General features: G+C 38.7%; 2 protein-coding genes across 7 annotated transcripts; both read right to left on the bottom strand.

The window, feature by feature from the left end:
* Positions 1-18,692: 18,692 nt before the first annotated feature.
* Positions 18,693-24,785, bottom strand: TTC32 (tetratricopeptide repeat domain 32). Of its 2 annotated transcripts, none has more exons than XM_003275971.3 (3): positions 23,741-24,785; positions 19,932-20,098; positions 18,693-19,190 (listed from the first exon to the last, which is right to left on the bottom strand). In XM_003275971.3, exons 1-3 carry the CDS (start codon positions 23,887-23,889, stop codon positions 19,051-19,053), a joined length of 456 nt encoding a protein of 151 aa, XP_003276019.1. In that variant the 5' UTR covers positions 23,890-24,785; the 3' UTR covers positions 18,693-19,050. The 2 variants fall into 2 exon arrangements, 1 of the variants encoding a protein (XP_003276019.1); XR_004027040.1 differs by lacking the exon at positions 23,741-24,785 and adding an exon at positions 23,510-23,709 and having other exon boundaries at positions 18,817-19,190.
* Positions 24,786-32,273: 7,488 nt separating this feature from the next.
* WDR35 (WD repeat domain 35) lies at positions 32,274-117,815 on the bottom strand. Of its 5 annotated transcripts, XM_030800112.1 has the most exons (29): positions 117,684-117,812; positions 116,850-116,967; positions 112,078-112,149; positions 110,302-110,394; positions 108,360-108,488; positions 105,133-105,266; positions 104,075-104,240; positions 103,181-103,326; positions 99,015-99,140; positions 96,273-96,458; positions 93,469-93,501; positions 91,700-91,760; positions 81,951-82,095; positions 79,674-79,743; positions 76,436-76,489; positions 74,728-74,837; positions 74,054-74,264; positions 70,028-70,108; positions 60,328-60,464; positions 59,806-60,009; positions 58,285-58,431; positions 57,538-57,670; positions 55,482-55,592; positions 54,362-54,526; positions 53,352-53,492; positions 52,483-52,639; positions 36,074-36,314; positions 35,676-35,748; positions 32,274-33,243 (listed from the first exon to the last, which is right to left on the bottom strand). In XM_030800112.1, exons 1-29 carry the CDS (start codon positions 117,705-117,707, stop codon positions 33,118-33,120), a joined length of 3,594 nt encoding a protein of 1,197 aa, XP_030655972.1. In that variant the 5' UTR covers positions 117,708-117,812; the 3' UTR covers positions 32,274-33,117. The 5 variants fall into 5 exon arrangements, with proteins under 5 accessions (XP_030655972.1, XP_030655973.1, XP_003276021.1 ...); XM_030800113.1 differs by lacking the exon at positions 93,469-93,501; XM_003275973.4 differs by having other exon boundaries at positions 32,285-35,748; positions 117,684-117,815.
* Between the last annotated feature and the right edge of the window lie 1,421 nt (positions 117,816-119,236).

Below are 119,236 nucleotides of genomic sequence, written 5' to 3' on the forward strand. Positions count from 1 at the left end.
ACCTGAGCCCTAGGCCAGGACCCCTTGACATAGTCCTCCTGACAGATAACTCCACCCTTCTGCTATTGGCAGTGCAAGTCTTTTCTCCAGGGCGCTGTATGAGGGGGTTCCCCGAGGGCTTAAGCTGGTTAATGGGCTAAGGAGGGTGGAGAGAAGTTGTGCAGCCACTGTCCTGGGCCATCAATCACAGGGGTGTGTCACATCAGACACAAGGGAGTGCCTGGATGCTGAAAGCTGCTCCCAGGCCAGGCTTGAGCGATCCCTGTCCCGTGTTCTCGGGGAGCAGAATGCATGGTGTCTAACACAGTCTACAACAGCATTTGTGAGGAATGGCCTGTGTTTGGGTGCATGTCATGCCATTAGAATGCCTAGAACTAGAAAGAAGTGGCTTCCAGATCCCAGGCCCCCTGGGCAACTCTCAACATCCTGGGACCCACAGGCCTGAGCTGCCAGATCTGTCCCCATGGCGAGGACTGCGTGGCGTCTGTTTCTAATAAAACTGAACCCAGCTGTGGGGTGGTCCCAGGATCTCTCCCTCCAGAGGATATACGCCCAGCTTGAGGTGGCCCCAAAGAAGCCTGACATGCTAGAGACTCCAGAAACCTTCTCCACAGACTTACCCCATTGGGAGAGAAAAGGCCTCCAACAAGACTCTTCAGTCTTGGTATGCCAAGGCTGGACAATAAGGAGAATCTGACCCCAACCTGAGTCCCATTTACCCATTCTGTACTTTTCACAGAACTTCCCCAGGCCATTGGCACCTGTGACAGTGAGAACCTATACTTGACCATCGCAGTAACTGACCTGCTCTCCTGTTGGGAGCTCTACACGGGACACCAGCTCCCAGGCATTTATCCCTCTTCAGACCTCACTGGTGAGAAGCTGGGCTTCTGGGTCCCCATGCTGCTTCGTCCCCCCTCCCAACCCTGTCATCAGGCCCACTGCTGATCCCAGTCTAGAATCACAGCACCACCCCCATCCTGCATGAGGAAGGCCTTGTGCATCTGTCTTGGTGAGATCTTTCCAGGCTCACTGGTCTCTACCCCCTGGGGAGATGATCAAGACCAGCTCACACTGCTGTGTGTAACATCCATGTGTTCTACGGGAAAACTAACCCTCCTCGTCTCCTATGTGAAGTCTCAGGCTTCAGAGCCTATTTCAAATGCTGTTTCTCCTATAACCACATAGCCTACTGACCAGTGGCTCTCCTTTCTGGTTCTTACCTCTCCCTCAACTTTTTCCTTTTGAACTCTCGTAATCAGAGCCATAACCATATTCTGCCTCGCCCTAGTTACTTGTCCTTGACTGTTTGTCTTTATTTTCCCTTCTGAGCTGACTTTCTTGAAGGCAGGGCCCCCAACCTAAACACCGTGCCTCAGATAGTATCAAGATTTTGCCTTCAGCCCCTCAAATCATACATATAAAAATGAACAAAGTCCAATATTTATCCAAAGCCTACTTGATGGCCTAAGAATACATTTTAAATGGGTGTGTCTGAGGTCACTTGTGAGAAGCCCTGGGGTCAGGAGCCAAGTCCTACCTCAAGGAGCAGCATAGAGGCTTAGTCCAGCCTAGTCCAAGGACTGCCAGATAAAATAGAGAACATGCTTTGATCAAAATATGGTTGGAAACAGGATGGTTGTGAGAACTATGGTTATGTTCCTAGTGTGTTTCCCTAATGGGACTGTGGCCATCTCTTCTATGATGGCCACAGACCCTTCCATTGACATGTGCAAGGCCACACTGAAGGACCACACCTGCAAGCCAACAGAGTCTAGCAGGAACCAAGCCTTCTTCCGGTTTAACGTCACCAGCCGTGGTATCTCAGTGAGGGCGAGTAAGGCAAAAGGGCCACCTGCTCCTGCCAGGCCTTAGCATACCATCTAAGCTTTTTCTTCTCAGTCCTGCGGTATTGTTCCATTTTCACACTGCTGATAAAGACATACCTGAGACTGGGCAATTTACAAAAGAAAATGGGTTAATGGACTCACAGTTCCACGTGGCTGTGGAGGCCTCATGATCATGTCAGAAGGTGAAAGGCATGTCTCACGTGGCAGCAGATGAGAGGACAAGATTTGTGCAGGGAAACTCCCCTTTACAAAACCATCAGATCTCGTGAGACTTATTCACTATCACAAGAACAGCACAGGAAAGACCTGCCCCCATGATTCAATTACCTCCCGCTGAGATCCTTCTACAACATGTGGGAATTGCAGGACCTACAATTCAAGATGAGATTTGGGTGGAGACACAGCCAAACCGTATCAGCCGTGTTCTCCATATGCTCTAAAATCTTGGGTTATGTAGTTTGAAGGTGACTATATTATATATGAAAAGGGAATCATGTATGAGAAGGAATGCTTGCTATGAAGGGCTGGCCCACAATTACAAGATATCCAGACTACAGGTGAGATGGCCACTGTATGAATGGAAGTCAGCTGTGCCCCTGAGCTTCATCTCACTGTTGTCCCCACCCCTGTCCTCAGGAAATTCCAGCTGACTAGGGAAGAGAATGCCAATGTATAGTTTGCAGCAGGAACTCAAAACATCAGTGACAGTGCCCCAAAGTGTTTCAGTTTCCATGTTCTCTTTTTCATTTTTTAGGTCTTATTTTACTTCCTTACCTAATACTTACTATACTGGAGGTATGATGTAAATTGGAGTAATATTGACAGACCTTCTTCTTTGATAGACTAAGCAAAGTTGCTAAAAACAAATCATCACATAACTAGATCATGATCCACCATGCACATAGCCCACCAACCAATGGAGAAGACCAGCAGAACAGATAGTAGGCTATCTCTTCCAGCCTCAAGCTCCAATGCTGTCATTCCTAAGTTGAGACGTTGAAGTCTCTTTGCCTCCCTGGTACAGAGTCTCTTTGCCTCATCTTGTCCATGAACCAGAGTTCCTTCAAGTCCTTTCTTGCTCTGCAGTTCTACAAACCAGTGAGCCTACTCTTGCCTCCATGCTTGTCCTAGGCTGATGCTGCTCTGCTACTACTCAGTTAAAGAAACATTGGCCCAAGAGGACAGGCACAAGGACAGGTGGAAGAAGAAAGCTGTCCTGCCACCAGGAGATGGCACGGTGGTATGGCAGTCCCAGGTCCGAGGTCAAGGGGTGGCTGGGGAACAGAGGGAGAACTTTGAGTATTTCTACCTGGGTGCCCTCAGCTTGACATTCTCTCATTCAGCAGGGCCTCAGAGAGAGCAGACAGACACTGGAGATCCAGGCAAGAGTAGCTCAAGGTAAGGGTGTTCTGGAGTATACTTTGGGGGACAAAGGGCAGAAGAAGAAAGTTGTCCATGAGTTCACCAAGCCCTTCCTCTCTTAAGATGAGTCGTTCACTGAGTTTCCCCATGGGGAGATGGCCATTGTGAATCAGCCATAGTCAACACTCTTTGAGGTAGAACTGATGAGCTTTGCAGATGCCTCAGCAGAATTACTCCTGGACAAGTGTTGGGTGTCAGAGTCACCAGAATTTGATGGCAGCCCCCAGTGGAACATAATAAATAGGTACATATTCTCAGCTAGCAGCTGAGAGGGCAGAACCAGAACCCCAGTCCTACCAGATATAGCCCAAGATTCTGTAAGAATATCTTACATGCTAGAGCAAGATCCCCAAAGTGAGGACCTGATACGGTTAGGCTGTGTCCCCACCCAAAATCTCATCTTGAATTATCCCCACAATCCCCACATGTCAAGGGCAGGACCAAGGGTGGAGATATGGGGGCAGTTTCCCCTAAGCTGTTCTCATGATAGTGACTCTCACGAGATCTGATGGTTTTATAAGTGTCTGACATGTCCCCTGCTTGCACTCACTCCATCCTTCCACCCTGTGAAGAAGATGCCTGCTTCTCCTTTGCTTTCTGCCATGATTGTAAGTTTCCTGAGGCCTCCACAGCCATGCAGAACTGTGAGTCCATTAAACTTCTTTCCTTTATAAATTACCCAGTCTCAGGTATTTCTTTATAGCAGTGTGAGAAGGGACTAATACAGGACCCAATCTCCCAATAGATCTGAGTGTCATCTGAGCCTTCCATCACTTTTGAGACAGGTGATGGAAGACTTCCATCACTTCTGTGCAGCTTCTCAGTTAGGAACTTCCCCTGACTTCTAACAGCCTCAAGCCCCCGCCCCAGTCCTACTCATATTTCCTCGTGTATAAGAAAGGGTCAGCCAGTCCTCACCAGTCCTGAGATAACTACTGGAATGGACACAAGGTTTCTCCAGAGTGCCTCACTCCTTGTTTGTCTCCAAATTCTTCCTGACAGCTGCAAAAAAGAGAAGAACCTGTTGGAGGTAGACTTTTACCCTGTCTCCCAGGGTGAGAGGGTCCAATACCTCTCATTGGTCAAGAAGCTAGTGAAGTTTGTGGCACCCAGATTCAAAGAGGTGAGATCTCAGAGAACCATAAAGGGCTAAATAGGAACCTAGATTCCTGGTTATACGGCCAGTATGGGGGCATTGAGCAAAGTCCCTGGGAGGCCCAGGTCCCAAGTACTCCCTAGGCTTCTATAAAGAAATCTGGATGACATGCCCTGCTTGGTGACTTGGCATCAACGTTTAGAGGTCAAATCTGACAGATGGCAACTGGTAACCAGATTAAGCATGGAGGGTGGGGGCAGGGCAGCCTAGCATGAGTGGGACCCTAGCTGATCCTCTGCTTAGACAATTGTTGACTGTGTGACCTAAACAGGTCATGTCTCCTTTTTGAACCTTACCACCTTCTGCAAAATGAAGCATTAACGTTAAAGTCACTGAAGAGTTCAGAAGTATTGATAAAGCATTCAATAAGTAGACTTCCTAATAGGAAAGGAAACTGACTCATTCCTGACCAACACCCTCAGAATAATCCCATTTCATGCCTAGATGCAGGAGGAAGCTCATTATCTTCCCCATCCCATTCTCACACTTTAACTCCTCCTCTCCTCCTCTTGTCTCCTTGAAGAAAGGCTGCCCTCTCACTAAAGCCAGTTGGGATGAGGTCCCATAAGACTTTTGTCTTAGGACAAAGTATGGGTGGGAAGGAATTGGTGTTGGGTCACTCTTGGTTTCCCAAGACCCTGAGATGGGAACTTCTGTTCCTGCTAGAACAGAATGGCCTCTGCCCGCACACAGCTCGAGATGCTGTGGAAGCTTCCAGATTCTTGGCCCCTTAAGGTTTGTCTTCCTGTAATGCTCAGTCTTCTGCTATTCACCCATTTCCATTCTCAGGTGTATCCGTACAACCTGACCCAATCCTGCCTACACTTGGACCCTGATGGGCACTGTGGTGGCCAGTACTATCCAGAGGAGAGAGGAGGAGGTAAGAGCAGGCCCCTAGCCACGTGTCCAGTAGCAACACTGAGAAGTTCTGCCCCAAAGGTCCTGCCCACAAAGTTCTCTGCACTTTCCCCCTCCATCCCTCCAAACAAACTCAACCTTCTGAAAGCTGCCTCAAGTCCTGACCAGATGGCACCCTCCTGCAGAAGTCCCTGAACAGCACTCTGCACGTCATGCCTACATCTCAGCCTGAGGAACTCTTGAAGAGGCCTTTCCTCCAGAGCTGAGTGAGTTCTAAGAGCTCTTTGGCCAAAAACCCCTGGCTCTTGCCCATCACACTTGCCTAGTGTCTGGCTATGATAATTTTCAGGCATTTTATGAAACATTTAACAAGTCTAATTACCCTTCTAGGAGACAGTCCTATAATAGAGGTCATATGAACCCAGATCTTAGTCCTCCTGCATCAGTGACTCCCTCACCCCATACACACCTTGAACTCAGGCCAGAAGAGAGCACTTGACCATCTGGCTCTGGTTCCAGTGACTCCAGGACTTATATGCCCACAAGCCAGAATATCAAGATCTGAGTGGGAACTGTGGAAAGCATGTCATGCGAGCCCCCCGCCCCGCCCTTGAAACTCTGCCTTCCTCCTCCTCAAAGAACAGTGCCTGAAGGTCCTGGCTGTGGCCCTGGCTGGCCATCTTGCTTCCTGGTCATGGTGGTGGCCACTGCACTGGTCCTGTCCAAGATGACCTGTACATCATTCCATGAATGACACGTGACAACAGATTCCCAGTGTAACAAGCACATTTAACCCAGCACTTGTCAGCCCCACTGTTCTGTTGGAAGTGTTCTATTTCACTAATCTTGCCTCTCCTAAAACAAGGAACAACTCCTGGCACTCTGCTGCAGAGGCCCTTGAAGCCTGTTGGAATTTTAGTGAAATGAGATGCCTGACTTAAGCCATGTTGCCTAGCTTCTCAAGTACCAGCAGACCTATTACTAGCAAGGAAGAAAGCTAGCAGCAAGAATGGTTATTGCATCGTAGAGGCGTTCAGTGGAGGAGAAAACCGCCCTGGTACTGCCGTAGCCCTACCTGCTGCCCAGAGTTCTGAGCTCTCGATGAGCACTTAGAACACGTCTGCCTGCAGCCTCCCTACACTTTCTTATGACTTGTCCTACTTGTCAAGCCCAGCTTGTCCCACGTCTCCACATGAGTCTTCCAGTGACATCTGCGTGACCATCTCCACCCCCTGGATAAATGCTCCACGCTAGGAGTCCACAAAACACAGTCTGACTTAGAGATTCTCTGGCATGACTCTCTTCCCTGTTGTGTGCACTGACTGCCTTAGATGTAGGCCTCTTGTTTGGGGCCCTTCCTGGCCAGAACCTGAAGCAGCCTCCGAGGAGGGTGGTAAGAATGGTTCCCTAGAGCCCAGTTACGGAGCCTGCCTCCTTTCCAGATCATGCTGTAATGGACTGAGATCTCAACTTGGCCCACACTCTTTCCTGGCCTACACAGCCATCTCAGAAGGGCAATGTTTCTCGCTGTTAAAGTGGGTGGTCCCTCTTGCTAACTTAGCTGAGCATCAGGTACTGGTTAGCTGTCAGGGCTGGGAAGTGGTGGCTATACCCATTGGCCTTGGTGATGAAGACAGCCAGGTCTCGAAGTCCCAGCCGGGACTCCTGCTGGGCCATAAAGGCTTCAATATGCTGGCTTCTCCCCATTGAGGACCTCAGGCCCCAGTTCATTATCAGGATTTTAGAAATACCAAGAGCATCAAAAGAACAGAAAAGAGGCCCTTAAGGGACTCCTAACAAGATGGAATTTGCATGTCCTCATTGGACTAGAACCTGAACTGCTTTAAAAAGCAAAAGGCCCGAGCCGGACGCGGTGGCTCACGCCTGTAATCCCAGCACTCTGGGAGGCTGAGGCGGGTGGATCACGAGGTCAGGAGATCGAGAGCATCCTGGCTAACACAGTGAAACCCCATCTCTACTAAAAATACAAAAAATTAGCCGGGCGTAATGGTGGGCGCCTGCAGTCCCAGCTACTCGGGAGGCTGAGGCAGGAGAATGGCGTGAACCCAGGAGGCAGAGCTTGCAGTGAGCCGAGATTGCACCACTGCACTCCAGCCTGGGCGACAGAGCGAGACTCCATCTCAAAAAAAAAAAGAAAAAGGCCTTTGGTACAATCTGATGGATGTGAGTGTACAGAGAAGAGAAAACACCTCTGAGGGGAGTGAGAGGCCTCGGTAAGGAAGTTGCAAGCTGGAGCCACCTGGGCAGGTCAGAGCTCTATAAGCAGGAGAAGCCAAGGGCATAACATACAGTAGTACCGCTGTCAGCCAGGAATCAAGGCTATGACAGCTGGAGTTCTGGGCCAAGAACTACAGGGGGGAAGGAGGAGAAATGCTTGTTCCCCCAACTCCTAGCTCCTGCCATGGGGGTGGACTTCTACTAGCTATGACATTCCTACTATCTCTCTGCCTCTTCCCTCTCTCTTTTCTCTCTGCCCCACCCTGGGACACAGTGACTTCCCTGATGCTAGGGGGAGGGGATGGTGTGGGTTAAAAAAAAACAAAAACAAGCTGCATAGCTCAGCCCCTTCCTCTCTCCCCTCACTCTCCTGGGGGTGCCTGCTTTCAGAGTCTGTGCAGCTCTTGTCTCCTTCTTACCATAAACCCTACCTGGGCAGCAACAGCTGCCACCCACACCCTCCCCTGCCCCCATGGCAGTGCCTGCCACATCCAGGACCATTTCCGAATTCTGAGGCTCTGTTGTTGGAATGTCCCCTCTAAGCTGCATCCTGCAACCCAGTCCTATTCCCAGAGAAGCGCAACATTCCCCTCTGGATCTGCCTGTCTGCATTACCATTTGGTTCAAAACCCAGTGCTGGTTACTGGGCCTCTCAGGACACCAGGGAGGCTGGGCTGGGGAGGACTGGTGGGCGAGCTGTCCCCTTCACATTCTGCTAATGCCTGGGACGTGAAACTCGTTCCTGTTTCCATGAGACTCGTATCCTTAATGTCCCTTTTGACTTGAGCTAATTCTGAGTAAGTTTTTGACCCTTGCACCTAAATTTGGCCCAAGGCACAAACAGTGGGGATTGGCTTCTCTGATGGCTGAGTCACTTGCCTTCCTGTTTTCTCCCTCATATTCCACTTCTTGTGGGTGTGAATTAAAGTAGAACCAGGCAGGCGGCACTCTCCTGTTGGTGACCGGCGTTCCACAGTAAAATGGGGTGTGACAGCAGCTGGCAGAGCAGCAGCCTGCCCGGGGCTGTGGGCCACATCCCCCCTCCACCCCAACCAAGCAGCCCGCCCTGCCCTGGTGCCAGGCGCCGATCAGCTGAGCAAAACAGGCTGAACTCAGGCCCTGCGAGGCCAGGACGGCGCCTGTCAAGAACTCCTATTCCCTCCAGGGCAAGAAGAGGGAGGACCGAGGCTTGCCCTGAGCGGTGGGGCTTCCCAGGACGTGAGACTTTGTTTCAAAACTGAGCCCTAGGCAAAATGGGGCAAGTTGGTCACCCTAGAGGGAGCTTAGGTTTAAGGAAAAGAACCTGGGACCCTCTAGCTTTGACTCCAGTCTAGCATAACTCTCTGATTGTCCCTTTAGTAAAATAGAAATAATGTCAGTCTTGAAAGAATGTCATGAGGCTTTCATGAGGACACATGAAAATGGCAGACATTTGTCTTGCTGGAAGGTTCTCCAGTTTCCCTACCCCTATTCCAGGTAGGTTAGGTTGCTGTCCTCAGTACCTGAGGTTTTATGTGGAATCACCATTCTCCTTCCCATGATTGTAAGTCAGATTGTAAGCAGCATTCGAGTAGATGGAAATCTGATTAGGTCTATGTCCCTTGTCCCAACATTCTTTATGCCAGCTTTCATTCCCACAGCTCCAGCTGGAGACATGTGCCCCACAACTTAGCTGTGCCTTGAGGTGTCCTGTCTACTGCAGGACATCTTCAGTGCCCATAACATTCTTCTCCAAATTAGGTTTCTGAGCCTTTGCATATTACATCACAGGGCTGGCCCATGGGACTCCAATCTGGGAGGATGGTCCTAGGCACAACATTGAATCTTGAGATAGGTCTAAGGTTTGCCATCAGGATTAATGAAAATAAGTGTACACTGGGGAATGCTTCACTAACTGGAAGTCACTATTATTCTTAAACTGAGAACCAGAAGGGCTAGACTGGTCATAATTCTGTTAACCAACTGCATAACCTTTAAGCCAGAACCTTTACCTGTAAAATAAAAGAGTAGATTTCTCCAGTTCCTTCCCACTCAAGTGTCCTATGACTGATTAAAATTATATGTCCATTAAGCAACTCAAAAGGAATTATGTCTGGCTATCTGAAAGCTCACAGCCAGCTGAGGAGGAAGCGCACTAAAGGCGAGGCCCGGCTGCTCCCCAGCCCAGCACTGCTCCCCAGCCCAGCACTGCTCGCTGCTGTGTTAATTGACGATGATGGAACAAAGCACATTTTATGAGAGTTCATGAGTAGGAAGTCCAAGGAGCCTGTACATTAGTCACGTCTGAAAATCTTCCTTGCTGGTCCTGCAAGCCAGAGGAGCTGGCCACTGCCACTTGCCCAGATGAAGGACATATAGATCCAGAAAAGGGAACAGTTAGCTAACATTGCTTTATTTGCTCAATCGTAATAAAAACTTTTTCCAGGGAGAAAACCCACATAAAACTATTGGAGTCAGAATTCTGGATCAAGTCAGGCCACAACATAAAATTACATGGTAACAATGGTCTCCAATTTGAGAGAAGCAGCATAATGCACCCCAACCTCCCACAAAAACCTCAAACCCTTGAGAGACTCGGGAAAACAAAAGAAGGTCATCTTCCATCGGCCCTTTCCTCCTCTCTCCTTCTCTTCAGACTCCCTTGTGCTTGTATAGGGCAGGGAGGGGGAAGGAAAACTGATCAGTTACCCTGGGATGTCAATCACCCTGTTGAAACTGGTCTGAGTGCCAGACAGACAACCAACATGGCTCCTGCCTTCAGGGTCCACATCTTGAAGAGGGAGAGGAACACATGAAATGGAAAAGCACCCTGGAATTAGATGCTGGGCCAAATGAACTGGAAGTAGTTCTCAAACTTGAGCATGCCTCAGACTCCCCAGGGGCCTTGTTAAAACACAGATGGCTGGACCCTACCCCCAGGGAGCTAGATTCACTTGGTTTGGGGTAGGGCCGATATTTTGCATTTCTAACATGGTCCTAGGTGCTGCTGGTCCATAGACCATGCGCTGAGAACCAGTACTACAGACAGTGCTGCCCATACCTTAGTGTGCGTACGAACCACCTGGGGGCCTGGGTAAAGTGTAAGCTCTGATTCAGCAGGTCTGGTACAGGGCTAGGAATCTGCATTTCTAACAAGCTCCCAGGTGATGCCAATGCTGCCAGTCTGTGGTCCCCATTCACTAGCAAGGGTGCTCCATCTAGACCAGAGTGCGATGGAAGTTAGAGAATGAGATGAGTTTGGGTTGATATTGGCAGGGAAGGTTTAATGGTAGTTACTGGGACTTGGGCGGGTCCCTGAAGAATGAGCAGGATTTAAATAAATGAAAAGGCTGTATTCTGGGAGAGAAACTTGAGCACAGGCAGGGCAGTGGGATTGATAATAGCAAGGGTAGAGGAGTGGACACTGGCCATTGTCACAGATGAGTGACAGACCGAGGCTTGGGGCCCTGCATGCAGGCGCCTCGCTCCATCTGCCTCCACCCCACCCTCCCCAAGCAAGAGGCTGGTGCAGTTCCAGTAAGCCTACTGGCAGCCGGTCTTCATAATGGAAATAATTATTGTTCTGTGAGTACCAGACTGACAGCTCCCAATCCTACCTGTTCAGCCAACTGGGTTATTTTTTCACCTCGCTTGTTAGTAATGGTTTGTTGTTTGGCAGCATGAAGTGACTCCCACTTTTCCTTTCCAATCTCAAGTCAGAGAAGCCTCAGTTCTCCAAGAGTTGAATGTCTCGGGGTGGTTATGAATTTCTCAGCAGGCAGCCAGAGCAACCAGCATGTTCTGTATGGTGCTCAGTCATGGGTTCCTCTCCTGATCCAGTGAGGGTCATGATCAGATAAAGGAATAATAGCCCCTTCTTTCCCACACCCACCCCCCCACCTTGGAAGTCTTTTGTTTTCAGGTTTGTTCTAACAAAAGGCTCACCTTTTCTTCAATAGAGCTGCATTCGTAGGTGCAGAAACATGAGAGCTCATGTGCAAAAGGCCTGTCATTTGAAAATGAAACTAATATTTATTGGGTTTCCCAGCAGTGCTGTAACAAGGCACTACAAACTGAGTGGCTTATAACAACAGAAATTTATTTTCTCACAGTCCTGGAGACTGGGAAGTCCAAAATCAAGGTGTTGGCAAGGCCATGCTCCCTCTGAAGTCTCTAGGGCATGGACCTCACCCCTGGGGAGCTGGAAACCCTTCCTTGCTTTTTCCAGTTTCTGGCATCCCTGGGTGTTCCTTGGCTTGTGGCAGAACCACTCCAGTCTCCACCTCTGTCTTCACAAGCCTTTCTCCCCAGTGTCTGTGTCCAAATTTCCTTTTCCTTGTAAGGACATCAGTCACACAAGGTATCTGTAAGGACCCACCCTACTCCACCTGCATCTTCTTAACTAATTAGATCTGTCATAACTTTATTCCCAAATAAGGTCACATTCTGAGGTACTGGTAGTTAAAACTCCAACATATCTTTTTGGGGGGCCCAATTCAACTCCTAACAGGTATCTTTATAGTTTATAACATTATATTACCTGCTGAATTTGATCTTGTCTTTTAGAGGGGCTTTTTCCTCTAAACTAGAATAATGACCTGTTTTAAATAAAATCAACACTGAACTATAAATCAGGCCCTATTCTCAAGGTCAGCTGAGAAGGGGTCAAACACTTATCCACCCCATACCTATTAGCCAGTGATGAATCTGTAAGCTCTAAATAGCAAGTTACTGAGCAGATTATGATAACGAATTCATTTATCCATTCAACACATATAAGGCCCTTCTGTATGCCAGGCCATGGTGCTGAGGATACAACAGTAAACAAAAGAGACAAAAATCCCTGCCCTCTCGGAGTTTGCCTTCCAGTGTGGGAAAGACAAAATAAATAAGAACATGGTTTGGGTAAACAGAAAAAAGATGAGTATGATGAGGATTTGCTATTTTAAAGAGAGTGGTCAGAGAAGGGCCAGGATAAGGCCATGGGGTAAGGCAGGGAGAAAACAGCACATGTAAGTTCCTCAACGTGAGTCTTTGTGAAGACTCTGCTTCTCACTGAGAGAAGCCATGGCACACTCTCAAACCTTCACTCTGGTGGCTGTGCTGAAACTGACTTTGGAGGTAAAACTGACAAAGCAGGAGATTTGCAATACAGAGGGGCTGATGTCTTGGCCTTGGGTGGTAGCGGACGAGATGAAAATTGCTGGAATCGGGATCTGTTTCAAGGTAGGAACCCATGGTGTTTGCCGCTGGGGAGCACTGGGACCAAGTCTGGCATGAGAGGCGGGACAGTATGGCTGCCATTAGCTGTGCTGGGGGAGGACCAGGAACTCCGTTTGGGATGCTTTAAGTTTGCACAACATCAACTCTGTGATCTTAAAAAGAGCTTTCCAATAAAGTGGAAATAGGTTCAAATAAATGTGGTGCCAAAAGAATATATTCAAAGGTATTCTTGGTACACAGGAGTCAAAATTGCCTAGAGGGGAAAGAGCCACTCAGGTGGTGAACAGAACTAATAGTAATTTTTTCAAGATGTGACTAGCAGCAATAGGAAAGGGAGCCTTTTAACCCTTTGTTTCTAGTTATTCTGGCTAAAAATGGTTAGCTGTAGAGAAAAATATGAAAGGCGGGGGGGTCTTTTTATTTATACCTCCTGTACTGTTTTTATTACCATAGCCATGTATTAATTGTATATCAAGAAATTGGCAAGCACTTTTCATGCGGCTTTAAAAATTATGTGTCAAAGCAGAATAAGGTAGACTTCTAAGTTCTTACACAAAAGAATGTTCAAAATAATAAGTGATTTAAGTTACCGAATAATATGTATACCATAATTCTGCACATGTATCTGCATACATGTGCCCGTGTATTTGTACAAAGAAAAAGGCCTAGAAGGATAGACAGAAACTGCTTTTCACCTTATATTCTGCAGGTTTGCCCCTTTTAAAAGGAGTACTTTTTGCATATGTTTAAATTGAATGTGATGGCCTTCCCTCTACTTCGCTTCAGCCAGAGCTCAAGCCTCCACACACTCCAAACAAGAATTGTTGAATAGTTTAAAGAAATAGGCGGGCCGGGCACGGTGGCTCACGCCTGTAATCCCAGCACTTTGGAAGGACAAGGCAGGCGGATCATGAGATCAGGAGTTTAAGACCAGCCTGACCAACAAGGTGAAACCCGGTATCTACTAAAAATACAAAAATGAGTTGGGCTTGGTGGCACATGCCTGTAATCCCAGCTGCTCAGGAGGCTGAGGCAGGAGAATCCCTTGAACCCAGGAGGTGGAGGTTGCAGTGAGCTGAGATCACGCCACTGCACTCTAGCCTGGGCGACAGAGCGAGACTCTGTCTCAAAAAAAAAAAAAAAAAAAGAGGCAACAGAAAAAAAAACTGAAGCTTTTCAGTCCCCCTTGGCTCTTATTCCTGCTAGAAATAATGTGACTATGTGATAATAAATTCTACTTAAGGGCTGTATTAGTCCGTTTTCACACTGCTATAAGGAACTGCCCGAGACTGGGTAATTTATAAAGGAAAGAGGTTTAATTGACTCACAGTTCAGCATGGCTGGGAAGGCCACAGGAAACTTGCAATCATGGCAGAAGGGGAAGCAAGGCACCTTCCTCACAAGGCAGTAGGAAGAACGACAGGAGGAACTTGCCAAACCCTTAAAAACCATCAGATATCGTGAGAACTCACTATCACGAGAACAGCATCGAGGAAACCGCTCCATGATTCAATTACCTCCGCCTGGTCTCTCCCTTGACACGTGGGGATTATGGGGATTACAATTCAAGATGAGATTTTGGGTGGGGCCACAGCCAAACCATACCAAGGGTTTTTTGTTGTTTCTTCAGTAGTAGGGCCAAAATGTTTTCTAAAGTTAAGCATGATTCTTATTAGAATATAGAATGAAAACGTGAATAATGTTTAACTCGTTAATAGAGAACCGCCAGAGTGGTAAAAGAGCATTAGAATAACTGAGTACTTATGGCCCATGAAGAAAGAATTTGGGAATAAAGTTGCTAGGTTAAATACAAAACTGGTTAACGTTCTTCAGGGCAATACAGCCAAAACTTTTGGGGTTATCTTTTCTACCAGACAGAGTTCATTTGCATCTCCTCTGGACAAAAATCTCCAAGTTACATGCAACCTCCCAGAGTCTGGGCCCGAATCAAGAGTAAATAGAAAATCAAAGAAAGGCACACACATGGCCCCCCAAGAGAATTAAACAGTCGTTGAGTGGGTCTGCTGGTATGATATTGAAATGACATGCAAATCTTTTTGCCTTATTTCTACGTATTGGACGCTTTCTTTGACATAAGATAAAAATTTACATATTGGCAGCTGTAGCTATCTAATTTCCAAATGGAGTTTGCTCTTAAAATTAATCTGCTTTTCACCATCTTTTGTGTCTGTTTTTAATAAGAAAAATGACCACCAAGCAATGTGGGCATTGCAATAACATTCCATTATTTAAAAACATACTTTAATATTATTTTGATACTCACTTTGCTGGGTACTAAAACATTTTATGAGCAATTTAAATTTTTTGTCAGGACCAAAAAAAAAAAAAAGTCCACAAATCTGCTGTGAGTTGATGCCAGCAGCAAAAACACTGATACTCATTGCAGTTTCAAATATTTATATGGATTTTGGACATAACCTTGCACAAGTTACTCAATTTCTTAGCTTCATCTTCTCTGCAGAATAAGACCTTCACTAAACTGCTGTATTTATGATTTTGTGATGACACATATAAACCTGGGATTACACTGTTGTGTTCCTATTTTACTTTTATATCCACATTCATAATTTCAGTTTAGAGGCTTCCTTACGGGTTGCTTGTTTTATAATTTGCCTTGCTACATGATGTGTTCTTTTGCCTTCTTGTGATTTTAAAAAGGATAAACTATGTGTTTTAATTCTATCAATTGCTTTGTTTTTCCAAAAACAGAAATTAGACTATACTTATCCTTCTTTCCTTTCTGTAGAGTGAAATGGTGTCCTTTGACGTCCCCTAACATTAGATTTGAAATTTAACAAATCTCACTCTCCCTCTTTTACCAACTGCCATTTTAAATTATGGGCATTCTATTCTCACAATTTACTATCACATTTTTTAGAAACACAGAAAACACCAAAATGTGAATTTATATAGAAATTGTTAAAATTACACACCTAGCTTAAATAGCAAATATTCAGTCAACTTTTCACTATGCTCTTGAAAAGCTATTACACGTCTGTCAACAATTTGTTTAGCATAGCAATATGTTAACCTAAACACACTAAATTCAGCATCCATTTCAGGCAGAGATGAGCCATCTGATTTACTGAACACATTTCTTGTTAGAGAACATCACATGAGACAAAGTGGAATCGTGCCACATATTTGAATGAAGCCAGAAGCAGCACTTTTTAGGACTCTTAGATTTGTTTTGTGCATGAGCTGTTGTTTTTGAAACACTCTCATGTTTAGTCATTAATTTGCATAAAATTTTTTGTGTGTTTAAGTGCAGTTTGCATGCAAGATCAGGATACCCAAAAACCTTGAAAAAATGGTGCAGCAACTCTGAATATACCTTCAAACCATTGAACTTTACACTTTAAATGGGTGAGCTACATGATATGTGAATTATTCTCAATAAAACAAAAAACTAGCATAGTAAACATTCATGCTCAGCCTAGGCAATGTGGTGAAACCCCATCTCTACAAAATATACAAAAATTAGCTGGGCATGATGGTGCATGCCTATAGTCCAAGCTACTTAGGAGGCTGAGGTGGGAGGATCACCTGAGCCCAGGGAGGTCAAGGCTGCAGTGAGCTGTGATCAAGCCACTGCAATCCAGCGTGGCTGGATTTTTTTTGAGACAGAGACCCTGTCTCAAAAAAGAAAAAAAAAAACATGCTATTACGGTTTATATACAAACTGTTTACTTTTGAGTTAAATTTTTAAGGGGGCTAGACTTGGCAGAAACGGAGACATTGAGACAAGAATCAGTGTAAACGCTGAGTGGTAGGTGGGGTTGAAATATATCATGCCCACACAGAAAGATTTCAGACCTACAAAATGGCAGGGAGCCAAGGCTACATTTAGGATTGAGAGGGTAGAGAAGCCAGTGAAAAACAGAAAACCAAAAAAGACAGAGCAAAAGAGCAAATAGATAATGACTGAAGACTAACTTGGATATTTGCTTTGCTATCATAAAGGGTTTTATTCAGTTCCAAATTTCAGAAAAAAACAAATAGCTCCACACTTTTCAACTACTGTTAGGAGTAATATTCTAAACTTAAAAGTAACTTAAATCCATTTTATCCTATCTTACCTCACTTTGTGAAAGAGAAACCTTATAACAAACCACAATTCGTTTTTACAAAAGAAAAAATTAGAAAATGTAGTTACTTTTCTAGCGGAAAACGGAAATAACGAATACTGAAGTGTGGGAAATATGAATGGTAATGAATATCTTTTAAGGTAAATATCTTTTAAGGTAAATATGAACGGTAATGAATATCTTTTAAGGTAAATATCCAAGGTATTATTTGGTCAATCAGAAATTTACAATCTGAATAATGCCTAAAGTTTCAAAGCTAAACAAGGTAAATGAATTATTCTTTATTTCCAGTAACAAGACAAGAGAAAATGAGTGCCTGGGTCTACAATCAGCAACTGCTGATTCTGAACTTCAGTGACTTTTTTTTTTTTTCTGACAAAGGATGAAGAAATTTTGAATAAAATCTAACAAACCACACGAATACGTTAAACAATTTTTCCTTTTCATATTCCATCTGATCCCAGTCAAGAGTAAAGAAAGTATGAGTCAAGAGAAAATAAAATTAAACATTAAGCATTTGCTTCTCTGGGTGGAATGGCTTAAAAGCTTTCCCTCCCAAGGTCTAGGGAACTTGCTTTTTAAAAAAAAGTTTTCCTAAGAGAGATTTTTCTACATTTTAATGCAATTTTAGAAATTTTTTTAAATCGCCAACAAATGTAAGATAAACCATTTTGGAAAGTGTGAATAATTCCAGAAACAGAGACTTTGTTTCTAGGCCGTGAAACTTAATTTCCTCTTAATATTCACTTACCTACAGCCCAAACTCTCCATGTATTTTGCCAGGTATTACTTATGAAATACAAACAGGGCAATTACTTTTTCTGCTTCATGAGATTACTCATACACACACACAAAAAGTATTTTAAGGTTGCTGATGATGATTGCATCTGAGGCCACAGAAGTCACCCTGCGCCTTCCTCTGGAAACACAAAGCAAAGACACTTTCCTTTCTCCTGATTCGGATAATTTCCACCACAGTAAATTACTGCTTTTCCACAGCAGTAATAAACTAGTTTGGGAGATCTGAGATACAAGGTCTAAATCCTTGGAAGCCAAACAACAATAAAAAACAAAAAATGTAGATGGCATATGGCTGGTGTTAGTTTGTTTTCTCTTCAAGTTCTTCCCGGTTTTTTATAGCCTCGTAAGGGCTTAATTGTTGGCAGCACCAAAATAAAAGATTTTTACACTTTATATTTACTAAGTGCTTTTTGTCATTTCCTCACCTCTCTATACATTCATACCTGCTCACCAAATTATTATGGAGATTTGAACAGTACTTGGCTTATAGTATTCAGTAAATGTTGATAACGATTGTCATTATCCAGAGACAGAAAACTATGTTCAATATTTAAATCTTAACCTATTCTTATCAATGATTACTTGAGAAAACCAAGTGTAATTCAAGCTGAACTCCTTCAAATTGTTCTCTTGTAGGACATGTTTATTTTTAAGCCTAAATGTTATGTCTTTCTAGCCTAGCTATATAAAATAGCCTTATTCTCAAAGCCAATGCTAGGGGGAGAAAATGGACAGGGGACTAGATTAAAAGAACTGAGAGAAACATTAAAAAAAAAAAAAAAATGCAATGAAACCTGATTGGCTCTAGATCCAAATAAAAATCTATACACTTTGGAATATGGGCTGGATATGGCTGACATTACAGAATTATTCATTTTATTAGGTATTATAATGGTATTGTGGTTATAAAGGAGGATGTCTTCATCTTAGAAAATGTAGGCTGAAATATTTAGGGGCGAAGCACTGTGACCTCAGCACCTTATTTTCAAATGGTTCAGCAAAAAGTTATATATTTAAATAGAAAAAGCAAATGTGGCACAATATTAACAACTCATGAATGTAACTTGAGTTTATTTTATTATACTTTCAACTTTTCTGCACATGTAACATTTTTAAAATAAAAAGTTGAGAATAAAAAAATCACAAAAATAGTTCTGCTGAAGAAAACACCACACATTCCTTTTTACTATAATATTTAATATAATATACACTTATAAATTGGTATTATTTACACTTCATTAAAAAAACCCATTCAACCTGAAATTAACTACCTTAAACACACTATTTAACTTTCAGTGCTAATGTATTAATTTCTTAAATATAAATCAAAATAGCTCAATATCTATTTTAAATTACTGATAACTAGATGCAGATGTAAGGATCATGAATCAATACTTCCATTAAGTTAAAAATATCAATAATTTTTTGCAACATTTCTTCTTTGTTTTTCTTCTTTGTCTAGAATAGTCTGTTTTAAGCTCAAAGTAGCATCTTGAAATCCAGGATTTAAGTCTAAGACCTTCTTGAAATCTTCCAAAGCATCATCAAAATATCCTGTACCAGAACCCAAAAAATGGAAAACAGAAAAGAAACTGAGTATTTCTATATATTATTCATGGCAAAGCTTTGATACACGTACTTTTGCTTTTATATTTATGAGCTTTCAGTCACTTCTAGTAAAGGAATTTTTTTATCTTAATAATATAGAGATGTGTATATCAAAGTAATTCTGTGTGCCCTTAGGGAATAATACACCTAAAATTAGCTATGGGTTTATTTATTGAGATTTAACAGGTAAATATTATCAATCATCTTAAAATTTTGACAAAACTGTATCGCCTGTTTTACATAATTGCAGTAAAATTAAGAAACAGGAACTAATTTTCTTTTTGACACTTTAAATGAGAAACAATACCTATGGTCCCTTTAATCCAAGAATCTAAACTTCACTTTCTATTGTCTTGTGTGTCTTCAAAGATTTTAACTCAGAAAAGTTTCACAGGTGATCATCTGAATTGCCCTCATTTCACAGCTGGGAATGCACAAGCACAAAGTAATGGGGTCACCCCGGCTCCTGCGCCCAGGTCCAATTCCCACCCCAGTGCTCTGCTGTGATCTATAACGCCTATCAAAAGCCTAAAATAAACTCAGGGACACTTCCTTTGTTCCAAGCTCTAAACCTAAATTTCACAGAACTTTAAAATTTGATTACCACGTTAGTTTTACAACATTTGAAAGCTCTGAAATAACAGAATACAGTCAATGACAAAATCCAAAAAGAAAAAAAATTCTTACCCAGCCTATACAGTATCAACCCTCTGTTGTAATATGGAACTTCAAAATTGGGTTGGACTTCTATGGCAGATGTGTAGTCATCCATGGCTTCATAAAAATCAACCCTGAAGTACTTGATTTGCCCCCTGTTGTTATATGCAGTAGCCAAATCCTCAGGGCTGCATTTGCTTTAAACAAAAAGTTCACATTAAAAACACCATGTTATCAAATTCCTCTCATTTCCACTTTCATTCTCTTTTGGGTATTGTCAAACTTCACAGCCTATTAACATGCAGCATGAACACTGAAAATCCAAGCTGAAGAAGAAACGTACAAATAAATAAACAGCTAAAATCAATTTCTGTTTAACCCTGTTATCTACTTTCGTAGGGTTATACCACTACAATATCAACCTGAAAAGCATACTAACTTTACAGTGTGTTCACTGCCAACTTGTTCTGCTGAATATAACATTACAATGATTGTTCATTTTTCTAAGCACACACCAGCAGGGCAAAGAAGACAGAACAGATAAATACTAAGCAAAGAGGGAAAGCCGGCCCAAAGCCCGAGTTTGCTATGGACATGTCACAATGTGAATCAATTTCATTCTCAAATTTTTAAGTGATCTTAAAACAATGAGATTTGAAATCATTTTCCACCAATAAAAAACTAAAGTTAACGCTAAGTGAAAATTCAACATGCTATGATCCCCAGGAAGTTATCTCTGGGGACAGAGTTGCCCTCCCTCCAGCCTCAGCTGGCATCCTCCCCAGTGCCAGGCTGGCTTCCTGCTAGGAGGGTGGGCTCCTTTAGACCCCCTCAGGGCTCCAGTCAGTTTGGATGTCCTTTGTGCAGAACTGGCTCTGCACCTGAGGGAACTAGAGGTTGCCCAAAGAGCTTTAAATTAGCAGCCTTTCCTGGGCTGTACACCCAGGTAGCTCTGACCAGCCACCAGCTCAACAGGCCACAGCCCCTGGCTGCCCTGAACCTTTCTCTGCACAGGACAAATAGTCTGCACAGAGAACATTAGTGCCTCTGCTCTGAGTCAGGGATGATTCTGTTTCCCTTTCCTTTTTCCCAAAGCAATTCTCAAATTAGAACCAAACAGAGAACTCATCTGTCACTTCTTTGTGATACCCCGTAGTAAAAAGTATAGTCCTCCGAAAATATCTGTGAATGCAGTTAGTGTAAATAAAAGCTACTTAATATCTTGATCCTTGAGATTTCAGACAGGGACTGTAACTACTGCTACCCTAAGAGGCACTCACAGTCCAAGGGCCTCCTTCAAACCAAGTTTGCTAACGATGGAAAGGACTGTCACAATTTTAGAAAATGTCTATTCTATGAGCTGTGATGGAGACTGGGTGTAAGGATACTTCTGGATGCCACTAAGCACTCCTATTAAAACCTAGTTTACAAGAGGGTACCACTCCCCTTCACCTATGTGACATGACACTAGTTGAACTGCTCCCAGTAGAGAGTTTGAAGAAAAAAGCAATCTCAGGATGCCAGTAAGGTTTTAGTCATTAGATCGAAGTTTCAAAATTATTGTTTTTAATACTAATTATATATTCGTAATATAGAGAATCATAAAATGTTAGATTTAGAATTAGATCTCATTAAATCAAATTCTAAAATCTTTTTCATGTGGAAATTTTGTTTCATACTTTAAAGAAATGGACTAACAGTTGAAGCTGAAATTTTTTGTAATATTAAAATTTTTGTAATGATAGTATTTATTATAATGGAATTCATTCAAGTTACCTAACCCAAATGTGAATTTTTAGGATTTGCTAACTTTCGCAAAAAAAAAAAAAAATATATATATATATATATATAGAGAGAGAGAGAGAGAGAGAGAGAGAGACTTTGGAAATTAGGTTTATGACTAAAGCTATACTTTAGATATTAAAAGAAAACGTCACAAACCATTCAGAATGAAAGGCATTCAAAAGCTGCAAATATTGTTTCAAAATAATTCAGTGACCCAATACTTCAAAAATAAATGTAAGCTCCAAAAGATAAATTTAAGGGAAAAAGTTGAAATGACAGAATTCAGTTTCAATCCATGAGTTTCTAGAATTTTATCAAAAGCTTATTTTACAGATGAAAAACTGAGGCTGAGACATTAGCCATGTGGCAGTGCCAAGACTGGAATTCAGGCATGATGAACTCCCTTCTACTGCGCTATGACAAACTGTCTTTCCTGTGCTGGTAAGGCACAGCTATTACATTTGCTACGGACACTTGTGTTCTTAGGCTGAGATGTGCAACGAAGGAAGAATAACAAGACTAGACAGCATCAGTATACCTGGTGCTGATGAATACTTTTTTAAATCTACTAGATAAGTCTATTCTTAGAGCTTGAAACACGAATAGTTTCGCTTTCTATGTTTACTTATCTTTTTTATGGGGGAGGTGCACTGAGGAAAGTAGACAGTATCATCTTATTGCCTGTTCAGAAATTTCTATTATTATTCTTGTGTGTTATTGAAATGAGAAGGCAATTTTATCTTTCTGGTTTAATTCCATGTAAGTGTAACAAACAGGGTAAGAATCAAGTCCTTAGTGTTTAGTTAAGCCTCATACAAAAGACAAGCTGGCATCCTGTCCAGAAAACTCAAATCCACAACAGACAACTCACAACTGTTCAAAAAGCTGTTCAACCAACCCCTCTGTTCTTTTCTCATCCTGGTCCGCTCCATACTATCAACAAGCCCAATCGAGGCAAGACTTGGAGTAAAAACAAATGCTACACATTCAGGCACAAGCCGAAAAGATGCTTTGGGCAAGCAGATAGTAAGAGGTGAAGCCGCTCACATCACAAAGAGAAAGCCAGCGAATCATTATGTGCTTCCTGGTGAAAGTATACACACCCACCTAAAAAGTATTCCTGCCATGATATTGAATCTGAATTCAATTGGATCAAACCTCAAGGTTTAACTACCAATTCACAGCAATATGAGACAGATGACCACATTAAATGACAGAAGAGATTCGGTCAGCAAGTCCAAAACACGGAAATTCAAAGGACACAAGAATCGGTTTCCTCAACAAATAAAGGAGGGGAAGGTGGAGAGGAGACTTAAAAAGACTTGATGTGTATCCTGACTTGAACTAACTGCGAAAAGCAAACCAAAGAACAAAACACCTTATTAGTCGATCAGAACGGTTCCAACACTGACTACTTGATATTAAGTAACTACGTGATGATGACATGGTGGTTCCTTCTGAAACATCCATGGATGAATACAATAGGTAAACTGATAATACTTAAGCCAACTGATAAACACCTAGACGTTCGTTATGCTCTCTTCCACATATTTAAACGTTTTTCACAAGTGAAAAACACCACCAAGAGCCTGCGCTGTGACACTGAGATGGGAGTCGCGGTACTGTGGCCCTACGCAGCCGTGACCCTTTCCCTTCCCAGGTCGCGGATTTCTCGCCAGCTAAAATCAAGAGTGGAAAATTCCTATCTGTCCTAAGTCTCTGGGTGGGAATGAGGAACGTGGAAGGAGAGACGGCGGGGCGAGTGGCGGCGGCCCGCGCCCGAAGATCGCGCAGAGGGCTTGGTTCCCGGAAGCTCCCCACACCGTCACGGCAGCTGGCTCCTCGCGGGTGGGCTTCCTCCCCGCGTTCTCCGCCGCCCTCGTCCTAGGCCTCGCCTAGGCCTTTCTAGAAAGACGAACGTCCGCCCGCTCAGTCCTAGTGCTGTGTTATAACAAGCACCGCCCGTGAGCTCCAGAAGCGAAGATAAGAGCCCAGACAACCCCAACGTCGCCTCCACCCGAGGTCGCCGCGGCCCCAGGTCTCGCGATAGTTACCTCCCGGAACTCTCGTTGCTGGAGGCCGCGCAGGCGCACTGGCGAATGTAAGCGGAGTACAGCGCCTCGGCCTCAGCGTACTCTCCCTTGTTGAAATGAGCCTGGGCGAGTGTTAGGGTTGCGTGGCTTTCTTGCCGCTGTCCTTCCATAGCAGCCAAGGCCTAGTTTTCGGTGTAGAATGGGGGTTGACCTCCGAGCGGTTAGAGGTGGCACCACAAAGCCACTTCCGCACCCTGGAATCTACCTTGACAGCCAACCTTGGCGCTGGGTTTGTGCCTTATGGGGATCCGTCGTCTCGCGAGATAACGGCTCCACCGCTGGCGGGGCGTTTGCAGTGGCCCCCGTGAACTATGTTTCTGTCGTTACTACTGTTGGACTCCCCTTCGTCGTTTCGTAGAAGAGGCGCAGATGCGTGGTCGCAAACTGATTTCCAAGTCCGTTGTCTGATGCTGCGAGACACTATCCGTTTGTTACAGCGGATTGGGGGCCGATGACGCTGGAGGTGGAAGAAGCCACGGTTCTGTTTCTTAATGGCGAATTAGCCTGCAGACTTCCTGTCACTCCCTTGCCTTTCAGCGTCCCAACTTAGCAAAACTCCGCGTTTAGGGTGTTCTGAGTAGGCTTTGTCTACCCTGAAACGCTTTGTGTCGACATTCCACCAGGTCTGTTCCACGGTCCAAACTTCTCTACCTTTTTTGACCCTCTAGAATTGTGTTACGATTGTTGTGTCGAGAGCCTGGGATCTTTGATGTTAGTTATATTCCCTGGCTGTTTATGCCAAAGGGAAATCCAAATAGTAATTTATTACCTACATTACGTATAATTCAAATTAAAATTATGTAAGAACAGTTGCCAGCCACGCTACCCTACATGCCTGCTATGTATCTTCTCGGCGTCCCTCAATTCTGTTTTGCTTCCCAAAGTACTTGAGCCCTTTCCGTCATAAAAAATAAAGATGAAAAATATATTTGGAGCATGATACTTGCATGCAGAAGTCTTAACAGGACATAAATTGTGTGCTTTTGGCTTTCATTAGATTTTTAATTTTTTCCATTTACCACCACTGAAAAAATACAAATACAGTGGATTAATGTTAAATTAAAAAGCACTAGTGGAAATTAAAAGATTGCAAGACTACAAAAAAATAAACTGGCATTTCTGGTGTAAGCAAATGGACAGTGCAATAGAACAAAAGCCCAGAAACATACCCCAAATAGACTGTATTTTGTAAAAGACATGTAACATATATGGGGAAAGGACAGATTATTCAAATGAGTGCTATTGGGAGGATTAGTTAACCATTTGGGGTAAAATACATTTAAGCATTTAAGCTCCCAATTGACGTAATATTCATTCCAGGTGAATTAAAAGATAAATAAGATAAAAAGCTTTTTTTTTTTTTTTTTCAGTTCCCATTTGTTTTTGCCTCCTAGGGCAATGTCATCTTTTCAATATGAAAAAACAAAACAAAAGACAGAAATCTGAAGTACAGGATAGAACAAAACCAAGTGTGTGTGGGGAAGCAACAGCAAAGGGAAGACAAGATGTTGCACAAAAAAAATGGAGGGGCGTTCCCCTCTCCTCTGGGGAATGACTCAAACACTGATGTGGCAGTGTACACTATTCTACATAAAGCCAGGGATGTTAAGCCTTTTGGGGGATAAGAAAAAGTGGAGATGGCCAGGCACTGTGGCTCATGCCTGTAATCCCAGCACTTTGGGAGGCCGAGACGGGCGGATCACCTGAGGTCAGAAGTTCAATAACAGCCTGGCCAACATGGCAAAACCCCGTCTCTACTAAAAATGCAAAAAATTAGCTGGGCGTGGTGGTGGGTGCCTGTAATCACAGCTACTCAGGAGGCTGAGGCACGAGAATCCCTTCTGGGTGGAAGTGGTTGGCAGTGAGCTACTTTTTGTATTTTTTGTAGAGATGGGTTTCCGCATGTTGTCCAGGCTAATCTCCAACTCCTGGGTTCAAGACATCTGCCCACCTCAGCCTCCCAAAGTGCTAGGACTACAGGCATGAGCCACCGCACCTGACTAGAAGTTTTGCTTTGTTCTGTTCAAGGAATAACAGGAATATTTATGTGTCTAAAAACCAGTGATCTAAGAGGAAAATAGCAGGATATGTAATGGAAATTGGGGATTTGGGAAGGGAGGTTCTAAATAGAAGTAAGATTCTTAACCTTTTTTGTGCTATGGCACCTTTACAAGTGTGGTGAAGCCTCTGTCGTTTCAATGTTTTCAAGTGTTTTTAAAACAGGATTACAAAGGAAAGAAATTACATTAAAAAACAGTTGGAATATTAACAGATTTATAAAAAAGTAAAACATTAACACTAAAAATCAAGAACAAATGGCAAACACAAAGCTAGCAGAGGAAGAAAATAATAAAAGATCAAAACACAGATAAAACAGAAAAATGGAATCAACAAAACCAAAAGTTGGTTCTTAAAAAGATTAACAAAAATTAATAAAACTTGAGCTAAATTGACTAAGAAAAAGGAAGACTCAGATTACTAAAATCAGAAATGAAAATGGGAACATTACCATCAATTCTACAGAAATAAAGAGGATTATAAGAGAGTACTGTGAACAATTGTATGCTGAAAAATGGGAGAAACTAGATGAAATGAACAAATGCCTAGAAACAAAAAACCTACGAAGATTGTATCATGAAGAAATAGAAAATATGAATAGACCTGTGTATTAGTCTGTTCTCAAGCTGCTAATAAGGACGTACTTGAGACTGGGTAATTTTTTTTTTTTTTTTTTTTTTAAGAAAAAAGAGGTTTAATGGACTCAGTTCCACGTGGATGGGGAGGCCTTACAATCATGGCAGAAGGCAAACGGCACGTCTTACATGGCGGCAGGCAAGAGAGGATGAGAGAACAGTGAACCATTTATAAAACCATGAGATTTTGTGAGACTTAGTCACTACCATGAGAACAGCATGGGGGAAACTGCCCCCATGATTCAGTTTTATCTCCCACCGGCTCCCTCCCACAACATGTGGGAATTATGGGAGCTACAATTCAAGATGAGATTTGGGTGAGGACACAGACAAACTATCAACCTGTAACTTGTAAGGAGATTCAATCAGTAATCTAAAAATAACCTCTTGACAAAAGCCGTGGACCTGATGGCTTCACTGATGAATTCTACTAAACGTTTAAGGAAGAACCAACACCAGTCCTTCTTAAGATTCCATTTAAAAAATGGTTATAACTAATGAATTCAGCAAGGTAGGAGGATATGAAATCAACATGCAAAAATCAGTTGCATTTTTATTCACTAACAATGAAGCTATCCAAAAATGAAATTAAGAAAACAATTCCAGCCAGGCACGGTGGCTCACACCTGTAATCCCAACACTTTGGGAGGCCATGGTGGGTGGATCACTTGAGGTCAGAGTTCGAGACCAGCCTGGCCAACATGGCAAAACCCCATATCTACAAAAAATACAAAATTTAGCCAGGTGTGGTGGCAGGCACCTGTAATCCCAGTTACACAGGGGGTGAGGCAGGAGACTCACTTGAACCTGGGAAGTGGAGGTTGCAGGGAGCCAAGATTGTGCATTGCACCACTGCACTCCAGCCTGGGCAACAGAGCAAGACTCTGTCTCAAAAAAAAGAAAAAAGAAAAAACAATTCTGTCTACAGTAACATCAAAAAGAAAAAAATATTTAGGAATTAACCAAGAAAGTAAAAGGTGTGTACAATTAAAACTATAAAACATTGCTAAAAGAAATTAAGACATAAATAAGTGAAAAGACATCTCATGTTCATGGATTAGAAGACAATATTGTTTAGACGTTAATATTATATAAATCAATCTGCAGATTCAATGGAATCCTTATCAAAATCCCAGTGATGTTTCTGCAGGAATAGAAAACTCCATCCTCAAATTCATATGGAATTACAAGGGCTCTCAAATAGCCAAAACAATTTTGGGAAAAGAACAAAGTATAAGGACTCACTTCCTGATTTCAAAACTTACTGCAAAGCTACATTACCCAAAACAAGTGTGTTATTGGCATAAAGACAGTTTTTTAAACAAATGGTGCTAGGAAAATTGGACATCCACTGCAAAAGAATGAAGTTGGACTCTTACACCATATACAAAAATTAAATCGAAATAGATCATGACCTAAATGTAAGAACTAAAATTACAAACTCTTAGGAAAAAACATATGGCAAAAGCTTAACAACACTGAATTTGGCAATGATTTTGTGAATACGACATCAATGGCACAGGCAACAAAAGAAAAAACTACAAATTTGGCTTGATGCGAATTTAAAAACCTTTGTGCATGAAAAGACGCTATCAGAGTAAAAAACAAAATATTTACAAGTCGTATATCTGATAAGGGATTAATACCCAGAATATATAAAGAACTTCCAAAAACAACAATAAAGCAAAACAATCCAATGCAGAAATGGGCAAAGGATTTGAATAGACTTTTCTCTAAAGAAGATACACATATGGCCAATAAGAACATGAAAAAATGCTCAGCATAACTAATAATTAGGGAAATGCAAATCGAAACTAAAATCAAATACCACTTCTTACCACTCCAGTAGGATGGAAACTATTAAGAAGAAATAAGTGTTGGTGAGGATGTGAAGAAACTGGAATCTTTGTGCACTATTGGTGAGAATGTAAAATGGTGCAACCACATGGTGTAACACTTCTTCAAATACTAAGAATAACCATTTGATTCAGCAATTCCACTTCTAAGTATATACCCAAAATATCTGACAGCATGGTCTTAAAGAGATACTTACACATCCAGGTTCATAGCAGTATTGTTTGCACTAGGTAAAAGGTGGAAGCAATCCAAGTGTCTATCAACAGATGAGTGGATAAGCGAAATATGGTATACTCATACAATGGAATATTATTCAGTCTTAAAAAGAACAAATTCTGCCACGTCCTACAACATGGATGAACCTTGAGGACATTACATGAAGTGAATTTAGCCAGCCACAAAAAGACTGAATGATTCCATTTTTATGAGGTACCCAGAGTAGTCAAATTCACAGAGACAGAAAGTAGAATGTGGTTGCCAGGGACAGCTTTAAGGGGGATAGGGAGTTACTGTTCAATGAGCATACAGTTTCAGTTTTGCAAGATAAAGAATTCTGGAGATGGATGGATGGATGGTGGTGGTGGTGTTGGAATATGAACAATATGAATGTACTTAATAGATATAGTTAATGCCACTTTAACTGTACACTTAAAAATGATTAAGATAGGCAAGGTGCAGGATCTCATGCCTGTAATCCCAGCACTTTGGGAAGCTAAGGTGGGAGGATTACTGTGCTCAGGAGTTTGAGGCTGCAGTGAGCTATGATTGTGCCACTGCACTCCAGCCTGGGTGACAGAGCTAGACCACGTCTTGTAAAAAATTAAATTAAAAAAATTTAAAAATGATTAAGTTAGTAAATTTTATGCTATGTCTATTTCATCACATAAAAAACAGGGAAAAATCAAGTGGCAAGTGTGTTTTCTGTAAGAGATCGTTGCAACAACATTGCATTGAAGTCATTATTACTGTATTTCTATTAACTGATTTTGTTGCATCCACTGCAGTTTCTGCTTTATAAAGGTGGTTGCTATGAGCATAGATATTAGGTGTTATATCTATGTCTACAGATACTCTTACATGTTACATTGTCACTGCGAATAGCAGTTTTTAGCATTATCAAGTATTCTTGCTTGTAGTACTTAACTCACCACATCAACAAATTGAAGAAAAATCTCAACAGATGTAGAAACTGCAGTTAATAAAATTCAACTCCTTAGCAAACTAGGACAAGTAGACATACTTATTAAAACCTACCGACAAAATGTCTACAGAAAATATAATAAGCAATGATTTCTTAAAATATTGAAAAATTTCCTTTGAGATTAAGAATAAGACAAGGATGCCCAGTATCATCACTTTAATTATTCAGTATTGTATTGGGTATCCTAGCCAGTGCAATAAGATGATAAAAAGAAATAAAATGTATGATGATTGAGAAGTATTTTTTTTTTAAAAAGGCAGTCATTAAACATGGTTATATGGTTGTATATGTAGAAAAGAAGTGCAAAGGACTGAGAGTGACAAAACATTTTTAAAGAAGAAAAACAAAGTAGGACTTGTACCAGATAGCAGGACCTATTTTAAAAACTATAATAACTGAGACATTCTGCTTTGGGCCAAAGAAAGACAAACAGATCAATGGAATAGAAAAAGAAACCAGAAATTGTTACCTACATATATGGACTTGATTTTTTTCCCCATATAATTGCACATCAGTGTGGAAAGGGTGGACTTCAATCAGCTGGAGGTATAATTTACATTAATTTCTTTTAACTTTAGAGAAATCTCTTAGGAGCTGATAGCTGTCAGTATAAAGACATAATACAGCAATTTATTCAGTCTCACCTCAGTTTCTTTTTCTTCTGTTAAATTCAACTAAAATAGAAATCTCTTATTAAAAAAATAAAACTACCAATGTTAAATGGGCAATTTGATGAGTTTTAACAAATGTGGAGTCATGTAATCATCACCAAAACCAAGATATGGAATATTTCTATCATCCCACAATGCTCCTTTGTACACCTCTGAAGTCAATCACCTACCCTTCTCCCTGATCTCAGGCACTACTTTCTGTGATTTTGTCTTTTCTGGAATTTCATATAAATAACATCATACAGTATGCTGTCTTCTATATCTGGCTTCTTGCACATAGCACAGTGCTTTTAAGATTCATCTATGTTGTTACTTGTGTCAGTTCATTCCTTTTTATTGCTGAGTAGTATTTCATTGTGTGGATAGTCCACAATTTGTTTATACATTCACATATTATATTAATGGATATTTGGTTTCTTTCTAGTTTCTGTCTACTATAAATAAAACTTATGTACATTTGCATTCAAGTATTCTTGTAAATGTGTTTTGATTTCTTCTGGGTAAATTCCTAAGAGTGAGATTTCTGGGTTCTATGTTAAGTGTATATTTAAATTTAGAAGAAACTTCCAAACTTTTCCCAAGTGAGTGTATTGTTTTGCATTTCCATCAGCAATGTATGAGAGTTTCAGCTGTTCTATACCCTCACCATTTCTCTTGTCAATTTTAGCCATTGTAGTGTGTAGAAGCATCTCATTTTTTTCTAAATCTCTCTCAATTTTACTACCTAGAAATTTAAACTCTGCCAAAGAATAAATTAGCTAAATAATTTTTTGTTTGTTTGTTTGTTTAGACAGAGTCTCGCTTTGTCGCCCAGGCTGGAGTGCAGTGGCACAGTCTTGGCTCACTGCAACCTCTGCCTCCCAGGTTTAAGCGATTCTCCTGCCTCACCCTCCCAGGTAGCTGGGACTGCAGGCACCCACCACCATGCCTGGCTAATTTTAGTATTTTTAGTACAGACAGGGTTTCACCATATTGGCCAGGCTGGTCTCGAACTCCCGACCTTGTGATCCGCTCACCTTGGCCTCCCAAAGCCTTTTAATGTCTACTTTCTTTTAATTTTAAAGAAATCTCTTGAGAACAAATACTGATTTTGGTACGAAGAAACCAATTATACAAATTTCTTCAGTGTCCCTTCAGTTTTTTTTCATCTCTTAAATTCAACTAAAATATAATTTTATTTATAAAGATCAACTAATTTTACTTTCTCATCTATACTGTTATGTGTTTTTGAAAATTTCTGCCATGAACATTTTTGCTATATATATATATATATATATATATATATTTTTTTTTTTTTTCGAGACAGAGTCTCGCTCTGTCACCCAGGCTGGAGTGAAGTGGCGCTATCTTGGCTCACTGCAAGCTCTGCCTCCTGGGTTCACGCCATTCTCCTGTCTCAGCCTCCCAAGTAGCTGGGACTACAGGCGTCCACCACCACGCCCGGCTAATTTTTTGTATTTTTAGTAGAGACGGGGTTTCACTGTGTTAGCCAGGATGGTCTCAATCTCCTGACCTCGTGATCCGCCCGCCTCAGCCTCCCAAAGTGCTTGGATTATAGTCGTGAGCCACTGCGCCTGGCCTGCTTTTTATATTCAAAAAAGCAGTAAATATTAGTTTCTTAGAGAAAAAAATGAATTGAGAAAATGATCTTTAAAATAGACAGTAGAGGCAATATAATATTCCTATTTTCATTTTGAAACTGAGTAGAAAATCTTGGAGCTACAACATTATCACATTTGGTATTCTTTATTTTCTCTTATAGGTCTAGTAGGACATAATTTCCTTCATTCCTAAATGAGAACTCAGCATGACCATTAAGGAGTAGTTCACAGCAACCTCCAATATCTGACATTTGCCTAGTGCCTCTGGAAGGTTGTTGGGGTTTTTTCCCCCTTGTTTGGTAGCAAAAGTGGTATTGTATATCTATTGTACCTCCTGCTCCCTTTTCCCCTTCTCCACTCTGGAGCCCAATACCCTCCTAACCAACCCCCATCAGAATACTTAAATGAAGACAAAGCAAACACCATGTTCTCCGTAAGTTATAGATAAAGAAAACGTGGAATAAAAACAAGTTATTTTTTTCTTCAATGTTTATTATTTTCATATTTTTTCACTTAATACTACATAAAATCTTAGATCTCAGCTCTCGGAATACAGAAAAATAGTTTCAAAGTGTATTTTAGCAAAACAATTTATAATGAAATTAGCATTTGTGAATTAAGCATGTCAACATTACTGTGTTGCTTGTTAGGCATACTGCTTATTTGTACAGCTTTATCAGTCAGTTCCATCATTTCAATACCTTGGCCCACCAAACCACTTTGAAACATGTAATTAAGGGCAAGTTTTATAATAAAAAAACAACTTGGCATTACTCAGTGGGAAGTCAGTACATGTTTTTTGCAAGGAGAACAACATAACTGTTTAATGATGCTGTCTTCAATATACTGTCTAATTCTGTTTATGCGACTTCTCACCAGGTAATTGTTTTTTACGGTCAATTTTGCTTTTCTTTGTCCCCCTAGTCAAGGGAGAGTTTGTTAGTGTTGTTATCTGGAAATTTCCTCATGTCGAATAAAACCAACTAGATCGACTCATAATATAGGTGTTTTCTCTAGTACCATTTACATACAAGACAAAGGTCCCCAAGATATTATGGCAGATTATTAAAACTTTCACAGATATAGATACCAAAGAGGCATAAGCTTTTACAAAAGTAAAAAAGATGTGTCTGTCTATATACATATGCGCACGCACGCGCGCACGCACACACACACACACACATATACATATATGATAATTAGTTCCACAAGGTATGAGAGGTTGTTTTTAGAGATACTGGTTTCTGGATGCAACTGAATTAGAAATATCAACTACATATTGTTTAAATATCAACTAGATCCAGCAACTTAGGATCTACCTGGAATAATTCGTTGGTGAGAAAATTCTAGGGCTCAGGCAGCACGGAATTAGCGGGAAATGAGAAGGCTCCAAAAGAGAGTTTCCAAAGTTAGGTGAAGACTGAGGAGTCAACAGGTGATCCTAGAATTAAAGCAAATGAAAGTGTAACCAACAAATCACAGTAAGGAGCTAGAGGCACGATAATCGAATGAATTCTCAGCTGATTCCTGAGATACGAAAGGGAAAGAAGAGATACTCAAGCATTAGACCATGGACTAAGAATTGCAACTCTGACCAAACTGTCCTGCAGGAATGTTTCAGACAGGCAGAGCTAATAAGCGTGCCGTCCCTACAACCCTGAACATTGCTCTTTCCTTGATGAAGCAGAGAATAGTCTCATCCCTAAAAACAGAAAGTCCTGTGGAAAGATGTAAGTTCAACAGGAGATGTATTGCCTTAGACAGACTTCTCTGTTAGGATGTGATTTTCTGATTTGGGGAAATTTCCCATTCTGGTATAGGACAAATGAGAAAGCTGGAATTCATTATGTTACATTTAGGTAAGTAAGTTAGTAACTTAGGAGACATCTTAGGCAAAGTTAATAGAGCATGTATGTGTGACCACAGATAGAAAGGAGCAAGAGATACCAAATATTCATGAAGCACTAAAAATATGAAAAGTCACAAAGATACCAAATATTCATGATACACTAAGTATGCATGAGACATATAAAGCCCTCAATATGTGTGAGAAGTTGATTCAATTACCCACTGGCAACACTCATTCTGGCCTGTACTTACCCAAGAAATACAATAAAATTCATGACTGCTCAGCAGACTAATAGGCAAGCTATTGCTGTGGTCAAGTGTACCTGCCCCTGAGACCCTTCTATAGAGCAAGTGTACATCGTTGGCCTCAGGCACATTTCATCTGATTAAGTCATCTGGCTCAAACGGCCACTCTGGTCCTCTTTGTAACCCCACTATTAGGGGAAAGCTTATGTGACAGAATGTGAGTCAGGACATAAAAACATTACATAACCCAGGATTCAGGTGTTGCGTTCTTTCCACTCCACTGGCACGTTACACTAACAGTGTTAATCTATCATTGCTTTCTCCTTGTTCCTCACTGTGTATTGCAAATTGGTTCAATAAACCAATGTATTTTGAGAATTTTTATTTGGTTTGTAAGGCTTTCTGTTCCATGACCTCTGGAATAGCTTGCGAGGTAGTGTATTTAGAGGCTACCATTGTACCGAAGTAATTTTCCACGAGGTGCACGAATAGAGAGAGACCTCAAAGACTTCTGGTCTTCTCTTTTTATTTAGGCCAATGAGCCCACTATCTATCCTAAGCTCATCTACGCTATAAATCTCTTCTCATAGCTCACTATTCCCAATCTGCAACATGCTGAACTTGTCTCTGTCTCTACAAGACAAAAACATATGAGATTGAGAAAGTGTATTGTAGCTGCAATAACAAAGTTGCATATCTCTATGTATTGCCTCTACTATACGTAAGCCAAACCTCAATAAAATAATCTTGATGAAATAGTGCAAAGGTCTGGTCTTTAGCCACAAAATGGGAATTCATGAGAAATAAACAGAGAACATTATTAGCTATATAAAAGACATAAGAAATGATCCATTACGGATCACAACTGTTTATCTTTCAAATTAATAATAAATGAAAACAGATGCATATCAAGAAAGAATCACTCCCTCAACAATACTTGTGTAAATGAAGGGCGCAGCTTAGTGACAATGTTTCAACAGAAGCTATAACTACAAAATGGATATTTTTGTTTCCCAAGTTATTTTCATTATAAATAGAGCCAAGTTTTCTGCACAATCATATGAAAGTGTAAATTCCAAATGCCATCTCTTGAATCAGACTAAAAGGACAGGTTTTAAAATAGAAGAATAGGGCTATTAGAAACAATTCAGATTGTAAAAAATGTCTTAAAATGCCATCGCCTCACTTCTGAAAATATAATAAAGAAGACATTCGACACTTATTTAATTAAATACGGCTACAGAGAAAGCTCATTTCATTATTACAATTGTTTAACTTCCTTGTAACATGGGTTATAAAAATTCTCTAAATTCAACTTTGCCCCACTCCCATGCTTCCTCCACTCCCTACTCCCTTCAAGACTTTTTAATGAATTCAGTTACCTTGACACTGTGAGAAAAATATTTATTTGGAATATTTCCATGGTATCATGTAACCAAATACAAGATAGACAAAAGAGAGAGGGAGAGAGAAAATATGGTTGATTTTCATACATTTATATGAAAATCAGCCTTATTATTTCACAGTTGTATTGCCATAAAAATTATTTTATTAACATATATTTTGCGCAAAAATTCAACTATAAATAATGAGGCTGATTTTCATACAAAACTCACAGAAATAAACCTTATTACATATACAGCATATAGCCATGTATATATGCCACATATATTTTACAGTTATATACAGTTTATCATTCCTTTATCCCACTGGACTATGGCATAGGGGGCAGAAGCTGTAGTGGCTTATTTCCTGAGCAAGGACACCGTGCTTGCATACACTGCACATCCAGAATGGATACTCGGTGATTGGGCTTCCTGTGGCAACGCATGTTGGCAGTTTCCCTTCTCCACTGTAAAACAAGGGGAGAAACAATTCATTATACTTTAAAACTTCTCATTAGTCTAACTTTATTTAATACACTTAAAAAAAACCTAAAGAATAAAAATTCTGAGATTAACATCAAATACTTCATTTAAAAAAGTTTTTTCAAGAAAAAACCTTTCTTACAATGACAAAATAAAGCATGAATACACTTGTAAAAATAAAATAGGATATAATGTTAATGTGAATTGCTTCAAAATTTAGTGCTTTAATTCCTACATTAAACATTGTACATCTAGAAATCCAAGCTTCTAGTAAGATAGAATGACATCCACTAATTAAAATTAGCCTACCCTTCCATAAGGCTGTCCAATTCAGGTTTTCTGTTATCTTTTGGAGTATGTTTGGTGAAGATTTCTAAAGCAAGGTCTTCATACTGCTGTTTCTGTTCTGAACTGAGGGTCTCTAAAGATTCAAGTTTAATGAAAGCTTTTGAACAAGTCCCGAAGGCTCTGCTGGCACATGCGCAGAGTGCTAGCAGAGAGTAGATCTCCACAGGAGGGATGATGTCTTCATAGTCTTTCAGGTGAAGAGCTAAGAAAAACAGGGCAATTGGGGTTTTTTAAAATAATTATTATGATATCATGAACATGCAAAAGGAAGAATCTAAGGTGATTTCATTGAACTTGCATGAACGAACTGAAAGCAAACAGTGTTGAGAGATGGGAGCAGTAAGAGGAGGAACTAGGCTACACGATATCCAAGGTTCTGTGGAGCTGGCTAACAGCTCATCCTGTGAAAAGAACCACCACCAAATGCTGCACATGGCTGTGCCAGCTCAGAAACACACACACACACACACACACACACACACACACACACACACAAATTTTGGTGTCAAAACATCCACCTTTTCTTCAATTTATGTTAGAAATTTCTGTGGCACCTCAGAAAAAGCAAATGAGTATTATACTATGTTAGTCATAAACTGCAAGATAACACCACGTTTCCTTTTGTTAAAAAAAAAAGCAAAAAAAATAAGCAAAACAGTATAAAATAATATGCTTTTTTCTTTGTGTTTCTTTGGACATATTATTGCTTTTTTGTATTACTGCTTTCGTCGTTTGTCTCACTGAAACAATAGGATTTTGTGAAAAAGTGAAAATGAGTCTCCAAGTTGTCAGTTGAGACAATTCAAGTTACAACATCTTATTTGTAATTATACTGGAGATAAAAAAAATCTTTCTTTAAAATGCACTGTAGACTTGGGCCTGTTGGGGGTGGGGGTCTAGGGGAAGGATAGCATTATGAGAAATACCTAATGTAGATGATGGTTGATGGGTGCAGCAAACCACCATGGCACATGTACACCTATGTAACAAGCCTGCACATTCTGTACATGTACCCCAGAACTTAAAAGTATAATTTAAAAAAGCAGACTTAATATTAGATTTAATATTAAGACAATATTAGATTTATAACCAATTTGTATCTTTTTCTTCTCTAGACCTTGGAATCTTAAAAATACTTTGTTATAGTATATCAAAAACTTTATAAAACAAGTTTAAACAATATATTCATGTGTTTTACAATCAGAATCCTATAAACTGGTGGTGGGGTCAAGTATTTACAACAAAGTTTAGTAGAAGAAATGTATATAAAATGTAATCACTCAGCTACAATAAACAATATCCTCTAATTTCATATCCAAAGCATAATAGGTTTAAGGGTAATAATTTAAAGGTCATACATTGTTTCACATCGTTTTACCACTGACAAAAAAAAAAAAAATTAGGCATACAGAGATCTTCACCCAGTAGGTGAAGCATCTCAAGTTAAAGATCTAATTGTTCTTTTAAATCTAGAAATGGTGTATAAATTGAATATGATACAGTTATTTTAAACAGTGTATAATTTATGTCACATTATTAGTTAAAACTAAATGAAGGTCAATTATAAAATAAATACAAAAATAAAAATAATTTTTATATGTAACTAATAACCAATTAGAAAAAAAAATTTACAACCTCATTAATGACAACAAAACTAGGAATAAACTGAAAAATAAAACTTTAGAGCCAGCAAAAAGAAAACTACAAATCTTTAGAAACACAGATACACAAGTGATTTCTAAAATGGATGCTTCTGACAAATATCACATGTTCTCACTCATATGTGGGATCTAAAAACGTTGACCTTGCAGAGTGTGCAGTAAGCCGAGATTGTGCCACTGCACTCTAGCCAGGGCAACAGAGTGAGACTCCGTCTCAAAAAAAAAAAAAAAAAAGTTGGCCTTGGCTGGCAAGATGGCCAAATAGGAACAGCTCTGGTCTGCAGCTCCCAGCAATATCGATGCAGAAGGTGGGTGATTTCCGCATTTCCAACTGAGGTACGAGGTTCATCTCATTGGGACTGGTTGGACAGTGGGTGCAGCCCAAGGAGGATGAGCCAAAGCAGGGTGGGGCGTCACCTCACCCTGGAAGTGCAAGGGGATGGGGAAATCCCTCTCCTAGCCAAGGGAAGCCATTAGGGACTGTATCATGCACTCCGGCCCAGATACTGCATTTTTAACACAGTCTTCGCAACCTGCAGACAAGGAGATTCCTTTCGGTGCCCACACCACCAGGGCCCTGGGTTTCCAGCACAAAACTGGGCGGCTGTTTGGGCTGACACCAAGCTAGCTGCAGGAGTTTTTTTTCATACCCCAGTGGTGCCTGGAACACCAGCGAGACAGAACCATTCACTCCCCTGGAAAGGGGGCTGAAGCCAGGGAGCCAAGTGGTCTGGTTCAGCAGGTCCCACCCCCACGGAGCCCAGTAAGCTCAAGATCCACTGGCTTGAAAATCTCGTGGTTAGCACAGCAGTTTGAGCTAACCTGGGATGCTTGAGCTTGGTGGGGGAAGAGGCATCCACCATTGCGGAGGCTTGAGTAGGCGGTTTCGGTTTCACCCTCACAGGGTAAACAAAGCCGCTGGGAAGTTGAAACTGGGCGGAGCCCACCCCAGCTCAGCAAGGCCCCTGCAGCCAGACTACCTCCTCTCTGGGCAAGACATCTCTGAAAAAAAGCCAGCAGCCCCAATTAGGGACTTATAGATAAAACTTCCACCTCCCTGGGACAAAGCACCTGGGGGAAGGGGTGGTTATGGGCGCAGCTTCAACAGACTTCAACGTCCCTACCTGGCAACTCTGAAGACAGCAGCAGATCAACCAGCACAGTGTTCAAGCTCTGATAAGGGTCAGACTGCCTCCTCAAGTGTGTCCCTGACCCCCATGTATGCTGACTAGGAAACACCTCCCAGTGGGTCCCTGACCCCCATGTATCCTGACTAGGAGACACCTCCCAGTAGGGGCTGACAGAGACCACATACAGGAGAACGTTGGCTGGCATCTGACAGGCGCCCCTCTGGGACAAAGCTTCCAAAGGAACAGGCAGCAATCTTTGCTGGTCTGCAGCCCCCACTGGTGATAGCCAGGCAAACAGGGTCTGGAGCAGACCTCCAGCAAACTCCAGCAGACCTGCTGCAGAGGGGCCTGACTGTTAGAAGGAAAACTAACAAACAGAAAGGAATAGTATCAACACCAACAAAAAGGATGTCCACTCAGAGACCCCATCCGAAGGTCACCGACTTCAAAGACCAAAGGTAGATAAATCCATGAAGATGGGGAGAAACCAGCACAAAAAGACTGAAAATTCCAAAAACCAAAACACCTCTTCTCCTACAAAGGATCACAACTCCTCACCAGCAAGGGAACAAAACTGGATGGAGAATGAGTTTGATTAACTGACAGAAGCAGGCTTCAGAAGGTGGGTAATAACAAACTCCTCCAAGCTAAAGGAGCATGTTCTAACCCAATGCAAGGAAGCTAAGAACCTTGAAAAAGGGTTAGACAAATTGCTAACTAGAATAACCAGTTTAGAGAAGAATATAAATGACCTGATGGAGCTGAAAAACACAGCATGAGAACTTCGTGAAGCATACACAAGTATCAACAGCCAAACTGATCATGCAGAAGAAAGGATATCAGGCATTGAAGATCAACTCAATGAAATAAAGCAAGAAAACAAGATTAGAGAAAAAAGAGTGAAAAAAAAATGAACAAAGCCTCCAAGAAGTATGGGACTATGTGAAAAGGCAAAATCTACGTTTGATTGGTGTACCCGAAAGTGATGGGGCGAATGGAACCAAGTTGTAAAACACTCTTCAGGATATTATCCAGGAGAATTCCCCAACCTAGCAAGGCAGGCCAACATTCAAATTCAGGAAATACAGAGAACACCATAAAGATACTCCTCGAGAAGAGCAACCCCAAGACACATATTGTCAGATTCACCAAGGTTGGAATGAAGGGAAAAAATGTTAAGGGCAACCTGAGAGAAAGGTCGGGTTACCCACAAAGGGAAGCCCATCAGATTAACAGTGGATCTCTCAGCAGAAACTCTACAAGCCAGAAGAGAGTGGGGACCAATATTCAACATTCTTAAAGATTTTTCAACCCAGAATTTCATATCCAGCCAAACTAAGCTTCATAAGCAAAGGAGAAATAAAATCCTATACAGACAAGAAAATGCTGAGAGATTTTGTCATCACCAGGCCTCTCCTACAAGAGCTCCTGAAGGAAGCACTAAACATGGAAATGAACAACCAGTACCAGCCACTGCAAAAACATACCAACTTGTAAAGAGCATCGAAGCTATGAAGAAACTGCATCAACTAACGGACAAAATAACCAGCTAGCGTCATAATGGCAGGATCAAATTCACACATAACAATATTAACCTTAAATATAAACAGGCTAAATGCCCCAGTTAAAAGACACAGACTGGCAAATTGGATAGAGTCAAGACCCACTGGTGTGCTGTATGCAGGAGAACCATCTCACGGGCAAAGACACACATAGGCTCAAAACAAAGGGATGGAGGAATATTTACCAAGGAAATGGAAAGCAATAATAAGAAAAAAAAGCAGGGGTTGCAATCCTGGTCTCTGAAAAAACAGACTTTAACCAACAAAGAGCAAAAGAGACAAAGAAGGGCATTACATAATGTTAAAGGGATCAATGCAACAAGAAGAGCTAACTATTCTAAATATATATGGACCCAATACAGGAACACCCAAATTCATAAAGTAAGTTCTTAGAAACCTACAAAGAGACTTAGACTCCCACACAATAATAGTGGGAGACTTTAACACCCCATTGTCAATATTAGACAGAACAACAAGACAGAAAATTAACAAGCATATCCAGGACTTGAACTCAGCTCTGGACCAAGCGAACTTAATAGACATCTATGGAACTCTCCACCCCAAATCAACAGAATATACATTCTTCTCAGCACCACATGGCAGTTATTCTAAAATTGACCACATAATTGGAAGTAAAACACTCCTCAGCAAATGCAAAAGATGGAAATCATAACAAACAGTCTCTCAGACCACAGTGCAATCAAATTAGAACTCAGGATTATGAAACTCATCAAGGATGGGCGCAGTGGCTCATGCCTATAATTCCAGCACTTTTGGAGGCCAAGGTGGGTGGATCACGAGGTCAGGAGATTGTGACCATCCTGGCTAACACGATGAAACCCCGTCTCTACTAAAAATACAAAAAATTTAGCCAGGCGTGGTGGTGGGCGCCTGTAGTCCCAGCTACTTGGGAGGCTGAGACAGGAGAATGGCATGAACCCAGGAGGTGGAGCTTGCAGTGAGCCGAGATTGCGCCACTGCACTCCAACCTGGGTGACAGAGTGAGGCTCCGTCTCAAAAAAAGAAAAAAAAGAAAAAGAAAAAAAGAAGAAACTCATCAACACCACATAACTACCTGGAAACTGAACAACCTTCTCCTGAATGACTACTGGGTAAATAACGAAATGAAGGCAGAAATAAAGATGTTATTTGAAACCAATGAGAACAAAGACACAGCGCACCAGAATCTCTGGAACACATTTAAAGCAGTGTGTAGAGGAAAATTTATAGCACTAAATGCCCACAAGAGAAAGCAGGAAAGATCTAAAATCGACACCCTAACATCACAATTAAAAGAACTAGAGAAGCAAGAGCAAACAAATTTAAAAGCTAGTAGAAGACAAGAAATAACTAAGATCACAGCAGAACTGAAGGAGATAGAGACACAAAAAACCCTTCAAAAAATCAGTGAATCCAGGAACTGGTTTTTTGAATACAACAACAAAATAGACCACTAGATTATGAAAGAAGAAAAGAGAGAAGAATCAAATAGATGCAATAAAAAATGATAAAGGTGATATCACCACCAATCCCACAGAAATACAAACTACCATCAGAGAAGACTATAAACACCTCTATGCAAATAAACTAGAAAATCTAGAAGAAATGGATCAATTCCTGGACATACACACCCTCCCAAGACTAAACCAGGAAGAAGTTGAATCCCCGAATAGACCAATAACAAGTTCTGAAACTGAGCAGCAATTAATAGCCCACCAACCAAAAAAAGTCCAGGACCAGACGGATTCACAGCCAAATTCTACCAGAGGTATAAAGAGGAGCTGGTACCATTCCTTCTGAAACTATTCCAAACAATAGAAAAAGAGGAAACCTTCCTTAACTCATTTTATGAAGCCAGCATCATCCTGATACCAAAATGTGGCAGAGACACAACAAAAAAAGAAAATTTCAGGCCAATATCCCTGATGAACATCGACGCGAAAATCCTCAATAAAATACTGGCAAACCAAATCCAGCGGTGCATCAAAAAGCTTATCCACCATGATCAAGTTGGCTTCATCCCTGGGATACAAGGCTGGTTCAACATATGCAAATCAATGAATATAATCCATCACATAAACAAAACCAATGACAAAAACCACATGATTATCTCAATAGATGCAGAAAAAGCCTTCGACAAAATTCAACAGCCCTTCATGCTAAAAACTCTCAACAAACTAGGCACTGATGGAACGCATCTCAAAATAATAACAGCCATTTATGACAAACCCACAGCCAATATCATACTGAATGGGCATAACCTGCAAGCATTCCCTTTGAAAACCGGCACAAGACAAGGATGCCCTCTCCCACCACTCCTATTCAACACAGTATTGGAAGTTCTGGCCAAGATAATCAGGCAAGAGAAAGAAATAAAGGGTATTCAATTAGGAAAAGAGGAAGTCAAATTGTCTCTGTTTGCAGATGACATGATCGTATATTTAGAAAACTCCATCATCTCAGCCCCAAATCTCCTTAGCTGGTAAGTAACTTCAGCAAAGTCTCAGGATACATAATCCATGTGCAAAAATCACAAGCATTCCTATACACCAAAAACAGGCAAACAGAGAACCAAATCATGAGTGAACTCCCATTCACAATTGCTACAAAGAGAATGAAATACCTAGGAATACAACTTACAAGGGATGTGAAGGACCTCTTCAAGGAGAACTACAAACCACTGCTCAAGAAAATCAGAGAGGACACAAATAACTGGAAAAACATTCCATGCTCATGGAGAGGAAGAATCAATACCATCAAAATGGCCATACTGCCCAAAGTAATCTATAGATTCAATGCTATCCCAATCAAGCTACCATTGACTTTCTTCACAGAATTAGAAAAAACTTTAAATTTCATATGGAACCAAAAAAGAGCCCACGTAGTCAACACAATCCTAAGCAAAAAGAACAAAGCTGGAAGCATCACACTGCCTGACTACAAACTATACGACAAGGCTACAGCAACAAAAACAGCATGGTACTGGTACCAAAACAGATATATAGACCAATGGAACAGAACAGAGGCCTCAGAAATAACACCAAACATCTACAACTATCTGATCTTTGAGAAACCTGACAAAAACAAGAAATGGGGAAAGGATTCCCTATTTAACAAATGATGTTGGGAAAACTGGCTAGCCATATGCAGAAAGCTGAAACTGGATCCCTTCCTTACACCTTATACAAAAATTAACTCAAGATGGATTAAAGACTTAAACGTAAGACCTAAAACCATAAAAACCCTAGAAGAAAACCTAGGCAATATCATTCAGGACATAGGCATGGGCAAAGACTTCATAACTAAAACACCAAAAGCAGTGGCAACAAAAGCCAAAATAGAAAAATGGAATCTGATTAAACTAAAGAGCTTCTGCACAGCAAAAGAAACTATCAACAGAGTGAACTGGCAACCTACAGAACGGGAGAAAATTTTTGCAACCTACCCATCTGACAAAGGGCTAATATCTAGAATCTACAAAGAACTTAAACAAATTTACAAGAAAAAAATAATTCCATCAAAAAGTGGGTGAAGGATATGAACAGAAACTTCTCAAAAGAAGACATTTTTGCACCCAACAAACATGAAGAAAAGCTCATCATCACTGGTTATTAGAGAAATGCAAATCAAAACCACATTGAGATACCATCTCACACCAGTCAGAATGGTGATCATTAAAAAGTCAGGAAACAACAGATGCTAGAGAGGATGTGGAGAAATAGGAATGCTTTTACACTGTTGGTGGGAGTGTAAATGAGTTCAGCCATTGTGGAAGACAGTGTGGCAATTCCTCAAGGATCTAGAACTAGAAATACCATTTGACCCAGCAATCCCATTACTGGGTATATACCCAAAGGATTATAAATCATTCTACTATAAAGACACATGCACATGTATGCTTATTGCAGCACTGTTCACAATAGCAAAGATTTGGAACCAACCCAAATGCCCATCAATGATAGACTGGATAAAGAAAATGTGGCACATATACACCATGGAATACTACGCAGCCATAAAAAAGGATGCATTCATGTCCTTTGGAGGGACATGGATGAAGCTGGAAACCATCATTCTCAGCAAACTAACACAAGAACAGAAAACCAAACACCGCAGGTTCTCACTCATAAGTGGGAGTCGAACAATGAGAAAACACAGACACAGGGGCAGGAGATCACACACCGGGGCCTGTCGAGGGTGGAGGTGCTGGGAGAGGGATAGCATAAGGAGAAATACTTAATGTAGATGACGGGTTGATGGCTGCGGCAAACCACCATCGCATGTGTGTACCTATGTAACAAACCTGCACATTCTGCACATGTACCCCAGAACTTAAAGTATAATTAAAAAAAATGTATAAATTTAGTTTCATGAATGTTGGGAACAGGTTCCCCAAAATCTGGCCATAAATCAGCCCCAAAACTAGCCATAAACAAAATCTCGGCAGCACTGTGACAGGTTTCTGATGGCCATAACGCCCACGCTGGAAGGCTGTGGGTTTACTGGAATGAGGGCAAGGAACACCTGGCCCACCCAGGGCGGAAAACCGTTTAAAGGAGTTCTTAAACCACAAACAATAGCATGAGCGATCTGTGCCTTAAGGACATGCTCCTGCTAGAGATAACTAGCCAGACCCATCCCTTTATTTCGGCCCATCCCTTCATTTCCCATAAGGGATACTTTTAGTTAATTGAATATCTATAGAAACAATGCTAATGACTGGCTTGCTGTTAATAAATACGTGGGTGAATCTCTGTTCAGGGCTCTCAGCTCTGAAGGTTGTGAGACCCCTGATTTCCCACTTCACACCTCTACATTTCTGTGTGTGTGTCTTTAATTCCTTTAGTGCCACCAGGTTAGGGTATCCCCGACCGAGCTGGTCTCGGCAAGTGGCATCCATCGTGGGGGCTCAAATCCAGGTCGAAGGGTCACTGGAGCGACGGTTGGAGAACGCGGAACTAGCTGGAGGACAACCAAGTACTCTTAAAGCAATCCCTGTAGTGAGTAAGTAGGGGAGCTCGGAAGCATCAGGGTAACAATGGGACAAGTGTGGGCTGTGGTTCGTTCCACCTTGGAACTTTTTCACACTGACGATGAGGAGGAAGGAGAGTATAACGAAGTAACAGAAGAGATTACAGAGCAGGTTTATCTGCCAGCTAAAGCTAAAGTGGTAAAGGAGAGAGGTTCATCCCTACCCTTCTGCACCCCCTCATTATTATTTTGAAGAAAATGACCCTCCAGATCTTTCCTTTCCGGAGGACACTGGGCAAAAAGTAGTTGCCCCAGTGACTGTTTGAACAGCGCCTCGAGCGACTGCTCTTAGTTCTATTCAGGCAGGAATTCAGCAAGCTAGACAAGAGGGTGATTTAGAGGCTTGACAGTTCCCTGTTAGAATACACCCCCCAGAACAAAAAGGAAATATTACAGCTACATTTGAGCCTTTTCCTTTTAAATTACTCAAAGAATTTAAACAAGCTATAAATCAATATGGACCAGGTTCTCGTTTTGTAATGGGACTGTTAAAGAATGTTGCTGTTTCCAGTTGGATGATTCCTACTGACTGGGATGCTCTTACTCAAGCTTGTCTAACTCCTGCTCAGTTCTTACAATTTAAAACTTGGTGAGCAGATGAAGCTTTCATTCAGGCTGCTTGCAACACCCAGGACCAACCTCAAATTCATATAACTACAGGCCAACTTTTGGGGGTTGGCGGCTGGGCTGGTTTAGATGTACAAGTTGTCATGCAGGATGATGCCATAGAACAGCTTAGAGGAGTGTGCATTAGAGCTTGGGCAAAAATCACTTCACGTGGAGAACAATACCCTTCCTTTAGTGCTATAAAACAGGGACCAAAAGAACCATATGTGGATTTTATAGCTTGGTTACAGAAGTCTCTTAAAAAGGTGATTGCAGGCTGGGCACAGTGGCTCACGCCTGTAATCCCAGCACTTTGGGAGGCTGAGGTGGGTGGATCACAAGGTCAGGATATCGAGACCATCCTGGCTAACATGGTGAAACCCCGTCTCTACCAAAAATACAAAAAATTAGCTGGGCGTGGTGGCAGGCGCCTGTAGCGCCAGCTACTCGGGAGGCTGAGGCAGGAGAATGGCGTGAACCCAGGAGGCGGAGCTTGCAGTGAGCCAAGATCATGCCACTGCACTCCAGCCTGGGTAACAGAGTGAGACTCCGTCTCAAAACAAAAAATAAAACAAAAAGGTGATTGCAGATTTGTCTGCTCAGGATATAGTGCTGCAGTTATTAGCTTTTGACAATGCTAATCCTGACTGCCAGGCTGCTCTGCGACCTATCAGAGGGAAAGCACATTTAGTTGATTATATCAAGGCCTGTGATGTTATTGGAGGTAATCTGCATAAGGCTACTCTGCTAGCACGAGCAATGGCAGGACTAAGAGTGGATAAGGGAAATACTCCATTTCCTGGAGGTTGTTTTAACTGTGGGAAGCATGGTCATACTAAAAAAGAATGTAGGAAAAATCAGCAAGTCAGGCCACCAGATAGCAGAAAAAAGAAAACTGCTAAGCCTGAAATATGTCCAAAATGTAAAAAAGGAAAACATTGGGCTAATCAGTGTCACTCTAAGTTTAATAAAGATGGGAACCCGATTTTGGGAAATGCAATGAGGGGCCTGTCTTGGGCCCCATTCCAAACCGGGGCATTTCCAGCTCAGGCCATTCCCTCACCCCAGTACAATGTCTGTTCCCCGCCACAGCCGGTAGTGCCACAGTGGATTTATGCTGCAGAAAACTGTAAGCCTTCTGCCTGGGGAACCCCCGCAAAGGGTCCCAACAGGAGTCTGTGGACCCTTGCCAGCGGGGACAACAGGATTACTTTGAGGAAAGTCTAGTTTAAGTTTAAAAGGGGTATAAATACATACAGGAGTCATGGATTCAGATTACAATGGGGAAATTCAAATTGTTATATCTACTTCCGTTGCCTAGAAAGCAGAGCCAGGAGAGTGCATAGCACAGCTCCTTATTGTGCCATATGTGGGAATGGGGAAAAGTGAAATTAAACGAACACAATATATTTGGAAGCACAAATAAACAAGGCAAAGCAGCTTATTGGGTAAATCAAATTACTGAAAAACATCCTACCTGTGAAATAACTATTTAGGGAAAAAAATTTAAAGGTTTGGTAGATACAGGAGCAGACATTTCAATCATTTCTCTATAGCACTGGCCGTCTGCGTGGCCAATTCAACATACTCAACATAGTTTGAGTTGGTAACACCCATGAAGTATATCAAAGTAGTTATATTTTGCATTGTGAAGGGCCCGATGGACAACCTGGGACTATTCAACCAATTATAACTTCTGTACCTATAAATTTATGGGGGAGAGATTTATTACAACAATGGGGAGCACAAGTTCTAATTCCAGAACAATTATACAGCCCTCAAAGTCAACATACAATGCATGAAATGGGGTATGTCCCTGGTGTGGGACTAGAAAAAAATTTGCAAGCTTTGAAAGAACCGCTTCAAGCAGAAAGACAAAGTTCCCGCCAAAGATTAGGATATCGTTTTTGATGGTGGTCATTGTTAAGCCTCCAGAACCTATACCTTTAAAATGGTTAACAGATAAGCCAATTTGGATAGAACAATGGCCGCCAAGTAAAGAGAAACTGGAGGCTTTAGAGAAATTAGTTACTAAACAATTAGAAAATGGGCACATGGCTCCAACATTTTCCCCTTGGAATTCTCCAGTTTTCATAATTAAGAAAAAATCAGGTAAATGGAGAATGTTAACTGACTTAACAGCCATCAATTCAGTTATACAACCTATGGGAGCATCACAGCCAGGATTGCCTTAAAATTGGCCTTTAATAGTCATAAATTTAAAAGACTGTTTCTTTACTATCCCCTTAACTGAGCAAGACTGTGAACAGTTTGCATTTACAATTTCTGTGGTAAACAACCTTCAGCCTGCTAAGCGTTTTCATTTACAGATGGATCTAGTAATGGTAAAGCTTCTTATTCCGGATCAAAAGGTAAAGTTTTCCAGACGCCCTATACTTCAGTTCAAAAAGCGAAGCTTGTAGCTGTAATTGAGGTAATGACTGCTTTTGATTTGCCTATTAATGTGATTTCTGATTCTTCATACGTGGTTCATTCTACCCAGTTAATTGAAAATGCTCAGTTATGATTTCATACAGATGAACAACTGATGACAAAAACAAAAAAGGAGGAGAAACAGGGATTATGGGACAGCCCATACACAATTGAATCTAGCATTATTAACTTTAAATTTTTTGAGCCTGCCCAAATGCCAGATGTTATCAGCAGCTAAACAGCATCTATAGAAACCAGCTGCAAAGACAGAAGCAGAACAACTGGTTTGGTGGAGAGATCCAATAACAAAAAGTTGGGAAATAGGTAAAATAATAATAACTTGGGGTAGAGGTTATGCTTGTTTCTCCAGGCCAAAATCAACAGCCGATTTGGATACCATCAAGCCACCTAAAACCTTATCATAAGCCAGATGCCAAGGAAGAGATTCCGGGATGATCTCGAGGACCCCCCACCGTCAGTATTTCGTCAGTATGTAGAGACTGATGCTGAGGAGGACCCCAACTGTCACAAGCAACACCCATTGAACACAGTCACCCACCTGGGGACGGATCAAGAAGCTGTCACAGATGGCAGAAGAAAACCTGAGGAAAGCGGGACAACCAGTCACAATGAGTAACTTAATGGAGCTATGATAGCGGTTATCACCACTGCTGTGAGTATTCCTTCAATAAGGGCCGACACAGGGAACAAATTACACTTATTGGGCATATTTATCAATCTTGGCTAGCAATAATGCCCAGATGTAATCACTCTATGATGCAGTTACACATGCTTTCTGATCTCAGTATTTACCATAATAAATCTGCTCCTATAATTGAGGCATACTGCCCTCAAAAACCTATTTGTAAACAAAATTGAACCTGGCCAGAAAAAAATGAATGTACTTGTTTAGGAAGATTGCATTGCAGAACAGGCAGAGGTGCTGCACAATGATTCCTAGGGAATCATTATTAATTGTTCCCCTAAGGGGATGTTTAGCTTGAATTGCACCTCTCAGTCTGCGTGCCATGGCCACACTATGTTCAGATGGTCTGAACAAAATGTTCAGATGGTAGATATAATAAGAAGTATGGCAAGAGTTCCTATTATCTGGAACCATGGTGGTATAGTGGCACCTCAACCTCAAATGATATGGCCCGGTCTAGGAGCTAAACATTAAGGATTTGTGGAAACTATTAATAGCTCTTAATAAGATCAAAATTTGGGAAAGAATAAAAAAGCATCTAGAAGGACACTCTACAAACTTGTTTTTGGATACAGCAAAATTAAAAGAACAAATATTCAAAGCATCCCAGGCACATCTGACCTTAATGCCAAGAACTGGAGTGCTTAAAGGAGCTGCAGACAGATTAGCAGCTAGTAACCCATTAAAATGGATAAAAACACTGGGAAGCCCTGTAATTTCAATGACGATTGTGCTTTTAATCTGTGTTGCTTGTCTTTCTATAGTCTGCAGATGTGGATCCTGACTCCTGCAAGAAGTAGCTCACCATGACAAAGCTGCCCTTGCTTTTATCGATTTGCAAATCAAATAAGGAGGACATGCTGGGAACACACCCCCTCAAAATCTGGCCATAAACCGGCCCCAAAACTGGCCATAAACAAAATCTCGGCAGCACTGTGACAGGTTCGTGATGGCCATAACGCCCACGCTGGAAGGTTGTGGGTTTACTGGAATGAGGGCAAGGAACACCTGGCCCGCCCAGGGCAGAAAACTGCTTAAAGGAGTTCTTAAACCACAAACAATAGCACAAGCAATCTGTGCCTTAAGGACATGCTCCTGCTGCAGACAACTAGCCAGACCCATCCCTTTATTTCGGCCCATCCCTTCATTTCCCATAAGGGATACTTTTAGTTAATCGAATATCTATAGAAACAATGCTAATGACTGGCTTGCTGTTAATAAATACGTGGGTAAATCTCTGTTCAGGGCTCTCAGCTCTGAAGGTTGTGAGACCCCTGATTTCCCACTTCACACCTCTATATTTCTGTGTGTGTGTCTTTAATTCCTCTAGCGCCACTCAGTTAGGGTCTCCCCGACCGAGCTGGTCTCAGCACATTGAGGTAGAATTTCAAATCTGTTAAGAAAGAATAAACTCAATAAATGGTTTCAGGATAACTTAGATGTTATAATAAACATCATATTTAACAAACTTAAAGGAATTCCTATGCATGATTCCTAAGAGAAAAATATGAAGTAAAAGACTGGCAGATATGACTATATAAAAAAAACTATTAATATAATCATCACAGCTACCACTTACTGAGGGTTCATAATGTCCAGGTGGCATAATAAGTGAGTTTTCTTTTCATGAACTTCTCAATCATTACAATAACTCTATGAGGAAGATACTTTTTTTTTTTTTTTTTTGAGATAGAGTCTCGCTCCATCACCCAAGCTGGAGTGCAGTGGCGCGATCTTGGCTCACTGCAAGCTACGCCTCCCAGGTTCACGCCATTCTCCTGCCTCAGCCTCCCAAGTAGCTGGGACTACAGGCACCTGCCACCACACCCGGCTAATTTTTTTGTATTTTTAGTAGAGACAGGGTTTCACCGTGTTAGCCAGGATGGTCTCAATCTCCTGACCTTGTGATCCACCTGCCTCAGCCTCCCAAAGTGCTGGGATTGCAGCCATGAGCCACTGCACCTGGCCAAGGAAGATACTATTACCCTTTCTTTACACAAAGAGAAACTGAAGCTTACAAAGGTTAAGTAACTATAACTTATAAATGCTAGGGAAAATCAATATATATGAAAGAGGATTATTACATATGGTCTCTAAAGAGCTCTTATAAAAATAATTAAAAATAAAAATCATCCCTATAGAATTCCAGAAATATTCAAATAAAAGAATTTCTCTAAAAGCTTTCTTTTAAGATCATGCCATTGGAATACAGATTCATGATGTATTAGGATTAAAGTGTGATGTGCATTTGGTGATGATGTGAGCAGCGAATTGATGATGTCACCAATATGACAGAGGAACGGTGGGGTGTCATGACAGTGCTTGCCATGGCCAAGCTGAAAGACCAGTAATGATTTAGTCATTCATATGCTTTGGCTTACAACATAGTTATCATAATTACACTCTCTGGAGTTCACATATCTAAATTCTAGAATATTGTTATTGTTAAGAAGAAATTGAGATCCTGATACTACATGTAAATAATCTTCCATCAATTACAGTACACAAATACCATGGACTATTAGGTAGAATGTTTACATAGATCTCTGTTTAAGAACGAGGAAAGAACTATAATATACTGCTGAGGGGAAAAACCATGCTCCTGCATGTAGAAACATCTAAAAGGAAGTTTACCCAAACCTTAGCAATGATTACCTCTGAGTCATAGAATTATTTTATAAATTATTAGATTATTTTACTTTTTCTTCATATTTTTCTGTTTTGGTTGAAATTATTAGCTAAGTATCACTTTTATAAAACACAAGATAAATGCTACAGCAATGTATATGTAAAATATGGAAATATTTTAAAACGTGGTTTTCAAAAAGTACGTAAAAGTATGCCATGTTATACCCCCGATATTGTAAAGAATAAAATTATCTGAATGTATGTATTAAATATATTTAATAGATACATGTGTATACGTTTTTCTCCAAAAAATGTGAACTTGGCTATGAAGTATTTAACTTTGAATGGCTAGCCATATGAATGCTATACACGTTCTTTTTGCTTATCTCAAATTTCTGACATTTCTGTGAACTATGTGTTTTCTCTGTATTAAAAAAAACTTCAAAAACGGGAATGCATAAGACAAATTATATATAGCATAATCTCAAACATAGGAAAATAAATCCATAGGAAAAAATGTTATTGAAGGCCACATAAAGGCAAATTGAAGAAGCTGGCCCTTCATACTCAATTTATAATTTTCAGACATACTATACACATTAGGTGACATGCCCACCTGTCTTCAGTGCAGTGTCCACATATCCATCATAGAGCTGCCTCTGTGCAAGTATAAAGAAGTGGTAAGCCTCTGCCCCTCTCCATGCATTATCTGTGAAACGATCCGTTGTAGACAGAACTTCTTCTTCCAGCAAACCAGCCAAGGCAGAAGTGGCCTACAAGTAAAGTCAGCCCACACTTTCCGTCAGCACAAACGCACACACAGTATCAACTCCCAAATAACAACAGTCATTAAAGTATCTAAATGAGCAGATTTTATCATTACAAAACTATGATTACAGACTTTTTTTTAAGAGATGAGGTGTTACTCTGTCACCCAAGCTGGAATGCAGCTGCATGATCATAGCTCACTGTAGTCTCAAACTCATGGACTCAAGTGATCCTCCCACCTAAGCCTCCCTAGTCACTGAGATTATTGGTGTGAGCACTGCACCCAAAACAGATTTAATTTTTTATTATAATTCATAGTTTGTTAAACTGGCATGAATAAATTTTAAAATATAACTAATTAGATTCTAAGTTAATCAGACATTCATTTACGCATTAAAATAATATATCTACAAAAGTTTTAAAACTCACTGATTAGAAAGGAGGATTTCCCAGGTAAGTAAAATTTTTTAACAAATAAGACATTAAAGCAAAGACTACAGATTAGTATTATAGAAAAACAATTTCAATATTTGTAGGTAGAAATTTCTAAATTTGAATACTAATTCTAAATCAGTCATTCTTTTTCTTCATATTATTTAAGGAAACAAATGCAGACATGCAAATTAAATGACCTGTTCATAACAGAAGTTTGATAATTTCTTTTTTTTTTTCTTAAACACTCCCGATGACTTAATGTTATTTAACGTGCTACTTTACCTCTGTACTTTTTCCTTTAACTTTTCCTCGCTGGGCATTCTTCATCTGTTCGTGGTATTGCTCTATAAGTAAGGCTGACATTACATAGAGCTTCTTGACACGTAAAGGTTTACTTCCTCTCTTTGCCTCTTCATCTGCAACCTTAAACATTTTTAAAAATTGAGGGAAGTTACTTCCTATCTATATTTGTACAAATATAATCATTTCCAAAACTAACAGATTTAATTCCCTAAAAAAGGAGGAAAATCAGTAAGATGGAATATAAATACCACCTATTTAAGATAAATATCTTAAAACCTATCTTCTTTTCATTAGTATCTATACGTATTTAGTTCTTTCCTTAGTATTTAGCCCTAGGAGTTGGAACTCAGATCGCTCTTAGAAAATGAGAGGTGCTGTTAGATAACTAAATCGGAATAAAGAAAGTGTTGATGAAATGCTGATATTTTCCATAATACAGCGATTTTTAAAATAATGTTCCAAGTACACAAAGATACGATAGTGTTAACACGGTGCATCCTTCAGAAGCTGAAATTTATTTAAATGATTTTAAGAGATATTTTTCCTTTTTCATTAAATCAAATGGGAGAATAGAATGTATAATGTGTACACATTAATACTGTACTAATTATCTTCCCTCCAAATAAATATTATGTAAAGCGTAATATTTAAAACTTGTACATTTAAAAGAACTCAAAACTCTATTATCAACAAAATTTAATTCCCTGTTGTAGAAATTTGTACTTTGTAGTCTCAGCAATTTCTTTAACTCTTTGTTAACTCCAGCATTCAACATACAATTGTTTAGGTATTAGTAAGTTGCTAATATTAATAAACATCTTTGTTGGTAAAAGGTAATAATACTAAAATAATGTATACAGAAGCAATAAAACCAGAGAGGTTTTGCTGTAATAAATATTTGTTTCCAAAGAAAATGTAGAATGTGCTCTTTCATATATAAAATGTTGTGACTGGAACAAATCAAATATTCACCAAGATTTTTACATTACCTTAAACATCAGTTTAGCAGCATCAAAAAAGTAATTGGCGTTCCGATACAGTTCTATGGCATCAAGAGTTTTATTCTTTTCCAGTAAATGAGATGCATACCTAGCTAACAGAGATCCAATTTCTTTCATACTATGATTTTTAGCCAATTCAACAGCTTTGTTCCACTAGGAGAAAAATTACACCATTCAGTCACCCAAGTATTTACAGTCACATATATCATAAAATTCACACAAGAAAGCTTTAAGTTTATAATAAAAACACTATTTCAAAATTAAAAACTGGCATGTTTTAAAAATAGCATTTAAAATCACAGCAACATAAGTTCTATAAGCATATGTCAAAATGATTAAATGATCTCTAAGATTCTGATTTGCTTAAGAAATACACGTGAAAATGAAAGTTTCAAAGTTTATAGTCATATTAATCTTGTAATTCTAATCTTACAAAACTTCAAGCAAGAAAAAGATACAATTGTTTATATGTTATAGTAAAACAAAATATGCAATTTCAGTTGTGAAACTGTCCTATCAGATTTGACACTTAAAATTATTTTTATAAAGCAAAAGGGGTTTTAAAAAATAAGAAAAATATTAAAAGAATACATTAATAGTCAATAGTTTCTATAATAACTCTGTACTTTCAGTTTAATTTCAGCTCTTAAAAATATCAAATGTATGTTTTCTATAAAGGAAAAGGAAAATAGATTTGCCAAAATAAATATTGATAAAGTAACTCAATTCTTTCCGCAGGCAATGACCAACCGTTAACTGGTCCTTCTTTGGAAACAAAACCCAACCCTAATAAAATGCAGAAAATTATGAAATTACTTCCAGACAAAAACTTGCCAGACTAAAAGCACAGGGTTTGTTCATGCTCCCATTCTGAGCTGGTTATAAGTGGGTCACCCCTCATGGTAGCACTTTTAAGAGGTAAGTGCAACTTTCTTGGTCCTCAATTAAGAGAATACCTGCCTGGCTCCTTCCATAAAATTCATGTCAGGCTCTCCAACCCTTACACTGGCAATAATCTTTAAAAGATCACTACGGTGACTTTAATTTTCCTTTGACTTAAAAATTCCTAAGACAACAAGCTGCACAGACAGAAAGTTTCAGTTCCTACTTGGTTGAGATGTACGCAGGTATCTACCGCTGCCTTTGGTTGACTACATTTCAAAAATGCAGTCACTGCTTGTTCACACATTCCAACTCTGACAAACATTTGTGCTATTTCCTGTACAAACAAAACAATAGTATCAGATTTCACAGACCAAGGAAATTACTTACATTTTAATTTAACAAAACTCCGTAGGGAAGTATGAGTATTAAATTTACTGGTAGTTAGATTTTTCTTGTAAACAGACGCAAGGGCAGAGGGTACAAATGAGAATGGATGCTAAGACATCACTTCTATAAAACCAGAGCTTCACTGGCTCAGGCTGTGGATCTGATTTTTAACCATGCCCTGAAGACACTGCACTCCTTTCTTATCTCAGTTCAGTAGCTATTGTATACAGAAATGTCAAGCTCCAAAACAAATCCCCCACCAGTGGGTGAAAAAAGCCTTTCTGTCAATTGGTGGTATACTCAGTGCTAATTATTAACTAGAGACTTAAGGGAAATCTCACATTCACAGAGCTCTCAAATACCTCTATAAAGAAATGTCCTAGAGAAGTCTGCCATTAATCAGTTCAGGAAGCTAGACCCAAAACAGAGCTCCCTTGGAAAGTGGTGGCAGCGAGGAAGAACCAACACCACCACCACCGCCACCACCACCGCCGCCACCACCACCACCACCACAACAACAAATCCTACTTGTTCAGCTGCACTGGACATTTTCAGAACATCATTTTTTTTTCTTTCAGAATATCTAACTAGCCAGAGGTTTTCCCTCCCCAACCCTTCTACAATATTTTTGGAAGTATGAAAGTATATTTTATATCCAACTTTTAAAACAATGCTTATATTTTTCTGATTATAAGGGAATACATTCTATTAGTAAAAAAAATTACAAAACATGAAAAAGTGAAATTACTCATAATCTTATCATTCATAAGAAACCTCTCTCAATACTCTGATGTAATTTCTTAACATCTTTGTCCTTTGAATATATATGTTTGTGTTGTACACAATCACACAATACATAATTTTGTATCCCGTATTTCCTACTTATTATGTACACCTTCCCATATTATTAAAAATTCCTCTATATTTAAAATTTATAATACTAAAATTTTTACTATTTTAGTTATTTATTATTATTATAGTTATAATTACTTAGCATTTACTCAGGAATATTACTATTCTGGATACTCTACAGCAAAATTTTTGTTGGCATCATCAGACACATCTAACAGACAACACTAACGGAGGATACACTCTTCCCTATACCCAGGGTTCTAAGTAATTTCAGTTTCTTTCCTACTCAAGAAAACCCATAGGATTGAAAATAAGGGTGAGTGAAAATACCATTATTACAGAGAGAGCTGCTCAAATTCACAATAGGGAGAACTGAATTACCATAATTCTATACTTATCTATTAACTAATAGGCAAAATTTTTGAAGCAGAACTCACAACTGATATACATCCAGACTCTGAAGTTGAGAGCTGCTAGCTCTACAAGTATTGTACAGCTCAGTGATTTACATATTAAACACATAAAATAAAACTTATTTGCAGTAGTCAACAATTAATTAAGAGGCTCTAAAAGAACATTCGAAAGCAAGAGAATTCTTTCGATTTCTCTTTTAACTTGAAATACTTTATTGTTAATATAACATAATAAAAGTTGAGCTATCTTTTTAAACTTAAGTTATAGCAAACTTCAAACAATTTCAGATTATTTTGAAGCAAATCCCTAGCAACATATCATTTCGTCTGTAAATATTTCATGTATTCAGCTAAGATTTAAAAAGTAACTTTATAAATCTTAACAGACTACACAAGACTGTGATCATATTAAAGTAGTAGGAATGTGACTGACTTTCCCCCCTCCATTTTCAAGCATTCTATATTATTTATACATTGCTTTATAATTAAAAGCATCACTCCATGTCTAAGAAACTGTAACATTACAGATTTTTAATTTTCTTTATTGTGGGAGATATTTCCTGACTATAACATAAAGTTTTATAAAGTAACCTAACAATTCCAAAAACCAAAATTTGCAATACCTACTGGAAGTAACTTGTGGTTTTCTGGAAGTGAAATGGCAAGGTTCTCTAACCCCTTGTAATCCTCTAACATATAGTAACATTCAGCTAAGCGTTCCTGGTTCTGTCCTTGTACATAATATTGTACAGCATCCAACCTACAGAAAGAAAAAAGGTAAAACTTTTAAAACTAATGTGAATCTCCTGATAAATAAGCACTTTCAACCAAAATGTTCCTTCATCATAATTCCCAGTACTAGTATTACTGTTCATTATCTTCAGCTCCAGAATAACTTTCAAACATATAAATGGGGAAAAAAATCTAAAGCATATTCTAGTTGTAAGATTCCTTGACTATTCTTAAGAAATACCAGTGCTTTACTCCCAAACACTGACATAAGCATACTAATCAAAACGAAAAGAATAAAAGCCAATGATTTCTGAAAATAATATATAATAAAGCAAATAAAAACACTTATTAAACTTTGTTCAAAAATAAATCATAAAACATCTTAGAATTATATACTGTAGTCTCAAACAGAAAGCTGCATGGAGCTAAGTACAAGTTATGTGTTTATACACTCCAAATTTTTATAGTGCTCATCTCACAACTTCACAGGATCTCTGGCTTTCCAAGATGAATCTAGAGCTATCTGAATTTTAGCATTCAAGAAAATGATCTTCATTTCCCCAGGATTACTTCCTAGAGAAGTACTCAGGCAGCTACTAAGTGTTGCATGAATGCTTGACGAGCTCCAGGAAAGTTACATACCACTTCTGTCGATCAGCAAAGTAGTCTCCAATGGCATTGTTGGCTTGTTCCAGGAGACTGTCATCTGCATCACCAGATCCAGTTTTCAGGAGCTGGAGTACTCTAAACCAATCCCCCAATTTCAGCCGGAGGCCAATAGCAAGATCCCTACAAACAAAGGCATTCATACATTCATCTATTTGACAAATATTTACCAAGAGCCTACTATGTGTTAGGTACAGTTCTAGGTGCTGAGACTACACAGCAGTGGACAACGTGACTCTCCAAACACTTTAGAAACTTAGCCTGACAAGCTAAGAGGAAATGAGGAGCACCTGGAGGTTATGGTTTGAATGTGTGTCCCCTCCAAAATTCATGTTAAAACTTAATCTCCATTGTGGTAGTATTAAGAGGTGGGGTTTTTGGGAAGTCATTATGTCTGCCTTTATGAATTAATGCCCTTATAAAAGACTCTTCAGAGAATTCGCCCCTTTTGCCCTTTTCACTTTCTACCATGTAAAGGCATAACATTCAAAGCACCATCTTGAAAGTGAGACAGGGCCCTCAACAGACACTAAACCTGTTGACACCTTGATCTTAGACTTCCTAGTCTCCAGAACTGTGAGAAAAATATTTCTGTTCTTTATAAATTATCCAGTCTCAGGTATCTTGTTAAAGCAGCCCAAATGGTCTAAGATACCACAATAGGGAAAAGAAACAATGTTGTGCCTTTACTTTCCTGGACTTTCAATTTATTTAGCAAAATAATAATTTAAATAGCAATCATTTCTTTTCAGCAATTTCTTAGATGTGATCAGGTTTATTTCAAAACAAAACACAGTATTAACACATGTGGTTTTACATGTCTTTTCAGAGCCTAAGTCGTATTAGCGATCTCCTGGGAGTATAAATAACATTAATGAAGATGAGATACAATCTTAACAGCTGAAATGAAGTTCAGACAGACTCTCCGCCTTGCGGTTCAGTGGCTAAGATTCTCTGCTTTTGCAGCAGCTGCCTGGGTTTGATTCCTGGCCAGGGAGACAGGCCTTACAGTTCTTTAATTCAAAAGAAGAAATATTTATGAAGTTCATACATTATTTTATATAAATCAAAAATGAAATATAAAGAACTAATCTTGATCCCTAACGACTTCTGATTTTTATTTTATGCCTCTTGACAACATTAAATTAAATAATGGCCTAAACAAACAAACAAAGAAAGAACTGGAATAATGAGCTATGTCTTAAATATAAAAGATCCCAGTCTCTGTTGTTCTATCATTTTTTCCCATCAAATGAAAAAAAAAACCTCCCAGAGTCAGCCATTATTAGATGTAAAAACAGAGAAGAAAACTGCCTCCAGACTACAAAACACAAATGAATGAGGGGCATGTAGAATATCTAGGTTGTAATCCAAACTTAAAATTAATTTCTAAAATAAACTGTATGATACACCTAATGTATTTATAGTCTCCATTTGTAAAAAATACAATGATGAACTGATAGAGTACTCAGGGATGCCTGCGCCTTCATAACTTACCTTCTGTCCATCTCAAGATACATTCTTTCAGCCTCTTCAAACCTGCCGAAGTAGCCAACAACTTCAGCCTGTTTCATTGACTCACTCTGTAGTTTGCCCAAGCGCTTCACAAACTTAATGCCTTGGTAATCTTTGCAGCGCACAAATGCTTGCTCTGCAGTGTATAGATCCAGTTTCTGAAGAGCTGCTTCAGCCAGTAAGCGCCTTTATTTTAAAAGAAACAAAAACATAAGTGCATATTGCAAATTACTGATAAACTAGTCTTGAATCACAACTCAATTATCATTTATGTCTATTATTTCTAGAGAAACATGGTGGAAAGTAACACATGCAAACATTTTTCAAATAATATTCTGCTTATTTTGAGGATTTCCAAATCTAAATGAATTTCTATATTTTAAAAAGAAGAGCAAGAATGGAAGTCTGCTCCCATCAGGAGGATAGTAGGGGAGCAGAGGGACAAAGCTGAGACTTTAAAAACCTACACCTGACATCTTGGGAGAGTTTGCTTTTTTTAAATACCAAAGTCGGGGGTGTGGATTGTCCTCTATGAACTGAGATGCATCTTTAATTCCAACCTTCTCAATCAGTGCTCGGCTATCTCGCAGAGACCGAATCTCAAAGTTAATTAGGTAATCCTTGTTTGGATGTTCTGGATCCTAAAAGTAAAGATGAAAACAAAAAAATTCAAATACTTGCCATCAAAGTATGTGTTTCTTTTTTATGTTAAAAACCAGAACAAAACAAAACAAGAAAAAAAATGGCATCATATTGTGAGCAAAATAAGGAAGAGAAATCTTCATGTTGGGGTCTTTTGAGTTATTTGGAAAACATCCAAAACCCACAAGTAAGTCCCTCTGAGGCAATCAGGCGGCCTATGAGGAAAAGGGGACAGAGGAAAATGGCAGAAGGGGTCCCTCACAGTTATGCATCCCTGTTTCCCTCTGCTCAGATTGGTTTTTCACCTTAAATGAGATAACACGTCTCAAAGATTCAGCACAATGCCTAGCTGTACTATTTACAGTATTCAATATTCATCATCTCAGAACTGACCTAATGCTCTCCTGCTTCAGAATTTTGAACAGGTGTACCATCCTGACTGAATCACAGCACCCCTAACTCTTTTCTGGCAACTGAATTACTTATCCATCTCCTCAACTCCTCTACCTGAGGCCAAGAACTGTGTCTTATTTGCTGTTAATTAATAGTTGCTGAATTAATGAATAGATGAACTTTGGGTAAATCATTTTACCACTGAGAGCCTTCTTTATCTAAAAAACTTCACAAAATTCAATATAATCATCAATTACAGCAACAACACCACAAGCATTTTCACACATTCTAGAGCTTAAGGCAATCGGAAATTATGAGCCTTTCTTGAAAAACACTACTAATGATGAAATCCAGCCAACTGAAAGATTAACCAAAATTAAGAACTTACGTACAGAGAAAATGTAGTAAAAAGCCTGGCTAATAGCTTTGACTTCATTTAACTGTTAAGACTAAACAACTGGAAATTAGGATTACAAGATGAAATTTAAATGTTCTAAATCTTGACAACGTAAAAATAATGTATCTACAAAAGGAGAAAAAGAAGAAAATGTAAGAATGTTATCTTTTAGAGTGGAAAGACAATACTATTAAAAATTAAAATATAATTTAAACTAATAACTACCTGGTTTTTCATAATTTTTCTTCTCAACCGAGGAAAATGGTATTGTTTGTAGTGGAAAAATATTATCTAAAAGTCTAGAATTCCTTTAAACTCACTTTCAGGTTATCTAATTAAATTAACACTAAAAAAGTAGATTGTACAATGATGTCATTTTTATAAAATTACTTCTGTTCATCCATCTAAATCTATCAAATCTATATTTCCATACATAACTTGCAGCTGTAAGGAATGATGTTCTGATGTTTAATGGTAGTGACTAAAATATCTGAGTTGTGGGGTTTAGGGTTCTTTTTTTAACTTTTTTCAGTACTTTTCTGTTTTGCTTGAATTCTATATAATTCTGCCATTTGTTTAAAAGCAGTAAAGTATTCATTTTAAAAAATCAATTTAACCAACACTTTCTGAAAACCAACTCTGTATCAGATCCTTGCTAGATGTTAGGGATTCAAGAAGCTCACTCTTTATCAAACCACTAAATATATAAAAGCAGACAAAATATTTCAGTCACCTTAGTTTGAGTCTACCCACTTATGACTGTTTTTTTAAAGGGCACTGGAAAAACCACATATTCAAAATAAAAAAAAAAAAAAAAGAAAGAAAGAAATAATGTCTTCTTTCCCTAAATCTTTTGGGAAAGAAGACAAGCAGAAAGACATCTTCTAGCTGGGCATGGTGGCTCACACCTGTAATCCTAACATTTTGGGAGGGCAAAGTGAGCATTTCACTTGAGCCCAGGAGTTCAAGACCACCCTTGACCAACATGGCAAACCCCATCTCTACAAAAAAAAAAAAAAAATACAAACAATTAGCCGAGCATGGTGGCCTGTGCCTGGGACCCCAGCTACTCAGGAGGCTAAGATGGGAGGATCACTTGAGCCTGGGAGGCAGAGGCTACAGTGAGCCATGATGGTACCACTGCACTCCAGCCTGGGCAACAGAGAGAAACCCTGCTGAAAAAAAAAACAATAGACATCTTTCTTCACATATGTGGAAAAGGAAAAAATATTATCTGGTGGTACTGTATTCAAGTTAAACGGGCAATGAAATAAGTTCATTAGTTTTACAAGTCATACACCTTAAACAAGGACAAGAAAAGTGCCATCCATATAGAGAAGAGTCAAATAGTCAAATCTGGAGGTAACATAATCCTAGGTAGTAACAGCCCAGACTCCATTTTTGATGGTTGGCTGCTGACAGCTTTTAAACCTCACCCCTCCCTCTTCCCCTCTGCCTCACATGGGGCAAGCTAATGAGAAAGCCCAGATACTCCTTCCTTTGGGGTGCCAGTGAGTTTCAAACCACATAATCCCCTATCCATTAAAAGCCTCACCCCAGACCCACTCCCTGACTACTAAACAACAAAACAACAACAAAAACACCATCAAGCCAGTCTCCTTTCCCTGTGCTCTCCAGCCATTTCTGACAGCTTGGGAAGCCTGCCCTTCTCTCCCCTAAAAGTTTCATCATGGAAGATACATTCTTGGTGTCCCTATGGTATCATCAATCTTTACATCCAAATCAAATTTTAGGTGGTGGCCCATCCCATTGCTGCATGGTGGTTATGATATAGAAAATGAAACTGGTTCACAATAAAAGAGCCATAATTTACATATCAAATCCAAATATAATTTACATATCAAACCCAAACCTGTTCCAAATTGCCACTAACTTCTGGAAATTTTAAATCTACTATCTCAATTCAAAAACTATATATATAGATTCTCGGGGTGGAGCCAAGATGGCCGAATAGGAACAGCTCCGGTCTCCAGCTTCCAGCCCGAGCGACACAGAAGACTGGTGATTTCTGCATTTCTGCTTGAGGTACCAGTTTCATCTCACTAGGGAGTGCCAAACAGTGGGTGCAGGACAGTCGGTGAAGCGCACCGTGCGCGGGCCGAAGCAGGGTGAGGCACTGCCTCACTCGGGAAGCACAAGGGGTCAGGGAGTTCCCTTTCCTAGTCAAAGAAAGGGGTAACAGACGGCACCTGGATAATCAGGTCAGTCCCACCCTCATACTGTGCTTTCCCAACGGGCCTGGAAAACGGCACACTAGGAGATTGTGTCCCGCACCTGGCTCAGAGGGTCCTATGCCCACGGAGTCTCGCTGATTGCTAGCACAGCAGTCTGAGATCAAGCTGCAAGGCGGCAGCCAGGCTGGGGGAGGGGCGCCCGCCATTGCCCAGGCTTGCTTAGGTAAACAAAGCAGCCAGGAAGCTCGAACTGGGTGGAGACCACCACAGCTCAAGGAGGCCTGTCTGCCTCTGTAGGCTCCACCTCTGGGGGCAGGGCACAGACAAACAAAAAGTCAGCAGGAAATTCCAGAGACTTAAATGTCCCTGTCGGACTGACAGCTTTGAAGAGAGTAGTGGTTCTCCCAGCACGCAGCTGGAGATCTGAGAACAGACAGACTGCCTCCTAAAGTGGGTCCCTCACCCCTGAGCAGCCTAACTGGGAGGCACCCCCCCAGTAGGGACAGACTGACACCTCACTCGGCCGGGTACTCCTCTGAGACAAAACTTTCAGAGGAACTATCAGACAGCTGAATTTGTGGTCTCACGAAAATCCGCTGTTCTGCAGCCACCGCTGCTGACACCCAGCCAAACAGGGTCTGGAGTGGACCTCTAGTAAACTCCAACAGACCTGCAGCTGAGGGTCCTGTCTGGTAGAAGGAAAACTAACAAACAGAAAGGACATCCACACCAAAAACCCATCTGTACATCACCATCATCAAAGACCAAAAGTAGATAAAACCACAAAGATGGGGAAAAAACAGAGCAGAAAAACTGGAAACTAAAAAGCAGAGCACCTCTCCTCCTCCAAAGGAACGCAGTTCCTCACCAGCAATGGAACAAAGCTGGATGGAGGATGACTTTGACGAGTTGAGAGAAGAAGGCGTCAGACGATCAAACTACTCTGAGCTACGGGAGGAAATTCAAAACAATAGCAAAGAAGTTAAAAACTTTGAAAAAAAATTAGAAGAATGGATAACTAGAATAACCAATGGAGAGAAGGGCTTAAAGGAGATGATGGAGCTGAAAGCCAAGTATTGAGAACTACGTGAAGATTGCAGAAGCCTCAGTAGCAGATGCGATCAACTGGAAGAAAGGGTATCGCTGATGGAAGATGAAATGAATGAAATGAAGCGAGAAGGGAAGTCTAGAGAAAAAAGAATAAAAAGAAATGAACAAAGCCTCCAAGAAATTTGGGACTACGTGAAACGACCAAACCTACGTCTGATTGGTGTACCTGAAAATGACGGGGAGAATGGAACCAAGTTGGAAAACACTCTGCAAGATACTATCCAGGAGAACTTCCCCAATCTAGCAAGGCAGGCCAACATTCAGATTCAGGAAATACAGAGAACACCACAAAGATACTCCTCGAGAAGAGCAACTCCAAGACACATAATTGTCAGATTCACCAAAGTTGAAATGAAGGAAAAAATGTTAAGGGCAGCCAGAGAGAAAGGTCTGGTTACCCACAAAGGGAAGCCCATCAGAGTAACAGCTGATCTCTCGGCAGAAACTCTACAAGCCAGAAGAGAGTGGGGGCCGATATTCAACATTCTTAAAGAAAAGAATTTTCAACCCAGAATTTCCTATCCAGCCAAACTAAGCTTCATAAGTGAAGGAGAAATAAAATACTTTACAGACAAGCAAACGCTGAGTGATTTTGTCACCACCAGGCCTGCCCTAAAAGAGCTCCTGAAGGAAGCACTAAACATGGAAAGGAACAACAGGTACCAGCCACTGCAAAAACATGCCAAATTGTAAAGACCATCGAGGCTAGGAGGAAACTGCATCAACTAATGAGCAAAATAACCAACTAACATCATAATGACAGGATCAGATTCACACATAACAATATTAACGTTAAATGTAAATGGGCTAAATGCTCCAATTAAAAGACACAGACTGGCAAACTGGATAAGGAGTCAGGACCCATCAGTGTGCTGTATTCAGGAAACCCATCTCACGTGCAGAGACACACATAGACTCAAAATAAAGGGATGGAGGAAGATCTATTAAGCAAATGGAAAACAAAAAAAGGCAGGGGTTGCAATCCTAGTCTCTGATAAAATAGACTTTAAACCAACAAAGATCAAAAGAGACAAAGAAGGCCATTACATAATGGTAAAGGGATCAATTCAACAAGAAGAGCTAACTATCCTAAATATATATGCACCCAACACAGGAGCACCCAGATTCATAAAGCAAGTCCTGAGTGACCTACAAAGGGACTTAAACTCCCACACAATAATAATGGGAGATTTTAACACCCCATTGTCAACATTAGACAGATCATCGAGACAGAAAGTTAACAAGGATATCCAGGAATTGAACTCAGCTCTAAACAAAGTGGACCTAATAGACATCTACAGAACTCTCCACCCCAAATCAACAGAATATACATTTTTTTCAGCACCACACCACACCTATTCCAAAATTGACCACATAGTTGGAAGTAAAGCTCTCCTCAGCAAATGTAAAAGAACAGAAATTATAACAAACTGTCTCTCAGACCATAGTGCAATCAAACTAGAACTCAGGATTAAAAAACTAACTCAAAACCACTCAACTACATGGAAACTGAACAGCCTGCTCCTGAATGACTATTGGGTACATAATGAAATGAAGGCAGAAATAAAGATGTTTTTTGAAACCAACGAGAACAGAGACACAACATACCAGAATCTCTGGGACACATTCAAAGCAGTGTGTAGAGGGAAATTTATAGCACTAAATGCCCACAAGAGAAAGCAGGAAAGATCCAAAATTGACACCCTAACATCACAATTAAAAGAACTGGAAAAGCAAGAGCAAACACATTCAAAAGCTAGCAGAAGGCTAGAAATAACTAAAATCAGAGCAGAACTGAAGGAAATAGAGACACAAAAAACCCTTCAAAAAATTAATGAATCCAGGAGCTGGTTTTTTGAGAAGATCAACAAAATTGATAGACCGCTAGCAAGACTAATAAAGAAGAAAAGAGAGAAGAATCAAATAGATGCAATAAAAAATGAAAAAGGGGATATCACCACCGATCCCGCAGAAATACAATCTACCATCGGAGAATACTACAAACACCTCTATGCAAATAAACTGGAAAATCTAGAAGAGATGGATAAATTTCTCGACAAATACACCCTCCCAAGACTAAATCAGGAAGAAGTCGAATCTCTGAATAGACCAATAACAGGTTCTGAAATTGTGGCAATAATCAATAGCTTACCAACCAAAAAAAGTCCAGGACCTGATGGATTCACAGCTGAATTCTACCAGAGGTACAAGGAGGAATTGGTACCATTCCTTCTGAAACTATTCCAATCGATAGAAAAAGAGGGAATCCTCCCTAACACATTTTATGAAGCCAGCATCGTCCTGATACCAAAGCCAGGCAGAGACACAACCAAAAAAGAGAATTTTAGACCAATATCCTTGATGAACATTGATGCAAAAATCCTCAATAAAATACTGGCAAACCAAATCCAGCAGCACATCAAAAAGCTTATACACCATGATCAAGTGGGCTTCATCCCTGGGATGCAAGGTTGGTTCAACATACGCAAATCAATAAATGTAATCCAGCATATAAACAGAACCAAAGACAAAAACCACATGATTATCTCAATAGATGCAGAAAAGGCCTTTGATAAAATTCAACAACCCTTCATGCTAAAAACTCTCAATAAATTAGGTATTGATGGGACGTATCTCAAAATAATAAGAGCTATATACGACAAACCCACAGCCAATATCATACTGAATGGGCAAAAACTGGAAGCATTCCCTCTGAAAACTGGCACAAGACAGGGATGCCCTCTCTCACCGCTCCTATTCAACATAGTGCTGGAAGTTCTGGCCAGAGCAATCAGGCAGGAGAAGGAAATAAAGGGTATTCAATTAGGAAAAGAGGAAGTCAAACTGTCCCTGTTTGCAGATGACATGATTGTATATCTAGAAAATCCCATTGTCTCAGTCCAAAATCTCCTTAAGCTGATTAGCAACTTCAGCAAAGTCACAGGATACAAAATCAATGTACAAAAATCACAAGCATTCTTGTACACCAATCACAGACAAACAGAGAGCCAAATCATGAGTGAACTCCCATTCACAATTGCTTCAAAGAGAATAAAATACCTAGGAATCCAACTTACAAGGGATGTGAAGGACCTCTTCAAGGAGAACTACAAACCACTGCTCAATGAAATAAAAGAGGATACAAACAAATGGAAGAACACTCCATGCTCATGGGTTGGAAGAATCAATATCGTGAAAATGGCCATACTGCCCAAAGTAATTTATAGATTCAATGCCATCCCCATCAAGCTACCAATGACTTTCTTCACAGAATTGGAAAAAACTACTTTAAAGTTCATATGGAACCAAAAAAGAGCCCGCATCGCCAAGTCAATCCTAAGCCAAAAGAACAAAGCTGGAGGCATCATGCTACCTGACTTCAAACTATACTACAAGGCTACAGTAACCAAAACAGCATGGTACTGTTACCACAACAGAGATATAGATCAACGGAACAGAACAGAGCCCTCAGAAATGATGCCGCATATCTACAACTATCTGATCTTTGACAAACCTGACAAAAACAAGAAATGGGGAAAGGATTCCCTATTTAATAAATGGTGCTGGGAAAACTGGCTAGCCATATGTAGAAAGCTGAAACTGGATCCCTTCCTTACACCTTATACAAAAATTAATTCAAAATGGATTAAAGACTTAAATGTTAGACCTAAAACCATTAAAATCCTACAAGAAAACCTAGGCAATACCATTCAGGACATAGGCGTGGGCAAGGACTTCATGTCTAAAACACCAAAAGCAATGGCAACAAAAGCCAAAATTGACGAATGGGATCTAATTAAACTAAAGAGCTTCTGCACAGCAAAAGGAACTACCATCAGAGTGAACAGGCAACCTACAGAATGGGAGAAAATTTTTGCAACCTACTCATCTGACAAAGGGCTAATATCCAGAATCTACAATGAACTCAAACAAATTTACAAGAAAAAAACAAACAACCCCATCAAAAGGTGGGCAAAGGACATGAACAGACACTTCTCAAAAGAAGACATTTATGCAGCCAAAAAACACATGAAGAAATGCTCATCATCACTGGCCATCAGAGAAATGCAAATCAAAACCACAGTGAGATACCATCTCATACCAGTTAGAATGGCCATCATTAAAAAAACAGGAAACAACAGGTGCTGGAGAGGATGTGGAGAAATAGGAACACTTTTACACTGTTGGTGGGACTGTAAACTAGTTCAACCATTGTGGAAGTCAGTGTGGCGATTCCTCAGGGGTCTAAAACTAGAAATACCATTTGACCCAGCCATCCCATGACTGGGTATATACCCAAAGGACTATAAATCATGCTGCTATAAAGACACATGCACACGTATGTTTATTGCGGCACTATTCACAATAGCAAAGAGTTGGAACCAACCCAAATGTCCAACAACGATAGACTGGATTAAGAAAATGTGGCACATATACACCATGGAATACTATGCAGCCATAAAAAATGATGAGTTCGTGTCCTTTGTAGGGACATGGATGAAACTGGAAAACATCATTCTCAGTAAACTATCGCAAGGACAAAAAACCAAACACCGCATGTTCTCACTCATAGGTGGGAATTGAACAATGAGAACTCATGGACACAGGAAGGGGAACATCACATTGCAGGGATGTTGTGGGGTGGGGGGAGGGGGGAGGGACAGCATTAGGAGATATACCTAATGCTAAATGACGAGTTAATGGGTGCAGGAAATCAACATGGCACATGGATACATATGTAACAAACCTGCACATTGTGCATATGTACCCTAAAACCTAAAGTATAATAAAAAAAAAAATACAAAAAATTAAAAAAAAAAAAACAACTATATATATATATTACATAGAAAAAGTTAATGCTTTGGCTAAAATGAAGGTAAAACTTCTCTCAGTACATTCTTAGAGAAAAAAAATTCTCAAAGGATGGTCAATATAGGCCAATGCAGGGGTTCAAAATCATGTCTTGAATTTAAAAAGAGAAAAAAGGATTATTTTACAAAACCTGGAAAAAATGGAAACATAGATCTCTAAAAAAAAGTTACTCAAGTATCTTAGAACTAGAAAAAGGCTAAACTCTTAAATATTTCTTCAGTACCTCGTTATTACTACAAAAACAATGACAACAATTAGCACTCATTTTTTTAGCTCTCACTTGGCCGTAGCATTGTGCTAATTGCTTTTCACACATTATCTTATATAATAACAATCCTATAAGTAGTATTATTATCTGTATTTTATAAAGGCAATAACTGAGACTCATACATTTTTATCATCATTTTACAGGAAAGTAAAGTGAAGCTCAAAAAGATGAGGCACCCACCTAAAGGCTGGACAATAAGAGAGCAGGGCTGGACCTGAGATATATCTGACTCCTGGGTCCACACTGCTAACCAGGATACTACACTGCCTGGTCCAGAAATAATCCCCAGTCAAGCTAGCAACAGAAATGTAACTTTTTAGGAATTACCTTTAATATCTCATCCAAAAGAACAGATTTAATTTCTAAATCCTCAAAACTACAAATATATCCCGAGGTCTGAATGGGTTCCTTTAAAGACAAAAAAAAAAAAATTATGTTTCATTATGCAAAATTTCCTCTCTTCCAACAAATCATGCTTTTAAATTTTATTATCAGAGTTTTCAGGTAAACAAAAGAGAGAATGTCATTAACACTCATATACCCATAACCTAAATAATTAGCATTATGGTAAATATGCTTCATTTAACTTCTTGGGTGAAGTATTGTAAAGTAAATACAGTAAATTATGGACATCATGATATTTTACCCCTAAATACTGCAGTACATATCTTTAAAACATAAGAATTTTCTCTTACATGGCCACATTACTATGATCACACTTTACATAATTAATGTTAATTCCCTAATAGCATGTAATATTCAGTCCAACTTTCTCAATTAATAAAAAGTCATATAGCTTGAAAATTCTAATTCATGCAATTCAATATTAAAGTTAATTCTTCATAAAGCTGATAAACACTATATTTGTATGTAAGCCCTCTAGCAAAGAAATCCCATACCACACTGAACAGTCTCTCCTCTGTAACATAAGCCAGAATGCATTCCTGATATATCTCCTACTCTTAAGAAGATTTATTTGCCAATATGTAAGTGAATGAGACTGTTATATGTCTGTCTCTTATCTTGTGTTATATAGGCCTGTTGAAATAAAGAATAGGATATGCATATTATAAAGTAAAGTAGCTGCCCTAGATCTTTGTATAAACATGTTTATCATTAGAAATTTTTTTTTATTTTTGGCAAGACAGTGCAACAAAACAAGATAATCAAAAGATAAATTCACAAAAGTTGATCCATGAAAAAAAAAATACTGCCAAAGAGAAAGGGAGAAAGATGGAGACAGAGATGAAAAACTAAGTTTCAAAAATAATCTGATTATTAATGCATAAGTAAATACATTTATGTAATTCAGATTTTAAAAATTCAACTTCTGCTGGAATTAACCAATTTTCTTTAGTTTCCAAAATTCATTAGCTATCTATCCACACACTTCATTTAAATATGAAGTTTCAGACCAGCAGGGTCTCACCTAACCAGTATGCAAGATACTTCTTTTTATCAAAAAAGTAACTAAAGCTTTAATAATCTATACTACACCAAGAAATATTGGCACCCTTATTCGGCACACAAGTCAGAAGGCCTCATAATATGTGCCATATAATGAGTATACTGAAGTACCTTTATTTGTCCTACAATTTTAGCATATTGTGATATACTGAGGTTTGCATATACCTAACTAAGTGAATCGAGGGATTGTATCACCTAATTTTAGCTAACTCTCACAAACTGGACAAGTGGCTTAAAAAGCTTCTTGCAAAGAACTTGTAAATTAAAAGTAATATAATGCAAGCACAAGCAAACAAGGAAAGGCAGAACTGACACCACTCTTAATCCTAGCACAGATCCTTGTGTCAGTCACATTACAACGTGAAAACAATGACAATCCTATCAGGTCTGACCAAAAGTCAGCTAAAAGGCCAACGTTATCAAGTAGACTATTTGAAACATGAGACTTTTATCCACTAAGTTAACAAAACCTTGCTCTAAAATGTGCATTATGCTGATATACTAGCTAATGTAGCATTAGCATGAACCATAGCAATTAGCATGACTTATAAAAATAAAGTTATGTCATCCAGTAAAATTTATTTTTCTCATTCTTTTAAAATTTCTATTTTGGGGCATGATTCATAATATATTAATATGGTAGGTCATGTAAATAATTTCTAAATAAATATGTATATATAAGAGCATATATTCAAAAGTTTGGGAGCCCCTTGTTTGAAAAAGAAGCAAATGTACAAAAATGAGAGTCTGATGAAATTATGAGATATGAAAGAAACATGAATATGAAATTGTAGTGCCAATGAGAAGGAAGAGCCAAGAAAAAGAACAAAAGAGTGCAATCAGTACCTTCAGAGGGTCACTGGAGATGAAAATGATCGAGCGGGGAGTATCAACATTAAATATTCATCTCCTAATTCTCAAAGAAAACGTGCTTTATCAGTGAATTAAAACTTTGCACACAGATAGCATCTTTTTCTCTCAAATAATCTGAAGATTTACAGCTTAAATAAAGGTATGAATCTAGAATTCTTAACAACACTCAAATGGATAAAAATATATTCTGTTATTAGCTGTCAAACAATAACTTATCTCCTAAATAACAATACAGAATTCTATATCCTGAAGGAACATACTATTAAACGTAACTCAGCAGATCCTGTAAAACAGATCTTCCCTGCTTTGAAGAGATCATGTTCTTACATGATCAATAAGCAGCTAGAAGAGCAAATGAGCAGAGTAGCTAAACCAGCTGTGACCACAGTAAGCCAGTGTCCTTGTGAATGAAAAGAACAGAACAGCATCATTTATAAAGAAATCCAGACAGTGGGAAGGTTGTAAGAAATCCATCTAGCTCTAAATCTAACAGAAATCAAACTACATGCCAAACCAGAAAACAAATTCAAATTAAAAAATAGTATGTTTTTAAAAGGCTGTTCTGTTAAAACTACTTAAGAAACTCTTTCCACCAGGCAAAGATTTCACTTGGTACCAGACTGACCATGTGTGCTATAGACACATTATGAGCAGCCAGATACAACAAACATTCTCCCTTCTCCAAACATATGATTTGTGACTTCGTATGAGCAGGGCTAAGGACAGAAAAAGACTCTAACATTCAAAATGTATTCTCCCAACTTCAAGGTTATCCCACGATTACCTGTCAAATTGCCACAATTGTTTTGTGGCAAGGATTAAATTTCCCTTGGACCCTTGAAAGAAGCCCACGCTTACAGGTCAAATGCAGCAGCCCTGAATCTGAATGCCTTTCCTTTGAACCATTTCTCAGGGTCGAAGAATCACAAAGATCCTAAGACTTGCAAAAGCTTTAACAGAGCCTTTGAGAGCACTTTACATCAGGGCATTTTACATCCAAAATTCCTGAGTAGGACTCAAATGGGGAAATGTGAAAATAATTTAGGATATTAAAGGGGCAAACAGTTTACCACTAAATAAATTACTCCAGAAACCCTTTGGCAGCTCAGGGGCCCAAGCATGCAATTTCTTCCCAAGAAGGAAGCTATACATGCAAACAAATGGAAATTAATGATATAATGCATTTATTAACTTATTCCTTATTATTCACATGAGTAGAGTGCAGCAGGAGTACAGAAAATTCCAAATTGAAAATCCGTTACTAATTCAAAAGTCATTTAAAAGATTTACCTTCTTAATGACGTTTTGATTAGGTTACCACTCAGATTATTTTGTATTTCCTAAATACAACAGCTGACAGTTGGCCAGAGTAGACTAAGTGACAGGAAAATCCAGAGCATAGAAATTAGCTGATGTGAGCCACAGGCAGAAAATCAAAATGTAACCTTAAAAATGAGAACAAAGGGGGCTTCCTCATACCCAAAAGAGAGATTAATCCCTGCCTGCACTTGCATATTTGTAAGAATATCTGGGTTAAGAAAGAACACAGATTTGTGAAAGATATGGTAAATGTAAATATAAATAAGACAAAGTAAGCACAGAATAAAGTGAATAAAGAGACAGAAAAGAATGAACGGACAAGGAAATTTGAAAACTATGGTTTTTTATTAGGTTATTTTGAGAAATTCTGGTAAATAAGACTACTGACTTTCTTTGTTTTCTTAAGTTTGACAAGGGAAAAAAAGACTAGTGACCATGGCTCCACCTTTTAAAAAGAACAGATAAATAAATGCCTAGGAAGTACCTTTCAGGGAAAACAGAGAATATTTAATAGATAAGTATTTTCTCACCTAAGACCAAATATTTTTAAAATCCACAGAAATGTTCCTATTTATTTTCAGAAATTCATGCAGCCATGTTGGCACTGCTATTCAACAAACTTCTTAAAGAAACAAAGGGGAATATATTTGGCTCATTATTTATAGACTGTTAACACTCATTTCTTGTTTTTACCTCAGGATCCAAGTTTCTGAAAACATACATTCTTGTCTTCTCCATCATTGCAAACAAATCAGGATTATCTTTGGCCCACTTCATATCCCAGACATCTCTTCGTTCCAATTTTAACAACTCTCCAACTACTTGCTGTCCTGTACTGTCCATTACTCGAGCATCCAAGTCAAAGAAAGTCAGAACTCCTGAGATGTCTATGATGGCAAGACGGCTAAAAACAATGCAATTAGAGAAAATAAAAAACTATAAAATTACTATCAGCAATCATGAGAATAATTACCTATAGCCATTCTTCTTCAAAATCAGATTATCAGAAACCTGGAATACAGTAGAAATGGCTTAAAATTTTGTTAAATAAATTTGATACAAGATATGGACTACTCTCCATTTTGCTCTCTTCTGAGGAAAATGTATCCAGAGACAAAACCCATTGGTAGGAAATATAAAATAGTCTCAGTGCTTTTAAGCTTTAAGAGTAAAAAATTATACTAGTACTTCCATACGCCCAATTAAAGACATTTAAACCAAATGCAGTATAAAATAAAACCATACTGAATTTTAAGACAAGTTCATAATAGACACACCCATCTTTACATTTATTACATATAAATCTAACAATCCCAACTGATCATTTCTAAGTCTAACAACTACATGAGCAGAGTTTTCAGGCTTACCTACAGTTGCAATTCAAGGATAACTGGTAGGCTCGACAATTAAGGGAATATTTTTGAATCAAACCAACATTAGGTAGACTGTATCTCTGAATGGTGCCAGATTCACGACCCTATGGAAATTACTTTTGATTACTTAAGCATACGTGTATCATAATAATATTAAACTACAACTATTTCTCTATATGTCTATACATTTGTCTTAAAACCAAAGTGATGTCACAGCAAATTCTCAATTCTGATAATGAATCCTGTCCTTAAGTATATATTTACCTACTAATTTAATTAAACCTTTTTCAAACAGCTGAAGTATTCTAATTTTTTTTCATGTAATGTTCAAGAAAGAAGTCAGAAACCTAGCACTTTGGCAATACACAAATTCTTACATCACAAGGAAAAAAAATCTAAAGTTATTTATATTGTTATCTAGGTTAATATTCGGGGCACATTAAAAGCTAAACCAAAGTACTTGTTGAGTTAAATTACATATGTATATGAAAAATCAACAGAAGATCATATGATATAGCTGTTACTGAAGGTCTAGGTTTTTATCCTATAGTCATCCACCTGATACTAGTTTTTAGCAAAAGGAAAGATGATCTGAATGCAGGGATACTATGAGTATTAGCTTAAATATGTTTAAAAAATAAAGCAGCATGTAATTTTATACACAACTCAGGGTAAATCTTAAGGTTGACAGATCAACAGTAAGTACAATGCCATGAGAGAACTGTGGGTTTCAAACCCTTGGCTGCCTCAGGCCATGGCAGTGAGACAAAGTGGAAGCCTCCACACAGCTGATCTTTAACTCTCCTCTTTTTAATCGGAGAACCACTGCTTTTGCAACATGAGTCTCATGAGGGCTTATCAGAAAGGAGGGAATACTATAGAAATAGCATCTCTTCAGATTTTTCCCCCCATAAAATTAGCTCATGGCTGAGGAATGTAACTAAAACTGGAATATATACTATTAAGGTTTTGTTTCCATAATTCAAATGCAATAACCCGAGCAGCATTACTGTATTAAAGTAAACATTAATTTCTAAAATTAATATCTTCAAATCTCAGAGCTCAAGAAAAGACACTATGCCATTGATTCTATTTGAAAATTTCAGCTTAAATTTGCCATAGGCTTCTCTATTTTACTGGCTGGCAAACATGCTATCTCGTCATTCTAAGTCTTATGAAAGTAGCTGAGCCAAAGCACTTTCTCCAACATAAAATATCGGGCTACACAGAGGAGGAAACTTTCTAATACCTACTACCACCATGCAATCTGCCCCCACCAGCATGCAATCTTCCACAGGGCTCATTCCACTCAGTGTTAGAAACTGTAAGTGTACTCTGTCTTCTCGGCTGGTCATCACTCTACTACTTTCATAAATAGCTGTTTTTGCAAATGGTTAATAATTAGCGAGGAAAGCTTTAAAACTTTCTTATTTCTTATACTGAACTTATATTCAGGGTACAGTAAAACTTGGGGTGCCCATAAGATGATATTCAAAACTTTACTGTAATTTTTTTTTTTTTTTTTAGAGACAAGGTTTCACTATGTTCTCAGTCTGGTCTCCAGCTCCTGGCCTCAAGCAATCCTCCTGCTTCAGTTTCCCAAGTAACTGTGATTACAGACATGGGTCACACACCTGGCTCCTACCGTATTTTTATAATTTAAACAATTATTATTCATAAAATAAGTTTTTGTAAAACTTACCACAATCAATATCTTATCTGATGCAGTTATGGCACAAATTGGATCCCTTGTGCCCTAAAATAAATTAATCAATCATTACTATTCAACAAACATTTACTGAATAACTAATCTGGTACAAAGTAGTATACAATTCACTAAGCAGTCAATAATTTCTTAACTTAACCAACATTTATTTACTGAGCACCTACTATGTGCCAACCACTGAACTAAGCACTAGAGATACTCAGATGAAATCTTTATCCTCAGAGATTACTGAAAAGTCTATTGAGGAAGACAGTGAACTAAACACCTCATTGCAGGACAGTATGATAAAAGAAGAGGCAGAAACAGAGGTTATGAAAGCACAGAGAAAGGAATATCTAACTTACACCAAGACAGGCAAAAACCTGAGCTCAGGCCTAAAAGAGAAACAGACAGCAGAAGGGCCAGCACATACTAAATTGAGGAAATGTAAGAAGGCATTGCACTGCAACAACCTGGACAAGTCTCAAGGGCATTACGCTTAGTGAAAAAGCCAATCTCAAAAGGTGACATACTATATGATTCTATTCATAAAACATTCTCAAAGTAACAAAACTATAGAGATGGAGAACATATTAGTGATTGCCAGGGGACAAGAATGGGGCTAGGCCCAGCTACTTGGGAGGCTGAGGCAGGAGAATCGCTTGAAGCCAGGAGGCCGAGGCTGCAGTGAGCCGAGATCACGCCACTGCACTCCAGCCTGGGCAACAGTGCAAGATGCTGTCTCAAAAAGAAAAAGAAAATGAAGAAGAAAGAGGTAAGATCCCTTATGGTGATAAAACTAGATAAACCTACACACACACCTATTAGCACATGTAAAAACAACTGAAAACTGAATACGCTCATAGTCTAGTTACAGTACTAAGCCAATGTCAGTTTCCTGGTTTTAATACTCAACTACACTTACATCAGATGTCACCACTGAAGAAGGCTGAGTGAAGGGACTCTTTTTGCAATTTTCTATTAGCCTACAATTATCTCAAGATAAAATGTTTTTTAATAAAAAATTTTAAAAACCAGCATGATACATTCAGGAAATTTCAAGTTGTTTGCCACAGCTGGTATCTGAGGAATACACTGGGAAGTGGGCCAGGAAGGAGGAGTAGTTGTGGCTATTTATACTTTATTCTGAAAAATATGGGAACTTACAGAAAGCTTGTAATTGGGGAGGGGAGGAACTATATGTAACATGATTAAATTTATATTTTAGAAAGGTTGCAGTGGCCAGAAGTATAATAAATGGATTGGCATAGTGGGGATGGGGAAAACTGAAAGTAGAGAGACGATTATGTACTGTTCAATATGGTAGCCACTAACCTGATGTCACCATTTAAATGTAAACTTCAATTAATGACAGTGAAATACAATTTAAAACTCAGTTCTTCAGTTTAACTAGCCATATTTTAAGTACTCAATAGCCACATATGGCTAATGGCTACTGCACTGGAGAACAAAGATATACATTATTTCCATTATCACAAGAAGTTCTATTGGGCAGTGCTGGATGGAAACTATTGCAGTGATCTAGGCAGAAACTAATGGTAGACCAAACTGATACAGAGATGGAAAGGGGAAAGCCAATTTGAGGGAAATTTAGGAGACAGAATCCAGAGGACTTGGTGATTTATTAGACGTGGAAAGCAAGAGAAAATGAGTTCTCATGATTCTTGTAGAGATAGTGAAGCCAACCACTGATATATAGAATATATATGGAGAAATGAATTGGGAGGGAAGCTGAGTTCAGCCTCACGCAGGTTAAACTTGGGGGGCTTTTGAGCTGCTCAATTTCTTGCTATCCAGACGGCAAGAAATATGTTATTCAGAAATTGAAAAAACTCAACATTGTAAATATACATATTAGAGTCATTGGCATATGGTTAAAGGGGTGGATTTCATTAAGAACACGAAGAAGAGTGTATTAACAGGTTTTTTAAAAAAAGGTAGATGGCTTAGGGCTAGACATTAGGGAATATCACAATAACTGATGCATAGATGAACCCTTGACAAAGAAGACTCAGAAGGAAAAGCTAGAGATAAAGCCAGGAGTGTAGTTTCATGAAAGCCAAGAAGAAAAAAGTAGTCATTAAAAATATTAAATGTAATGTGTAGATCAAATAATATAAAGACAGAAAAAGACCTATCAGACTTGGCAATTCAAAGTTTTCTGGAAACCAGAATGCAATGAAGTGCAGATGGAATGAAAAGTAGGGGAAAGATGAATACAGAATAGTTTTTCAAGAAACTCAGCTATGAAAGGAGGAAGAGAGAAGGTAGTAGCTGGAAGAAAATATGTGGTTGACAATGGAAATTTCTGTTGTTTTTAAGATGGCATCTATTTTAATTTATACGAGGGTACAGGGGAAAAGCTGGTTGATGATGAATCAATTTCCCAAAAGTTCCCTATTAAAGCGACTGTTTCTTATTCACCAGTAGATTCCCAGCACCTACTCCAATGTCTCACACTTAATAGACATTCAAAAAATACTTAATCAAAAAAAATGGATACGTAGATGACTAGATGAACTCTTGCATATTCTAGTAGATACATCACTAGATCTGCTGTCAAAAAATTAAGCTTGCACCCTTGCTTTGTTACTTAATCATTTTATGATCCCGAGTAAATCAGTGAACTTCTCTATCAGTTTTCTAACCTGTAAGAGAGGAGATGACATGCTGCTTGACTTACAGAGTTTTGAGCATCAGATAAGAAATAAGACAACAGTTTTATAAACAATAGGCATTACTTTAAATACTCTGAGAAAATCATTTCAAAAACTATTTACTGAAATAGCAAATTATATTAGTTTGTAAACAAAAGCACATTTTCATAAAGAAACACTTAACTATATTATCTGCAAAATATGTGCACTCACTAATATGCCAGGGGTGACAGACCAATCCATGGTCAACTGATAGACAGATAAAGAGACAGATGGGAAGGTGTGAGGAGGAGAGGAGGAGTTATGTTTTCCAACATTTTTAGATAATATACTTTTCTAAGTAGTATATTAGCTACTTATCAACATCTACCATCTTTATTTTAGTTCAAAAATTTTTAAGATCTAGGAAAAAGTTTACAGAAGAGAATTTTTTTAAAGAATTGCTAAAATAATATCCTATTCACTGGAAACAAATTATTTTTCAGGTTTAAAAATAAAATTATAATATTTCAAATCTACAGATATTAACATTTTCTAGAAAAATTAAAATCACCTACTTGAATGGTTTTACTATAATCAAGCACACCATCCATTGATCCAGAAGGGGTATCATCAACATGATAAATTCTGCAAAAAAGATCAGAATTTCAAAGAAAGTTTAAGTATAGTTTATACTATTTCATAATCTCTGGAATAAACGATTGGATAACATCAATTAATACTGTTATTTAATATAAAAATTCTGATTATTTTAGAGAGTTCTCAACACAGTTAAATCTTACTGAAGATAAAAATTATCTACCAGGTGTTTACTAGTTATATGAATGATATATTCCTGAAAGCTGTACCAAAAACATATCTGAACATTTCATCATATATTCCCGATGAATCTCATTAAGCCCAGAGAGATATTTTACTTTACTCTCCATCTGAACATCAGTGAAGAGTAACATCTAATTCATTAACTTTCTCTGTTGTTTCTCCAAAATTTCTCTTCTATCAATGTGTTTAATACAAGTAAAATTTAAGTGGATTTAGGAGGTTCTAATTAATGGAACTTTTGCACTGAAGTAAAGAAGCCTTTCCTACCCTTTCCTGTGTTAGGAAGAGGTATCACTTTTGGACATCCACTGTCTCTCTAGTACCTGTACCTGTATTATTATTTTAAAATAAATTTAAGGGGTACAGAAGTACAGTTCTGTTATATGGATATATTGAGTAGTGGTGATGTCTGGGCTTTTAGTGCAACCATGACCCAAGTAATGTACATCATACACATTAAGTAATTTCTTATCCCTTACCCCCTACTACCCTCCCACCCTTCTGAGTCTCCAATGTCTATTATTCCACACTCTATGTCCATGTGTACACATTATTTAGCTTCCACTGGTGACCTCTGGCAAATACTTTAAACTCATGTGTCTGTTTCCTCTCTGCAAAACAAGAATAATGAGCACTGATTAGATTTATGAAAGTGTCTGGCATGTAAGAAGTACCCAATAAATGTTGGCTGTTATCACCATCATCAACTGTACTTTAGAGATGAGGAAACTGAGTTCTAGGGGGAACCTACTCAAAGTTATTCAAACCACTACACATATCCCAGACAGAAATATAAGGAAATGCTGCCTTCTGGATTTAAACAAAAGTCAAAATCTCTTTAGCAGCTATAAGACACTCTGGAGAGGCTAGGCTTTTTGCCTCAACTTTGTCCTAAGATCTACCTTCTCCCACAAGATTGCAGGCCTCTGCTTATTATTGCTACCACGGTAACTCCTACCAGCATGAGGACTACCACATGCTGTCCTCAAAGAGGCCAAGGATTCTTTCCATTTGGTCTTCCAGCACCACCGAGAACAAAAGATATAACATTTTTCAATGTTTTTTTCCTGCCTCCAACATGAATTCGCATACCCAACATACTTTTACTGAGGATCCATCTCCTATCTTAGCACACGAGTGAGTCTTAAACGGAAGGCAAGGGGAGTCTGCTTTAAGATCTCAAGGATATGAGGGAGGATAATGATTTGAAAAAACACCTAGCATTTCTGTCATGACTCTACCACTCACTTCCGCCAACATAGGCCTGTATCCCCATTAAGAATCCTTAGGTTAAAACATTCAACAAAATGCTTTCCTTACAGGCTTAGAGTAACAACAGAAGAGCAGCAAACACAGAGTATCACTAATGGAGACAACATAACTTACAAAACACAGTAAATGCTTCTTCACTTACAGACTTACTGTGGGGAATCCCTCTACCCTGGCTTCTAACCTATCTACTATGTGGCAGAGCCCTTTTCACCCCACTTACTAGAAGTAATTCCAACTCCAGAATCCTTGGAAACCAGGGCAAGAAAAAGAAGCTAAGTCCCCAGTTCACCCCACCTAAAGACTTCTTCCATATGTGTGTCTAAAGGCCTGCCTTTCCTCTGGTCACTGATATTAGAATCACCCCACCCTCTTGGGAAGATCTACACCATTAACGTATAGGAATAAACCCTTAGTTAGATCCTTCGATCTCAAGTGAATAATCATATTTTAGTATAGCATATTAACTCTAATCTGGTGGGGAGGGTAAGTGAGGACAGCCATTTCCTTACAAAAACACAGCTTTCCACTATTTATCTCTAAGGGCTTTATTACACCATGCTACTTCTCTTTTATTTTAATAAATTTAAACACATAAATTTTAAAGATAATCAAATTAATTGAAAAAAACATTTCTACTAATCAAGACACTACAGTTATCAAGCATGACAATTTACAATTACTATGTCTGACTTAAATGTGATATGGTTGAGCTGCTAAAAAGTATGTATCAAAAGATATACCTTTCTCTCCCTTCTTTTTGAGACCGTGTGATCTGATTAATTTCCAATGCTGTGAGCTTCTTTGCCACACGATATTGCCAGGTATAAAATGCTTCTTTCGAGGCTGCTATCACATGGGTTTTGGTCATTGCAACAAACAGTGGTACTGTTAAAAATAACATTAAGATAACTTACAGTTACACAGAATTGCAGAATGCTTGTGCTGCTAAGGCCTTTAGTAATCACGGAGTTCAACCCCTCATTTTATAGACCATATACCCTCACATAGTCTCAAAATGCCCACACACAGTCTCTGAAATCAGAAAAGAATCAAAAGCTTGTAGTATCATACAAAGATACTAACTCAAAATAAATCAAAGACTCAAATGCAAGAGCTAAAACCATAAACACTTAAAAGAAAACTTGGGAATACATCTTTATGACCTTTGGTCAGGCAATAATTGGCTTCTTAGATATGACACCAAAAACACAAATGACAAAAGAAAAATTAGATAAATTAGACTTCATTAAAATTAAAAACATTTGTGCTTCAAAGGACACTATCAAGAAAGTAAAGACAACCCATAGAATGAGAGAAAATATTTGCAAATCATGTATCTGAAAAGAGATTTTATCTAGAAAATATAAAGAACTCTTACAACTCAATAATAAAGACAAATAGCCCAATTTAAAAGTGAGCAATGGATACAAATAGACATTTCTTTTTTTTTTTTTTTTTAGCTTCTCAAAGCTTCATTTTCCCCTCAGTTCTGTGATAAAGATAGTGATGGTAGCTACTCGTGGAGTTGTAAAGAATATTATTCTATAGAACTACTATTTATTGGGCACCTGGTATATGACAGGCACTGGGTTAAACTTTGGGAGTCCTACAAATAGACATTTCTACAGTGAAGATACACAAATGGCCAATAAGCATATGAAAAAGATGATCAACAACATTAGCCATCAGGAAGTGCAAATCAAACCACAATGAGATACCACCTCACACCCATTAGGATGGCTAGAATCAAACAGTCAGACAGTAACAAGTGTTAGCAAGGTTATGGAGAAATCTGGGAATGTAATATGGTGTGTCCACTTTGGAAAACAGTTCAGCAACTCCTCAAAATGTTAAATACAGCGTTACTATATACCTCAGCAATTCCACTCCTAGGTATGTACCCAAGAAAAATAAAAACACGTCCACACAAAAACTCAAATGCTGATGTTCATAACAACGTTATTTATAATGATCAAAAGTAGAAACAACTCAAATATCCATTAATTGAAAAATGAATAAATAAAATCCCACTCCTTCCTCCCATCCCCACTACCAATTACTACCGGGTTCACAGTCTCACTCTGTCTCCCAGGCTGGAGTGCAGTGGTGTGATCTCGGCTCACTGCAACCTCTGCCTCCCGGGTTCAAGCAATTCTCCTGCCTCAGCCTCCGGAGTAGCTGAAACTATAGTCACACGACACCATGCCCAGCTAATTTTTGTATTTTTAGTAGAGACGGGGTTTCACCATGTTGGCCAGGTTGTCTCCATCTCTTGACCTCACCATCTGCCCACTTCAGCCTCCCAAAGTGCTGGGATTACAGGCATGAGCCACCCCGCCCGGCCACATCTTATATTTCTACTCTAATTTAGAAAAGAAAAATCTCCCAAGTCCCTTCCTAAGGAATATATTCTTCTAAACAAATAATTTGTAATATTCCTAATATGTATTGGAAATATATTCCACTAAGCAAATAATTCTTTTCATCTGCCCATTTCTTAGAGAACATTTAATTGAGCTCCTACTGTATATGCTTTTATGAAGTAGATAGTCTCATCAAATCCATCTTATAGATAAATAAACAGAGGTTTAAAGAAGTAGAACAATTTGCCCAGGGTCACAAAACACAAAATAAACAACATAAAATTAAACACTCATACAAAATACATAAAAGCAAAAAACTCCTTCATAAACAGATTATACTACCTGTTTTCTAAATTCCTGAACAATCAAAACAGTGTAAAACTTAATTTCTCTATTATAAATACTATGCAATGTAATCATTAATATGGCCGGAATAAAGACATAATGTTACTAGGAGGTACCATTTATAGAGTTCTTGCCAGAGTGCAGACAAAGGACATTTGAGGCAGCAAGAGACTTAGAAACTGAACAAAGAATTAGAAACTAGTCTGATGGTATGATGTTAATTGACTGGGTTAACAACTCAGGGATTCGAATTCAATAATTTTTATATGATAAATAACTCAGTCCAACTGAGTAATTTCTTTTTTTAATTCTTTTTTCACTGTAACTGTCAAGTTTTCATTCAAAATGTGTACTATTACCAACCTCTGGAGGGAGCTCAAAGCCTTTCTTGGAAGGAGCACTTTGCTGAAAGCCAGGCATGGAGACTGACAGCAAAGCCTCCAGGGTGCGCTCCTGCCAGGTCAGGCTGTGCTCTCCTTTCCCTGACCTGTTCTTCACTAAATCTTCAGACATTTGTTAAATATTTAGTAAACTCCACCATGGATACTCTAATGCTGGTAACTATTATGCCCTTAGTGTAATCTGAAGCAAGTTTGCACACCTTAACTGCTTTCTAATAAAATATCACTTTTTCCTAAGTATATAAAAGCATTCTTCCAACCAATGTTTACCTACAATTATAAATTACACTCATTTTCCTTTCTTTTTGATAGATCCTAAATACCCACAAGGGTTTATCATTAGCCTGATTACTTCAAAATTAAAATGTTAGTGGTTCAAGGTAAGAGTCAGACTTCTTGGATTCAAATGACAGGCACTTGTTAATTCTGTGGCCTTGAATAAATTATTTGTTCTCTCAGTTTACTTACTGTAAGTTGAAGATAATAATAATGCCAACCCTACAGAGCTGTCTTAAAGTTTAAGAGAGATAACAATATAAATATAATATATATTATAGCATAGCACAGTGCCTGGCATAGAGTAAATGCTTAATAATACATTTAAAAGATAGTATTTATTGAATGTTTAAAAATATGACAGGCAGTGTTCTAAATATATAACACATATTAACTCACAACTTCCCTATAAGGTAGGCATTATTGTCTTCATTTAGCAGATAAAGAAACTGAGGCATGTGAATTTGCCCATATCACACAGCTAGAAAGTAGTAGAGCTGGACACAAACCTGGTCAATCTGGCTCCAGAAACTGCTCTTAACTACTAGAGCAGACTGACCCTCACTAAGGATTAAGAAGTATTAGTTAGACATGGTTGCTATTGTTCTTTTCACTTTTATCACCTACACAGGATTTTATAATAAAACCATATATAAAATCTCAGTTACTACAAAAGATACAAATATATCTGAAAAAATATGTTCTTTTGAATCAGTAAGGTGGTAATTTCAGCAAATTCATATGGGTAGATAATCCTTTCTATATATATTTTGCTAGATCTTTATTAAGATTCATCCCATCTAGATTAAGCTTCTAGGAAAAGCAAAACAAAATTTTAACAGATAGAATGTTTTAGGACAAGAACACAGCCAAGATGAAGGCCCTCCATGCCCTTTTCGACTGTTCAATATCTGAAAAGAAAAAAATTTGAAATATCTAGAAAGGTTATCGGATTTTTTTTTTTTTTTTTTTTTTTTTTTGAGACGGAGTCTTGCTGTGTCACCCAGGCTGGAGAGCTGTGGCACGATCTTGGCTCAGTGCAACCTCTGCCTCCTGAATTCAAGCGATTCTCCTGCCTCAGCCTCCCGAGTAGCTGGGATTACAGGACATGCCACCATGTCCGGCTAATTTTTGTATTTTTAGTAGAGATGGAGTTTTGCCATTTTGGCCAGGCTGGTCTTGAACTCCTGACCTCAGGTGATCTACCCGCCTCAGCCTCCCAAAGTGCTGGGATTACAGGAGTGAGCCACCGTGCCCAGCTTGGAAAAAAAGTTTTTAAGAAAATAATTATGCTTTCATTAACTGAACTTTGTAATGCTAACAGGCAGTCATTACTAGCCAAGCAAGAATGTAAAATAATTTAAAACAATCTTGGAATTCACATATAAATAAAACCTGCTTGTAATATTTTAATGCTAAGGCATGAAATAAATGCCTACATCTGTAATGTTCACCCACTTTCCCATTTATTCATTTCTCAGCCCTTTCAAGTGCTGGTAAATTGAAATTTCACTGAAATGTTTTCATCAAATTAACTTTCTCTGAAATATATGGAAAACCTAGTGCACGTGTTAGATGCCATCATTAGAAAGCTGCCCATGTGCTCCCACTAAAATGGCTGCAGCATAGGCAAACTGGTACTTGATGGCCACTTTCCATGCCTTCATTCCTCTGCAAATGCCGTTTTCTTTCCTTGAAATATCACCTAAAGAAATACTTACTTTTCGAAACTCAGCTCAAATGAAACCTTCTCTAAGAAGAAAGATGTCTCTGACATCCTTATGCACCAATAACCATTTACCTGGCACCTAGAGCAATACCTAGCACGCAGTAGGGAAGCAATAAATCACTGTTCAATGAATTAACTAGGTTTTAATTATTTGTTCAGAAATCCCACAGGAAATGTCATAATTAATTTCTTATTATCCCCAGTGACCAGTACAGTACCTGAAACAGTACATACTCATTGATAGTTTGCTAAATAAATGAATCATCATTTTTTATTTACATGATAGAAAATAAATAATTTCCATGCATTCAATAAACATTTATTATGGGCCAAGGCAGTGTTAGGTCATGGGGATACAGAAGTTAATTAGATGTAGATCTTTAAGAAGTTCAAAGTCTAGTGGGGAAGATAGACAAGAAAATTAATAACCACAGTGCAGGTTAAGAGGTATTTTGGATGGAAGCACACCAAAGGTATTATGTGCTCAAGAAAAGAACACCAAAAAAGGATACCTAACTCTCATGTGTAGAGTATAACAGAATCCCACAAACTACACTTCTATAATAATCTATAAAGTTCTTTTTAAAGTTTCTACAAAAATTGTAAAGAGGAAGAGTAGGTGGCAAAACGAAAATAATAAATTCTAGAAGAGTATCACTCATAGACTTTTTTTGTTTTAGCCTCTAGTCCTCATAAACATTTGGCATAGAAACTTTAAAAAATAAATTTTACAGGATACGTATGAAACAAAAATGTTGAGTCTTTGGCTGTGTTCACTGCAGTCCAATGAAAGAACTGTTTGTTAAAATCTCAGCCAGCGAGACTACAAAAAAAAAAGGGTTTTGAGACTCAAAAATACAAATAGTCATGCCCTCAAGTATTTGCCATTTTATGAAGAAGGATTTACATTTAGTTTTATTTTAAAAAACAGTCTACCTGTGGTAAAAATTACTTTGAGATTAACCCTATCACCATTATGATTCTATGTTAAAACTTTGGATATTAAAAGAAAAAGCATATAATCTGAAGACTGACAAAATTTACCTCTTAAAGACTGTTATGCTTCTAATAAACAAGAGATATTTATGTGATGAGAGTCTGTTAATAATTTTAAGCTAAGCTTTTTAACAAGGAACACTAATGTGTATGTATATATGTGTATATAAACATATACACATATAAAACATATAAACATGCCTATGTAGCAATGAATGTAAGACATGAAGTTGAAGTGTGTCAATATATCTAAGTGAGTAGGTTATCAAGACCCTAAGCCATAGAGTATAAAGTCTTTGAGGTCATTACTTCTCATATTTGCTATTATCACCCAAAGACCTTAGCAAAATGCAAACACTCAAAAGGCAACAGGCATTAATATTTAATTGCTTAGGCTAAATGTCCAATATGAAAAATAATGACTAGTTCTCAGGTTCTCAGAAATAATGCAATGGGTTTTTAATTTCTTAGATTTAATAATTTTTGCAATACTGTATCCAATATACTGCCATACACATTAAAAGAAAATCATTATCCTCTTTTATTTCATTGAGCAGTGGTTTGTAGTTCTCCTTGAAGAGGTCCTTCACATCCCTTGTATGTTGGATTCCTAAGTATTTTATTCTCTTTGAAGCAATTGTGAATGGGAGTTCACTCATGATTTGGCTGTCTGTGATTGGTGTACAAGAATGCTTGTGATTTTTGTACATTGATTTTGTATCCTCAGACTTTGCTGAAGTTGCTAATCAGCTTAAGGAGATTTTGGGCTGAGACAATGGGGTTTTCTAGATATACAATCATGTCATCTGCAAACAGGGACAATTTGACTTCCTCTTTTCCTAATTGAGTACCCTTTATTTCCTTCTCCTGCCTGATTGCCCTGGCCAGAACTTCCAACACTATGTTGAATAGGAGTGGTGAGAGAGGGCATCCCTGTCTTGTGCCAGTTTTCAAAGGGAATGCTTCCAGTTTTTGCCCATTCAGTATGATGTTGGCTGTGGGTTTGTCATAGATAGCTCTTATGATTTTGAGATACGTCACATCAATACCTAATTTATTGAGAGTTTTTAGCATGAAGCATTGTTGAATTTTGTCAAAGGCCTTTTCTGTATCTATTGAGATAATCATGTGGTTTTTGTCTTTGGTTCTGTTTATATGCTGGATTACATTTATTGATTTGCATATGTTGAACCAGCCTTGCATCCCAGGGATGAAGCCCACTTGATCATGGTGGATAAGCTTTTTGATGTGCTGCTGGATTCAGTTTGCCAGTATTTTATTGAGGATTTTTGCATCAATGTTCATCAAGGATATTGGTCTGAAATTCTCTTTTTTGGTTATGTCTCTGCCAGGCTTTGGTATCAGGACAATGCTGGCCTCATAAAATGTGTTAGGGAGGATTCCCTCTTTTTCTGTCGATTGGAATAGTTTCAGAAGGAATGGTAACAGTTCCTCCTTGTACCTCTGGTAGAATTCGGCTGTGAATCCATCAGGTCCTGGACTCTTTTTGGTTGGTAAGCTATTGATTATTGCCACAATTTCAGAGCCTGTTATTGGTCTATTCAGAGATTCAACTTCTTCCTGATTTAGTCTTGGGAGGGTGTATTTGTCGAGAAATTTATCCATTTCTTCTAGATTTTCTAGTTTATTTGCGTAGAGGTGTTTGTAGTATTTTCTGATGGTAGATTGTATTTCTGTGGGATTGGTGGTGATATCCCCTTTTTCATTTTTTATTGCATCTATTTGATTCTTCTCTCTTTTCTTCTTTATTAGTCTTGCTAGCGGTCTATCAATTTTGTTGATCTTTTCAAAAAACCAGCTCCTGGATTCATTAATTGTTTGAGGGGTTTTTTGTGTCTCTATTTCCTTCAGTTCTGCTCTGATCTGAGTTATTTCTAGCCTTCTGCTAGCTTTTGAATGTTTGCTCTTGCTTTTCTAGTTCTTTTAATTGTGATGTTAGGGTGTCAATTTTGGATCTTTCCTGCTTTCTCTTGTGGAAGAACATTCCATGCTCATGGCTTGGAAGAATCAATATCGTGAAAATGGCCATACTGCCCAAGGTAATTTATAGATTCAATGCCATCCCCATCAAGCTACCAATGACTTTCTTCACAGAATTGGAAAAAACTACTTTAAAGTTCATATGGAACCAAAAAAGAGCCTGTATCACCAAGTCAATCCTAAGCCAAAAGAACAAAGCTGGAGGCATCATGCTAGCTGACTTCAAACTATACTACAAGGCTACAGTAACCAAAACAGCATGGTACTGGTACCACAACAGAGACATAGATCAATGGAACAGAACAGAGCCCTCAGAAATAATGCCGCATATCTACAACTATCTGATCTTTGACAAACCTGACAAAAACAAGAAATGGGGAAAAGATTCCCTATTTAATAAATGGTGCTGGGAAAACCGGCTAGCTATATGTATAAAGCTGAAACTGGATCCCTTCCTTACGCCTTATACAAAAATTAATTCAAGATGGATTAAAGACTTACATGTTAGACCTAGAACCATAAAAACCCTAGAAGAAAACCTAGGCAATACCATTCAGGACATAGGCGTGGGCAAGGACTTCATGTCTAAAACACCAAAAGCAATGAACAAAACCCAAAATTGACAAATGGGATCTAATTAAACTAAAGAGCTTCTGCACAGCAAAAGAAACTACCATCACAGTGAACAGGCAACCTACAGAATGGGAGAAAATTTTTGCAACCTACTCATCTGACAAAGGGCTAATACCCAGAATCTACAATGAACTCAAACAAATTTACAAGAAAAAAACAAACAACTCCATCAAAAAGTGGGCAAAGGATATGAACAGACACTTCTCAGAAGAAGACATTTATGCAGCCAACAAACACATGAAAAAATGCTCATCATCACTGGCCATCAGAGAAATGCAAATCAAAACCACAATGAGATACCATCTCATACCAGTTAGAATGGCCATCATTAAAAAGTCAGGAAACAACAGGTTCTAGAGAGGATATGGAGAAATAGGAACACTTTTACACTGTTGGTGGGACTGTAAACTAGTTCAACCGTTGTGGAAGTCAGTGTGGCGATTCCTCAGAGATCTAGAACTAGAAATACCATTTGACCCAGCCATCCCATTACTGGGTATATACCCAAAGGACTATAAATCATGCTGCTATAAAGACACATGCACACGTATGTTTATTGCGGCACTATTCACAATAGCAAAGACTTGGAACCAACCCAAATGTCCAACAACGATAGACTGGATTAAGAAAATGTGGCACATATACACCATGGAATACTATGCAGCCATAAAAAATGATGAGTTCATGTCCTTTGTAGGGACATGGATGAAACTGGAAAACATCATTCTCAGTAAACTATCGCAAGGACAAAAAACCAAACACCGCATGTTCTCACTCATAGGTGGGAATTGAACAATGAGAACTCATGGACACAGGAAGGGGAACATCACACTCCGGGGACTGTTGTGGGGTTGGGGGAGGGGGGAGGGACAGCATTAGGAGATATACCTAATGCTAAATGACGAGTTAATGGGTGCAGCAAACCAACATGGCACATGGATACATATGTAACAGACCTGCACATTGTGCACATGTACCCTAAAACCTAAAGTATAATAATAAAATAAAATAAAAATAAATAAAATAAAATAAAAATAAATAAAATAAAATAAAAAGAAAATCATTACTTTTGGAAGTTACAGTGAAATGGCAACAAAATACTTGTTAATGATTTTTAATCATCTACTTAGAATAAGATTTAGAATTTTTAGTGGGTTACTTTCATAGTTATTGGGTAGAGGGAATAGTAAATCTAAAGTAACAAATGTCCTTTGAAAAGAAAAAGTCAGGAATTTTAAAAACTGTCCCTATTAATAGACTCATTTCATTAGAAAAATCTGGAAAGGGCAAACTCACTTTTACAAGCAGCTAAAGTGTTTTTATGGAAGAGAGGTATTTACAAGCAGTTTATTAATAATGAAAGAGGTTTAAGAGCAAAATTCTTTCTATAATCCTCAGTTTATTACATACTAATCGTTACACTGCATACCAATTCCTACACAATTATATTTCCCATTTAAAGCGAATGATGGTACTATAGCAGTTGTGAAATTATAATGGATTTTAGATAGACTAACCTTACAATTTACTGTCTTAACCAGGATACTTTTGAGAGTAAAATGGGATATTAAGAATTCTACCACGGTAACAGATATAAACTGGTACTGGATCTGACAAAGTAGGAAGTATAGTCATCCTCGTTTTAGAAAACACCATCCTAATTAATAATACCAGTGTTAGGTTTTTAAATTAGTGTTACAAATAAAACCTGACTGGAAAAGAAAGAAATATTAACATTTCCTTACCAATATCAATGTATTTGGGATCCAAGGGTGTACCAATAGAATTACAAAGAACTAGTACAAACTGTGAACAAATAAAACAAAAAGTATCAGAACTCCTGCTTATGAATAGTAAAGGAAGTATGCTTAATATATATCATGCTTATCTCTTTTTCAAGTATTGCTAACTGGGAAATAACTGATGAAACTGTTAGGTGCAAAAAATAGCAGACAAAAAGAAAGATGATTTACAGCATTAAATATAAAGAAAGATCAATTAATACTAAACCAAGGCTGCTTTCTCAACGTAATGGAACACTGTGGTTTTTAAGAAGACACAAGAAACACAAGTACTCTGGCTACTTTTCATCATTTCTACAAGGGGTCTTCAAAAAGTTTATGGAAAATGTGTATTATGGAAAAAATAAGCATGGATTTAAAAATTGTTTGCATCAAAATAAACATGCACTAACTTGTTAATAAACGTGTACTAATGTGTACTAACTTGTTAAAACATGTTTGAACAGGATCTAGTTTGAAGCACTAAGAAGGAGATGGTAGCAGTTTGAAAAAAAGCCCTGTCAAAGAAACATTAATTCTGCTAAAATGGAAGCAAGAAAAAACATCAAATTTATGGTGCAGCTTGGGTGGAAGAATGGTGAAATCATCAATCCTTTATGAAAAGTTTATGCGGACAATGCCCTAAAGAAATCAGCAGTCTACAAATGGACAACTCACTTTAAGAAGGGACAAGACAAAGTAAAGATGAAACCTGCAACAGCAGACCATCCATGTCAATTTGCAAGGAAAAAATTAATCTCATCTTGTTTCTGCCCTAATTGAAGAGGACTAACAATTAACAGCAGAAACAATAGTCAACACCACAGACATCTCAATTGGCTCAGCTTACAAAATTCTGACTGAAAAATTTGAGTTAAGCCAACTTTCCACTCAATGGGTGCCAAATCCGTTGCACCAAGATCAGCTGCACACAGGAGCAGAGCAGTAAACTGAAATTTCAAACAGGTGGTATCAAGAACCTGAGGAATTTCTTCAAAAATTGCAACAGGAGATGAAACATGGCTTTACCTGTATGATCCTGAATGCAAAGCACAATCAAAGCAATGGTTACCAAGTGGTGGAAGTGGTCCAGTCAAAGCAAAAGCAGACCGCCAAGAGCAAAGGTCATGGCAACAGTTTTGGGGGATGCTCAAGGCATTTTGCTTGTTGCCTTTCTGAAGGGCCAAAGGACAATAATGTCCACTTACTATAAGAATGTCTTGAGAAAGTTAGCCAAAGCTTTAGCAGAAAAATGCCTGGGAAAACTTCACCAGAGTCTCTCCCCACCATGACAATGTTCCTGCTCATTCTATTCATCAAACAAGGGCAATTTTGCAAGAGTTTTGGTGGGAAATCATTAGGCATCCACTTTACAGTCCTGATTTGGCTCCAGACTTCCTTTGGTTTCCTAATCTTAAAAAATCCTTAAAGGGTACCCATTTATCTTTAGTTAATAATGTAAAAAAGACTGCATTGACATGGTTAAATTCCCAGGACTCTCAGTTCTTTAAGGATGGACTAAATATCTGGTATCATTGCTTACAAAAATGTCTTGACCTTGATGGAGCTTACGTTGAAAAATAAAGTTTCTATTTTTATTTTTATCTGTTAATTCCATTTTTCCATGAACCTTCTGAAGTCCCCTCATATTTCTACAGTTTCTGATCAGTTATAAACTTAAAACTCATTTTTATCCTATGATCAGCTATATAAGAGCTAATTTCATTTGTTACCGTTGCACCAAATGTCTCCATCTCATTCTCCTCCTTTGAAGCAATACATAAATGACAGGAGAAATTCAGAAAAATTCAGTTAACTCAAAAAAGACATGATTCAATCTAATGAAAATGGCTTATATACAAATAATAATCAATGACCAATATTAGGAAAATAATCAAACATAATGCACATTTTACATCACATTGTTTTAAAATGATCATTTCATTTTTCTTACTGTTAGTCTCTGTCTCTGTATCTTGTACTAAGAATACTATTCTACCTAGACGGTTTTCCTGACTAGAACAATGATGTGTCTCAATGTGGAAATGTTTTTATTCACTGAGCTAGGCACTTCCAATCCAGAACGTCAAGGAAAATTTTCTTGAATTTTTTTTTTCATACTTACTCCCCTATATTTTGTATATTTTGCCTGTTCACTATTTTTTTTTTCTTTTTTCTTTCTTTTCTTTTTTTTTTTTTGGAGACAGAGTCTTACTCTGTCTCCCAGGCTGGAGTACAGTGGCGTGATCTCAGCCCACTGCAACCTCCGTGTCCTGGGTTCAAGCAATTCTCCTGCCTCAGCCTCCTGAGTAGCTGGGACTACAGGCACACACTGCCACGCCTGGCTAATTTTTTCTATTTTAGTAGAGACAGAGTTTCATCATGTTGCCCAGGCCGGTCTCGAACTCCTGAGCTCAGGCAATCTGCCCACCTCGGCCTCCCAAAGTGGCCTGTTCACTCTCTTTAGAAATATTATTGAAATGCTAAGCTTCCCAGACTGGTCCTCTAATTTTATCTTTTCAACCCTATTTTCCATTTCCTTGTCCTTTTGCTTCACTTTACAAGTGTTTTCCTTCATTTTACCTTCTAATCCTCCAGCCAAAGTTTTCATTATGGTTATCATATTTTTAATTTCCAAAAACTTCCTCTTCTATAGTATCCTTTTCTTATTTTATGGATGTAATATCTCTTAACTCTCTGAAGGTAATATTGATGGTTCTTTCAAAATAATTTTTTTTTTTTGAGACAGAGTCTCACTTTCGCCCAGGTTGGAGTGCAATGGCACGATCCTGGCTCACTGCAACCTCCGCCTCCCGGGTTCAAGCGACTGTCCTGCCTCAGCCTCCTGAGTAGCTGGGATTACAGGCTTGCGCCACCACGCCCAGCTAATTTTGTATATTTAGTAGAGACGGGGTTTCACCATGTTAGCCAGGCCGATCTCGAACTCCCGACCTCAGGTAATCCGCCCGCCTTGGTCTCTCAAAGTGCTGGGATTACAGGTGTGAGCCATCGCACCCAGCCCCAAAATAATGTTTTTCAGACATGTCTTTCCTGCACAGTCTCTGCTTCTTCCAAGTTCTTTTCTACTTGTGTTTAGATGCCTTTCTCAAATGTCTGGCAATCCTTGTCTAACTGCTTATATTTAAAGAGTCAGACATTGAAAAGCTGTTTGGAACAGAGTTGTCTGTAAGTGAGCCTCACTGACTGGCATCTTTACTGTAAGGTGATGGGAGGGCTACTTCCCTGGGGATTCCCAATCTCAGTATCTTTAGAAGGCTTTTCTCTTGAACAGGTTGAATTCTCCTGAGAAGACTTCCAAACTCCCACCTCAAAGCTCAATGCTTGGCTGCCAGTGTTCTGGGAACCAAGTAGGAAAAGAAGACTGGGCTAACGTTGAGTAGCAAACTTTTAACATAATTGTCCTGTTTTCAGCAGAGTTCCCCCACCCTCAGCTCTGCTTGATGCTCTTCAGCACAGAGACTCTTTGATCCTCTCTGGAGAGTAAACCCCAGTTGTAGGTGGCAGAAGGGCAGCTGCCTGTGGACTCAGTATAGGGGAGTGGGATCTCATTCTTCTTATGTTTTTTAAAAAGAGGTTTCTCTTTTCTGCATAATCTCTGGTACTTCCAAATTGCTTTTATGTTTGTTTTTTTCTCCCACCAGGTAGCCCCAAGTCCTGTGCCTCTTTGGGATTCCGTGATCTAAGCCAGTTGCCTCTGTTTTCTCCCTGAATGGCTTATGATTCAGCTTTCTTAGGTCTGCTAAGGTAATTACCGCTAATCCACCTACTCTAACCTACAAAATGTTGTTGCCATTCCCTTTCCCTTTCTGGTCCCTATGGGCTTATGACTTTTTAAAAAATATCTTTACTATTGTTTAGCAAGTTTCAGGAGAGAACACCAGCAAACATGGCTGTTCAAAGAGTCACCTTTAACGAAAAACTCTATACTTTTTAATGGGGTAAAATAATTGATAACACAGCCAAAGACATTGGTAGTCCTTTTCAGAAATATTTACATACTTCTGCAAATATTTAAGTTGTTAGTATGCTTTTTAAAAACACATATTTATATTATTTATGTTATGCTATGATATATTAATTTTAAAAGCAATATAACTCCAAAGTAGATTTCTCAATGTCAAAAGCTACCCAAACTGTCATAAATGTTCATTGCTGCATAATTTCTTCAGTGTTTATGCACAGTAGACATCTGGATGTTCATTTTTGCTCATGAAATTTTAACTCGAAAAGGGATTGTGGTATTTTAAATATATTTCAGAAACAAAAAGCTTCAGTATTGAACCAGTCAGTATGAATTGCCGTATGATTAGCTGCTTGAAGAAAAAAAAAATCAGGGACACAGCATCAATGGAGTCACAGAGTTTTCCAAAATTGGTCTAGACCACTAGTGCCAACAGACCCAATGTTTTGATGTACTTGCCAGTGTAGAGGCCATGCTTGAAAAGGTAGAAAACTATAACCCAATTCTGCCAAGCAGTTAGCCCATCTATGTCTTAAGATATCAAGAAACACCTACCTGAGGATGATTTTCATCAGCTTTTGTTGCCAAAATGCAGAAATCTCCACAGGTAGTAATAGAAATGAGACCCTTCACATATTTAACATATTTTTCATTGTTTTTCGTATCCCAGAAGACAACACAGTACTCTGGACGATCAGGTCTGGTATATGCATAAACTACAGTATTTGAGCAATAGCCCCACTAGGAAGAAAGGAAGGAGGAAAGGGAAGGAGATTGAAAGGGAGAAGAATTATTTAGCATTGGGAAGGAAAATCATATTATTTTATTTTTACTCTCGAAATATTGCAGATATTTATCATTGCTGACAAAATATATTCTTCAGAAATAGAAGACAGATTCAAACTTTTATAAAAATAATAGATTTATAAAACAAAGAATGTGCTGCAAATATAAATTTAGTTTGTCTAACTTTCCTTATTTTAATTGATAAGATTTAAGCTTCAATGGTAAAAATGTTCAATAATCAATAATAGCTGCTGGAGAGGGGACAACAGGTAGCGTGATCCCTGTCAAAGTTTCAATTCTGGATCTCCAAGTCGAAATTCAAAAACAGTCACTTTGCCTTTTTATCCCCATCCATATTTTTTATATTTGTTTTTATCAGAGTAAAATATTCACATAATATATGGTCAAATAATCTTACCTGGCTTATTTAAAACAAAAACAAACGCAGAATCCCCTGCCAAATTTCCTCTCTCTAGAATGGTCGTGTACAACTCCTTTAACTGCAACTGTTCTGGTGTTTATTTCTGTATCACATTACCTATCGATATGGAACTTACACACTTACAGCTTTCCCTTCTAACTCTCCCAACATGTTTATATTTAATTTTGAATTTAAAAATACATAAATTAAAAATATAAAAATAAAATAAAATAATGCCATGTTGATACTACCATGATTGTGTTTACCAAACAAACTAAGCTAAACCATGTTTAGCTTTTTGTATCCTGATTACTTTCTAAAATAAATTTTTTTACTTTAAAATAGTTTTAGATGGACAGAAAAGTTGCAAAGATAGCACAGAGTTCCCATATATCCCTCATCCATTTCCCTTATTGTTAACATTTTACTTTACCATGGTACATTTGTCACAACTAAGAAATCAACATCACTACTAACTATATTACTATTACTACTAAGTAAACATCATACTTTATTTAGATTTCATTAGCTTTTCCCGAATGTCCTTTTACTATTCCAGAATCCCATTTGGGATACTTAGATTTAGTCATGTCTCCTTAGGCCCCTCTGGGGTGTGACAATTTCTCAGTCTTTCCTTGCTTTTAATGACCTCAACAGTTTTGAGGAGTACTGGTCAAGTATTTTGCAGATTGTCCCTCAGTTTGGGTTTGTCTGATGTTTTCCTCATGCTTAGATTGGATTTCAGGTTTTTAGGAAAACTAGCACAGAACCGAAGTGCACTTCTTTATCATGACATATCAGGGCGTATGTGACATCCACATGACATTCCTAATGATGTTAACCTTTATCACTTGGCCAAGGTGTGATTGACAAGTTTCACCAAGATAAAGCTACTTTTTTTTCCCCTCTCCATACTCTACTCTTTGGAAACTAAGTGTAGCCACACTCAAGCCAGGGGAACAGGGGCCTGTGTTCCACCTCCTGGAGAAGGCAATACCTAAGTAAACTGGAATAATTCTGTAAGGAAGATTTGTTTCTCCTCTCCCATTTATTTATTTATTCAAATAATCCATCTATATCAGCATCAACTCTTGGGCATTTATACTTTGGGTCACAATAAAATAATACATCATTTATTTTATTCTTCAAAGTGCTCCAGCTTTGGCCATTGGGAGGCTCTTTCAGCAACGTCCTTTTGACATTGCCCCATCCTTTTGTTGTCTGAGCACTTCCTTACTTGCTGGGACTGTAAACTGTTCCGGGCTTACCTTGTATTTTCCCTGCCCTAGTCCTAGAATGAGCCATTTCTCTAAGGTCCTTTACCTTTTAAAAATTAAATATATAAGATTTTTATAACAAATAGTTTACCAGATCAATCTCATATTTGAGAGCTTGCTTTTGGATCAAATGTTAAATTCAAGATAAAATACTGATTATATATTATGTTGCTTATTCTCATTTTCTCCTTCTAATCCATTCTCTGCCCTTCTCTACCCTGCCGTGAGCCTTGGAGACTAGTTTCTACGAACTCCATCACCTGGGCTACCTGGCCATCTGGCTCCCAGTTGGGTTTGGCCAGTAGAAAGCACCAGCAAGTGGAGAGGTGAGTTGGAATATTTATTCCCCAAATCCCTCTCTGCCTGGCCGGTTGGCAGGGTCTGGGCTCCTGCAGAGCAGCCCCTCTTGCACAGCCACAGCTCTTGTGGGTTCCAGGAGCCTGACTCCCCTGTCTTGCCCCTTCAGGCCCAGGGCTGGTGATGGCTTCTCATTGACACTAATCTTTGGGTGCTACTTTTTATCATCCCTTACTGTTCCCTTTAGCCCTGCCCACATCTCTGTAATAAGCCTTTCATCAATCTCTCTTCAGTTACTCCTTTGAGTGTACCATCTGTTTCTGGCTAAGATTCATGGAGTAATTTCACTAACTATATACAGTATTCTAGAAAAGTTTACTAGTTCTAAGGTCTTCACACAAAAAGGCTTCCTTTCTGCTAGCTCCTAAAACAAGACAGCTTTGAATATACTTTGAGCTATAGCAAAATTATTTAGTAAGAAACACTGTTTATTTTACAACTGCTCTTAATATTTACCTTATAATTAGGTCGAATATTTGCAAAATATATAAAGGAATCAACAGCTAGTGCAAGTTTCAGTCCACCTCCTTCCCAAGATAGTGCAGATATTTCCTTTCCAGGAACTTTCAAAGTACCCAGATGCTGAAACAGAAAGTTATCTTTAACCTAAAGTATAACAATTAACTCAAATACAAATTACCACCAATCACTTCACAGAGATCAAAAGTGGTATGAACATTATTTTGTGAAAAGTTACTACTCACTTTAAAATCACGTTTCTTGAATTTTTTTTTTTTTTTTTTTTTTTTTGAGATGGAGTCTCTCACTTTCACCCAGGCTGGAGTGCAATGGCGTGATCTCGGCTCACTGCAAGCTCCGCCTCCCAGGTTCACGCCATTCTCCTGCCTCAGCCCCCTGAGCAGCTGGGACTACAGGGGCCCGCCACCACGCCCGGCTAATTTTTTGTATTTTTAGTAGAGACGGAGTTTCACTGTGTTAGCCAGGATGGTCTTGATCTCCTGACCTTGTGATCCGCCTGCCTCGGCCTCCCAAAGTGCTGGGATTACAGGCGTGAGCCACCGCACCCAGCCACATTTCTTGAATTTTTATAATGAAAAACATGCATATAAGAAAAATTTACAAACTATATCCAAGGAATTCAATAGCAAATTTCATCAAATCTAAAATGCCATAGACTGAAACATGAATTTTTATGTACAACTAAGGAAAGGAAAAAACACATTGCTAATTAAAATATGGCAACTTTGATTATAAGATGCCTCCTCATTTTAAAGTTGTAAAAAATTATATTTCTTAGAATCAATGAAATATTATATTAGTAAATTCAATCATAAAGTCTTGTCTTTCTCTTTCATCCCCTCACAACCAAGGAGTCACCAAGTCCTATTGCTTTTACTCCTTTCCACTCTCTACAATTACCTTTTTAACAGACTGAATTGTGGTAATAGCTTCCTAACTTGAAGTCTTACGTTTCATCTGTTTCCTTATTCTCCCCCTCTGCCCTCCCAATTCAATCTCTACTCTGCTGTCACAATTATCTTTCTGGAACACAGATCTAATCATAACCTACCCTGCTTTTTAAAAGGTTTAATAACTTTTAAAAATCAGTAACTCCCCACCATCACATTCTTTAGCATGGCATACAATGCCTTTTTCCCATCTTGTCCAAAATCATATTATGTGGCTTAATATCCCACTATTTAGCCATAACTGCTGTGTGCCTGCTCGTGAAGGAACTACTCTGCCCCCATAGCTTTGGCCTATACAATATCCCTTCTGCCTGAAATCCCCCCTCTTCTTTCCTCACAGCTCCCCTATCCTTACTGGTCCTTGTCCTCCTGGAGCACGCCTATTCATCCATCAAGATACAGCTCAAATACTGCTTCCTCAACAAGTCCTGCCTTCTTCCACCACTCTGTGGTTCCAGAGAATTACAGAATGAGCTCCTTAAGAGTACTAACTGCATCATATTCACATTTATTTCCCTTTCCATTAATAGATTATTTGATAAACTGATAGTCAATATATATCTTCAATAAATATACATTATTTGATAAACTGATAGTCAATACATATCTTCAATGAATATACATTCAAATTTTTTAATTTAAAATTTAAAATTGTTAGTATATGAAAAAATAATTTTTTCATATACTAACAGTACTTTTTATGACCAAATTAACGAGTGAATAAATGAACACAAACACTTTTTTAACGTGGCTATAAAGCAACCAAACATGTTTAATCTATATCTTTTATTTGACAGAATGATAGAATCCCCAAAATTTCAATGAACTTTACTGGTATCCCTTGTTCTAAGCAGATATCCTCTAGGGTCAAATTTAATGTTGCTATAGTTTGAATGTCTGTCCCCTCCAAAACTCATGTTCAAATGTAATTGCCATTTTGACAGCATTAAGAGATGAGACCTTTAAGCAATGATCAGGGCACGAGGGCCCTCATGGCTGGGACTACTGCCATTATACAAAGGGGAATTAGGTCCCCTCTTGTCTCTCTGTTGCACTCTCTTTGCCCTTCTTCCTTCCACCATGAAATTATGCAGCAGGAAAGCCTTCACCAGATGTCAGTAGCTCAATACTGGACTTATTCTCCAGAACTGTGAGCCAGTAAGTTTCTATTAATATATACTATGCAGTCTGTGGTATTTTGTCATAGCAGCACATAATAGAGTAAGACAAATGTATTGAGCTCCATTTTGCCAAGGAAACCAATGGAAGAAAAAAACCCAAAGTTTTAACCTAGGAGGGTCTGATCTATCTGTCTTGCTACCCGTATGAAATTAAAGGGGAACCAGCAAGCCCTCTACAGTACTCTCAGTATTGACCCATCCATAAGAGGAGGAGAATATGGCCATCTTCTAACTGTAAACCAGCCAGGATGTGGCAGCAGCAAGGAAAGAAAACCACCTTTTAGTAAGCCTTCATTACGTGCCAGGCACTGTGTAGGCATTTCCTCATTGTAATCTCCTTTAATCTTTACAACAGCACCATGACGTATTTCCTTTATTTCTGAAAATAACTAAACTGTGTCTCAGAGGCTAAATAACTTCTCTACGTCAAACTACACTGTGGAAAATGAATTCAACGCCAGATCAACTTGACTACAAACCCCATGCTCTGTTATCTCCTACCATGGCTGAGACCACAGTGCAAAACCCAGGAGCCCCTGGCCCTCAGAATTTAAAAGCCAATTCTTCTCTAAGGTTTTCTTAAGTTTAAATCATTAAGTTTAAATTGTTAGATAACTTCCAGCCAGGTTATCTTTCCTACCTTAACAATAACACAGATCTAAATAATTCCCCATATATTCACTCACTCAGAAAACACTGACTACTATGACCTGAGGAACTATGCTAGATACTTTTAGTTACAGCTAGACCAAAACCCACTTACAGTCTTCCATTTAACACTTAACACATTGTTTTGCAAGATAAACAAACAGACTTTAGAACCCATGTTTTTCTACCTGGGGAAGGATAAACTAACAAAAATAAGCAGATAAAACATTATGATAAATAAGTAAATGGCAACCAACAAAAATAACCAATAAAGAACATGAATTAAGAAGGAGGCTATAAATATAGAAATAATTAGAATACAGATTTTTAATTATTTAGGAACCTTGAAAACTATGCTTTTTTTTTCCTTCACTTTTACATCTGCGAGAAATATTGTCGTTTGACAATGTATAGAGAGCATCTACGTTCTACAGTATATTTTACTGGGTAACTTTGAGATACTGATTCAAAAGCATCAGAAGACATCATTTCTTGCCCTAAAAGAAATTATTAAAATACATAAAAATAACATTAAAACAACTGGTATAGGCTTTTATGCGGCCAAAAATACATATCACTGTAGTCTATGGTGAATTTATAAAAAGCCAACAGGGTATTCAAAAGGGACAAAATATAGTATTGGGTTAGAAAATAAGATATTCAAAAAACGTATTAAGCTTAGTTATTAATAAGCTTTCACTTTCTAAATTCTTTAAAATTCACAATATATTATTAATTCTCCTACTTGACATTTTCCAATGCTACTTCTGAAAATTCTTTTAAAATTAAATTTATTAAAAATACTATTGAAAAGGATAATACCCATATGTACATTTATGAAAACAATGCTTATATTTTAATGTAGCATCACCTAAGATTAATAATTAAATTTTCTTCAAATAATTGATTACTTTGCAACAAATTAAAAGTAATAGAAGTTTGGAGGAAGGACAGACAGATATGTATGCCTAACATCTAAACACATTTAAAATATCACATTAAAAATCGGAAAAATTAATCTGAAACAACTATATTACACTAAATACTACTCAAAAGCTGGCTATGAAAAGAGACACATATTCAGATCACAGAGAAAATATTCAAAATAACTACTCCATGGTGATTTCTTATGTTAAACTTCTGGTTTTCTGAATGTATAAAATTGTAATTTTTATTTTATAATTATAAAACTGTAAGATTATAAAATTCCATGATAAAATACAACAAAGATTTATACTATGAAGATGAAATGTCCCTAAAAGAAAATGTATAAGTTTACACCGTTTCCTTTGTTCTTTTTTCCTCTACCTTACTCACTGCACATTTAAATAGAAAGAAAGAAGATCAATTTGAATGCATTTACCTCACCAAACGGAGTGTAAAACTGCACAATGTTCACATCTTTGTCCTGCGTGGCTGCCTTCTGGAAGCCCGCCACAGCTAACACACTGCCCATGTGGTTCCACTGGATGCCTACTACGTACATGCCAGTGTCAATCAAAACGGGATCTAGTCAAAAAGAGAAAAATGAAGTCACTGTGGGAAAATATGTAGCCTAGAGAACTTTATAATCTTAAGAACAACTTTTAAATATTTTTAAAACTTTCCACATTTTTAAAAAAACAAGGCTGGGTACAATGGCTCACGCCTATAATCCCAACACTTTAGGAGGCTGAGGTGGGCGGATCACTTGAGTCCAGGAGTTTAAGATCGGCCTGGGCAACATGGTGAAACCCTGTCTCTACAAAAAATACAAAAATTAGCTGGGGGAGTTGGTGCACAGCTCCTCAGGAGGCTGAGACCTTGAACCTGGGAGGCCAAGGCTGCAGTGAGCCAAGAATGCACCACTGCACTTCAGCCTCGGCAACAGAGCAAGACCTTGTCGCAAAAAAAAAAAAAGTTAAAAATTAGAAATTGAGGCCAGGCACAGTGGCCCATGCCTGTAATCCCAGCACTTTGGGAGGCTGAGGCAGGTGGATCATGAGGTCAGGAGATGGAGACTATCCTGGCTAACAGGGTGAAACCCTGTCTCTACTAAAAATACAAAAATTTAGCCAGGCATAGTGACACGCCCTGTAGTCCCAGCTACTCGGGAGGATGAGGCAGGAAAATCACTTGAACCCGGGAGGCAGAAGTTGCCGTGAGCCAAGATCATGCCACTGCACTCCAGCCTGGGAGACAGAGTGAGACTCCATCTCAAAAAGAAAAAAAAAAGAATAGAAATTAAAAAAATTTTTTAAACAGAAAAATTCCTTACTTTGGTCATTCTCATGTCTCATTACTTGGCATCTTCCATTGTCAAAGCAAACAGCAAGGCAAGGACAATCAGGCTCCACGTAGCCTTTTGTGCCATGGTACCAATGAATCCCAGCAATGCTGATAGCTCCAGTGACATTCACCAAACAACTCAGTTTCATTTTTATCTAAATAAAATTGGTTAGGTTTAATATTTTACATTTTAAAACAGAGCAGTATAGAGACAATACTCAATAGAGTATTGTAGAAAGAACACTGAAAAATACAATCTAAAAATCAGGTGGCAAATTAAAGCTTAATCACTTACTGGTATACAGGCCATGGACAAATCACCTAAATGTCCATTTTCCCCACATGTAAAAAATGAGGATTAAAAAACACTGAGTTTTTATGAGACTCAAATAACACGTATATGAAAGTACTTTGAAAACAGCAAAACGTCATATAAAAGTTCATTATTCTACTTCCACCAGTGAGTGGATTTACTTAATGTCCTAACCTTTGCTAAAAAACAAAACTGCCCCACCAGTAATCATACATCTATTATAGCTAAACCTTGCAAAGCCAGAATTTTTCTCTAGATTATGCTGCCTGATCCTATTCTATTTTACCTTCTTTCTAGGGATTGATTTTTCTCACTTACAATTTAAGTCTGTCATTCTTTTTACAAACAACCATTGGTAGCTTGCTACAAAAATACCCTTTGGTATCTACATGTAAACTTTGGCTTCAGATACCAGAAGAAACCTAAAAAACTTAAACTGCACATTGCCCTACTCATTATCCCTCTGCTTGAATGCACTGACACCTTGTCCTTTCTACCTACCAAAAAAAATTGGAACTAAAAGCTACACTCTAACTTGTTGCACTAATTTGCCTTGAGAAAACCAAAATTTTAGTTAATTAAAACAAAATTTAGATGATTGGGAAAAAGAAAAAATCTGAATTGAAGACTTTAATTACACAAACCACCATAACAAATAAATGTATATACAAACATGAATGATATGTACGATAATCATATAAAATTGTATAAACAAAACTGATGCATACACTTACCATAAAATTTCCTTGATTATCATAAATGTGTATTTCCCCATTTGCCATTCCAAAAAGTAAGACTTTACTGTCCGCAGACCATGTTACATGGGATAGCTGTATACCCTTCAGGTCTTTTCCCCAAATACGACTGCCTAAAACAAAACATTATTAAAAGTTGTTCAAGGTCATGATCCTCCAACAACTGCTTTCGAAATCTTTGTTTTCCTAAAGAACTCGCAAATTCTTCACAGCATTCACGCATTCATTCAATTTATTTGGCCAATAAATATTTACTGAGCACCTATATGTGCCTGAAAAGACATTTGAAATAGCAGCTGTTTCAACCTTTCTCCCCTTTCTTCTAAACTCTGATGCTGGATCTCACTCCCAATTAGCAGTTGAGCCCATCTTCTATTTTGGAAAGAAAATAAAAGCACCCAAAAAACAAATTCCTCATTCCCATCTTCAACAATTCAGAACATAACTGAATCCATGTTTACACTTTCTGCTTTGCCCACTAATACAAAAGAAGAGGTATTTCCCCAGTCAGTCCCCTATCTAAGGTTAATTCCTCTATGTAGTCTCTGATCTAATCCCTTCCTACCTTTGCAAAGATCTCCCTTTATCAACTACTCTCATTTTCTCTTTCTCATTAAACTCTTCACTCCAGGGCCTTTCTTATGTGGATTTAAACACATGCAGATCTATTTCTCTTTGAAACCATCACCTTAAATAAAATAAAATAAACACTTTTATTAACCCCAAGTTCCCCCTCTAACTACTATCTATTTCTACCATTCCTTTCCCAACCAAACTTCATGAAAGAGTTCTTCATACCTATAGTCTCCACTTCAACTCCCACTCAACCCTTAACCCCTCCCAATCTGGCTTCTGCCCCACAACTCCATTGAAACTGCCTACAACATACACTATTTGGGTGATGGTTATATACTAATAGTCCAGACCTCACCAATATTCAATATATCCATATAACAAACCTGCACTTGTACCCCCTAAATCTAAAATGAATAAAAAAAGAAGAAACCAAACCTGTTGACATCTTGATCTTGGACTTCTAGAGTCTAGAACTGTGAGAAAATAAATTTCTGTTGTTTAAAAAAAAAGAAAGAAACTGCCTTCATGGACATCACTGATGGCCTGTTGCTAAAGCCAATTGATACATTTTTTTTTTTACCACTCCCTCCTTCTTGAACTCTCTTGGCTGCCATTAGCCCATATACTCCTTTATCTCCAAGACTCTTATTTTTCAACATCCTTCTTCTGCCCATCCCTTAAATGTTGCTGATTTTTTTTTTTTTCCTGAGACAGGGTCTCACTCTGTTGCCCAGGTTAGAGTGTAGTGGTAAGATCATGGCTCACTGCAGCCTCAACCTCTCAGGCTCAAGCAATCCTCCCACTTTGGCCTTCCAGGTGATTGGGACTGCAGGAGTGTGCCACCACACCCAGATAATTTTTTTTTTTTATTTTTAGCAGAGACAAGGTCTTGCTATGTTGTCCAGGCTGGTCTCAAACTCCTGAGCTCAAGCAATCCTCCCGCCTTGGCTTCCCAAAGTGCTGGGACTGCAGGCATAAGCCACTGTCCCCAGCCTAAATGTTGCTGATTCTTAACTCTACAAATGCCTCTTAGTTTTGTTCACCTATTTCAATGGTTTAAATTACCATGCATATATTGGTGGTTCCCAAAATTTTGTGTTCAGCACAGATATTTTTGAGCTGCAGATATGTATGTCTAACTATGGTCTGGATAGATTTACTTGAATGGCCTATGGCATGACAAAATCAACATATCCAACAGAGGAATTTTCCCTTAAAATCATTCTTTCTCCACACTATTTTAATGAAAGGCATTACCATCCATCCAGCTGCCCAAGCTAAAACTCTGGATACTGCCCTGGGGACTTCCATCTTCTCATCCCCAATCCTATCTATTCTGCCTCCTGAGTATGTATAAAATCTACTTACTTCCATTCCCTTGTCATTACCTGGATGGCTACCATCCACCATAATCTCTCACGTGAATTGCCAGAGCAGTTTCCTGATACAGCTGCCCATTATCTTTCTTTCCTTTCTCTATTCTTCATATGTAGCACAGAGATGTTTCTAAAGAACAATCTTATCACATTGCTCCCATTCTTAAACCTTTTCATTGGCCTCCCAAGTGCTGTTGGACTTAAGTCCAAACACCTTAATATACCTTATGATCTGCATGTTCTGGCCTCTGTTTCTCTCTCTAGATTCACTGCATACTACTCTTCACCATTAGTATTATACCCCACTGATAATCAACTTTTTTCAATGGCCCAAACATAGCTAAGTGCAAGTCCTCCGGACCTCCTCAAATACTACTTCTTAGGGCTGAGACATTCTACACACCAACCTACCTTGTGGCTAATGCCTCAGCATCAGCATCACTTCCTCCAGGAAGCCTTTCCTGATCCCTCCAAGTCTGCATTAGGTGGCACTTCTACATGCTCCTGTATTTTCCCCATCTGAGCGCTTATCACAGGGTATTGTAATTTCTCAGTTACTCATCCATCTCTCCTGATCTAGGTCTGGTCGTTGCTGTACCCTTAGTTCCTAAAATGATAGCTGTTGCTTTATAGGCTCTCAGAAACATTTGTTGACTACATGAAATTACACACACACACACACACACACACACACACAGACACACACACAGACACACACACACACAGAGAGAGCGAGAGAGAGAAATAAAAATGATTTTAAAATAAATTATTTCTCTATAGAATTTCAAATTAAAACAACGGTGCAGACTCTCAGAAGACCCAGTTTTATCTATTACTAGAATTTGAAAAATACGGGTTTTTAAGGCTATAAACTACAACCAAAAATCACATGTTCAGTTCCAATAAAAATGACCACAGACTTTTTGAAACTAAAGTCTACATATTTGTACAGACTAACCAATATAAAAAGAAATTACATAATGAGGCAGACGTGTTTAAAATAATGCTGAAAAGTTAATTCAATTTTTTCAATGCCACTGCAGGAAATAAAAAAACAGAGTTTTTTCCTTGAATATATATAAAAACAGATGGTTAAAACCAAAGAATGGTTCTTGAATGTCATCAAATTGTATATCAAATAGTTTCCCTTTTATGTCTATTTTTCAATCAGAATGCTAACATATGATAAATCTCTAAAGAAGAAAACTGTCAGCCAGATATTGATCTTAGTTCTATGTCCAATCAATACATTACCATCCACTGAACCAACTATCACAGCCCCATCTTCATATACAATGCAGATCTTCTGTCCGTCAGCATTCCAGCTCATACTGCGAACAACTGATTTATTTCGATTGTTGATCATCTCCTCAATCCAAGAGCCTGTTTTCACAAATTTAAAAAATTACAAGTCAAAACTTTCACATCTATTAAACAGTAGTTAAGAATTGAAAGCATTCCATAAAGTACACCATGGGATAAATAACTGCAAAGTTTTCTACAACCTGAGACATTAAACTATAAAACTTCCAAATCCAACAAAAATAAAATGAAAAATTAACTTGGGCTTAACTGATAACTGCTTCAGATTATCACAGAAAACATAATAAATGCCCATCCTTTGTTTCTTCTTTCTTTCTTTCCCTCACTGTCTCTTTCTTTCTGTCAATTAAAAATTAAACTTAATTTGCTTTTTCAGAGCTAAAACTACTGATTTTTCTGAAAGCCTAACTTTTCCTACTTGAACAATATGGTTCAGATCATAACCAATAAAAAAAACACTCCAAGTAACAATAACTTCATATATACACATAAACTCTCCAATGAATAATTACAAGCATATTAAATGCAGCATATTAGTTACCATCACAAAGAGAATGAAGGCAAAAAATACACAGCATATTAGGTAAAACCCTAAGCCTGCTTGAAAAAATTCTAATCAGTTTGTGCTACATTAGTGACACCACATCTCTAATGCTGAATGACAAAAATATTCTAGTTGTATGCAGGGTAGGAATGAGATGTAACTTGTCTTTTAGCATAACCAAATTGGAAGCAAAAAAATAGGTTATTTTGTTTTTGTTTTTCTTAAAGGCTTTTTTACATACCAACATAGGAAACTCTGGCCTGCAGCCAAGCAAATAATCATGTAATTTGGAAGAACTGCTCAGAGCAGGGTAACAGAATCAAGACTGAGACCCAGAGAAGACCTGAAGACCTACCCTGGAAACAGACAAAGTTTACTCCAGTCCACTGATCTTTCACATTCTATCCCCTACACACACACACGCACACACACACACACACACACATTTTTAAAAATTAAAGTATTATAGCATATCTTTAATGAAGACTTTTTAAATGGTATGCCCTGCCATTTAAAACAGCACACATGAACTTTTCAAAACAGCACACATGAACTAAGGCACCCTTCCCTTTTGAAGATGATGACTACAGGCCTCAGGAGAACATGTATTATGAGCTGCTTTTCTGGTAAAAGTGGATTATCTAAGTTAATCCTTCTTTTACTCGCCCTCTCTCTTGTAGACAAACTGAACCAGTAGTCAGAGTTGAGATAAAATCTGTATCCATAAAAGAAAAGGAAACTAACTGGCCCATGCAGGAAATGAATTATTCCCTTTGACTTCTTACTAAATGTGTTTTTATCTACTGAGATAACTCTAGCCACTCATTTATTCATTCATTCAACAAATATTTATTGAACATGTACACTGTGCTATGTATTATAAAAGGTTCTACATATAAAATGAACAGTCATTTCCCCTTTCCCCTCAGAGCTTACAGTCTACTGAGGAACCAATATTAAATACACACACACACACATGAATGTAATTATAAACTGGAACTACCTAGAAGTAATTCTTATTGGAAATCTGGAAAAAAAAAAAAAGAGCTATCTCAAGTAGAAGCTATTCTTCTGCTGAGAGTCTAAGTTCATTTTGGAGATAGCCAACAGTCACCTAATTCACTTTCTTAATAACAGGGTTAAAGTTTAAAAAAAAAAAAGTGAAAAGTAGGCAGCAATAAATCCAGAAATATTATCCCTGTGCAGTCAGGATGAACTCCTGTTGTTAGTAAAAGGGGTCTATTTTGGAGATGTTATTTACCCATCCAAATACTGTGATCCAGATGCCAACTTGTGAAAAATTAAATAATCTCTCCTAGTAAAGTATACCTTTATATAACATCCACACAATGATAAGCCCGTTTTCATCACTGGTAGTCAACTTCTGATACTGCTCATTCCATGTTACAACTTGAACAGAACCTAGAACATTATAAAACAATTTAGAAACTTAAAGGTTACAATTAATTTCAAATTTACATTTTTATATAAACACCAAGATCATGTTAAAATCAATATGGTCCCTGTACAGCTAACTAGTCTTTAATATTCCTCAAAACCTATTCATAGGATGCAGTTATTGATATCACTAATTTTCTATAACAATGCATAATACTATTTTTCATATCTATCCCTATTTCATCCCAGTAAAAACACCTATCACGGCTAGCTACCAGAACTACCATATACCTGATGACAGAAACAAATACAAGCATGGTTTACTCAATTGGCCTGACTCCCAAAAATAATGATGTTCAAAGGACACCATACCGAGTACTTGTTTAGGGGACTTTTATCACTTTTGTAGATATGTCCTATAATCTCTCTTCTGCCCACCTCTCACCCCTGTTTTCCATTCTATTAGTAAAACACTCTTGAGCATATCTTAAACCTCTAGGGTACGTGAATAATTGATGACTTTTAATTTTTTAATCCCTAAATACTTTAGTGTACATTTCCTAAAAATAAAGACACTCTCTTCCATAATCATATTACAAACTAGGAAGTTTAACACTGATATATTATTATCTAACTCACAGTCCATATAAAAATTTTATCAATTGTCCAAATAATGTCCTTTATAGACACTTGTTTTTCTCATTCCAAGAACCAGTCTAGGATTATACAGTGCATTTAGTTGTTATACATCTTCAATCTTTAGTCTTTTTTTTTTTCTTGAGACAGGATCTTGCACTGTCACCAAGGCTGGAATGCAGTGGCACAATCATGGCTCACTGCAGCCTCCAACTCATGAGCTCAAGGGATCCTCCCACCTCAGCCTCCTGAGTACCGGGGACTACAGGCACACAGCACCAGGCCTGGTTAATTTTTTTTATTTTTTGTAGAAACAGGGTCTCATTATGTTGCTCAGTGTGGTTCCAAAAACCTAACCTCAGGCAGTCTTCCCACCTTGGCCTCCCAAAGTGCTTGAACTATAGGTGTGAGCCACTACGCCCAGTCTCTTCAGTCTCCTTTAATCTGGAATCATAGGACGGATTCTAAAAAGGATTATATATATAACATCCATAGACAGGAGTATTTTCAATATATAAAATAGCAGTTATTTTCTTCTAGATTTATTTAAGATGTTGTTTAATCACGTAAAAGTTGAATGACTCTAAGTTGTATTACTTATGTCTCAATAGAAATGATTACAAACAGCCCCCAACTTACAATGGTACTACTTAAATGACTTTTCGGTGGTGGGAATGCAATGTGCATTCGGTAGAAACCGTACTTCGAGTGCCCATACAACCATTCTGTTTTTCACTTTCAGTACAGAAATCAATAAGTTACATAAGATATTCAACATTTTATTATAAAATAGGCTTTATGTCAGATGAGTGTGCCCAACTGTAGGCTAGTGTTTTCTGGGCACATTTAAGGTAAGCTAGGCAGAGCTATGATGTTCAGTAGGTTAGGTGTATTAAATGCATTTTCAACTTACAATGGGTTTATTGGAACATATCCCCATCATAATTCGAAGAGCATCTGTACTTTAAATATTACCATTATTTAAAATGTTCACATTTCTGCATTAAGTAGAAACTTTCTAAATGCCTAAATACCACTCAAACATGACTTAAAAGAAACTGAATGACTCACCACTATGACCTTCAAGAGTCTGATTCATAGAAAGGTTACTGGGGGCTGCAAGGCCCCTCAGTTTTGCATCATCTAAAACAAAACGAAACAAAACAAACTACTATGATAAATATATAAAAGTGGCATATTATAAGATTTTGACTCTTTTTGTATTCCTGGGCAGTATTAATCATTTTTCTAAGTATGCCCCATTCTGATATATTTTTCTCATGGTATAAACATGAACAATAACACATACCCCTTGCAAAGATATTCTGGTAAAATAAAGCAAAATACACAAATGAAGATTGTTTACTCATACATTACATATATTAATAATCATCACTGCTTTTTATTCCTTTCCAAAAGACCACAAATAGAAATATTTATGGCCTACAGATTGAAAACTCTACAGCTTACAAGGGATCAAAACAGCATAGACTTTGAAAATGGGTTTTTACTAGATTACACAGAATCTTATATTCACTCATTTATTCATTCATTCAACAAATATTTATTGAATGTGTACACTGTGCTATGCGTTACAAAAGGTTCTACATATAAAATGGTGAACAAAACAGTCATTTCCCCTTTCTCCTCAGAGCTTACAGTCTGAGGGACCAATATTAAATACATACTCACACACATATAAATGTAACTATAAACTGGGAATGTGAAAGCATAATAAGAAAGAGTAGCAGAAGTGACTTAATTTAGATTGATGGGGAACCAGGGAAGGCTATCAGAAGAACTGATATTTAAGCTGAGACTGAGAGGTAAACTGGAGATAGCCAGGAAAGGTAGAGAAAGAAGGGGAGTATTCCAGGCTAGGACACAGCAACACAAAGGCTCTGAAGTAGACACCTAGAGCCCTTGACAAACTCAAACCCTACCACAGCTCCAACCCAGGGCCATCATCCTCAAACCCTACCACAAGCAGCTCCAACTCAGGGCCATCATCCTCAAACCCTACCACCAGCAGCTCCAACCCAAGGCCATCATCCTCAAACCCTACCACCAGCAGCTCCAACCCAGGGCCATCACCCTCAAACTCTACCACAAGCAACTCCAACCCAGGGCTATCACCCTCAAACTCTACCACAAGCAGCTCCAACCCAGGGCCATCATCCTCAAACCCTACCACAAGCAGCTCCAACTCAGGCTGTCAGCCCTTTAAATACCTTTTGACAAGGAAATGACATCATCTGGTCCCTTTAAAAAAAAAAAAAAAAAGGGCCAGGCACGGTGGCTCACGCCTGTAATCCCAGCATTTTGGGAGGCCGAGGCAGGCGGATTGCTTGAAGTCAGGAGATCACGACCATCCTGGCTAACACAGTGAAACCCCATCTCTACTAAAAAAAAAATAATAATACAAAAAATTAGCTGGGCATGGTGGCAGGCACCTGTAATCCCAGCTACTCAGGAGGCTGAGGCAGGAGAATCGCTTGAACCCGGGAGGTGGAAGTTGCAGTGAGCCAAGATTGCACCACTGCACTCCAGCCTGGGAGACAGAGTGAGACCCCATCTTAAAAAAAAAAAAAAAAAAAAAAAAAACCTGACACTGGCTAGAGTGTCAAGAACGACTAAGAGGAAGCCAGAGACAATGGAAGGAGGGAAACTGATTCACACAATAGACCAGGTGAGGGATGATGGTAGCTGGAGCTATAGAGGGAGCAGGGGAGACAAAGGAAAGGATGGGTTCAAGATACACTTTGGAGACAAAAGCAACAGGATTGCTGATGCAGATGTTGTTAACGGAGGAAAAGAGAAGATTTCCAGCTTGAGCAAATGAGTGAAATGGAGATATTTGCTGAAATGGAGAGAATTGAAAGAGATTTAGAAGAATATCAAGAGTTCAGTTTTGAACACAGTAAATATGAGATACCTGTGAAAGACTCCAGTGGAGACACCCAAGTCTGAAAAACCAGGATTGGGCTGGAGATATAAAGGTGGGGCTCTTCACCTTATACCACAGATGGCATTTAAGGGCATGAGAATGAAAGAATAAATAGGGCAAGTGAATAGAGAGCCCAGAAGCAAGTTCTCAGGAATTCTAATAGAAGAGGGAAATCTAGCAAAGAGACCGAGGACTGACCAGAGAAGGAGAGAAAAGTAGTACGTCTAAATATAACAATAACTTAAACATTCTGAATTGTCTTGTCTTGAAAAATAATGTTTCAAGTCAAATCCTGATGAGTCAATAAAAGCTGTCCATTAGATTTAGAACATGAAAGTCACTGGTGAGGGAGAGAAAAGGAGAGAGGACTGATATTGAAAGGAGAGAGAGAGGATAAATTGGCAGAGAGGTACCTGAGAAGGTGAAGGGAGATGGGCTCCAGCAAAACACTGGAAGCTGGCCTGTGAGAGAAGTAAACCTGACGTAAAAAGATGGATTGCTGGTTCTAATTCCTTTCCTTCTAGAGCAGGGGACTGAAAACTGGAAATGCAATGTGGTGCAAACTTTCTGGAGGATAATTTGTGTATACATATTAGGAACCTGTATAAATGTACACACTCTTCAATCCAGTGAATGCCATTTCTAGAGATTTATTGTAGAAAGTATTAACAATTTATGCAAAGATTTGGATACAAAGATACAGTTGCTTTAATAATAAAAATGTGGAGACATCTAAATGTCCAATACTAAACTTGGTTAAGCAAATTATGATATATTAATACCAATATAATGAAATACTAAATAGACATTAAAAATGGTGCCATAGAAGATGATTTATTGATGTAGAGGATTGCTGTATTATGTTGCTGTACCCAAACTACAAAACATTATACGTAACATGTTGCATCTTTAGCACAACACAGTGCTTGATATAAAGCAGGCATGCAATATCTATGATTGTTACTGGAGGGACCTGCTGAATCAACACTATTTGTATTAAATATAATATAGTGATCTTGTTAGACTCTCACAGCCATATTCCTCATATTTATTTCTTTCAGCACAATTCATAATCATTCAGTTCCAAAACAAATACTTTACTCCATTTTCCAAACCTCCCAAGAATCGATTTCCCATCTTGTTCACTAATTTCAAAGAATACTCTAGTCACAGCTCATCAAAAGGGCAGAGCAGAAAAAGAAGTTTGTTTTTTAAAAAGCCTTCAATGTTAAACAAAATGAATGCATTTCTTAATGTAATTAAAAACTTGCAGGCCAGGCACGGTGGCTCATGCCTGTAATCCCAGCACTTAGGGAGGCCGAGGTGGGCGGATCACGAGGTCAGGAGATCGAGACCATCCTGGCTAACACGGTGAAACCCTGTCTCTACTAAAATTACAAAAAAATTAGCCAGGCATAGTGGTGGGCACCTGTAGTCCCAGCTACTTGGGAGGCTGAGGCAGGAGAATGGAATGAACCCAGGAGGCGGAGCTTGCAGTGAGCCGAGATCCAGCCACTGCACTCCAGCCTGGGTGACAGAGCAAAACTCTGTCTCAGAAAAAAAAAAAAAAAACTTGCTACATATTGTAAGCAAAAGTATGTATATACAGACACATATATACACACATACACATGCATATATGTATCTATATATACATTTAAGAAACAGAGAAAAACTTCCTTTTAACACAGTTTTAAAAAACTAAAGCACTGACAGATTGAACTATAAAACAGCATAAGCCAAACTTTAATTGGTACTCTTCTTTACTTAGGCTGTCCACTAGCCCTTTGTGTAGTGGTTAAAAACAAGGACGTGAATGTGAGACAAATTTAGTTTCACATCCTTGCTCTGCCACTTACTGGCGCGTGACCTAGGGCAATTAACAGCTCAGAGCCTCAATTTTCTCACCTAGAATACCTACTGCCCAAGATTATTGTGAAGTCAAATAAGATTGTGAAGGTTAAACATCCACTATATGGAAAATCATCAGTAAGTATTTAATATTCATACCACATTCAAAGCTGTAAGGTAATACTATTCAAAGTGGGGTCTGAGGACCAGCAACTCAGCTTCAATAGAAATGGAAATTCTCAGGCCCCATCCCGGGTCTATTGTGTGGGGGCAGAGCATGAAATCCATCTTAACAATCTCTTCCAGTGATTCTTATACCTAATACAGTTTGAGAAGCTATGTTGTAAGGAATCCAAAAATGTAATGCAGTTTAACCCCCTACATTTTCATTTTATGGAAGACTAAACTAAAAGAGTAAGATCCTCAGCTACTTGTTGAAAGTCATTCAGTAGTCTTGTGGAAGAGCTGAGATTTAACTCCAATTGCCTTATCTAGATCTTCAATCTAGTGTGGCACTAGGGGGGCTAAAGAAGTGGGAAGCTGTTTGCTGTGATTCCAGAGAACTAGATAAAGAAATCAAGCTGCAAAGACAAGAGACCTACTGATAGAAATGTAAAACGTATCCCATTTTCTGTTCTTGGACACTAGGTGAATAACCATTAATGCATCTGATAAGCAGAAAGGATGACACAGATCTGTAAACAATCTGCCATATTTTCTTACTGAAATGTTGACTCACAGGATTTCTGTTAGACTCCTAATAATATAGTACAATAATTAGACATAGCATAACACAGTGACTTATTTTCATTCTTCATTATTTTTCATTTTCCATTAATAACTCAGCAAAAACCATCTGATGTTTACATTCAACATTCTCTGAACCTTATTGCAAATATACTCCAGAAAAACACCATAAAATGTTTAGGTAGTTTTCCCTTTAAAATAATCAGAATTGCATATTGACAGACAACATGAGTAAATCGCACTGAACAAGTAACATTAGCCAATTTACTACCAAACATGTGGGCTTGCATTCATTTACCTGTCTGCGTCTCTAATTTCAAAATTTTCAGTAATCCATCTTCACCACCGCATGCTATGAACCCTTGTTCCTTGTTCCAGGATACACACTTCAGCTTCACGTTATTGGGAATGGAAATCTGAAAAAGCAACCACAGCCGCACTAGCAACTTTTCACGAAGGAGTTGGGAAGTAAGTCTGCAGGAGATGAAGGCTGAAGAAAATCTTCCAAGAAGAAAAACGGACGGCCTTGCAGAAAAAAATGAGCTGTTGTGAAAATGGGCATGGTCCCCTGAACTGACCCGGGCTCTAGCATTTGGGAAAGAGGGAAAGAAGTGCACAAAAGAGAAGGATAGTGACTGCGGAGGAAGCCAACGCCAGAGTCTCACCGGATGGATTTTTTTAAAGGGAGGGCGGGGAGAGGGTATCAATCCATACCACCAGTCCCTCTTCCTTTTTACCTACAACACTTAGGCTATCCTATTGTTATTTCTTTTCTCTTGCCCAATGGCTCGTGGTGATCCAAAGAGTTTAAATCACGTGGATCAGCAACAAGTGGAGGAGGAAATATAGGGTAGCACGTGGCGACTTATCCTCGAGCCACCCAAAAGGACCTAGCCAGGGGCAGGAATGGGAGAGTGCTGCGAGAGGGCAACGAGCTCGGCCAAAGACTGTCTGGGGCTCCGGGAACCGCAGGAAGATGTCGGAGGCTGGACCCGGCGGGAAGGATGGCTGCGGAATGGCGAAGCCACGATCAGGACCGGGTGAAGGAGCCTGGCTTCTCGGGAAGGCAGCGGGAATCGCCGCAGGCTGCGGAAATGGCGGAGAAACGAGGACGCCCCCCCAGGAAACTCACTTTCTTGGCTAGGTAGAAGAACATCGTGGGATCCCCGAGAGGGTCACAGCGGCCGCTAAGGCCCTCGACAGTTAACGGTTCTACGTCTCCAATCGGGAGTACCAGCAGCCGGAAAGCTCCCGTCGCCGTGGCAACCGCTGTTGCCCGGTCGCATCCGGGGCGCCGCGGGACACTTCCGGTGACGCCCTCGCACCGGTCACTGGCGTAGTGCGCCTGCGCGGACGTCGGTAGGTTTGTGGGCACGGGGCGCGAGACGGTAACTGGGCTTCTCCTGTTCCCTGGCGTCTGGGCCTTTCTGCTCTCCGCAAGGAGCTGGGTCGCGACCTGTCACTGCCAGCCGTGCGCTCGCCCTCTGCGCCCCGTCTGGTGGTCACTGCCGCCCTCCCTCTCGCCACACCCCTGATGATCGCGATGGAGCCGCGCCTCAGGTGGCATTACTATAAACCTAAGAGGAAAGGCGCCTGTTCGAATGAGGGCAAATTATTTAGTATTTTGCAAGTTCCAGAGTTCCAACATTCTTGAAACGGAAAAGCCATTTACTGTATTTGATAGGCTGGCGCCACGGGCCAGATGAAAGTGCAAATGTGCGTACTGAGATCTTACAACCCTTCTCTGTGTCTTTGGGGATTGGAGAACCTCTAGAGCAATTTAGGAATAGAAGATTTTGTTTATTCTGCTTGTCTTGACATTTTTTAACAGTTTAATTATTACCGCAACCCCGAGGGTCCTTTTAAAGGAATTTCTATAAAGGTCGGGTAATTATAGCGTACAATTGCTATTGGGGCATAGCCTCCCGTTTTACAAATATTTGAGCGTTTGGTGTTTTCTCGTCCAGAGTCGACTGTTATATATTCTCTTCTTTTTCTTACCTTATTTCTTTCTTCATTCTCCTTTGTCCTTTTTGAATGCCTGAGAGTTACAAAGCCTCAAAATCTAAGGCATAGGGCAGAAATCCAAGTAGAACCACTCTCATGAAATTATTTAGTCTCACCCATGTTTTTATTTCTGGTTTTCCCTTTTACCATAATCTAGCATGTAATTTAATTTCCCCCTTGGAGTCTTCCCATCTCAGACAAAAATAAAATAAAAATCCTCCAATCCTTTGACCTGGTGATTTGTCTCACCCAGCACAATCTATTATAGAATTGACAACAGTCCCTAGTGCCTTCCTAGCAAATCTAAACTCCATCCAAAATCAGATCTTCCCTCAATCCTAAATGTTTTTACTAGGGAGCCCCCACCTCAAGTAAGCCAATATGCTTTCTGCGGGGCAACATTCCATCCGGCTTTGCTTCCCAAGCCACTTTATATATTCTGTGATGGTCCTACCCTCTTAACAGGCCAGTTGTGCCTAGCCAAACCAGCACAAATCAGTCTCCATGAGGAATTCTTTCCAAACTTAACCCAATCCCATTCAGATAATACGTTTGTTTTCCATTGTTTGTGTGTCTGTTTAAGATACATTGGCCCCTGTCCATAGGCTCCCTGTACTGGATGCATGAGATAAATTAGTATTATCTAACCCAGTAGTTTCCAATAAACTGGTCAAGACA

Source organism: Nomascus leucogenys, chromosome 19, assembly GCF_006542625.1.
Source record: "Nomascus leucogenys isolate Asia chromosome 19, Asia_NLE_v1, whole genome shotgun sequence".
NCBI lineage: Eukaryota > Metazoa > Chordata > Mammalia > Primates > Hylobatidae > Nomascus > Nomascus leucogenys.

What these genes read in the sequence shown, in the direction of transcription:
- TTC32 (XM_003275971.3), bottom strand. Translation starts at nt 23,889, where the DNA reads ATGGAAGGACAGCGGCAAGAAAGCCACGCAACCCTAACACTCGCCCAG. An exon ending in AGCAACGAGAGTTCCGGGAG is followed by an intron (nt 20,099 to 23,740) that starts GTAACTATCGCG and finishes TTTTGTTTAAAG; the next exon opens with CAAATGCAGCCCTGAGGATT. An exon ending in GTTGATACTGTATAGGCTGG is followed by an intron (nt 19,191 to 19,931) that starts GTAAGAATTTTT and finishes GTTCTGGTACAG; the next exon opens with GATATTTTGATGATGCTTTG.
- WDR35 (XM_030800112.1), bottom strand. Translation starts at nt 117,707, where the DNA reads ATGTTCTTCTACCTAGCCAAGAAA. An exon ending in AATCCACACCCCCGACTTTG is followed by an intron (nt 60,010 to 60,327) that starts GTATTTAAAAAA and finishes TTTAAAATAAAG; the next exon opens with GCGCTTACTGGCTGAAGCAG. An exon ending in ATCCATTCTGGATGTGCAGT is followed by an intron (nt 33,244 to 35,675) that starts GTATGCAAGCAC and finishes CTTTAATTCTAG; the next exon opens with GATCACCTGTTGACTCCTCA.